Source organism: Bos grunniens, chromosome 18 (genome assembly GCF_055505025.1).
Source record: "Bos grunniens cultivar Pamir isolate PY7600 chromosome 18, Bosgru_T2T1.0, whole genome shotgun sequence".
Taxonomy (NCBI): domain Eukaryota; kingdom Metazoa; phylum Chordata; class Mammalia; order Artiodactyla; family Bovidae; genus Bos; species Bos grunniens.
This window is the reverse complement of record NC_141182.1, coordinates 24,053,802-24,194,053: the sequence shown is the minus strand read 5'-3', so window position 1 is coordinate 24,194,053 and position 140,252 is coordinate 24,053,802. Positions and strand designations below refer to the sequence as shown.

The 140,252-nt window shown below is 48.1% G+C and overlaps 6 protein-coding genes, 3 long non-coding RNA genes and 2 pseudogenes across 19 annotated transcripts; 7 read left to right on the top strand and 4 right to left on the bottom strand.

Moving 5' to 3' along the window:
* Nucleotides 1-9,417: 9,417 nt before the first annotated feature.
* LOC147353258 (uncharacterized) lies at nt 9,418-15,165 on the top strand. 5 transcript variants are annotated; one of them, XR_015145487.1, is made up of 4 exons: nt 9,418-9,694; nt 11,173-11,396; nt 14,094-14,870; nt 15,006-15,165. It is a non-coding gene; the product is annotated as an uncharacterized LOC147353258 (long non-coding RNA). The 5 variants fall into 5 exon arrangements; XR_015145491.1 differs by lacking the exons at nt 9,418-9,694; nt 11,173-11,396 and adding an exon at nt 12,100-12,237; XR_015145492.1 differs by lacking the exons at nt 9,418-9,694; nt 11,173-11,396 and adding an exon at nt 12,236-12,356.
* LOC147353259 (uncharacterized) lies at nt 10,138-11,266 on the bottom strand. The gene is made up of 2 exons (XR_015145493.1): nt 11,130-11,266; nt 10,138-10,421 (listed from the first exon to the last, which is right to left on the bottom strand). It is a non-coding gene; the product is annotated as an uncharacterized LOC147353259 (long non-coding RNA).
* Nucleotides 15,166-24,265: 9,100 nt separating the features above from the next.
* Nucleotides 24,266-25,285, top strand: LOC147353257 (metallothionein-2). Its single transcript, XM_086350730.1, has 3 exons — nt 24,266-24,421; nt 24,714-24,779; nt 25,035-25,285. Exons 1-3 carry the CDS (start codon nt 24,394-24,396, stop codon nt 25,124-25,126), a joined length of 186 nt encoding a protein of 61 aa, XP_086206856.1. The 5' UTR covers nt 24,266-24,393; the 3' UTR covers nt 25,127-25,285.
* Nucleotides 25,286-27,506: 2,221 nt separating this feature from the next.
* Nucleotides 27,507-31,600, bottom strand: LOC147353256 (uncharacterized). Its single transcript, XR_015145494.1, has 2 exons — nt 31,498-31,600; nt 27,507-29,635 (listed from the first exon to the last, which is right to left on the bottom strand). It is a non-coding gene; the product is annotated as an uncharacterized LOC147353256 (long non-coding RNA).
* Nucleotides 31,472-33,235, top strand: LOC147353255 (metallothionein-1A). The gene is made up of 3 exons (XM_086350731.1): nt 31,472-31,985; nt 32,582-32,647; nt 33,012-33,235. Exons 1-3 carry the CDS (start codon nt 31,958-31,960, stop codon nt 33,101-33,103), a joined length of 186 nt encoding a protein of 61 aa, XP_086206857.1. The 5' UTR covers nt 31,472-31,957; the 3' UTR covers nt 33,104-33,235.
* A 2,248-nt stretch (nt 33,236-35,483) lies between these two features.
* Nucleotides 35,484-38,324, top strand: LOC147353254 (metallothionein-1B). Of its 2 annotated transcripts, none has more exons than XM_086350728.1 (3): nt 35,484-35,699; nt 37,086-37,151; nt 38,092-38,324. In XM_086350728.1, the coding sequence occupies exons 1-3, from the start codon at nt 35,549-35,551 to the stop codon at nt 38,181-38,183; spliced, it is 309 nt and encodes a 102-aa protein (XP_086206854.1). In that variant the 5' UTR covers nt 35,484-35,548; the 3' UTR covers nt 38,184-38,324. The 2 variants fall into 2 exon arrangements, with proteins under 2 accessions (XP_086206854.1, XP_086206855.1); XM_086350729.1 differs by lacking the exon at nt 35,484-35,699 and adding an exon at nt 36,156-36,394.
* Nucleotides 38,325-40,972: 2,648 nt separating this feature from the next.
* On the top strand, nt 40,973-43,954 carry LOC147353253 (uncharacterized). Its single transcript, XM_086350727.1, has 3 exons — nt 40,973-42,251; nt 42,949-43,014; nt 43,724-43,954. Exons 1-3 carry the CDS (start codon nt 41,870-41,872, stop codon nt 43,813-43,815), a joined length of 540 nt encoding a protein of 179 aa, XP_086206853.1. The 5' UTR covers nt 40,973-41,869; the 3' UTR covers nt 43,816-43,954.
* A 3,909-nt stretch (nt 43,955-47,863) lies between these two features.
* LOC147353252 (metallothionein-1A-like) lies at nt 47,864-49,423 on the top strand (annotated as a pseudogene).
* A 2,579-nt stretch (nt 49,424-52,002) lies between these two features.
* Nucleotides 52,003-89,726, bottom strand: LOC147353251 (liver carboxylesterase-like). Of its 5 annotated transcripts, none has more exons than XM_086350723.1 (14): nt 89,650-89,726; nt 80,354-80,561; nt 72,694-72,838; nt 70,264-70,397; nt 69,010-69,163; nt 66,943-67,047; nt 65,033-65,137; nt 62,636-62,674; nt 60,889-61,029; nt 58,926-59,006; nt 58,416-58,563; nt 53,629-53,760; nt 52,637-52,709; nt 52,003-52,361 (listed from the first exon to the last, which is right to left on the bottom strand). In XM_086350723.1, coding segments are annotated over exons 2-14 (1,443 nt in total). In that variant the 5' UTR covers nt 80,356-80,561; nt 89,650-89,726; the 3' UTR covers nt 52,003-52,177. The 5 variants fall into 5 exon arrangements, with proteins under 5 accessions (XP_086206849.1, XP_086206850.1, XP_086206847.1 ...); XM_086350724.1 differs by having other exon boundaries at nt 80,354-80,558; XM_086350721.1 differs by lacking the exon at nt 89,650-89,726 and adding an exon at nt 84,135-84,291.
* Nucleotides 89,727-92,511: 2,785 nt separating this feature from the next.
* LOC147353250 (liver carboxylesterase-like) lies at nt 92,512-118,747 on the bottom strand. Of its 2 annotated transcripts, none has more exons than XM_086350719.1 (14): nt 118,569-118,747; nt 115,264-115,471; nt 111,720-111,864; nt 108,737-108,870; nt 107,471-107,624; nt 105,665-105,769; nt 102,503-102,607; nt 99,918-99,956; nt 97,774-97,914; nt 96,151-96,231; nt 95,300-95,447; nt 94,472-94,603; nt 93,149-93,221; nt 92,512-92,870 (listed from the first exon to the last, which is right to left on the bottom strand). In XM_086350719.1, exons 1-14 carry the CDS (start codon nt 118,618-118,620, stop codon nt 92,687-92,689), a joined length of 1,701 nt encoding a protein of 566 aa, XP_086206845.1. In that variant the 5' UTR covers nt 118,621-118,747; the 3' UTR covers nt 92,512-92,686. The 2 variants fall into 2 exon arrangements, with proteins under 2 accessions (XP_086206845.1, XP_086206846.1); XM_086350720.1 differs by having other exon boundaries at nt 115,264-115,468.
* A 13,250-nt stretch (nt 118,748-131,997) lies between these two features.
* LOC147353249 (large ribosomal subunit protein eL13 pseudogene) lies at nt 131,998-132,696 on the top strand (annotated as a pseudogene).
* Nucleotides 132,697-140,252: the final 7,556 nt, after the last annotated feature.

The window sequence follows — 140,252 nt, the reverse complement described above, 5'->3', positions numbered from 1 at the left end:
CCAGTTGTGGCACCAGGACTCTCTAGTTGTGGCACACTGGCTTAGTTGCTCTGCAGCATGTGGGATCTTAGTTCCCCGACAGGGATCAAACCCATATCCCCTGCATTGCAAGGTGGATTCTTAACCACTGGACCACCAGGGAAGCTCCTGTACTCAGCTTTTTATTGGTATTATTTGAGTGCCTGCAAAAACCTTGCAGGATAGCAACAATTATGTTAATTCTACAGGTAAAGAAACTAGACTCAGACGTTAAAGACCTTTTCCCTACTCAGGAGGAACGGCTGAGAGGAAAGCTTGAAGACCAGGAGGGAAGATGAGCTGGGGCAAAGGCCAAAGTGAAAAAGGGGAAACTGGTTACCTATGACCCTGAATGGGTAGCGCCTGAGCAGTTCAAGAAACACCAAGGAACGCGATTCGAAGTCAGGGGAAAAACCTTTCTCATGGCAGAGTTGCCTGGAGCAGGAAAACGCCGTGTTAGCAGGCTGACACAATACGGATTGTGCTCCTGTGTTGCCCAAGGGACAATGGAGACCTCAGAGAGGCTGTGACAGACGCTGGACCTGCTCAGGTCATGCTCCGACTTGGATGGAGACCAGAGCAAGGTTTGGTGGGGAAAGAATGGAGCCCAGGTCACCGGGTGGGAAGTTCCTCATGTCAACTGCAGGGGGAGCTCCAGACCCAGAGGCAGGAGCATACTGAGTCTGCTGCTGCTGCTGCTAAGTCACTTCAGTCGTGTCCGACTCTGTGCGACCCCAGAGACGGCAGCCCACCAGGCTCCCCCGTCCCTGGGATTCTCCAGGCAAGAACACTGGAGTGGGTTGCCATTTCCTTCTCCAATGCATGAAAGTGAAAAGTGAAAGTGAAGTCGCTCAGTCGTGTCCGACTCCTAGCGACCCCATGGACTGCAGCCTACCAGGCTCCTCTGTCCATGGGATTTGCCAGGCAAGAGTACTGGAGTGGGGTGCCATTGCCTTCTCCATGCACAGACTGGTTTCAACCTGAGTCTAGCTGGGTTTGGAGCCCAAGAAATCCCAGAAAGGGGCTAGAATCCTTAGTCACCTCTGGGGGAGGATAAATCAGTTCTCCAAAGGCCTTAACAAGGTGCAAAGCACCTAGATTCACAGGCGTAAGGCTTTTAAAAATCATTTGGTGATAACAAGGACAGAACTGGCAACCCATTCCAGTATTCTTGCCTGGGAAATCCCATGGACAAAGGAGCCTGGTGGGCTATGGTCCATGGGGTTGCAAAGAGTTGGACACGACTTAGGGACTTAAAACAACAACTGTACATACAGGGAACTCTGCTCAAAATTATGTGGCAGCCTGGAAGAGAGGGAGTTTGGGGGAGAATGGATATATGTATATGTATTTGCTTTCCACCTGAAGCTATCACAACATTGTTAATCGACTGTACTTCAATGTAAAATTAAAAAATTTTTTAAATTAAAGAATACTTTGGCAATATATTGATATGTTAAAAACCATAAAATATTTTACCCATTTGCCCCAGTGGTTTCACTTCTGGAAATCTATTCTAAGAGTTCACTGCAAATTCAGGGGAAAAAAAACACAACTTCACTTACTCATAAAAAGTTTCATTTTCACTATTTATAATTATGAAAAACTGGAAATAACTTCAATTCCATGAAGTTGCTCAAGTAAGCCATGGTCTGTGCACACAAGAGGATATAACCATTAAAAATGCAAAAATACAGGAAATGATTACAGTCACAATCTTAAATATTAGGCTACAATTCATCATGCAGGATTTTTTTTTGAAAAAGAAAAACATACCAAATATGGAAATGAACTATACTAAAATAAACAGTGGTTGTGTTCAGATCATAGATGAAATTCTTTACTTTTCCACTTTTCTATTACTCTGAAATTTCCAAAATTTACTGAAGTAGCATTTTTTAAACAAATACTGTTTGAAAAGGAAAAAATGTGTACTTTGAGCCAGAAATTCTACTTCAAGGAATGTAGTGTCCTAAGAAAAAAATTATGAATGGACACACTCAAAAGATGCCAAGATGTTTATCACAGTATGAAGTATAACAGTGAGGATTTGAAAACAACAAAAATGTTCCAAACTTGGGGACTGGTTAATAAAATTGTGCTCATCTTACTGTGTGTTGATTTTTTTTTTTTTTTTTATTAAATGCCTCCTCACCCAGAATGTGGGTTCTTGGAGAAGAAAGACACTGTTCCACTTCCTTCGTGTCTGCTCAATAAATATTTGCAATATGAAAGGGTTCACCACTAAATGACTCATTAGGCAAAGGAAGATGCTGGGACCCACAGAATAACTTCAATAATACATACTTAAATCAACCTCTTTTCCTGACCCAGCCTTCAAAGGTGTTCCACAAAAAGAGTGAGTCCAAAGTTGGGTGCTCTCAGTTCTCACGTTGATGTATTCACTCAACAATCAAAGGACATGTAAGGTGTACAGGGAGCTTTGCTAGGCACAGAATCAAGGAGAGAGGAAGGAATCGCTTCTTCCAGCTTCAGCCTTCTGGGACCAGTCCACTGGGGAGACTGTCAGACTACCTTGTACCCTTCTATGGGGCAGAAGGTATCCAGACAAACCCCTGGAGAAGTTCTAAAGACGGCAATTACATTTGGTTGTAGACAAGAGTGAAGACTTCTTGAAGGAGGTGGCCTCGAAGTTTACATAGGATTTTGAACAGGTAGAAATCATGGGCAGGACATTCCAGGAAGTGGCAAAAGTACGAGCAGAAGCATGGGAGCAGGAGAGCCTGGGGCACATTTTTTGGGTTAGCATGGACTACATTTGGTTGCCAGGGTAGGTAGGGGGCAGACCATGAAGAGATAGGAGAAGTAGGTGAAAGGGAACTGGCATCCATCATTTGCTAGTTCCAGATCCTGGAAGATTCCTGAACAGAGAAGTGTTCACTGAGCACAAGGAGCGGTAGCTGCACAGGTGCAGGAGGGCCTAGAGGAGCTATCCCATGTTGAAGGTCAGGAAGGGTGGCAGTGAGGAGATACCCCTTGTCCAAGTTAAGGAGCAACAGCTGCACTTTGCTGGAGCATAAGATACCATGCCCAAGGTAAGAGAAACCCAAGTAAGACGGTAGGTGTTACAAGAGGGCATCAGAGGGCAGACACACTGAAACCATACTCACAGAAAACTAGTCAATCTAATCACACTAGGACCACAGCCTTGTCTAACTCAATGAAATTAAGCCATGCCTGTGGGGCAACCCAAGACAGGCGGGTCATGGTGGAGAGATCTGACAGAATGTGGTCCACTGGAGAAGGGAATGGCAAACCACTTCAGTATTCTTGCCTTGAGAACCCCATGAACAGTATGAAAAGGCAAAATGACAGGATACTGAAAGAGGAACTCCCCAGGTCAGTAGGTGCCCAATATGCTACTGGAGATCAGTGGAGAAATAACTCCAAAAAGAATGAAGGGTTGGAACCAAAGCAAAAACAAAACCCAGCTGTGGATGTGACTGGTGATAGAAGCAAGGTCTGATACTGTAAAGAGCAATATTGCATAGGAACCTGGAATGTCAGGTCCATGAATCGAGGCAAATTGGAAGTGGTTAAACAAGAGATGGCAAAAGTGAATGTCGACATTCTAAGAATCAGCGAAATCAAATGGACTGGAATGGGTGAATTTAACTCAGATGGCCATTATGTCTACTACTGCGGGCAGGAATCCCTCAGAAGAAATGGAGTAGCCATCATGGTCAACAAAAGAGTTTGAAATGCAGTACTTGGATACAATCTCAAAAACGACAGAATGATCTCTGTTCATTTCCAAGGCAAACCATTCAATATCACAGTAATCCAAGTCTATGCCCCAACCAGTAATACTGCAGAAGCTGAAGTTGAACGGTTCTATGAAGACCTACAAGACCTTTTAGAACTAACACCCAAAAAAGATGTCCTTTTCATTATAGGAGACTGGAATGCAAAAGTAGGAAGTCAAGAAACACCTGGAGTAACAGGCAAATTTGGCCTTGGAATACGGAATGAAGCAGGGCAAAGACTAATAGAGTTTTTCTAAGAAAATGCACTGGTCATAGCAAATATCCTCTTCCAACAACACAAGAGAACACTCTACACATGGACATCACCAGATGGTCAACACCGAAATCAGATTGATTATATTCTTTGCAGCCAAAGATGGAGAAGCTCTATACAGTCAACAAAAACAAGACCAGGAGCTAACTGTGGCTCACATCATGACCTCCTTATTGCCAAATTCAGACTTGAATTGAAGAAAGTAGGGAAAACCACTAGACCATTCAGGTATGACCTAAATCAAATCTCTTATGATTATACAGTGGAAGTGAGAAATAGATTTAAGGGCCTAGATCTGATAGATAGAGTGCCTGATGAACTATGGACTGAGGTTCGTGACATTGTACAGGAGACAGGGATCAAGACCATCCCCATGGAAAAGAAATGCAAAAAAGCAAAATGGCTGTCTGGGGAGGCCTTACAAATAGCTGTGAAAAGAAGAGAAGCGAAAAGCAAAGGAGAAAAGGAAAGATATAAGCATCTGAATGCAGAGTTCCAAAGAATAGCAAGAAGAGATAAGAAAGCCTTCCTCAGCGATCAATGCAAAGAAATAGAGGAAAACAGCAGAATGGGAAAGACTAGAGATCTCTTCAAGAAAATTAGAGATACCAAGGGAACATTTCATGCAAAGATGGGCTCGATAAAGGACAGAAATGGTATGGACCTAACAGAAGCAGAAGATGTTAAGAAGAGGTGGCAAGAATACACAGAAGAACTGTACAAAAAAGATCTTTATGACCCAGATAATCACGATGATGTGATCACTCACCTAGAGCCAGACATCCTGGAATGTGAAGTCAAGTGGGCCTTAGAAAGCATCACTATGAACAAAGCTAGTGGAGGTGATGGAATTCCAGAGGAGCTATTTCAAATCCTGAAAGATGATGCTGTGAAAGTGCTGCTCTCAATATGCCAGCAAATTTGGAAAACTCAGCAGTGGCCACAGGACTGGAAAAGGTCAGTTTTCATTCCAATCCCAAAGAAAGGCAATGCCAAAGAATGCTCAAACTACCACACAATTGCACTCATCTCACACGCTAGTAAAGTAATGCTCAAAATTCTCCAAGCCAGGCTTCAGCAATACATGAACCGTGAACTTCCTGATGTTCAAGCTGGTTTTAGAAAAGGCAGAGGAACCAGAGATCAAATTGCCAACATCCACTGGATCATGGAAAAAGCAAGAGAGTTCCAGAAAAACATCTATTTCTGCTTTATTGACTATGCCAAAGCCTTTGACTGTGTGGATCACAATAAACTGTGGAAAATTCTGAAAGAGATGGGAATACCAGACCACCTGACCTGCCTCTTGAGAAACCTATATGCAGGTCAGGAAGCAACAGTTAGAACTGGACATGGAACAACAGACTGGTTCCAAATAGGAAAAGGAGTTCGTCAAGGCTGTATATTGTCACCCTGCTTATTTAACTTATATGCAGAGTACATCATGAGAAACACTGGACTGGAAGAAGCACAAGCTGGAATCAAGATTGCCGGGAGAAATATCAATAACCTCAGATATGCAGATGACACCACCCTTATGGCAGAAAGTGAAGAGGAACTAAAAAGCCTCTTGATGAAAGTGAAAGAGGAGAGTGAAAAGTTGGCTTAAAGCTCAACTTTCAGAAAACTAAGATCATGGCATCCGGTCCCATCACTTCATGGGAAATAGATGGGGAAACAGTGGAAACAGTGTCAGACTTTATTTTTGGGGGCTCCAAAATCACTGCAGATGGTGACTGCAGCCATGAAATTAAAAGATGCTTACTCCTTGGAAGGAAAGTTATGTCCAACCTAGATAGCATATTCAAAAGCAGAGACATTACTTTGCCAACAAAAGTCCGTCTAGTCAAGGCTATGGTTTTTCCTGTGGTCATGTATGGATGTGAGAGTTGGACTGTGAAGAAGGCTGAGCACCGAAGAATTGATGCTTTTGAACTGTGGTGTTGGAGAAGACTCTTGAGAGTCCCTTGGACTGCAAGGAGATCCAACCAGCCCATTCTGAAGGAGATCAGCCCTGGGATTTCTTTGGAAGGAATGATGCTAAAGCTGAACTCCAGTACTTTGGCCACCTCATGGGAAGAGTTGACTCATTGGAAAAGACTCTGATGCTGGGAGGGATTGAGGGCAGGAGGAGAAGGGGATGACAGAGGATGAGTTGGCTGGATGGCATCACTGACTCGATGGACGTGAGTCTGAGTGAACTCTGGGAGTTGGTGATGGCCAGGGAGGCTTGGGGTGCTGCGATTTTTGGGGTCACGAAGAGTTGGACACGACTGAGCGACTGAACTGAACTGATCATGTGTTAGGTGATCTGCATGAAGAATCTCACTTATTGTGCTGGAGAGAGTGTGGAGAAAAGGGAACCCTCTTATACTATCAGTGGGGATGTAAATTAGGGCAGCCACCATGGAAAGCAGTATGGAGGTTCCTCAAAACACTAGAGTCACCATATGATCTAGAAATTCCACACCTGGACATATACCCGGACAAAACCATAATTCGAAAAGATACATTCACCCCCATGTTTATAGAAGCTCTGTTTTTAATAGCCAAGACCTAAATGTTCATTAACAGATAAAAAGAGATGTGATATATAACACATCCACACACACATACACACACACACACAATGGAATACTGCTGCTGCTGCTGCTAAGTTATTTCAGTTGTGTCCGACTCTGTGAGACCCCAGAGACCGCAGCCCACCAGGCTCCCCCGTCCCTGGGATTCTCCAGGCAAGAACACTGGAGTGGGCTGCCATTTCCTTCTCCAATGCGTGAAAGTGAAAAGTGAAAGTGAAGTCGCTCAGTCATGTCTGACTCCTCATGACTCCATGGACTGCAGCCTACCAGGCTCCTCCATCCATGGGATTCTCCAGGCAAAGGTACTGGAGTGGGGTGCCATCGCCTTCTCCCAATGAAATACTACTCATCCATTAAAAAGAAGGAAATAATGCCATTTGCAGCAACATGGATAGACCTAGAGATTATCATAGTAAGTGGAGTAAGTCAGAGAAATGCAAATAACGTATCACTTAGATGTGGAATCTAAGATATGACATAAAAACATATCTATAAAACATGGTACTCAAAATACATAGTAAAGACCCAGCAAATGGTTAACATTATCCATATTAGTCACTAGCAGTTATCTGGTCAAACTGCGAAAACTGGGGAGAGATTTCCTTGAGTTCAGAAAGCTAGTTTTTGAAGGAGCTGGAACTAGGAACCAGGGGCCTCTTAGACCAGAGCCCATTCTTCTGCTTCAGCTGCCCCTGTGAACAATATTACTCTTTTAACAATGTATCTACTAATAAATGTCTAGCTCTCTCCAAGAAATGACTTTCTTTGCAAATAAGCATGTTTGCAACCTCTTTTGGGTACACTGCTGTTTACTCAGGCTCCTAAACTCTTGGCCAACTTTCAGTCCCAGGATAATAAATTGGGAAACTCTTTAAGAGAGCAATGCAACCATCTTAATACTGCACTGAACCAATTTCAGCCAGGGATGGGACTTGTTAGGCTTGTTTCTAAGATCACCTGGGGATTTTCCATCCATTAGTTGGTGTGATCCTAAGTGATCTCCACCCCTCAACCCATCTGATCCTGCCTCCTGGCTCCAATCTCATTTAAAAAGATAAGTATCTCCATGCACTCCCTTCTCCCAGGAAGCACTGGGATTGGGTGCAGGGCTCAGGGTGAGGATTGATGTCTGTGACTCAGCTGGTCCAAGCCAACGCCTGTAAACCCATGTCAATCAGAGGGAGCTGCCATTCGGGAAGCCCAGAACTGAGGCTAACAATAGAGCTGGGTGTCAGGTAGGAGCTCTAGGGGTCCCAGGCTCCTGCAGAGTCTTCACCGGACCTCATGAGTCTCAGACTTATTTGCAAACAGAAAGAGCCAACATAGTTAGGGCCCTACTCTGAAAGCTTTCCAAGTGCCTTCCAATTTAAGCCACTGAAAAAACTTACCATTTTACCCTTAAGCAACCCAAGACACAGAAACGTTAGCAACTTGCTAGTCACTTGTCACAGTATTAGTGTCAGAGTCAGATTGTGACCTGAAACGGGCTGGCACCTGGGACCCTTTGCTGCAGTGCTTGTACGTAGACAAACGTCTTTAAGCAACAAGATACAAATCAACTATGCTGCTGCTGCTGCTGCTAAGTAGCTTCAGTCGTGTCCGACTCTGTGCAACCCCATAGACGGCAGGCCATCAGGCTCCCCTGTCCCTGGGATTCTCCAGGCAAGAACACTAGAGTGGGTTGCCATTTCCTTCTCCAATGCATGAAAGTGAAAAGTGAAAGTGAAGTTGCTCAGTCGTGTCCGACTCTTAGCGACCCCACGGACGGCAGCCCACCAGGCTCCTCCATCCATGGGATTTTCCAGGCAGAAGTACTGGAGTGGGGTGCCATTGCCTTCTTCTCAAATCAACTATGAGACTAAAATAATTGCCTGTGTATGCAATTGGGGCAAATTATGAACAAGATACAAGAAGAAAAAACCAGGGACTTGCCTGGTGGTCCAGTGGTTAAGAGTCGGTTAAGAGTCCACCAGCCAATGAGAGCAACATGGATTCGATCCTTGGTCTAGGAAGATCCCACATGCAACTAAGGGGCAACCAAGCCCATGAGCCATAATTACTGAAGCTCACACGCCCTACAGCCTGTGTTCTCCAACAAGAGAAGCCACCTCAGTGAGAAGCCCACACAGCACAACTACAGAGTAGACCCCGCTCATCACAATTAGAGAAAATCAAGGCACAACAATAAAGACCCAGCACAGCCAAAAATTATTAAATAAAAATAAAACAAAGAAAAAAAGACCAAAAACCCACACAGCACCATCAAAGGCAGACCACCTAGGCCATCCCTTTGGCCCGACATATGGACCCCCTCCTACTCTCACCTCATAGAAGGAACCAGCTTGCCCCCTCTCAGGGAGAAAGATGGCAATCTGTCACTTGTTTTTGCTCCCCACTGCTGCAGCAGGAACCCTAAAAAGCCTTGCCTAAATTCTTTGTCTGGTCTCATCAATTCCTATTGACGAAGGAGGTTAGGAACCTTTCGGTAACAAAGGCAACAGCTTGACTTCAGAGCCACTCATTCATTCATTCAGTAAATATCTCCTGAATATCTCTGATGTCCAGGACACTATTCCAGGCACTTTATATGTCCACGAAAAAAAGAAATGAATTCTTCATCAGATTACAGTGATTAAATTTTAGTAGGGGGGAGATAGCAATAAGTTTTACCAATGAATGATTTAGTTCACTAAAAGGTGTTAAATGCTATGAAAAAAGAAAAGACAGAGCAAAGTATGGGGGACCGAGGTACGTGTTGCCATTTTAAGGGTGATCACGGAGGCGATCAAGATTTGAGCTTCATGGAGGCAGCAAGATTTGAGATTAGAAGAAAGAAGGGAGTGAGCCATGTGGATATCTGGGGAAGGAGCATCACAGGCATAGGGAACACAAACAAAATAAATTTACACTGAGAATTAACAAGGGGTCAGAGGGAAATGAAGGTGAGGTGATCGGGAACCTTCTGGAGTGACGCACCTACGTGAAATGCTCTTTGGAGGTCACAGAAGCTGAGAAAGAAGGATGAGAAGCCTGGTTCTGTGAAGAATTGGCAGGTAGGGGTGGGCAAGAGGGTATTTCAGAAGAATGTTGTGGCTTTCAGATTTCTCAAAATCCTGGCCACCCTGGACCAGCCCCGGCTGATCCAGGGTATTCGAAGGAGAGACGGCATAGGCGAGGATCAGGATACGATAGCTTCAATTAGATATTAATTAGAGATATAAAGAGTAATAGAATAAGGATAGCTCAGTAGGAAAATTCAGTGGAGAAAAGAGGCTGAGTAGCTTGGTTTACGCGGGGGACCAATAAAACTTCAAGACAAGAAGTTTGCACCACTTACGTAGGCCGCAGGCGTCCTTCCGTTCTCCCGAAGGAGAGGAGACACTGAGGCCTCCCCGGTCGGATCTTAGAAGCCCAGGCAAAATTAGTAAGCATGGTGGGTTCCACGCTCCAGATGGAGACTCAACCAGAGGGAGAGAGAGACATGGGGAGACCAGTATTTCGAGAAACTGATCCCAATTCTTTATTTTCCAGAGTCTGTTTTTATACACTAAGATGTTATACAAAAGTCACGTGGGGACAGCAGTCCTGACTTTTATTAAAGTCAGGTGCTTCACACAAATGTATACAGAGGTCTTAGGGGTGTTACATCATCTTCTGGCCAGGGGGGCCTGCTGACAATTTACGACCCTCTCCTTGTGACAGCGGTCAGTCAATCAGGACACTTATTTCTCCAGGGCTGATTATTCTCAAAACAGACGCCACCCAAATAAAGTTACATTCCTACAGGGTGAGGGTGTAGTGGGTTTTAGTTAAGGAAAGAATTTACTTAGCCTAAGGTCTAACGTGATTAATATCAAAGGTTAATACTTATTCCTTCTATATATTCATTAATGTGTGTAAGGGCAGGGGATATGGAGACTTAGCAACAAACATTGGCTCAACAAATGAAAAACCCTTCACCAACACAATTTCTAATTAGCCCACTATACTTATAGTTTTCTAACTTCTCTAAAGAACCTGTTTTTAGAGGGTTTAAAGCATCTCGTGCCTCTCACGGTTGGGAGGCTGTGAGCAATCACATGTGGCCGGAGCCTGTCAGGCAGGCTAGAGAACCTTCAGAGGAGTTTGTAGGTTAAAACACTCTTGTCACACCCAAGAGTTATTATTAACTGGAGCTCTAGGTTAACTCCTTCTCCGAAAGAGGTGGTGGGGGACAGCCCCCCGTAAAGTCAGAGGTGTAGGTAAGAGCACAAAGTAGTAAAGTAGGCAGGCTCTGGTTATGGGGGTAGACGCTCGAGGATTTCCAGGGGGACTCCTGAGGCTTGATCCCGCCTTTGCGTATGTCGAGCCTCCTTCCTCATGACCTTTGCCATGGGCGGAGTACCTCACTCTGGCCCCCAACATGGGTGATATATTAAGACTCTACAGAGAAACAAAACCGTAGGCAATCTACACATACAGAGTGACTCATTTTAGGAACTGACTTACTGGATTATGGAGGCTGAAATGTTCCAACATCTGCCATCTGCAGGGTGGAGATCACCTTTACAGCCAATGGTGAAATTCAATCCGAGTCTGGAAGGCTGGGAATGGAGAAGCCTATGGTCCCAGTCCAAGTCCAAAGGCCCGAGAACCAGGAGTCAAAGGGCAGGAGGAAATGGATGTCTGAGATCAGGCAGAGAGCAAATTCACCCTTCCTCTACTTCTTTGTTCTACCTGGACCCTCATTAGATTGGATGACGTCCACCCACAATGGTAAAGGTGATCTTTACTCAGTCTTCTGATTCAAATGCTAATCTCTTCCAGAAACGTTGTCACAGACAGCTCAGGAATAACATTTAATCAGCTTTCTGGACATCCCTGAGCCCAGTCGGGTTAACAAGATTAGCCCTCAGGGTGAGAGCTGGTTCTCCTAGCTCTGAAACCTCAATTCTGAGGAAATCTGAGCAGTCCAAGGGGAAACGGCAGGCAGACAGCTTGGCTTGAATGTTAGGTTGCACACCTAACCTGGCACTAAACCTTCCAGACAGCGAGACCTCGAGTACTGTCAAGCTTAGGGCCCAGGCCAGAGAAGTCTAAGGCCTGAGGGCCCTTAGGCAAAACGAAAACAAACAGGGAACAGACAGCAGTGCTCGAGGTGGTGGAATTGAAAGTGCCTGAAGCCACTGTTGCGAAGCCACCTGGGCTTCACGTTAAATACCTTGGGGTTGTTGTTGTTTGGTCACTAAATCATGTCCAGATAGGAGATGATAGTGTCTCCTCTTTGGACTTTTTTTCTTCCTTCTTTTTCCTCTTCCTTCAACTTTATCGAAACTGAAGACTCATGAGCCAACACGTGCAAAGCCTGGAGAAAGCTTAGCTCGCTCCTTGTCTGAGGCTATTTGGAGGCCCCCTGGAAGCCAATATTTTTGAGGGTGCAGAGTTTCCAACCAACATTTTCAAGTGCTTGTCCAGCTCCGATTTAGAAGAGGCTCAGCTTTGCCAGAGGGGAGCGGAGTAGGGACTGGTCTGTCCTGGCGAGTCTCAGTCACTCCATCTTCCTGGGAAGCAGCCTCAGGACCACCTCCAAAGGGGGAGGGCTGCAAATCCTCCACAGGTATTGACCCTTTAATCAAGAGAAATTGATAAGAGGCCAGGCAAGGCTTTATTGGGTTCAGACTGCAGCATGAGGGAGTGAGAACAAGAAACAGGTGTCCTTGCTCGCTCTCCCAGGAGGTTTGGTTGGTTCCTTAAATGGATGAAGTTAGGGGTGGCTCTGGTTGGGCCAGAGGGGTGGCTTAGGTGTGCTGTGAGCAGGGATCATGCACAGTACCCTGATTTTGCTGTGTGCGGAGTTGTTTCAGTCGTGTCTGACTCTTTTCGACCCCATGGACTTCAGCCCGCCAGGCTGCTCTGTCCATGAGATTCTCCAGGCAAGAATACTGGAGTGGGTTAAGCCCTCCTCCAGGGCATCTGCTCTGGGCACCTCCAAAGTGGCGGTCAGTTTGTGGCCCTCCTGTATCTCATTGTTCCTAATTGCCCCAACTGTGCATGCATGGTTATTTACAGTTTCATACAGTTTCTTTGTAAATGAAGAGACATTTGTCCAGGTTCAAGGGCAAGCACTCTGATAGAGAGTCCCAGGTGCCAGCCTATCCCAGTATTTCTTTTTTGAAAACTGGAAGTTGGGTGTGAGAGGTGATCATGTCTCTTTGGGAGGACTTGTGGAGGCACTTCCATTCTTGAGGAGGCAACGGGTTGTTGTTGTGTAGTCGCTAAGTCGAGTCCAACTCTTTGCAACCCCATGACTGTAGCATGCATGGAATGCATGAAAGTGAAAGAGGAGAGTGGAAAAAGTTGGCTTAAAACTCAACATTCAGAAAACTAAGATCATAGCATCCAGTTCCGTCACTTCATGGCAAATAGATGGAAAACGATGGAAACAGTGACAGACTTTATTTTCTTGGGCTCCAAAATTACTGAAGATGGTGACTGCAGCCATGAAATTAAAACTTGCTTGCTCCTTGGAAGAAAAGCTATGACCAACCTAGATAGCATATTAAAAAGCAGAGACATTATTTTGCCAACAAAGTTCCGTCTACTCAAAGCTATGGTTTTTCCAGTAGTCATGTATGGATGTGAGAGTTGGACTATAAAGAAAGCTGAGCACAGAAGAATTGATCCTTTTGAACTGTGGTGCTGGAGAAGACTCTTGAGAGTCCCTTGGACTGCAAGGAGATCAAACCAGTCAATCCTAAAGGAAATTAGTCCTGAATTTGTGAATTGGAAGGAGTGATGCTGAAGCTAAAACTCCAATACTTTGCCACCTGATGCAAAGAACGGACTCACTGGAAAAGACCCCAATGCTAGGAAAGATTGAAGGCAGGAGGAGAAGGGGATGACAGAGGATGAGATGGTTGGATGGCATCACCAACTCTATGGACATGAGTTTGAGCAAGCTCCGGCAGTCGGTGATGGACAGGGAAGCCTGGCGTGCTGCAGTCCATGGGGTCGCAAAGAGTCTGGCACGACTGAGCAACTGAACTGAACTGACTGCAGCCCAACAGACTCCTCTGCCCATGGGATTTCCCAGGCAAGAATACTGGAGTGGGTTGCCATTTCCTCCTCTAGGGGATCTTCCCAACCTAGGGATTGAACCCATATCTCCTATATTGCAGGCAGATTCTTTAACTGCTGAGCCACCGGGGATGCCCCTTAATGCAGGGTTCCTGGGAAAAATTTTGTTTTGTTTACTGTCTCTAGATGAGCGTTGCCTCTGTGAGGCCCAACACAACCATGTGAAAGGTGCTTACACTACAAGCAGCAGAAGTGAGGCCCCCCCATGTTCGGGACTGGGGGGTGGTAGGTCACCATGTGGCTGCCCTTTCTGAAATACCATCAGCAACCCTTTCTCCTCCTCCTTTAACCCTTGGCCAGTTGTCTAATGCTGTCCTTTGCTCCTCCATTTCCTAGGGATTAAGTGTCCTGACTTGCTGAGTGAGGACACAGTCTTATAACAAAAGACATGAACTGTTCTGTGTCCAGCTTCTGCGGCTGCTGGCCCCATCACTCCAGTCTCTGCTCCCATGGTCACATCGTCCCCTCCTCTTCTCGTCTCTGTGGACCTTCTAAGGATGCTCATCACTGGATTTAGGGCCTATGTGGATAATCCAGGATGATCTCATCTCAAGATTCTTAATTTAATTACATCTGCAAAGCCCTCCTTTCCAAATAAAGTAATAACCACAGATTCTAGGATTTGACATTGATATCTCTTGAGCGGCCAGTTTTCAGCCAACCACACGCTCAAGCGACTCAGAAACTCAGCAGGAGGAACAGATAAAAGGAGAGAGGCTTCCCTCTGAAGCTGAGATGCAGCCACCTAGCATCACCACCCCTCCCCCCAAAACTGCCGCTGGTCACCCCAGTCCTGCGCTGCAGGGTTCCCAGAGCAGGTCCTTCCCGAGACAGTTTGTGAGGGCCCTTGGGTGGGGGCGGGGTGTGTTCTCTCCCCATCAGACACGCAGTCCTGGAGCAGCGGAATGGCTCAGCGCACCCTGGGAATCCCAGAATAAAGGATGACGGCGGTGGAGAGAAAGAGAAGCAGGAAAGGGCTGGGAAATAAGAGAGCCTTTGCTCTCCCTCCGCCTTCAGAGGCGGGAAGTGTGCGCTTTCTGCGGGGAGGCGGCTGCAGCGGTGGACAAGGGCGGACAGGCTGGCGGGGAGTGTTCCCTGGGCACACGGTGGGAAGTACGTGACTGCGCGCGCACCCGGCTGTGCTCACGGCAGCAGGGTGGGGTGGGGGGAGAGCCCCGGCCGTGCACACGGCGGGGGACACACGGCAGGGGTGCGGGGAGCGCTGCCGCAATGCGCGCCTCCGCGCAGGTTTGCGCTCCCGGATGGAGAGAGGAGGGGCGCGCGCCTAGAGGGCTGTGCCAACGCGCCCCCGCCTGGGGCTATAAAAGCCTCGCCACCTGCTGCCGCCAGTGCATCCAATTGCCCTAGAAGCCGATTCGCCTGCTTCGGCGGTCGCTCCTCTCCGGCATGGACCCTGAAACCTGCCCCTGCCCTACTGGTGAGCCCCCGCCCCCGCCCTGCGGCACCGCGAGCCCCTTTGCTTGCAAAGAACCCTACGCCTTTGCTCAAGGACATTTGGGGGAAGGGACCCTTAGTTCCCATTTTGAATCTCCTGAAGGACGGGCATGGCTATATCCCAAAGGGCATTGAGGCTGGGTACCCCATCTCCCTTTGGGCCTGGCCCCACCCCGTGTTCTAACCCTTCTTGTGCCCCCCACCCCGCCCCCCAGGTGGCTCCTGCACCTGCTCCGACCCCTGCAAGTGTGAGGGCTGCACGTGCGCCTCCAGCAAGAAGAGTGAGTGCGGGGACCCCTCTGCGCCCCCCCTCCCCTCACCGGTCCTCCCCTGAGCACCACGCCTGTCCACGTAGGCACGCAGCGGCCCCTCGGCCGGCTGTGACACTGCGTTGACTCTGACGGGAAGAGAACCACCCAGAGGCCTGAAGACTCAGTTGCAGGCCCTCCTTCAGTGATTGTTACCTTGGGCCCAGGCAACAATTTGTGGATTCCCAGAAGGTTCTAATGGGCAGTTAGGATGCAGAACTGCTCTCCTGAGCCTACTGCTCCCCTCCAGACCTCCAGCGCCTGGGGAAACATTGGTGAGGCGGGGGGTTAGCTCTGGAGTTGAGGTCCCTTGGGCCCTCTCAGGCCTTTGTGGATCCCCTCAATTTTACCTCCCCTGAATCTCCCCCAAAGCAGTGTAATACGCAGGGGAAAGGCACCCTTGTTTGTGTATTAGACTAGGCATATGCCCTCCATGAATCTCCTGGCCTCTACACTTGCACCATATCTGCCCCTGCAGGTTCGTCCTTCAAGGTCATTTCCCCTGGGTGTTTCCTCCTTAAGGCCTGGTTCCCCCTAGCATTGGCCTCACTCCACCGTCCCCAGGGCTCCTGGGCTCATAGATGGGGCTGTGGGCTAGTTACTGGCTCCCCTTCCCCCATGGGAGCCCAGTATGTAGCTGACACACCAGAGATGCTGAGTCAACCCAGGTGTAAGATGAGGAAGCGGGGGGCAGTGACCTTTGGCGCCCCTCCTTTCCCCCCTTCCTTTTGATGGGCACAGATGGGGGAGGACAGGCCATCAGACTGGGCGTTCCCCATTTTATCTGCAGGCTGCTGCTCCTGCTGCCCTGCAGAGTGTGAGAAATGTGCCAAGGATTGTGTGTGCAAAGGTGGAGAGGGGGCCGAAGCTGAGGAGAAGAAGTGTAGCTGCTGCCAGTGAGGATGTGCCCCCTGTCCCGTGTGAAACGTGTGTAAATAGTGCTGGGTGGCCCAGTGCCACCTGCCCCGTGGTGAGCCTGGCAGTGTGTCCCCTTCCCTGCAAGGCACTGGCAAGTGACAATAAATCCTATGAATGGCATAAGCCAAGGACTGGTCTCTTCTTAAAGGGGAAGGACGCCAGGGCGGGGGTGGGGGTGGGGGGGTGGAAGGAGCCTCATCAGAAGAACTGCCCAGTTGGAAGATAAAATCGGGAGACTGGCCACTGGTCTGTTTGGGACTGGGAGGATATTCTCCCACCTTCAGATGGCACATGACTCTCCTGCCAAGTCAAGCTGAACTCTGGGGAAAGAGGGGAGACCAGACTCATATGGGTCTGTTTCTTTTTCTGCTTCTCAGCCTCACAGTCTGCATCTGTACAGTGGGACTTGTTGCTGTTGCTGTTTTCATTAAGTCGTGTCCAACTCTTTGTGACCCCGTGGACTGTAGCCTGCCAGCCTCCTCTGTCCATGGGATTTTCCAGGCAAGAATACTAGGGTGGGTTGCCATTTCCCTTTCCACAGGAACTTCCCGACTCAGGGATCAAACCTGCGTCTCCTGCTTGGCAGGCGGATTCTTTACCACTGACCCACCTGAGAAATCAATGGGGTTGGGGGAAGTTAAAACCGGACCCCAGCCCCAAAGGCCTGCAATTTCTTCAATTTTCTAGCCACTCCTGCAAAGCTGCCTGTTTTCAGAGTCATCAGAGGCGAGGCCAGGAGGCCCCGGGGCCTGCCTTGGCAGACTGTCATCTGTGTTTCCAAGGTCACCACCCTGAATAGCCTGTCTCCCCAAACAGATTGTTCCACTCCTTTTCAAACCTTCTCATTTGGCAATTTGTGTCCAGCTCCTTCTTTCTTCGGGGGAGGTAGGGTACTGAGAGCTTTAATCCACAGTGGTTGTGGCGCAATCCTAGATGAAAGGGAACACTCCGGTCTACCTGGGTTGAATGGAAAAGAAAAAGTCCTGGGAAAGAAAAGTATCCCAGCTAAGTGAATCGAATGCTGTAAACATGTCAGTTTTCCTCCACGTTACTTCATCAGGATGATCCATTCAAAAGTCCACCAGGAATTTTTTTTTAACCTAATAGGCTGTTTTGAAAAGAAAAACAGTACAAGAAAAGCCAAGCCAGTTTTGAAACAACAAAAAAGGCCTGCTCTAACCAACCCCATGGCAGGACTTGTTCTAAAGCTCTTAGAATTGGTGTCAGCTTAGGAATAGATCAATTGGACAGAAAGGATGGTTCAAAAATAGACCCCAGTGCAGCTGCAAAAGTGATTAAATCAGCGGCGAAAAGATACACTAGTTAGTGAAAAGTGTTGAAACAACTGCCTACCCCTGTGCCTATCAGATAAATAATTTTCAATCGATTTAAATACCCAGGAGCAAAATCAAAGCCTTAAAAGAATTTGGAAGAGGAAGACAGGACCATGCTGAGTACTATGGGGTGGAGATGACTTTCCCCGCCCTGGCCTCACCCCATGGCTTGTGAGATCCTAGTTCCCCATCAAGGATGGAACCCATGTCCCCGCAGTGGAAGCACAGAGTCCTAACCACTGGACCACCAGGGAATTCTGGGGGTGACTGTCTTAAATAAGACACCAAAAAGATGAATAAATGTGAGATTATCTTGTGCAAAATTCTTTTAAGCACACCGTCTTACTTGATCCATACAACTCTAGGAGAATGGTATGACTATTTTACCCATTTAACAGATGGGCCAATAGGGCTTGGGGTAAAACTTGTATGTGGTCTGTTGAAAGATAAACTGAGGCATATTAACATTTTTAAGAGTTGATTTGAGCAAATGCCTATTCAAACTGGGCAGCGTTGAATGTAGCAGATAGATTGGAGCTGTGAGGAACTGCACGAAACAGAAGACTTTTATAGTCAGCAAGACACAAGGAAGTTATAACAGGCAGAAAAGCTGGTTGCTTATTGCAGTTACTTTCCTTCAGGGGGTGGCAGGGCTTTCTCATGTAGATTACCTAACTCATGCTGATCAGATGATTCCTGAATGGTTAAAGATTCCATTTCTGGAGGGCCAAAGTCTCTGGTGACATGGAGCTTAGCATAAGCAACTCCAATTTTGAGCCTGCTGTCCTGTGTTTCATTTCAGTTCAGTCACTCAGTCGTGTCCGACTCTTTGCGACCCCATGAATCGCAGCACGCCAGGCCTCCCTGTCCATCACCAGCTCCCGGAGTTCACTCAGACTCACGTCCATCGAGTCAGTGATGCCATCCAGCCATCTCATCCTCTGTCGTTCCCTTCTCCTCCTGCCCCCAATCCCTCCCAGCATCAGAGTCTTTTCCAATGAGTCAACTCTTCGCATGAGGTGGCCAAAGTACTGGAGTTTCAGCTTTTGCATCATTCACAAAACTATAAGATGGTGGGCTTTCCTGGGGCTCAGTAGTAAAGAATCTGCTTGCCAAAGCAGGTGATGGGTCCGATTCCTGGGTCAAGAAGATCCCCTGGAGAAGGGAATTCTTGCCTTGGAAATCCCACAAACAGAGGAGCCTGGCGGGCTACAGTCCATGGGGTTGGAAAAGAGTTGGACACAAATTAGCAATGAAGCTCGAAGGTGGTAGAGGCAGGCTTTGAACCCAGGCTGTCTGACTAAAACCTAATCATGCTTGTTTCCTCTGCTTCTGGCTTGCTTTGTGTTACAAAAAGCATCAAAACAAAGCTAAATCACTTCATACCCACTAGGAGAGTGTCTGTCCCTTTGGGCTGGTATAACAAAATACTATAGACTGGGCAGCTTACAAACAGCAGAAATCTATTTCTCACAGTTTGAGAGGCTAGAAGCCTGAGATTAGGGGGCCAGCATGGTTGGGTGCAGCCCCTTTTCTGGGTCAAAGGCTTCTCATCACATCCTCACATGGTGGAAAGGACTAGGGGCTCTGTGGGGTTTCTTTTATAGAAGCACTAACCCCATTCATGAGAGCTCCACCCTCATGACCTTAGCACCTCTCAAAGGCTCCAGAGGATACAAACACTCAGACTATAGCAGATGACTACTATCACAAAAACAAAAATGAAACTACAACCACCACCCAGAAAATAGCAACTGTTGACAAGGATGTGGAGAAATTGGAACCCTTGTGCAGTATTGGAGAAAATGTAAGATGAAGGTTCCTCAAAAAAATAAAAATAGAATTATCTTATGACCCGCAGTTCCACTTCTGGGTATATACCCAAAAGAATCAAAAGCAGAATCTTGGAGGGTGTTTTAACAGTAGTTACTCAAATTTAAAATGCACACGCCTTCAACCCGGGAAGTTCACTGCCCATCGTTGGTATCCACAGAAGCCTCAAAACAAGCCAAATAACCTTCAAGAGGGAAGTATAAGATTGGTCATATGAGCCTCTAATAAAAAGAATGCTCTAAGGCTCTGGGTGCTGCTATGGAAAGGCCACCACAACTTATCATTTAGTGGGGAAAAAACAAGATGTACATGTAGTGTAACGCTAATCACATTAAAAGGGAAATTTAAACTATATATGTGTGTGTGTGCATATAATATATGTAAGGGTGTCTTTGATAAGCGGTGTGTGATGGTGGTGACAGAGGAGCCCAGGGCATCAGTGATCTGAAGGAAGACCTTGGAGAAGTAGGCCAGTTCATCACCTCCATAATGTTGACGATCTTCTCACGAGAAATATACTGTTTCTATCCCACCAGCTAATCTGTCAGAATCCATCAGCCTCTGTCCCTACTGCCTTGGTGAGAGGAAACTATCTCCCCAGGCCGTCCCTTCATCATCACCAGCTCTAATGGCCAGAGAGGCCTTTTCCTGCCCAGAACAGAATCTTTATATCTGGTTCTGCCCTTGGAAACACAGACCACAAGTCTAATTTCTTCTTTTCAGTATGGCATAAACATGTAGTTGTGGAGTCAGAGAGTCCTGGGTTCAAATCCCCACACTGCCACTTCCAGCTGTGTGACCCAGAGCTGGCCACTGTACAACTCTTCAGTGCCTCGTCTGTAAAATGGAGAGACTAACAGCTGAGGTCTAAGTGAAGTCAACTCAGAGTGTTCTGATGCATAGTAGGTGCTCAATATTATGCCCCATGACGACTAGGGCAGATTGGAGATAACTGCAAACGTTCATTCCTCCCATCAAGACCTGGGGTCTTCATCCCTTCCCCTCAAATCTGTGGCTTCTTGGCCAGTCAAATGTGGTGAAAGTGACCTGTGCTAGTTTCAGGACTCAGGGCTTAAGAGACTCACAGATACCGCTCCAGTCTCTTGGGACTTTCACCCTCGGCGCCCAGAGCCAAATTTAAGAAACCTAATTGCCCTGTGGCCAAATGCTGAAGAGACCACAAGAGGGAGCTCTGGTCTCTAATTCCTGCTGAGTCTGTGAGGGTGCCGGACACGTGAGTGGGCGCCAGACCAGCCCGTCCACCGACTGAATACCACCAAGTGACCTCAGATAGTGATACACTAAACAAAAGAATCACCCAAATGAGCCCTTCTCAAATTTCTGACCCACAAAACCAAGAAAGAGAATAAATTCAGTTCAGTTCAGTCGCTCAGTCGTGTCCGACTCTGCGACCCCATGAATCGCAGCATGCCAGGCCTCCCTGTCCATCATCAACTCCCAGAGTTCACTCAAACTCACGTCCATCGAGTCGGTGATGCCATCCAGCCATCTCATCCTCTGTTGTCCCCTTTTCCTCCTGCCCCCAATCCCTCCCAGCATCAGAGTCTTTTCCAATGAGTCAACTCTTCGCATGAGATGGCCAAAGTTGGTTCTTGTCTTAACTTGCAAAGTTTTGGGTGATTAGTTGCACAAATCAAAGTTACTCACTCAGTTGTGTCCAACTCTTTGTGACTCCATGGACTGTAGCCCACCAGGCGCCTCAGTCCATGGGATTATTCAGGCAAGAATACTAGAGTGGGTTGCTATTACCTTCTCCAGGGGATCTTCCCGACCCAGGGATAGAACCTGGGTCTCCTGCATTGGAGGCAGATTCTTTACCCTTCTTTACATGTCACGAACATGTCCTGAGAGCCCACAGATGGGGCCTACTCCATACAAATCATATGGGCTAAGCATAGGAAAGAGCAATTCTACAAAGGAAGGCTAAGGATACTGTCACAGGGGAAAGATGAATGGATGACTCAGCAGTAGAAGTAGGCTTCATTCTAGATGGCGTAGTACTATTAATGCAGGCTAAGGCCATACCATTGCCTCACACTGATGACTCACACCAAATCTGCATTTAACACTCCTCGCTTCACACTGCTTGGCTTCATTTTCCTCACTTCCTACCACGTGAGGAGGGCAGGCATCAGAAGGGCAGGCGCTCTTCCTCTCCACCCCTATCCCCCCAACATAGTGAGGCTTTCAGGAGTACAGAGATGAGCAAAACTGGGCCTGGGCTGCCCTTCACCTTTGTTGATTGGTCATCCCTTCCCTCACAGAGTCAAAATGACTCAGAGAGACAGCTTCGACCTGAAAACAAATTTTACTGCCAACACAGATGGCCCAAACCCAGGGCTTGATTCAACACTTTTTGGGCCCCAAACAAGCTTTATTGTCTTCCTCATAGAGTTGGACTGTTTCCCCTGAGTGGACAAGTGACCATCTGGATTATGAGAGATCTTGAAATTTTCCTATAATGCACATGCACGTGTAAATAACAACAAAACCTACCCACCATCCAAACAGCGGCCCTTCCATGCTCTTGGTCCACGGGGCTGCCAGACAGCGAGATTTCTGAGACCTTGGCTCTCAAATCAGAGCATGTTTGCATGTGAGCCTCCAATTCTAGTACAATCTAATTATTTGACAGATGAGTAAACTGATGCTTGGGGTGGGGCGTGGGGAGCCCCGGCCCATAACAGCCCCAAGGTCACTTAGCCTGTGAGTGGTGCAGTGAGCATTAGAATTAAGTCTTTCTGACAGTTCAACTTTCCTGCCCTGCTTGGCGTTTCTGGGTGACCACACAGGTTCAAGAGTGGTGAAAAACAGTTTTTTTAACTTTCATTTTGTAATCAGCCCTAATGCTGGGGGGAAGGGAGGCTGGGAAGGGAGGGCACATGGATGGATTTACCCTCATTAATTGATTTGACAAATATTTATTAAGTACGGTAGTAAACTTGACCCTGGGCTGAGAGCCGTAGACACGTATCAGGGGCAGTGAGTTCTCTTGGTGTTTTCAGCAGTGGCAAAGGTGGAGGGACCCAGACACGGATCCCAGAATCACACACGTTCCAACACATTACACACACAGGAAGCACCAGGAAGGAAAAGAACAGGCTGTTTACCAGCATGTTCCACAGGCTAAGTCAGCGGCTAGGTCAGCTAGTCCGTAGCTGACCTAGGTGCTAGGGTCAGGACAGGCTCCCAGCAGGAAGTGATGTTTGAGCTGAACTGTGAAGATATTTCCACAGGACTTTACAGTAAATGCTCTGAGGACACCCTGTCCTCTGCCCACCTCCTCACTGAACTCCCCACTGCAGCAAATAGCATTCTCTAAGCCCGCTAGGAACTTTCCAGTAACCTGGTCCTCCGATGACTCGCTCTGGGCAGGATGATCTAAGATCCATTGCTTAGTATTCAGACATGTGCCAGCAAGGGAGCGGGATGTGTCTCCGAAGAGAGGAATTTGGACATCACCTCCCCACTTCCCCTCTGCATCCACTGGGGAAGAAGTTTCTTGCAGGGTTTTTCCCTTCCCAATGTCCCAAGGCAGTGCCAACTTCCCATTGCTTCTTCTAGGCGCTGGCATACAACTCCTTCCTCCTCCCCTGCCTGGGGAAGACTTTCTCACCCTCAAGCCCAGGGTGCTTGCCCATCTCCCCCCAGGTTGGGCTGGGTCTCCCAACTCTTGCCCCCTGCCCCCATCCTAGCCACGACTCTGGTATTACTTTTCCCCATGCCCCAGTGAGGCTGCCCCCATGACTCTGAGTTTCCTGAGCACAAAGCTTGTGGCTTCCTAATCCTTGGTCTGCCCTGGTGGTGATATCTACCTTAGAGGGACTTCAGCATCTGTTGGGCCCATTGATTTGAATCACCAGGCTCTGCCACTCACTAGCTCTGTGACCTTGGGAAAGTTACTTAACCTCTGGGCCTCCATACTCTAAAATGCGAATGATGACTAGTCCTTACCTCACAGGGTTGATGGAGGATTAAATAAGAGCTCCTACATAACAGGCTTACTGACTCCCCCATGGCAGCTACAGTACAACATCAATAATCATCCCATGGATTCAGTAGGAGGCTACAAAAATTTTGAGTCTTCACAGGTACAAAAAGTTTTCTGTAATGTCCTGAGTTCCAACCTTTTTTTCCACCCGAGCTGGATGGCATCACTGATTCAATGGACATGAGTTTGAGTAAACTCCGGGAGTTGGTGATGGACAGGGAGGCCTGGAGTGCTGCAGTCCACGGGGTCGCAAAGGTCGGACACGACTGTGCGACTGAAATGAACTGAACTGAACTGAACTGAACAGGATCCTCAGGATCAACTCTACTCAGGCCCGGCAAGCACAGGGTACAGAGCAGGGGGGAGGGGGAGGGGAGGGGCGGGAGAGCTGGGGGAGGGGCAGGCGGTGGCGGAAACTCTGCACACGCTGAGTGCAGGTGCCAGGGGCTCGGCGCACGGCCCGGGCCGCCCTGCACGCGGTGTTCCCCGCTCTGCGCCCCGTCCGCCCCTCCATCGCCCTGGCGCACGTAGGGCGGCTTCTGGGAACTGATGCCTGGCGGCCCGTGTGCACAGCTCGGTGAGCCGCGCGGCCCGCCAGTGACTCAGCGCGGGGCGGGTTCAGGCAGCTCCCGGCCCCGGAGGGTTTTTGCACTCGTCCCAGCTCCTTTCCGCTATAAAGGCAGCCCACCGCCCGCTCCGCTCCAGCACGCCCCTTCGACACCCTCGCCATCCTTTGCTCAGCAGTCTCCGGACCCCAGCCTCCAGTTCAGCTCGCCATGGATCCCAACTGCTCCTGCACCGCGGGTAAGGACCTCTGGTTTGGGGCTGGGTGTCCATCGCAGAGCTAGAGGAGAGTCTCTGACTTCTCATCACTCACTTTCAGAGCACTGTTTGCCCATTTCGAAAGGGTTTCCGTGTACCCTTCTCTCCTCTGAGTTCAACTAGGAGACCCCGTTTGACTGATAAGGCGATTCGAGTTCGTGGCTCGCCCAGGTTCCCACGAATTGGTTGTGGAACGGGGACTCCAACTCGGGCTGCTAGCCCGCATGCCCGCGTTCGGTTCTCAGGGGTCGTTCTTGCATCTTTCTCCTGGCAGGTGAATCCTGCACATGTGCCGGCTCCTGCAAATGCAAAGATTGCAAGTGCGCCTCCTGCAAGAAGAGTAAGTGGGATTTTCTCTATGTCTACCCCTCACGCGCCCCACTCCCCGCGCCCAGCACCACACCCCCCGCCCTTGCAGGAGGATTCTTTACCGTCTGAGCCACCAGGGAAGCCCCTACACCACTGGAGGGGAATTTAAATAGGGCAGTGGGTGCCCCTTCCCCAGGGAAGGCGGAGCCTCCGCCGGAGAGGGCGGGAAACCTTAACCCGCTGTCCCAGGCGCTCATCAGTGCCTCCGCCCCCTTCCCTTCCACAGGCTGCTGCTCCTGCTGCCCCGTGGGCTGTGCCAAGTGTGCCCAGGGCTGCGTCTGCAAAGGGGCTTCGGACAAGTGCAGCTGCTGTGCCTGAAGGCGGGGAGAGCCTGCTCCCCGGTGTAAATAGAACAACGTGTACAAACCTGCATATTTTTTTTTAATACAACCTGACCCGTTTGTTACATCCCTGTTTTTTTTTTTTTTTTTTTTGTCCTATAAAATACAAGAATGATAATAAAACTGGTTGGCTTTATTCTGACTGTTTTCTTTGACTTGACCAGGGCTTTGGTGAGGGATGGGGCTAGAAGTACAGAGACTTGGTTTCTGGATGGAACTGTTAACCCCTGGCAACCTAGTGCCTTGTTTGAGCCACATTTCCGCACCAGCTTCATCTTCTGTAAAATGGAAGTGCCTCACGGCAGATGCTACAAGGGCACTGGGCACATGTGGGGTCCCCTCTGTTTTCAAGTCAAGGGTTGGTGGCACGGAAGCTGCTCAATCTAGAATTTTCATTCTGTATGGTTTCCCTGTTCAGTTTCTGTTCCTCTTGGGTTTTAGGCTTGAAAGTGACTAAAACCTGCTTGAATATAAATGGGGCTTCTAAAATAAATCCCTGTGGTGAAGGGACATATTTTACTTCCCATCCATCACAGATCTAAACATTGGTAAAAATAATAATAATGATTACTATAAAAATGCCATAAAGGAACAACACAAAGCCCATATTTTTAGATTCAACACACATAATTTCAATCACTATATGAAGAACAAGCAAAATCAGATTTTAAATTACTGCACAGGGGGACTCCCTGGTCCAGTGGCTAAGACTTTGCAATCCCAATGCAGGGGGCTTGGGTTTCATCCCTGGTGGTGTACCTAGATCCCACATTCCATAACTAAAGATCTTGCATGCTGCAACTAAGATCATGTGCAGTCAAAAAAAAAAAAAAAAGGAATGCTGCGCATGCATTCATGAAGTGTCCAAGAGCAACGGGAAACAATTCATAAAATAGCCCCAGGGTGTGGACCCCACCTTGCACAGCACTGCCTTCCCACTCCTGGCATCCACACAGGGAACAGACACTTGACTTGCCCAGTGCCACTCACAATAGACCCACTGCCCTGAGATCTCCCTGCTGGGACTTGGCGCTCAGTCTTTGGAAGCTGTTCCGTTGCTCAGGCTGAAACTGGTCCCTCCAAAATCCAGCCCTTGGCTACCTGAAAACAGCAAAGTAACCAGGGATTCGGAGGGAATTACCCAGCCATTTCCCATGAAGAGGGCGGATGCCTGAGAACTGGATCCAGATGAGAGTATTTCATGTCTGCCAGAGCTAGGTGATGGCAGTTTGGAGGGTGTGGCGGTATTTGTTAGGCACGACTGAGGTGCCCAGTGACTTGTAATTAATGCCAACGGTTAGCCCCCCTGGCTGCTTGCGGACAGAATTGCTATTTGATGTCAAATAAAAGGGAAAGGCAAGTCATGTGGCCCGGAAGTCAAGACCATACTCGTTCACAGGTGCCCTAGGTAAAGAGGGGATCCCAGGAGTCAGCCTGTGCTGAGGGCATGGGTGTTGCAGTTCACAGCCTATTTTGGCATGAGTGGTAAGCCCTGGGCAAGTTACCCAACATCTGAGTCTCCATTCTCCCATTGAAAAAAAAATATATATATATATATATATATATTTCTTTCTTTTTGGCTGTGCTCTTTGTTGCTGCGTGGGTTCTTCTCTAGTGGTGGCGAGCTGGGGCTGCTCTCTAGTGGTGCTGCGTGGTCTTCTCAGTGCAGCAGGTTCTCTTGTTGCAGAGCACAGGCTTGGTAGTTGTGGCACATGGGCTTAGCTGCTCCGTGGCCTGTGGAATCTTCCTGGGTCAGGGATCAAACCTGTGGCTCCTGCACTGGTAGGCGGGATTCTTTACCACTGAGCCACCAGGGAAGCCCCCATTTTCCCATTTGTGGAAAGGAGATTATATCTCTATGTGGGGATTAAATGATAGTGTCCTGGCTTAATAAACAATGGCCTTTCTGATCACTATATCCACACTGACATTCATGGAGAGAGAATCCTTTCAGCTCCCAACAAGCTCTTGGGGAAAGACTCATTGGTTTAGAAGTAATACTCTGGGCTGGAGGTTAAGGATGGGATCGGAAATTTGCTGATCTGGTGCCAAAGGGAGTATGGATGACCTCTAGCGAGCACCCCCAGGACAAGATGCTGCCACAGCGTTTGGACACATTCCCAACCATGTCATCTGATCAGCACAGGAACCAGTGAGAGCGTAAATGTGCAGGCTGGAGTGAATATGCCAATTTCAGAGAGGTTAAGTAACCTGCCCAAGGACACACAGCTCAGAGGTCAGAGGCCTGAACCTATACTAAGCTGATCTCACCCCCTGGCCACAGCTGGTAGATTATGATGTCACTGAATGCTAAACCCTGCCTCTCACTATTCAGAGGGAGAAGGACCTTTTGAAAAGGTCTGAATGTGCTCCTGACTTGACACGTGGGGAACTGAATTCCAGAGAGGTCACAGAGCTGCCTGCTCAGTGCGCTCCCACTGCCGCCCCCGTGCCAGCTTTCAGCATCCTTGTTGGTCGTGTGAAGTTGGGGTGAAGGAGCCTGGGTGGGGGCAGCATGCTGCAGTCAGCCTGCGAGAGTACCAATCCGACCTTCGTCACAGGACATGACCTCTCTGTGGCTCAGTCTCCTCCACTGTTGGACGGGCAAAATAAAAGCACATGGCTCAGGGACTGCCCTGGTGGTCCAGTGGCTAAGACTGCACTCTCAATGCAGGGGGCCCAGGTTCAATTCCTGGTGAGGGAACTGAATCCTACATGCGACCGCTATGACCTGGCACAGCCAGATAAATAAATATTTTTTAAACAAAAGCATATGGGTCAGGAGATTAAAGAACTAATACATGTGAAAAACTTAGTATGGAACTTGGCATGTGCTGAGTGGTCTATAATGTCTGGTGAGTGGTCTATAATGTCAGCTATTTATTATCATCATTATTATTCATAACATCGCGGCTATTCAAGTACCCTCCAGACACAGAAGCAGTGCTGGTGTGCCTAGATGTATGTCCTGTGGTCTTCATCAACCACTTGAGCATGTGACCTGTGGTCCAAAAAGAGTCAATGATTCTCACAAAATTGTGATCAGCACTGGGGGTTTATAACCCCGAGCACAACAGTCTGTGCCCTTATGGTGCATACAGACAATTGTCTGCGATTTCTGCTACCACACTTGCACCAGTATTTTATTTAACATTTAAATGATTTATATGTTTTAAAATATATTTGTATCAGCATCTTCAGAGAAACAGAACCAGTAGGTTGTAGATAGACAGAAAGAGAGAGAGACAGCGCCAGATTTAAGAAATTGGCTTATGTAACTGTGGAAACTGGCACGAAATTTGCAGGGCCAGCCAGCAGCCTGGAAATTCCAGTAGGAGTTGATGTTGGTTGCAATCCTGAGTTTAAAGGCCATCTGAGGCCCAATTCTTTCCAATTCAAAAGACCTCATTTTTTCTCTAAGGCCTCCACTGATTGGATGAGGCCTTCCACATTATGAAGAGTAATCTGCTTTTCTGTATACTGATTTAAATGTTAATCATGTCAAAAAAAAAAAAAAACACCTTCACAGCAACATCAGGCTACGTGTGTGGTCAAGGACTGGGTATGACAGCCTAGACATGTTGGCACGTAAAATTAACCATTATAGACCATCACTAGTCACCCATACAACTTCTTCAGTTCAGTTCAGTTCAGTCGCTCAGTCATGTCTGACTCTGCCACCCCATGAATCGCAGCACGCCAGGCCTCCCTGTCCATCACCAACTCCTGGAGTTCACTCAAACTCATGTCCATCGAGTCGGTGATGCCATCCAGCCATCTCATCCTCTGTCGTCCCCTTCTCCTCCTGCCCCCAATCCCTCCCAGCATCAGGGTCTTTCCCAATGAGTCAGCTCTTCCCATGAGGTGGCCAAAGTTTTGGAGTTTCAGCTTCAGCATCAGTCCTTCCAATGAACACCCAGGACTGATCTCCTTTAGGATGGACTGGTTGGATCTCCTTGCAGTCCAAGGGACTCTCAAGAGTCTTCTCCAACACCACAGTTCAAAAGCATCAGTTCTTTGGCGCTCAGCCTTCTTCACAGTTCAACTCTCACATCCATACATGACTACTGGAAAAACCACAGCCTTGACTAGATGGACCTTTGTTGGCAGAGTAATATCTCTGCTTTGCAATATACTATCTAGGTTGGTCATAACTTTCCTTCCAAGGAGTAAGCATCTTTTAATTTCATGGCTGCAGTCACCATCTGCAGTGATTTTGGAGCCCAGAAAAAAAAAATCTGACACTGTTTCCACTGTTTCCCCATCTATTTCCCATGAAGTGATGGGACCAGATGCCATAATCTTAGTTTTCTAAATGTTGAGCTTTAAGCCAACTTTTTCACTCTCATCAAGAGGCTTTTTAGTTCCTCTTCACTTTCTGCCATAAGGGTGGTGTCATCTGCATATCTAAAGTTACTGATATTTCTCCTGGCAATCTTGATTCCAGCTTGTGCTTCTTCCAGCTCAGCGTTTCTCATGATGTACTCTGCGTATAAATTAAATAAGCAGGGTGACAATATACAACTTATTAAACTATACTTAATCTCCCAACAAAGGCAATAACAAGGTCATACTTCTAACACAACTACCTTACCTACAACTGAAAATGTATAAAACTGTCCTCAAAGGAGGATGTAAAGTCCTTGTGTGATGGTCACTTTTGAACTTGCTATCATGTAACTTAAATACTGTGATATTAACAACACATAAATACTACAATGTGCAGTCAATACATTCTATGTTATATGAGAAGGGAACAAAAGAGGGAAGAAAACAAAGATATTTGCCATATACATATATATTTACATATATATATATATTACATGTGCTTCCCTGGTGGCTCAGGGGTAGAGAATCGGCCTACCAATGCAGGAGATGCAGGTTTGATCCCTGGATAGGAAAGATCCCCTGCAGAAGGAAATGGCAACCCACTCCAGTATTCTTGCCTGGGAAATTCCCACGGCCAGAGGAGCCTGGTGGGCTACAATTCATGGGGTCGTGGACACAACTTAGTGACCTAACAACAACAAATATATTACATTATTTACATATTTATATATATTACATATTTGTAAGAAAATAATGAAGAAGCACTCAACAGTTACAGTTGTCATTTCTGTTTCTGGAACCAGTCATGTGGTCACAGCTGACATTTATAAATACCTTCTCCTACCTACTCTGTGTTCACTTTGCCCCCTGCTTGTACCTCATTTGGTCATGGTTCTTGATCTGGTGACGCTAAACCTTCATTTTTGAAGGGTCTCGGCCTTTATCAGTCCAGTCTTGATTGGGTTGTTACAGTAGCTTCCCACTGACTTTAATCTCAGGGCAGGGTAGTACTAAGAGACGCCCTAAGGGATCTCCTCTGTTTCATAGGCTTTCTTAGCGCCATTGCAGTCTTACCCATTAGCCTAGAGTACTTGCTATGTTTTTCCACTAGCTCCAATCAGCATACCATCAATGTACTGGACCAGTGTGGTGTCTTAGAGGAGGAAAAGACAGTCTAGGTCCCTGAAGACAAAATCATGACACAAGCCTGGAGAGTTGATAAGGTTGAGGCCTATCTCTCTTTAAAAGATCTCGAGTGGTACACTGATATTGAAGGCACATCAGAGGAAAACTTGATCCTTGACGCTCTCCTTCCCTTGGGAAGCTGACTGGACTCAGATCCAGTGGCTCTAATTCCTAGCTCTGTGGGCAAGTTACTTAACATCCTTGTGACTTTCTTCCCATCAGCCAAATGGGCTCATAAATAATAGTGTTCCTCTTTAGATTCATTGTGAGGGATGAAAGATAAAAAAAAAAAAAAAATTAACCAGGTGTGACACATACAAAATGCTGTCAAATAGTAATATTGAAAGGGAAACAATTACAAAATGATATGTAAGGCTAGGTCTGAATATCGCCTAAAAAAATCCCTCCTCTGGACGCATCCCACTTTCTGAACATCTTTTCTGGATTGAGGTGGGCTGGCCAGGCTGTATAGATACGCAAAGGACCCAGACAAACGTGCCCATATATCCCTTCAAACTAGAGAGTGCAGGAAGGATGGAAGCAGAGGCCATTTCCGTTTATACCCAAAAGAGGCTCCCCGGGCGCAGTGTCCGCCTTGAATTGAGGCAGAAAAACAGGGCCAAAGGCCTTCTGAGCACTGGGGGAGGAAATATTCGGGTTTTTCCACCGCCTCCTTTCAGCAGGGACGTGAGCACAGGCTGGGGTTGCACACGGGCTCCGGAAAGGACGAACTTGAGAACTTGAGTACAAAGGAACGGGCGGCGAGAGGGGTTGGGGTGGCGAAGACGGATGATTGGGTTCTTGGAAGATCCTGAAACAAAGGTGGCGTCCTACCTTGGGAAAATTGGGAAGGGGCGGGTAGAGAAGCTGGGACACCGAGAGCAACCCGGCACACGTTCCCTCCGCGAGTTCTCGTGACAAAGGGGGCGGTCCGAGCACTGCGCACGGACCGAAGTCTTGCTCACTGAAACTGCGCTCGGCGGGCGCCGCCAGGTGCGCTCAGCCCAGCGGGGCGGAGTGGACCGCGTGGTCCCACCGAGGTGCGCTCAGCCCAGCGGGGCGGAGTGGACCGCGTGGTCCCACCGAGGTGCGCTCAGCCCAGCGGGGCGGAGTGGACCGCGTGGACCCACCGAGCGGGGCGGGAGGAGTGCAAGGCCGGGGCGGGGCCTCTGCGCCCGGGCCGCCTCCTCTGTGTATAAACTGAACCGCGCGTTTCTGGATTCCAACACGTCCCCAACCGGCTCAAGGACCTCTACTTTGCCACTTGCTTTGGACGGCCACACTTCGTCTCCGAATGGACCCCAACTGCTCCTGCTCCACTGGTAAGGAATCCCTGGCTCTGGGACTTCGGATGTCCCCTCCCCAATATCAAGAGGTGTCCCTGGGTTTAGAAGAGGGAGTATTTTGGGTGAGCTTCTGTAGTTAACCCAGCATGTACCTTCTCCCCAAACTAGCGACTTCATCTGCCATTAGAGCGTTCCCTTCCTCTTAGTCTTCCGTTTCAGAGGCAAGAGGTCTGAGGCTCAAGGCTGCCCGGTCCCACATCATTCAGGTGTCACGGGGCCTCTGGGTCGGCTCCAGGGCTCTGTCCAGGCCTCCGTATTGCCAAAGCTGGGTGGGGAGGAGATATTGCCTCTTCTGGGCTCAGACAGAAGGTCCGGGCCATCAGACCCAGGCTTCCTGAATGGGCACTGGAGCCTGGGCTCCTCCGTGGGGGTAAATACAAGACAGTACCCTTTGCACCGAAGGGCAGAGAAGCGGGGTGGCAGGGGGCTGGGGAATGAGCCTTCTGTCTGTTCTGTGCTGGACTGGAGCTCCCAGGGCTGGTGCTGACCCAGGAGGAGGGGAAGGGCCCTGCTGATGTCTGCAGTGGCTCATCCTCTCCCCTGCTCACCGCTGGCTTTTCCCTTCCTGGCAGGCGGCTCCTGCAGCTGCCCTGGCTCCTGCACCTGCAAGGCCTGCAGATGTCCCTCCTGCAAGAAGAGTGAGTGCGCGGCCTTCTCTGGGAACCCAGGGAGGGGGTGGGTGGGGAGTGCTGTAGCTAGCGGGAGGGAGGGAACCCAGAGTGGGTTCTGAGTGCATGGTTCTGGGGGGCTGGCCCTCTTTTGCCGCTGGGCACCCACCTGTCACTGTGGCTTCTAACTTTCTGCCCTGTCCTGGGCTTAGATGGAGCCAGGCAGCCATTTCCTAGTAGAACTCATGCCAAAGGTCCTCCAAGCTGTCTTAGGGCATGTTTTTCTGCACTCAGGGTCCTCTGGGTCTGAGGGTTTTGCCGCAGGGTTGCTGTTGGGCAGGGAGGTGCCTGGGAAATGCATTGCTGACACCTGCTTTCCCCCATCTCTCCCCAGGCTGCTGCTCCTGCTGCCCTGTGGGCTGTGCCAAGTGTGCCCAGGGCTGCATCTGCAAAGGGGCCTCGGACAAGTGCAGCTGCTGTGCCTGATGTCGGGGAGAGCCTGCCCCAGGTATCAATGGAGGAACGTGGGCCAACCTGCATTTTTGTACAACTTTGACTTGATCACTACATTCCCTTTCTTAGGAAATATGTGAATGGTAATAAAGATTGTTGACACTATTCTGATTCAGTTTTCTTTTCTGTGCATTCGGAATAAGGGCTTTTGTAGGAGACTGGATGAGAACTGTAGAGACATGGCAACTAGAACAAAGCGTTAGGCCCCAATAAACTAAGTGTGCTGAGCAGATTCAGGGTCCCTCCGTTCTCATGTCAAGGGTTGGTGGCTTCATTTTCCATCCTCTGATTGCCCTGAATAACTTCAGTTCCTCACAGATTTTAGGCTTGATAGACTCTAAAGAAGTTGGACTCACACCCCTAGTTACCTAAATCCCTACCTGGGACTCTCAAACTCCCTGCACTGAAAGACTAGTGTGAATTTTCTGGCTGTGGTTTCTATTTTCTATCTTCACAAACCTAAATGTTGGCAAAATAAAATTAAGTGAATTACTAATAAAAATTTACAAGGATACAAAATACAAAGTCCAGTTATTGATTCAACAAATTTGAATAAATACATGGGGAACAGTAACACAAGAAAAACTTAAAAAGTAAAAACCACATGTTTGTTCACCCAATACTAACACAATATTGTAAATCAACTATGGTTCAGTTTGAAAAAGAAACAAACTACACACTTGTTCATCAAAGGTGTGTGCTGAACACTGAAAACACTGGTGCCCCACTGTGGGCCCCAGCCATAGCTGGAGCAGCCCTTTCCCCACATCCCCACAGGGACCATCCATCCCACTGCCAGCGACAGGACACCTGCTACCCTTGAGAGCTCCCTGCGTTGAGTTGGCTCTAAGTCTTTGGAAGTTCCTTTAGGTCAGGCTGAACTCTGCTTTCAAAATCCAGCCCTTGGCTACTTGAAACCAGCAAAGTGGCTAGGACTTAGGAGGTAATGCCCAGCCATTTCCCAGTAAGAGGGAGTATACCTGGAAACTGGTTCCTGATGAAGGACTTCATGTCTGCCTGTGCACATTCTGCACAGTGTCACATTCTGCAGTTACGAAACTAGCTGTGTGTATTTGGAAGGAGAGAGGTGCTGAGTGACTTGTAAACGATGGTCATGGCTAGTCCCCCCCGACAACATTTGGAGTGATTTGCTATCTGATAAAGAGAAAGACAAGTCACATGGTCCAAGTGTCAGAACCACACTTACCTACAGGTATCCTGTGTAAAGAGGGGATTTCTAGACCCAGTGTGCTGGTTCATTTAAGCAGTGGCACTTCCTGCCACATATCCTGAATGAAAGTGACATCGCTCAGTCATATCCGACTCTTTGGGACCCCATGGACTGTGGCCTAACCAGGCTCCTCTGTCCATGGGATTTTCAGGCAAGAGTACTGGAGTGGGTTGCCATTTCCTTCTCCAGGGGATCTTCCTGACCCAGGGATTGAACCTGGGTCTCCTGCATTGCAGACAGACACTTTAACGTCTGAGCCACCAGGGAAGCCCCATATCCTGAATGAGTCTCTCAAATCCTCTAAGTCTCCATTTCCTATAAAAAGGAGGTTATATCTCTACGTGATATTAAGTGAGAGTGGCCTAGTTCCTCACTGCTGCAGCTGCTTCAGTCATGTCTGACTCTGTGCGACCCCGTGGACGGCAGCCCACCAGGCTCCCCCGTCCCTGGGATTCTCCAGGCAAGAACACTGGAGTGGGTTGCCATTTCCTTCTCCAATGCATGAAAGTGAAAAGTGAAAGTGAAGTTGCTCAGTCGTGTTAGATTCCTAGCGACCCCGTGGACTGCAGCCTACCAGGCTCCTCCGTCCATGGGATTTTCCAGGCAAGAGTACTGGAGTGGGTTGCCATTGCCTTTTCTGTAGCTCCTCACTAGGTCTTAATAAACAATGTCTATTACAATCCTTCAGTTCACAGTGACTTTATTGGGACAGAATCTTGTTGAATCCTAACAAGCTCTTGGGGAAAGATGGGAGGTTAAAGTTTGATTGGAAATGTACTAATCCATTGCCAGGAGTGTGGATGCCCTGCGACAGCCCCCCTCAGGTATGACGCTGCCACACCATTTGGACAACCACAAATTCAATGCCCACCCTTCATATCACCTGATCTACACTGAACCCATTACAGAGTGAACTTGCAGGCAATGGAGTGATGTGCCAATTGCCCAGAGTTTAAGCGACCTGCCCAAGGGCACACAGATCGCAGTCAAGAGGTCTGAATCTATAGCTGTCTCACCTACTCGCCAAAGGTGAATAATTATGAGGTCATATTACTCTGAGCCCTGCCTCTCATTATTCAGAGCTGGCAGGCTCCTTAGAGACAGGCTAGTTGTGCTAATAGCAGAAGAGATGGGAAACTGAAGTCCAAGAGGTCACAGCTGTGATCTTCCCTTCCTTGGGGGTCATCATGCTTCTGGAACCTCCATCCTGGAATGGGGTGGACTGGCTAGGTTCAGGAAAACCCCTGAAAAGTTTAGGGCAAGAGCACCCGGAAAAACGTGCCCATCCATCCATTCAGTCGTGGAGAACAAAAGGAAGGATGGGAGCCAGAGGCCTGAGTGAGTTGATCCTGGGGCTGTTAGAAATGTTAAGAGAAACGCTGCCTAGGGCCCTTCGCGGGGACCAGGACAGGGAACGGTGGGGCAAGAGAGAGTCGGGGGCTTGGTGGTGAAAGTCACATCCACCACGGGGCTCTGCACACGACACACCCAGCTGTGCCTGGGACGTGAGCGCGAGACTAGGGTTGCACACTGGCTCCGGGAACTGGCGAACACGAAGAGAACAGCGCGGGGGTCGGGGGTGGGGAAGACGGCGAAAACACAGAGGCTGGGTTCCGGGAAAAAGCCGGGAGCAGGGTGCCTGCCGCCCTCGGGAACATTGGGAGGGGGTGGGTAGGGAGGCTAGGACACCGCGTCCCTCCCGGCAAACTGTCCCTCCCCGCGGGCCAGGGCCAAAGGCGGCCCTCCGTGTGCACAGCGGCCCCAAGGGCACCGGGAGACTCTTGCGCTCGGCTCGCGTGGGGCTCACCGCCCGGCCCGGAAGCTGTGGGCGGCGCGGGCGCGGAGCCTCGGGGAGGGTGCAGGCGGGGCGGGCCCTCTGCGCCCGGGCCATCTCCTCCGGTTACAAACCCAGCGAGCGAGCTCCTCGACTCGACACGCCTCTCATCAGATCGGGTGTCTCTTCTTTGCCGCGTGCTTTTGCCCCCTGGTCTCAGCTCGGCTCCAAATGGACCCCAATTGCTCCTGCCCCACTAGTAAGCGACCACTGGCTCTGGGCCTAGAGCGCCCCCTCCCAGGCACTAGACAGAGGTTCCGTGGGGTTAGACGAAGAAGGATTTTGAATCTGAGCTAAAGTGGACACCCAGGGTTCACCCAGAAGTGCTTTCTTCCTAGCCAGGATCGAGAGAGCATTTTTTTTTCTTCCTGCCGCCCACCCAGTCAAGCGGCTTGTGGGATCTTAGTTCCTCCACCAGGGATTGAACACGGGGCCCTGGGCAGTGAGAGCACGGGAATCCTAAGCACTAGACTCACAGGGAATTCCCAGACTCTAATTTTGAATGGAGAGTACTGAGGCTCCAGACTATCCTTGTTGTCCTAACCCAGGGGGTCAGGGGACAACTATACTGGGACGCAGTGCTCGGAGGAGACCTTGGAGCTGCCGGGCCTTGATGGCAGGAGGGGACATGGTGCCTCTTGGGGTTCAGGACATAGACCTGGCCCCCAGCCCCAGTCAACCTGGGCTGGGTCTGGAGCCTGGGGCCTTCCCTGGGAAGGGGATCTACTTTCCTGGGACCAGAAGAGAGAAGCTGGGGCTTCTCCATCTGCCTGAGTGGAGGGGAGCTCTCCCAGGGCTGGTCCTGACCCAGGAGGTGGGGGAGGGCCCAGCTGATGGCTGCGTGGCTCCTCCTGCCTCCTGCTCACCACTTGCCTTTTCCTTCCTGGCAGGCGGCTCCTGCAGCTGCGCTGGCTCCTGCACCTGCAAGGCCTGCAGATGCCCCTCCTGCAAGAAGAGTGAGTGTGGGGCCTCCTCTGGGAACCCGGGGTCTGGGCTGAGTCCAAGGAGGGACCCAGAGCTCAGCAGGGAGCAGGACTGACCAGAATTCCCTACATCACTCCCCACCCGCTGTACCAGCACTGAAACAGAATCTGAGCTGAAAGAGCTAGAGAGATGATTCTGTTCCAACTTCTCATTCTAGAATGGCTAAATAAGTTTGAGAGAGGTCAGCGAATGGGGTCAAGGATGGAAACTAGACCTAGAACCCAGGTCTCTTGTTTCTGACGTCACCTTGTGAACCCTCCAGTGTCCTGAGCACTTTAGGTTCTTGAACTTGGTGACCAGGTGCGGGGTCTCTGCCCTGGGGGTGCAGCCCTTTGCTGTACAGGCAGCCCAGTCCTTCCCTGACCCCTGGTGAACAGCTGTGGCAGCAGTTTGCCCCTCTCTGAACTTGACCACTTTCCTTATTTCACTGTATGTTTCTGAGGGGTGTATGCATGCTTACTTCACTGTATGTTCGCTTCAGTCATGTCTCTTTGTGACACTAATGGGCTATAGCCTTCCAGGCTCCTCTGTCCATGGGATTCTCCAGTCAAGGATACTGGAGTTGGTTGCAATGCTCTCCTCCAGGGGATCTTCCAAACCCAGGGATCGAACCCACATCTCTTATGTCTCCTGCATTGGCCTGAGGGTTTTTTACCACTAGTGCCATCTGGGAAGCCCTTTGAGGAGTGGCAGCTGCCCTTTCACTGCCCCTAAAGGCCCCACCACAGTCTCTAGGCTTTCTGCCCTGTCCTGAACTCAGAGCAATTTTCAGAGTGTCAGAAACGAATTTCTTAGGACAGAGCATACTTTCCTAAGGTCAGGGTCCTCAGGGCCTGGGGTCAGCTTGTGCCAGGCCTGCTGTTGGGAAGGGTGGTTTCACGTAATGCTGTCTCTCATTCTCACTACCCCCAGGCTGCTGCTCTTGCTGCCCTGTGGGCTGTGCCAAGTGTGCCCAGGGCTGCATCTGCAAAGGGGCCTCGGACAAGTGCCGCTGCCGTGCCTGACGTCGGGGAGAGCCTGCCCCAGGTGTCCGCAGCGCAGCCACGACAAACTTGCATTTGACAGTTGTCTCTTACTACCTTGATGCGAAACGACATTCCTTTTTCTATGAAATATGTGAATTGTAATAAATCTTATTGACTGTATTCTGGCTTCTGTTTTTGTTTGTGTGTCTTGAGTGGAAATGCAGAGACTTGGGTTCTGGACCTAACCAGTTGCCCCTAAGACACTGAGTACCCTAAACAGGTCAGGTTACCTCTCTGAGCTTTGGCTTCTCAGGTAAAAGGGGACACATCCTCCAAGTGACATGAAGGCATTGGGCACATACAGGTCCTCACTGTCCTCATTGTTTTAAGTGTCGATGATGGGGAAACTCCTCAATTTCTCATTTTCACTCTCTGGGCTTCCCCTACCAAAGTTCAGGCCTCAGAGTTATTAGGTTTGTAGGTTTCGAAAGTACTCAGACCGGGTGAAATCCGAACCCTAATTGTTTTACTTCTACATAGGGCTTGCTTCTAAAACACTGCTGAAGGACCAGTTTTTATTTTCTAATGCTCACAGATTTAAACTTTGGTAAATGTACTAAAAAAATTTTAGAGGTCACAGTGAAAAAAAAAACAACCCACTTTTAGATTCAATACACAGAATTTCATCAATCGATGAAGAACCAATAAGAAAATTTAAGTTTTAAACGCTACACATATGTTCATCGAAGCCGTGGATAAGCCCTCCTGGGAACACTTCACCAGTGCCCCACTGTGTGGACCACGCACACCTGAAGTAGCTCTTGCCCCCCATACCTGCAGGGAACATCAGCCTTGGCTTGCCCAGGGTCACCGACAGGACAGCCACCACCGCTGCCAGCTTCCTGTGGTGAGTTGGCTTAGAATCTTTGGGAAGTCTTCCCTAGGGCAGGCTGAAATCTGTCCCTCTCTTAAAATCCAGCCCTTGGCTACACGAAAGCAGCAAAGTGATTGTGAAAGTGGAAGGAGTCACCACCCAGCTGTTTCCCAGGAAGAGGGCGTGTACCTAAGAACTGGGTCAAGGTGAAGGACTTCATGTCCGCAGGGTGATGGCTATTGCCCAGTTTGGAGGGCGAGGTGGTGTTCATAAGGCTGGAGTGAGGAGCCCAGTGACTTGTTATTTATATCAAAGCTCACTGCCCCTGGCCATTTGCAGAGGGTATTGCCATTATTATTATTTTTTTTAACGCAGGAATCTTTTAATAGTAAAAGGACACTTAATGTAAGCTGTGTGCGTGCGTGTGTGCTCAGGTGGCTCACTTGTGTCTGACTCTTTGCCATCCCATGAATTGTTCCTCCCCAGGCTCTTTGGTCCATGGAATTTTCCAGGCAAGAATACTGGAGTAGGTTTCCCCTTCCTACTCCAGGGTATTGCTATTTGTTGCACAATCAAAAAAAAAAGAAAAAAAAACCCCATAAAACAAGTCACTTGGCCTAGAAGTCAGAACCACACTTGCCCACAGATTTCCTTTGTGAAGAGGGGTTGGGTTTTGGTGTCAGGCATCCTGGTTCACAACTACCTAGCCACTATCTGACTTGGGCATGTATTTGATACTGCCTGAGCCTCCATTTTCACATGTGTTTAAGGGACATTACATCTCAATGGCAGGGGCATAAATGGGATAGTGGTGATTCCTAGATATGGCTTTAAGAAGTGGCCATTATAATCACTTTATCCACGAAATTTTGTGGATATGTGGATAATCCATTGAGGCCCCAACAAACTCCTAGAAAATGACTCATGGATTTGGGAGGATGCCCCAGGACTGAGGCTGAGAATGGGTTGGAACCTTGCTGACTGAGTGCCAAGGGAGTGGGGATGCCCTCCAATGACACTGAAAGGATAAGATGCTACACAGTGTCAGGACAGACTCGGAAGACTTTCCCACCCTTCATGTCATTTGATCTGCACAGGAACCAGTGCCAGAATAAATGTGCAGGGGCTGGGGTCATTGTGCCATCTTCCAGAGAGGTTAAGCAACCTGCCCAGGACACACAGTCAGAAGTCAGAAGACTGAACCTGTGCTACAGCTGTCTCACCTCCTGGCCACACACTGCTGGAGATGCCCCTGGAGGCTGAATCCTGCCTCTCCCTATTCAGAGCTGCAAGGGTCCCCAGAGATGGTCCAGTCATGGTCCTGGCTGGAGAGATGGGAGACTGAGGGCCAGAGAGGTCACAGAGCTATGCAGAAGGTTCTGACTGCCAGCTCAGTGCTTTCCCACTGCTCCTTCCATGCCAGGTGTTCCATGTCCTCACCCGTTGTGAGATGTCATGGTGCCCAGTAGGGGGTGAGGGCAAGGGGGCTGCAATCAGCCTGCATGAGTGCCAGTCCCATCTGTGTCACAGCCACATGACACAACCTCTTTGTGCTTCAGTCTCATCTGCTTTAAAAGGCAAAAGAATAGTATCTTGCTCTTAGGATTAAAGAATTGAATATTTGCAAAGAAATTGGAATGAAACCTGGCACACAGTCAGTAATATAGTAATATTAGCTATTATTATTATCAGTCGAAGCATAGGATATATTTCTCTATACCCAGACCAATAAGCTGGAGCTGGTGTGCTAGCTGAGTGTTCTCTCTTGTTCTCATCAAACATGGGAGCAGATGACTAGTTCCCCTAAGAGGGTTATGCCCCTCTCCCAACAAAAAGGGGCTGGCACTAGGGATATTAAGCCATCAGCAAGACAATCCGAGTTCTCCTAACAAAATACTGAAGGATTCTGCCATTACTGCTGTCACCTGAACCAAGATTTTACTCAATGTTTTATATACATATAAATTTATTTACATGAAAAGCAAACTCTTTAAGGCTATGAATATGAAGCTCAATTTACCTCTAGACATTGATGGTACCACTAAGACATATATGCATTCCTTTCCTGCCACTTTGGCACCCATGCTTGAGCTAAGGCAGTAGAGAAGTGCTGAACACATGCCTCTGGGCCTCAGGGAAGCTTCATCGCTGACTCCTTAAGAAGAGACAGGAATAGCATTTGGGGCACCACATCCCAGCACTGTGACCTTGGGTTAGTAGCGTCCTTGTACTGGATGTACTTTTTGCCTTGGGGAAACAGCCTCCCAAGTAGTGTTTCCCTTGAGCTGTTAGAATTCAAAGAGGAAAACTGATGAAACAAGGCTTGGCACAGACTCCCTGGTATGTAACTGTCAGGACTATTCAAAGGGAAATGCCCACTGTTTTACTTCGTTATTGAATGCCAGGTCTGCTTATCACTTACAAGGATGCTTTCCCTAGAGGGCATCGTATAACTAGGGAACCTCCATCCTGGAGCCGGGTGGACTGGCTAGGCAGTGGATTCCCTGGCCCATTCATGTATTCAGTCGTGGAGAATGTAAGGAAGGCTGGGCGACAGAAGGCTGAGTTCCCTGCTGGGCTGTTACAGGAGAAACTTTAGAGAAACTGTGTTCAAAGTCCACGGTGGGGGCTGTGGGAAGACATATTAGGGAAGCGGGGTTCGGGGGATTGGTGGTGAAGCTCACATCCATCACGGATCTCTGCACACAACACAGGGGCTCCAGCCGAGCCTGGGATGTGAGCACGAGGCTCGGGTTGCGCATGGGCTCTGGGAAAGGGTGAAAGCAAAGACAGGAGTTGCGGGGGCAGGGAAGACTGCGAGGGCTCAGGGGCTGGGTTCCCGTAAACACCGATGTCTGTCCACATCGTGGAAAGCTGGGAAGGGACGGGCAGGAAGCCTGGAGCGCTACTTGTCGCTCGGGACAAAGTTCCTCCGTGTTGGGGGCAAGTAGGGGGAGGGAGGCGTTTCGGTGCACACGGAGCCCAGCCGCATTCCCGGAATCTTGCGCTCGGCCGCGCGTGGTGCTCACCGCCCGGCCCGGGCGCAGCGGGCGGCGCGGGTGCAGGCAGGGGCAGACCCTCTGCGCCCGGCCCGCTTCCTGTGGGTATAATAGCGCTCGGCTCCTGGGCTCCAGCACGCCTCCCATCCGACCAGTGGATCTGCTTTGCCACTTGTTCTGGACCTCGGACCTCGCTTTTCCTCCAAATGGACCCGAACTGCTCCTGCCCCACTGGTAAGGGTTCCCTGGCGCTGAGCCCTAGGACGCGCGCTTCCAGGCGTAGGACAGAAGGTCCCGGCAGCTAGAGAAGGGAGGATGCTCAAGGGGACTCCTGTCATTGGACCACTGGTTTTTCCTAGTCTGGATTATGAGAGCGTTTATCTCCCTTTGCCCCCGCCACCCCGCCTTTGTTTTTAGTTTGTCCTCTTGCACGGTGTGCTGGATTTTAGTTCCCCGACCAGGGATGGAACCCGTGCCTCCCTGCAATGGCAGCGGGGAGTCTTAACCACCAGGGAAATCCTTGCTTCTTATTGAACTGAATGTACTGTGAGGTTCCAGCTCATCCTTGTCCTCACCCACCTGGTCAGGGGACAGCTCGACCGGGACCCAGTGCTGTGGGGAGGTCTTGGAGCTGCCGGGCCTTGATGGGAGGTGGGGACATGGTGCCTCTTGGGCTCCAGGACATAGACCTGGCCCTCACCCCCAGTCACCCTGGGCTGGGTCTAGAGCCTGGGCCTTCCCTGGGGAGTAAATCAGGAGGGGACCTACTTTCCTGGGACCAGAAGTGAGGAGCTGGGGCTTCTCTATCCGCCTGAGTGGACTGGGAGCTCCAGCGCTGGTCCTGACCCAGGAAGATGGGGAGGGGCTCTGCTGAGGGCTGCAGTGGCTCCTCCTCCCCTCTGCTCACCGCTGGCCTTTTCCTTCCTGGCAGGCGGCTCCTGCAGCTGTGCTGGCTCCTGCACCTGCAAGGCCTGCAGATGTCCCTCCTGCAAGAAGAGTGAGTGTGGGCCCTCCTCTGGAACTTGGGGTCTGGGCTGAGGAGGGACCCAGAGCTCAGCAGGCAGGAGCAGGACACTGACCGCACTTCCCTACATGTCCTGTGCCCGCCCCCTACCCCCAGCACTGAAACAGATTGAGACCCATACAAGCCATAAAGATTGTTCAGTCCCAACCTCTCATTCTCGAAAGGTAAACTGATAAACTGAGCCCATAGAAGTCACATAATAATGTCAACAATGGATGGGACTAGAATCCAGGTCTCCTTTCTCTGATGCCACTTTGTGAACCCTCCAGAGTCCTGAGTACTTCGTACTGAACTTGGTGACCATGTGTAGCTTCTCTGAACCACGTCCTTTGCTGCAGATGCAGCCCAGGGCACACCTGGTCTTCCCGGGACCAGCTCTGTAACTAGTCTGCCTCCTCTCTGGCCCTAAAGACTCTCTCACTTCATTCGATGCTTCTGGGGGTGGCCTTCCCTTGGTCCCGAGGCCCTGTCACTGTCTCTCCAAGGCCCTCTGACTATTCTGTACTCACATGGGGCCGGCAGCCTTTTCCTTTTGTCACAAAGCAAATTTCTTAAGGCAGCTCTCTATCCTGAAGTCAGAGTCCTCTAGGCCTGGAGGAAGAGCCTGTGGCAGGTCTGCTGTTGGGAAAAGTGTTTTCATGTAATATTATCTCTGACTTTCACTCTCTCCTTTCTTCTCCAGGCTGCTGCTCCTGCTGCCCTGTGGGCTGTGCCAAGTGTGCCCAGGGCTGTGTCTGCAAAGGGGCCTCGGACAAGTGCAGCTGCTGCGCCTGATGTTGGGGAGAACCTGCCCTAGTTGTCAATAGAGCAACCATGACAAATTTATATATATTATTTTTTCATACAATCTGACCTGGTGCTACATTACCTTCTTCTATGAGACATGTGATTTCTAGTAAAGTTGTTGACTATATTCTGGCTCTGTCTTCCTTTGTTTGTCTTGGACAAAGAGACTTCATGCCTACGAGGACTGGGGTTGGGGGTGGGGAATGGACCAGAAGTGCAGAGATCTGGGCTCTGGACCAAATATTAGCCCCTAACACACTGAGGGTCTTAGCAGGTCAGGCTACCTCTCAGAGCTTCGGTTTCTCAGTTCAAAATGAAAATGTTGTCCACATGACACAACGATATCAGGCAGGTATTGATGGCTCAGAAACTTCTGTTTTTATTAAATTCTGTGGGGATTTGTGACAACCTCAGTCCTCGGTGATGTGAATCTTCAAAAGTACTCACAGGGGACGCTATTTAACACTCCTCTTGTTTGATTTCCATGTTTTAGCTTGCTTCTAAAACACTAAAATGACCTGTTTTTATTTTCTACCACACTTTTATTTTGAAAAATAAAAAATGAATTACTAAAAAATTGTTAAAATCTACAGTATGTAAAACCTACTTTAGGATTCAACACATAATAAGCAACATTAATATATGAAGATGATAACTTTTAAAAGTGTGTGATTTTTATATGTTCATTGAAGACGTTCATGAGCCCTAGAAACACTTTACAAATGCCCCACTGTGTGAGCAAACACACCTGAGATGCTGGGCTTGGCATCCCCAGAGGGAACATCAGTCTTGGCTTGGCCAGTTAAAGTGACAAGACACCTGTTTTTCCTGAGAGCTCCCTGTGCTGACCTGGCTCTGAATCTTTGAAAATTCCTCCCTAAGTCAGGCTGAAGTCCACCCTTCCTTGAAATTTAGCCCTTTGCTACTGGAAACCCACAAAGTAATGTAAATTTAGAGGGAATTTCCCATCTTTTCCCCAGCAAAAGCCAGTGTACCTGATATTCGGTCCCAGATAGAGGACTTCTATGTCTTCCTTGGCATGTGATGGCTATTCTGCAGTTTGAAGGGCCTCGTGGTGTTTATCAGGGAGCTAAGTCGCTTCAGTCCTGTCCGACTCTGCCATCCGATGGACTAGCCTGCCAGGCTCCCAAGTGCTGAGTGAATGGTAATCCATTCCAGGTGTCCCACCCCCTGGCGGTCGTTGGAGGGAATTACTATTTGATGTTCAAGAGAAAGGGGAGTTTTGTGATTCAGAACTCAGGATGTAGATTGCCTACATGTGTCCAGTGTGAAGAGCCAGCCCGTGCTGAGTGCATGGGTATGGGGCCGGGGGGGGGGGGTGTCAGGCATCCTTGCTAACAGTCACTTTGCCACTTCCTGACAGAGGCAAGTTATTGATACTCTGGGATTACATTTCCTCCTTCCTATAAAAAAGATTAAAGGACTCCCCTGGTGGTTCAGGGGTAAAGAATCCACCTGCCAATCCAGAAGACACAGGTTGGATCATTGATCCGGGAGATCCCACATGCCACGGAGCATCTAAGCCTCCTGACCAGTTGTGTGGCACAACTGATGAGCCTGCGCGATAGAGCCTGTGGTCCCCAACGAGGAGCCACTGCAACGAGAAGTCCACGAACTGCAACTAGAGAGAGCCTGAGCACAGCAAGAAGACCCAGCACAGCCAAATAGAAATGAATAATTAATTTAAAAGATGCTATTTCAATGTGGGGGGATAAATGAGACAGTGGCTTGGTTCCAAGCACAGGCTTCGTGAATGGTGTCCATTATGATATTTATATCCACACTGACATTAATCCAGCTCCCAATAGGCACCTGGGGAAAGGCTCATTGGTTTGCAACCATGCTCAGGATGAGGCCACAGATGGATAGGAACCTTGCTTATCCAGTGCCCCTAGGGCCTGTGCATGTCCTTCAGTAAGCCCCACAGAATAAGTCACTGTCCCACCATTTGAGCAAACTCAGGGGACCTGCAAGGTCTGGAGTGACTGCTAGTTACAAAGAGGTAAAAGAACTTGCCTAAAGTCACACAGTCCACAGTCAGAAGATTGAACCTAAACTACTGTCTCACCTCCTGGCCTTGCCATGCTGTGTTGATGATGATGCCACCGGATGCTGACCCTGCCTCTCCTTATTCAGAGCTGCGAGGGTGCTCAGAGACAGTCCAGTTGTGCTCCTGGCTGGAGAGATGGGAGGATGAAGCCAGAGAGCTCACCGAGCATGCAGAGGGTTCTGACAGCCACCTCAGTGCTTCCCCCCAGGTGTTCATGTCCTCACCTATCCGGGGAGGGCATGGCGCCTGGTGCGGGGTGAGGAGAGGAGGCTGCGGTCAGCCTGCAAGAGTGTCAGTCCAACCCGTGTCACTTAGTGTCATGTAACCGCTCTGGGCCTCAGTCTCCTCTGCTTTAAAGCGCAAAATAATAGTGTCTGGCTCTCAGGATGAAAGAATGTAATACATGGGCAGACTGTCAAAGTAGGTTTGGCACTTAGTGAGTACCTATAATATCACCTAGTTATTTATTATGATTATTAGCATAAGAACCATTTTCCTTCTTCCAGAGAATCAAGCAAGGACAAGAGGCTTAGCTCTGGGTTCTGTGTCGTCCTCATCAACCCTGTGAGCATGTGACTAGTTCCTCTGAGAGTGTTGCCCTCCATTCAGGAAAAGAGGCATTGACCCTGGAGATAGAAGGCCATGAACAAGACAGTGTGGGTCCTCCTAACAGATACTGAAGATCCTGCCCTTTCTGCTGTCACCTGCCTCAGGAATTCCTTACCATTTTCTTTTCAATGATTCATATTTTCTTGGGTATACCATATGAAAAATAGTTATATGAAAATTTCATTATATGAAAAATGACCACTACTGGAAAGGAGAGTAAGGCCATAGCCAGAATATCATATGTACATTCCTTTCCTTTCTCATGTATCACTCCCAGGATTGAGCCTTACACAGTGAGAAGTGCTGAACACAGTTCTGGCTCAAAGGGAGGCTTTCTCACTGACTTTCTCTTTCAATTGGGAAGTGACAAAAAAACCAGAAGGGAATAACTCCCCAGCACTGTGAGCCTGCCTGAGGAGCCTCCTTGTAGTGTGTGCGGTTTTGCCTTTGAGAAAGGCATTCGTAACTAGTATTTCCCTTTGGGGTTACTGTGAGAATTCAAAGAGCAAAAGTAATTAACAAGGCTTGGCACACCAAGGTGTGTAATTACCAGGAAATTGTCAGCAATACTAACAGGGTAATACCCACTGGTCTTTCCTACTGAATGCCAGGTCTGCCTATCTCTGAGATGGGGCAGGGGTGCAGGGGACATCCTATGATTAGGGAACCTCCATCCTGGAGTGCAGAGGCCCCATTACAGTTGAGGGAAGCCGCTGGAAAACTGAGGCAAAGGGGCGCCTGGAGAAACGCGCCATTGTCTCTTCAGGAAAAGAAAATGGAAGTGAGGACCAGAGGCCTAAGGAAATGTGGGTCGCGGGGCTGTTACAGGAGACGTTACAGGAAAACTGCAGCGAAAAGACCGTGGTGGGGACCGAGGCAGACCATGCCTGGGGACCTCGCGGAAGGGGAAATGGTGGCGAGGGTCACCTTCACCTTGGGTCTGGGGCACCACTCCCCGGCCTCAGCCAAGCGGGACACCAGCGAGCAGGAGGCGGGGGGTGGTTCACTGGCTCCAGGCAAGGGCGACCAGGAAGCCGGCGGCGCGGGGTCTGTGGTGGGGAAGCCGTGAGGACACAGGAGCCCTGTTCCTAGACGCCCGGGAACAGGTGGCTGCTCACGTGGCGAACACGGGGACGGGCGGCCGGGGAGGCTGGGACAGCGCTTACCGCTGGGCACAGGGGCCCTGGGCTCAGCCGGCACCCAAGTGGAGCCGCGCGCTCGGCCCGGGGGCTGCGGGCGGGGCGGGCGCAAGGGGCGGGGCCTCTGCGGCGGCCCCTCCCCTCCGAACGCGGGACTGGCTCTGGGCTCCAAGGCCTCCCACAGGACCAGTGGGTCTGCTTCACCACTGCTTTGGACCTTGGACCTCGCCTTTCCTCTTGATGGACCCCAAGTGCTCCTGCCCCACTGGTGAGGGACCCCTGGAATTGAGCCCTACTGATGCCTGCTTCCCAGTAACTGGACGGAGGGTCCCTAAGGTTGCAGAAGGGAGTGTGTGGAGTTTGATCACAGGGGGACCCCTGTCACTTACTGGTCTAGGAATGTCTTCCCAGCCAGGTTCCTGAGAGTATTTCAGGCGCCCTTGGCCTCTATTCTAAATCTGAGAGCACCGAGGCACCACACTGTCCTTCTTCCCCTCACCCAGCGGTTCAGGGGACAGCAAGACCAGGACCCAGTTCTACCTGAAAGGCTTGGAGCTACCAAGCTTTGATGGCTGGAGGGGACATGGTGCCTCTTGGGGTTTAGGACATAGACTTGGCCCCAAGCCCCGGTCAACCTGGGTTGGGTCTGGTGCCTGGGATTTTCCCTGGGAAGGGGATCTTCTTTCCTGGGACCTGAATAGGGGAGCTGGGGCTTCTCTATCTGCCTGAGTGGAGAGGAGCTCTCCCAGAGCTGGTCCTGACCCAGGTGGTGGGGGAGGGCCCTGCTGATGGCTGTGGTGGCTCCTCCTCCCCCCTGCTCACTGCTGGCCTTTCCCGTCCTGTCTGGTGCCTCCTGCAGCTGCACTGGCTCCTGCTCCTGCAAGGCCTGCAGATGACCCTCCTGCAAGAAAAGAGTGCAGGGCCTCCTCTGGAAACTTCGGGGCTGAGCTGAGTCCTAGGAGGGACCCAGAGCTCAGCAGGCAGGAGCAGGACACTGACCACACTTCCTGGCACCCGCCTCACCGGGAACTGATTCTGAATCACCTGGAATCACCTCAGACATGACTGAACATCAAGCTCTCACTAGGGAACCGGGAAATGGAGGCCCGGATGGTCCCAACCAAACAGACTCAGACTCATCACTAGATCTAGTTCTCCTTCCTCCTGATTCAGGTTTCTGAATCCTCTCATGGACTGAAGCACCTTAGGGACATGAGCTAGTGACCATGTGTGGCTTCTCTGATCTGGTTCTGCCCTTTCCTGTAAGCAGCTCAGACCATCCCTATTCCCACTGGGAGGTGCTCTGTGAAGGTCACGGCCTCCACCTTGACCTGGAGGACATTCTTTCTTAAGTGATGGCTCTGGGAGCTGGCTTTCTCTTGTCCCCAGAGGCCCTGGTCACTGTCTCTCTTAGGCCCTGTGCCCTGTCCCGGGCAAACATGGGGCAGGAAAGCTTAACCTGGTAACCGACAGCAATGATGTCAGGACAGCGGACTCCATGAAACTCATGGTCTGGGCGTCAGGGCTGCTTGTGTCAGGCCTGCTGGTGGGAAGGGTGTTGCTGGGTAACGTGTGCTCTGACGTTACCTTGCCGTTGCCTCCCCAGGCTGCTGCTCCTGCAGACCCGTGGGCTGTGCCAAGTATGCCAGGGCTATGTCTGCAAAGGGGCCTCTGAGAAGTGCAGCTGCTGTGCCTGACGTAGGGGAGACCCTGCCCCACGTGTCCACAGAGCAACCAGGGCAAATCTGCAGTTTATTCTTTTTCATACAACCTGACTCGATGCCACATTCCTGTTTCTATGAAATTCCTGAGTGGAAATAAAAGTTGTTGACTTTATTCTGGCCCTGTTTTCCTTTGTTTGTCTTGGACACAGAAATTTCATGACCATGAGGACTGGGGTGACGAACTCGAGTGGAAGCCCAGAGACCTGGGTTCTGGACCAGATAGTAGCCCCCTCACACCTCTATTCATTGTGGTCACCTCTCATATCTTCAGCTTCTCGGCTCAAAATGAAAGCATCGTCCAGATGATTAGGACATCAGACAATGGCAGGATTCACTCTATTGGTGTTAAGAGTATGGTTTGCAGAGAAAGTTTTCAATTCCTCATTTTCCTTTTCTGGGAATCCCTGCAAACTCAGTTTTGGTGAGAGCCTGGAAAACTACTTGGAGGGGATGAAATCCAACACACCTCTTGCTTGACATCTACACAGGGCTGGCTTCTAAAACACCACGGGGAAAAAAATCTATTTTTTTTTTTACACCTCAATTTCAAACTTTAGTCAATAAAAGGATTTCTAAAACTTTTTTTGAAACAAAATATATCAAACCCATTTTTCCTTCAACAGATATATTCACCTAAATATGTGAAGAACAAATTACTAGCATTAGAAATGTTTATAAGCTGCACGTATATTCACTGAAGGTGTGCACCTGTTCCGGATACACGTCACCAATGCCCCATTGTGTGGACCACGCATGCCTGGAGGGGCTCTCCTCCCCTCCTCCTCACAGGAAACAGCAGTTTTGGCTTTCCCAGTGCTACTGACAGGACCCCTGACAGGACCTTGCAGTGGCCGGACTCTGAATCTTTGCAAATTCCTCCCTAGGTCAGGCTGAAAGCTGCCCTTCCCTCAAACCTAGTGGAAATCCACATACTGACTTGAATTTGAAGGGAATTTGATAGCCATTGTCAAGGAAGGGTGAGTGTACCTGAGACTTGGTTACAAAGGAAGGATTTCATGTTTTCCTCTGTTTGCTGTTGTTTATTCAGTGGTAGGAGAGCCTGGAGGAGAAGGCGATGGCACCCCACTCCAGTACTCTTGTCTGGAAAATCCCATGGACAGAGGAGCCTGGTGGGCTGCAGTCCGTGGGGTCTGGAAGAGTCGGACACGACTGAGCAACTTCACTTTCACTTTTCACTTTCATGCATTGGATAAGGAAACGGCCACCCACTCCAGTGTTCTTGCCTGGAGAATCCCAGGGATGGGGGAGCCTGCTGGGCTGCCGTCTCTGGGGTTGCACAGAGTCAGACACGACTGAAGCGACTTAGCAGCAGCAGCAGTAGCAGCAGCGGGAGAGCCTGGTGGTGGTTACTAAGGAGCAGGGTGTGCTAAGTGAATGTAATCCATTCCAGGTGTTCTGCCTCCTGGTGTTTGCTGGAGGGAATTGCTACTTGATGTTCAACCCAAGAGAAAGGGATTCTGCTGTGGCTGAGTGGTAAAGAACCTGCCTGTCAATGCAGGAGACATGTGTTGGATCCCTGGGTTGGGAAGCTCCTCTGGAGAATGAAATGGCACCCCACTCCAGTAGTCTGGCCTGGAGAATCCCATGGACAGAGAAGCCTAACCGTTTATAGTCCATGGTTGAGAAGAGCCGGACATGACCTAGTCACATAAGAATAACAAGTACTACCTGTTACCAGCATTTCTCATGGGTCCCTTTTTGGGGTTCAGGGAGAAGGGCCTGCAATGAGTGTAAACTCCCCTATGGGTCCATGCTCCTAAGGACTGTATACTCCCATACTTGCCAACCATCGGCCTTTAGCAGTTGATTCACATTTTCGACTCATTCTACTCACACGTGCAGTGACTCCATCTTCCACCTGTTGGCAGATGGTCAGCCAGTTTTCGCATCCCATCTCTCCTCCACGGAGCCCATTTCCCTGACACTTCAGGGTAATGGTTTTCCTTGTAGCCTCTCTGAAACAGTCAGAAAAGGTCAGGACTTTAAGGATAATATAATTTTTGTGGGTTAAGGTGGGAGTGGCATTTCTTAGAGATTTCTACAGCCCAGGAGAAGCCAGAAATCACTCCAGGAAATCTGAAAGAGACAGTTTTCAGGTGATACTCCTGGGACTCACTTCAGTGTGGTCACTGCTTGGATCTGATGTGGTTCAGGCCGCAGAGAGGGTTCATATGAGTTGTTGGAAGAGATGGCCCCAGGGAGGGGCCTGGAAGGATAACACGTAAGTTGAAGAAAGCACTGTAGACCTGTGAGAGGGCCAGTAAGGTCCAGGCAGCCATGCCACATGTCTCCATGCCCCGTCCCCCTCTTTCCCACTCCAGGACATCCTCAGTCTGTGTCGCCTCCATCTCTACAGGCACCTCTGCATGGAGGAGGGGGACACAGCACTCTGGTCCCCCACATCCTCTCATTGGAGTTGTGGATGGCCCTGAGACATGGAGCGATGCAGCAGCCCCCTCAGCACCTCCCAGGGCCCAGCCCGCTCCACTCTGCAAGTCCAGAGATCAAGCCAGAATGGCCAGAGCACCTTCCTGCCGATGGTGCCCACTGCCTTCATCCTTCTCTCACTGAGGAGGATGACTTTATTCCAGCGCAAGACAAAGACATTGACTTGGTCTCCAAAAGAACGTTTATTTCCAAATTGAGGCCACAGAAACAGAAACTCCCCCTCCTTGACCTCTGCCGCTCCCATCAGATAATTCTTCAGACTCCACAATAAGACGCCTCTTTGGCACATAAACACTTCTAGAGAAACCTCCATCTGGGGACCCAGTCGAGCCTCCCGTTCACAGCTCAACATGTTTTAAGTGTGGTGCCTTCTTTGCCACCTCCCTGGAGAGAAGCTCATTCCAGAAAGCTACTTCCTTGTCTTTCAGCTTCTCAGCGGCCCGAGTGTTGACACCAATCTGAAGGTACCCTTCTTTATGATCATATACCGGCCAATGGGGAAGCCCCTCCCCATTGGGGTTCCTGAAACAAATCAATAGAAATTCACCAAAGCAACAGTGTGGTCCCAACAACCCTCTGAGATGGTCAGGGACCTCGTGGCTTCATTTCTGCCAAAGGCTCATATTCCGCCAGAGACAGGAGGCTGACCATGTTTTGGGCAGCCAGTCCACCACAGGGAGCTCTCATGTCAGAGGTCACATGGCCGGGCTTTTGACCATCACATGTTGGAAGCTCCCCTACCCAACAGACACACCCTGTTCCTTCCCAACCCCGCTCCATGTCTGCCAGAAGCTCACCCATTTCGAGCAAAGTTGGCCCAGAATTTCATCATCATCTTGCTGAGATTGATCTCCTCTTCTGAGGCACCATCTGTGAGGAGGAGACAAAGCCATTGCTACTCAAAGTATGATTTGTGGGCAATAGCAGCCCTTGAGAACTTGCTAGAAATTCAGAAAAGGGGCCCTTACTCCAGACTTACTGAGTCAAAAACTGCATTTTAAGAAGATCTTGGGTTATTCAAGCACACTTTAAGCTTGACTGTCACCTACTGACACTGGACTCAGTGCAAACGGGTTCTGCTAGACTAACCCCATCTCCCAGGATGCTCTCCTTTGGGTCTTTTCTCAGCTTCCTTGATCCACACACCTTTTTACAGAATCTGAAAAATAACCAAGCTGCAAGATCCCCAAATAGTCATCCATCAAGAAGTGTGCAGAGGCACAGCCCTGGGGTGTGTCACACACAAGTTGTCTATAACTGCTGATGGTGAAGACATTAAAGACTTAAGGACACTTGTGAGTGGTATTCCTTAAAATATTATAATTTAAATTATATTTATTTTTAAAAGATATGAGCTTTAGATGGATGGTTGGATATACAGGCACACACACTTAGTCCTTGTTCAAGGTTAACAGCAGTTCTAACCTTACTCTCACTCACATTCTCATATGCTCTTATGAGTGTGGAGTGAGTGGTGGCCTTCTAGCCCTGAGCACGGCCCTGTGGGTGACCCTGCATTTAAGAAGATCTTGGGTTATTCAAGCACACTTTAAGCTTGACTTGCTGATGCCCAGGTTTGGATTCTTAGAGCGATCATGGGTGAAGGCCCAAGGATACTCATTCTCCATCACATGCATTAGAGCCAAAAAAAGGTTGGGAGTCTTTGTCCTTCAACGCTGTTTTGGTGAAAGTAAGACCTGGAGAGAAGGAGGAACTGTCCAAGGTCACCAAATCAAAACTTGAACCCCGATCTTCTAACTCCAAGCTATAGTCATCAAAGGGCCATCACCTTTCAGAAAGGGAGCCCCGAAGACAGAGAAGAGCTCATCCCCATGGTCCCCCATCACCGTCTTTGGTTTCAGCTCTGCTGAGAAGCTTGGGTGATAACGAAACTCATACATGTAGGTTGGGGCTCCAGCATCTGTAAGACATGGATTCATACACAGTTCATTTCAGCGGACGCACACCTGCATGGTATCGAGGTCCCAAGAGGGCGTGAGCAGTCAGGAAATTGGTGGCACACCTGGTCCTGAGTGAACAACAACAATATTATTAGCAGCTGCCCACGTTGAGAACCAACTGTGTGCCAGACGCTCTGTGTCCCTGCAGGAAGCCCCTGGTTATTAGCACAGTAGAGAAAGAGGTTGGGAAAAATTCTATGACTTAAGGGTGTATTAGTGGTGGAGGTAGAACTAGATGGAGCCAGGTGTTTACTGAATGAATGAAGGAATGTTGAAACTCTGAGGAAAATGATTCAAAATAACTATCATTATAGAGGCCTTGAGTCAATACATGTGAACGTCTCTGCCTACCCATGCACTGACACCCCAGAACGTCTAGATACATACAGTTTATGCACACAGAAATACACTACATTTCACGGATACGAGTGTGCTAAGGCGTTTCAGTCTTGTCTGAGTCTTTGCCACTCTATGGACTATAGCCCGCCAGGCTTCTCTGTCCATGGGATTCTCTAGGCAATAATACTGGAGTGGGTTGCCATGCCCTTCTCCAGGGGATCTTCCCAACCCAGGGATCACACCAGCATCTCTTATGTCTCTTGATTCTTTACCACTAGCGCCACCTGGGAAGCCCACATTTCTTTGAGAGCGGGTTTCTTTTCATTCCTGTGGAGAATACCTGCAGCACAACAGGTGCCTTCGATTCTGCCTACTTTTGAGCGTTTCCAGTGTTTTTTTCACCTACTAAGAGTGGAACAAATTCAAGGAAATTCAAGTTGCTAGCCTGAAAGTGCAGAGAAGGCAATGGCATCCCACTCCAGTACTCTTGCCTGGAAAATCCCATGGACGGAGGACCCTGGTGGGCTGCTGTCCGTGGGGTCGCTAAGAGTCGGATACGACTGAGCGACTTCACTTCCACTTTTCACTTTCATGCATTGGAGAAGGAAATGGCAACCAACTCCAGTGTTCTTGCTTGGAGAATCCCAGAGACGGGGGAGCCTGGTGGGCTGCCGTCTATGGGGTCGCACAGAGTCGGACACAACTGAAGCGACTTAGCAGCAGCAGCAGCAGCCTGAAAGTGCAGATATTGAAACACAAACCTATGCAGAAGAGGACAATTTACTCTCTGTGTCCCAGGAAACCTCAATCCCAGTATTTCCTTTTTATCCATCCTCTCACGTGTCCTGCTTCCTGCGTGGCTCAGGGAATGTGCAGCAGTGGCAGAAGGGAGAAGGGGCTGAGGAAGGGGACAGTCCCTCTCTCCTGGCCTCTCTCCTTGCCTCCCCTCTCCCCTCTCTTCAGCCTTTCTTGTAGCCCCAAGAAGATGTTACTTTTTCTGCTGATGCTTCAGCAGAGATGCCCATCTTGTTCCTTCAGGCCTAACTCGTGGGCCCCCCACCTGGGGAGCTCTGTGCTTTGCATTGATCGTTATGCCACAGCCAGTGACTGTAATGGGGAAGGGTCAGGCCCCAAGGCAGACTGGTGCGGAATATCATAACTTCTCCCTGCTTTTTGACACTATTACCTTTGGAAAATGCAGAAAAAGGGAAAATGAACAAAACGATCACTTATAATCGTACTGCTCAGAGAAACCTTCTAATATTTTAGCACATGTATAAAAAATAAGGGTGTTATTGGATATGTAGTTTTGTAATTACTGTAATAATTTCTTTATATTATTAAATATTTGTCCACTCTATGGTGTAACAATATACACCACCCTGACAGGAGGGTGTAGAATACTTTAGTTGCCTCCTTTTTCCACCCCATCATGTCACCCTTAGTTTAGCAAGAGGTGTTGTTTGGAACAAACAATCCTTCCATGGTTCCATAATCCACGTGCTAAACAGGTGCTTCAGGGTCAAGCAGAAATTGCTGTATCGACAGTGTTTACTCTTGCTTCTGCCACTCCGAAGTGTTAGAATCAGGGGACATCCCTGGTGTTCCAGTGGTTAATACTCTGCACTTCAGCTGCAGGGGGGGCAGGTTCAATCCCTGCTCAGGGAACCAGGCTCTAGTATGCTGCATAGTGTGGGCAAAAAAGAGAAAGAAACTCAGAACCCAGCCACACAAGAAAGACCTAGTGTGAGTGACAGAACTCAGTTATGATCATCTTCTTTCCCTTCCTCTTATTGTTTTTTTTTTTTTTTTTTTTTTTACCGTTTCACCTTAAACTATTGAGATTTATTAAAAAAAATTTTCCCAAAATCACAACATAATCTTCACAGAAACGTAGGACAGAGATTTCAATAATAACACTTAGGAGCTCCAAGAGAAGAAGGAGGTGGGAGAAAGCTAGGAATAAAAAATATGTAAACTAAAACAAAGTGATGTTCTCCTTTTTTCGGTGAGGAAGGACTTATGTAAAATTGGCAGCATTATCTTTACTCTTTTCATCTGACTATCCCAAGTGAGATAATTAAGAAATTTGCAGTCTCACACACTGGAAAGAAATTTCACAAAATGTATCAAGAACATTCAAATGCTCCAACAGCCCAGCTTAATAGTTTCACTTCTAAATCCAATGCCAAGAAAATGATTTGAGACTTGGCTAAAGAGATCTGCACGTGAGGCTGAGTGCGATGCTGTGTGGAGCCTCAACACGAGCAGCCTGGCTAAATACCCACTAGGACAGGGACACTAAAGGAAACTTAACCCTTCATGCCATGAAATAATTGAGATTTTTCAGAAAACAGTACTGACAGTGAGGAAATGACAACAATACAGTGTTTCATGAACAACATAATTAATTTTAAAATTATACATAAGATATGGAAAGATTAATCAAAGAAAATATGTCAAACCTTTATAACTGATACTTTCAGTGAAGGAATTATGAGTGATACATAGTTGCGTCTGCATATGTTCTCTTATTTTCAAAAAATTCTACAATGGTAAGATTAATTCATATTCAGAAAACGCTTTTTTCTTTTAGAGTAACACGTTTTTTTAATCAAAAAGAGATTGAGAGAAATACAACAATGAAAACATAACATTGATAAACTCCAAGAAGTGCTGGCAATAAGACCCTGAATTCAAGTTGTGAAATGTCATGTACATATATGACTGAGTCTGTCTGCTGTCCATCTGAAATGATCACAGGATGGGTAACTGGGTACACTTCAAAATAAAATCAAAAGTGTAAAAAACAGAATAAAAAAACAGTCATGAGAAGTCAGATAAAAGAAAACTCAAGCCTAGCATGGCTGGGAGTGGCACAGATGCAGACAGCGATACTAATATCAGACACACAGCAAGAAGCAAGACCAAGTACATGAAAGATCTGACTCCAGGCAGCCCCTGGATGGTCATCAGGACCTTAGGAAGGAGGAAGTGGTAGCTAGCACCTCCAAATCAGTGAATGTTTGGGGACAGAATATGTCAGCTGTAGCAATATTTTATTTGTTTATAAAGTCTCCAAGTTTAAAACCCTCCTAGCACAGTTATGCAGAGAGGTCTGGACCAAAGCACCATCTCCTGGCTTGCGGACTAGGTGAGTGAGGGCTCCAGGAAAGGAAGGGTCCTGTGAGGAACTCAAAAGGTACCCAAAAGGATCACCTCTTCTCCAGGTGGGCTCATCCATGCCTGACCTCACACCCCACACAGACTTGGGGTCAGTGTTGGAAGGTCCTGTGGTAGACACAGCACACACTGGGATAAATTTAAGTTGGCCGCAGACATTGACATTTACCAGATCACCTGCTCCTACTCTTCCGGTGCTCAGTCCTTTGCACTTTCTTGGTCCCAGACAACACTCCTTTTTTATGGCTGCAGCCCACAGCATGCGGGATATAAGTTCCCTGATCAAGGCTCGAACCCCTGCCCTCTGCCTTGGAAGCACAGTCTTAACCACAGATCATCAGTGAAGTCCCCCAGACAACACTCCTGATCCTATGCTTGGCCTCATGCTATCCCAGCTCCACTGGCTAACAAACTAGTTTGCAGCTAGCTCTGACCTTGGAAGGCTTCTAAGTCAAAACCTCCAATATGTGCCCTGTGGCCCCACAGACTACTGTAATTCAGGTGAGGGGCCCCTGGGCAGAGGCTATCAGTGCTTCCCCATGTTCTCTGCTTCCCGGCACACTGGCCTGAGTTCTACCTCCCATATCTGCAGCTCTTTCTGAGGTCTTTGGTAGCCAGAGACCACTCTGCCCACGTGTGCAGAAGGTCAAAGCACCAGGGAATTAACTGCCCCTGGGAATAGCCTTCAACCGATGACTCATGGAATTTGGAGCATAAATAGCCCAGCTCTCTTGCCACTGACTGGGGAGAATCCCGAGCCACGTCTTCTGCTGGTTTCCCAGAGCCCCAGGTGTCCATGCTGGATACTCGCTTGACAGCACAGTGTAGACTGACTTCCTTGTCCATCCATGTCACTTCTCCACTCCTCTACCAGTGTTATCTGGGATCACCCCCAAATACACTACCTGCATTTAGATCCTTCCTCAGAGTCTGCTTCTGGTGGAAACCAAAATAGGACAATGCCCCGGATGCAATCAGTTTTGGATGGTTGACCCTCAGCAGGTTCCACCTGCGTGCTTGTGCCACGGTCCGGGCAGGAATCAGTGATGGTGGCTGGGTGGGGACCTCCTCCTGTTCAGTGTGTGGGACTCACCTCTGTGGCGACGGGCCATGTTCACAGACGGGACACCAAACATCACATCTGCTATCAAGTCCAGGAACAGGCCTTTCTTTTTGACAGGGTCGTCTGTCCCTCCTAAATACTTGTCAGTGGCCACTGGAGCCAGTTCCTCAGGAATGCTCTGAAATAGATTGAGTGAAAGTAACCACTGTTAAAATTAAATACATAATGGAGGCCAGACTTATCAATTATCTGTGCAGACAAAACCATTTATGCCATGGAAACAAAACTGTAGATTTTCATGCACACGAGCAAAATCTAATTTAGGTTATTTTTTTGTAAAACCCTCTGACAGTCACAAAATAAACTTAAGTCATCTCCCTAAAATGGCATGAGATAACCACTTTTAATCAGTCCTTTGCTATCTGAAAAACTCTATTGCAATAAGCAATCACTGAAAAGGTGAACAACTTCCTCATTTTCACTTTAGAAGCCATGCTGTAACTTCACACCCCTGAGTTCCTGTGATTCCTGGCCTCTTACCAGGATGGGGTAGGAGTACCACACGAGTGATGTGGCCGTCTTCTGGTCCAGCTTGTCTTCAGAGAGTGGATATCTCATGAACTATTAAAACAAAGGTTAAGCAATTGTGAAATCATAGGTAATGGCAGGAAAAATCAAAGTGACCAAGAGAGCATCTAATGCAGGCTGAAGGTCACTTTGTCATGTCTTGATGGGCTTGGGTCTTTGATGAGTTGGGTAAAATCAATGAATCAAATGAACTTTCATATCCAGAGATCAAGGAGTGCAAAGAGAATAATGTAATTGTTAACAGAAGCTGTCCCAGTCTTTGTGTGTGTGTTCACACACACACAAGCAGATACACGTGTGCATGCTCAGTCTCTAAGTCGTGTCTGACTCTTTGTGACCCCATGGACATTCCAGTCTCTTCTGTCCATGAGATTTTCCAGAATACTGGAGTGGGTTGCCATTTCCTATTCCAGGGGAATCTTTCTGACCCAGGGATCAAACCCACATCTCATCTGGCGGACAGATTCTTTATTACTGAGCCACCAGCGAAGCATATACATACATACATATGTACACACACACACACGCAGACATATATATATAAAGACACATACACACAGAGTTGGGCTTAGAGTCCCACAGTGGTCATCAAGACAGAAAGGGAAGGTTTCAGCCAGCCTAGTGTTGAAGTGGAAGGCTCTGGGGCAGAGGACAAAGCCCCACAAATACCCTGCCATGTCAGATAACTAAGAAAGCCCCAAATACTGCCATTATGATTTTGGTCCTTCCGTAAAACTTCTGAAAATGTGCTGAAGAACCACAAAACTCTGCACATAACGACTCCATCAAAACTCTGTCCTAAGAGACTTGACCAAACTCCAGGACAGCTGCAGGAAGCTTAAGGCCATGTCCCCAGGATGGCCGCAGGCCCCCTTAAAGAGCTCTGGGCTGCCAGGAGATTTTACTGTTTGTTCCAGCCAACACCATGAAACCCATCTTAGAGCAGTTACTTTAGAAACCTTGTAATTTTTGCCCCTTTAGATGTAACTCTTCCACCCCAAGCTGTTTCATCAAGGATCTGAGAGCCATCTCTATGAAAAACAAACATGCAGGGGATAATTCTTGCTCTGTCCTCCAGTGCTTGTGAGATGATAAAGCCTAACTTCACTGGGGTCCTTGATTCTACTTACACCACTGCCTCCTGTCATAAAGACAGAAGTTTGTTTCTTCTCCAGATAAATGCCAGCTAACAAATCCAGGAGGTCCAGTCACATGGACAATCCACCCCACCCCACCCCACTCCCACCCACTCCTTTAATAAGCTCCAGGCTTTCATTTCAGGGATTGGATTCAGTTCACGATGGATCTTTTCCCTAGAGCAGGGGTGTAACTGAATCAAATCTGTTACCATGTCACCTAGTGTCCGGCTTTGTTTATCTTTGGCAGAAAGGAAAGCCCTTCCTAACTTTTGAAGTCAATTTTAACCCAGGAGGAAGGAGGCTCCTCTGACTCTTTCCGTGAGATGAGTGAGAGCATGGGTGACCAGGGGTGATTAGTGGGGAAAGCATGAAAACAGCAAGCCCGAGGTGAGAGGCTGCAGGTCCCAGACCTCACTCTCCAGAACTCCCGAGCCCCTGGCCCCGTCCAGGCCTTGGGTTTCATCTGCCCAGTGACGATTTCCACCAGCCCTCCCGGAACCAGCATTTCAGGATCCATGGATGGGAGGACAATCACAGAGTGTGTGGGGACGTGGGTCCCCAGGGCTACATCTCCCAGATGACAGTGTGGACCATTGGAGATGGTTTCCATGGAAATGTCAACTTTTGTATGACGGGGACAGCTGGCCTGGTCCCAGAGAGGGGTCTGCAGAAAGAAGGGTCCTGTGACCAGAGATATGAGGGGTGATGAGGCCACAGATGGGAGGGGTGATATGATGGGCAGGGGAGACAAGTCTATGAGGCGTGCGCTTTCTCACCAAAGGCAGAATCCAGCCAAACTCTTGCTTGTTGATTCCGACGATGTAGGGAACGGTGTTGAAGTTCTTTTCAGCCAGCATCTCTTCTGGCATCTTCGGCAGCAGCACTCCGTCAACCACGGTGGGCAGGAAAGGATAGGTCTGGGGAAGAGGGCAGAGTATTGTCTGTGCTTCCCCTTCCAGGTCACACCCGCATCCCCGTTTCCACCTGCCGGAGCTCACAACCAGCACATGGTTGTGGCCGGTGGCCACACGCTCAGAGCTAAGTCTGTGGACCCCAGAGGGCAGAACTCTGACCAGGAGACAGCAATAGTCAGGTGATGGGGGCAAATCTTCACTCAAATTGCTATAAAAGTATGTTATAAATGGGTATTTAATTTGAAAAGCATAATTAATATATCCCTATGCAACTCTCCATCTATAGTCAGTTCTTGCAAGCACCTCTTTAGGAAATCACCCTCACCAGGAAGCCCCCCATTTTGGGGTCACTTTAGAAAAGCTATAGCATAACTAACCTTTGAACCAGGCCCCCTGATGCTCTACTCATCTTCAGCCCAAGCACACCTGTCAGATCTTTTAATCACCCAATGCCCTGCCCAGCTTGTTGGTTCTCCCCATAGATCAAAGAAGCAGAAATAAAGAATAAGAAATTCATAGATGATCGGACCTCTTCCCTAGCTGACACATTTGGAATCTCCCCAATATAAGAGCAAGGTAACATCTAGAGGAAGACCAGGAGGCGTCTACAAGCTGCACACACGCCTGCAGGCGAACAGGGCCGGTGACCACTCTGGACCCCTCATCTCAGGGATGAACTGAGGTGACTTCTCGGTTGCTCCTTAAAAGTTTTCATGGCCAAACAGAAACTTGGTGGTTTTGGGGAGGACACTGAGCCCACCGTCTCCCCAGATTGTGAGCATTCTGATTAAAGGTTGTGATTGGCCAGCAGCAGGAACCCCTCTTGACTTGGTAATATTCTCATTATTCGTGATATTTAAGTTCTATAAAGTCACCATGACTCTGATATAGCGAATGCTGAGCTGCTGTGCTGGTGAAATAAGGAATCAGGTTCCTGAGAGCCTCTGGTAACATTTTTTCAACCTTGTTCTGTAAATGTTTCTGTTTAAAGATACCTTATGTAATATATTTATTTCTTATAGATAGTTATATATAATATTTATTGATAATGAAACACCAGTCAACAAGGGCTCAATGTTTTTCGGCTCAGGGAGGCTGCTGTTGGAGTTTCCTGTGAGACTGGGAGGAGGGTGGTGTCCTGAGGACTGAGACTCATGGCTCCTTTCCCCACAGATCTGGAAACAGTGCAACTTGCACAGCCAGTCAACCCTGCAGCCCCCAGGAGATGATCCGGGCTCCTCTTGAAGGCTTCTGAAGAGCCCCTTACCCAGTCATCTCCAGTCCCCGCAGTGGAGGTTTCTCATCCACCTTCTCCCAACAGGGCGTTTTAAGGAATGTACACAAGACTAGGGGCTGGCTGGGGACAGGGACTAGAGTTGATGACAGAGAGCACTGGCCTGGGGGCCGGGGCACAGGTTCTGGTCCCATTATATGGTCATCCTAGCTGTGAGACCCAGGAGGTCACAGCCCCTCTCTCGGTGTCAGCACTATAAACAGTAGGATTTACTAAGATTCCACATGAAGAATTCTTTCATTCTTTTCTAATCATTAACTGAAGCTTAAGGTGATAAGACTTAAAATGTGTAATCAAGAAACCAAAAGTCCTTACCTCTGTAGGGTCTCCATATAAAACAAGAGTGAAAAAATTCTGTGAAGACAAAGACAGAGGTTGTGGTGAGGAGGCTTCCTGGGAGGAAAGCTGACTTATGTGAGCCGTGCTGAAAGTATCAAGTGCTCCCTCCTGGCGCCTCCGTGGCTGGGCTGAAAGGAAGCGGGCAGGACACCCTCCCCCGGGCACCAGCAGAGGGAGCAGGTGTGGGATGGGGGAGGGGAGCTCTGCAGAGGACTGTTGGTGCCTGCCTTGCCCTCCACCCATTTTCTCTTCTTGTTCCTCCAGGCAACAACACCCCGATTTTCCTTTGGGGGAACCCCCTGTTCCCCACTCTCACTCCATGATTGCAGATATCTCTGTGTGCCCTCAGATGCACCAAAATCCCTGAATACAGGGACTACTTCAGGGGTGGACATGTGCCCATGTCATTTGAATAGAGTTCATCCAAATTTTTGCTGCAATTGTTGGGAAATAGGGTTTCTAAGGAGATAATATGTAAGACTAGAGTACTGTTGCTGTCTTTAACCTCCCCAGGGGACAAATCTGAGAATGATGCCAACACCGAAAGGTAAAAGCTGAGGGATAGAGACAGTTTCTTAATAATAGCGTATGTGCATCTGGATCCAGCCATGCCTGAAGCCATGGGCTCCTAGACTTGTCAGTGAGTTACCTAAGATTCTGTTACAACATATTCCTTTCTCAAGGCACTTTGAGATGAGTTTTCTTATCTTGCTTTAGAAAATCCTGACTCATACAAGCTGACTGAAATTCAGTCCAGCCCACACTTCTCTTTGTTATGAGACTGTGCTAGTTCTATTGTGATGCTGAAGCTAACAAGCCTGACCCTGTAAGGGGAAATCCCTTTAAGGATCCCTCCATTATGTGTTGTAGGGCCACAATCCAGGGGTGTGTGTGTGTGTAATGGGGAGAGAAGATAATCCTGGAAACACTTCCACATGATCTCAGAAGAATAACATGGACTCTTAGGTTCTCTGGGTTTTCCCAACGTCACCAAATCTCCCCCTAAATAAGGTGGATCTCTTGTGCCACATGGAGTTTTAGAAAGAAATTTATACCAGAAAACAGTTGTGTATTTATCTTTGAGCACAGTGGTCACCTTATTTGAGCCTGAGAAACCAAGATTCAAGGCTACTTTGGACTTAAACCATGGAAATAGAGCAGAGTCCAGTGCTGGAGTCTAGACCCTGGGAGTCCAGGAGTAGTAGTCTCAGGATTCCAGGGTCCAGACAGAGAGAGTCCAGGTGTTCCGGCTACTCCAACAGTTCCCATTGGCTCTAAATGTGGTGTTCTCTGGGTATCTGTCATGCTGTAACCTCCTGTGATGACCCACCACCATAGCCATCAATCCCGAATGTCACCTTCTCTGTGAAGCAGCCCTGCATGTTATAATGAATGCTCCCCTCTCTGTACTCCCACACACCTAATCCACTAAGTCTATGTGTGTCTTTCTCCTTGAATAGTTCCTTGTAAACAGGGACTATAGCCAACTATGTCTGCATCACCCACTCTGTTACCTCCACCCATACACCTACCAGAGGTGGATGGATGGATGGATGGGTGGGTGGATAAATGGATGCATGGATTGATGAAACTGATCACTATGTGGAGTATGGATGAACTGGGGGGTTACTGGGCAGAGGGACTATACCCAGCAGATTAGCTGATGGATGGTTCACTGATTTTACAGAGACGGGTGACAAAATAGATATATAGATGATTGGTAACAAATGAATGAATGTTATAGATGAATTGATATTGGACTGATGAAAAGATACTGATGAACTCTAATTCATCGATAGATGGACAGATATATAATAAGATGATGACCGAACTGATGAATGGATGAACAGGTGGATGGATGAATGGGTAGATGAACAGTTATGACGGAACGATGACTGAGGCAGACATGCAGAAAACCTAGAAAACTGGGCTACCACTGGGTCATAACTGAGGTGATCTTGAGATAAGGTGTGGCAAGCTTTCTGAAATTATTTGTTCTACATAACCCCATCCCTAAAATTCAAGGTGATAACTATCTCTGAGCATATGTAATGTTTAATTTCTCAAAAATATATCAGAAAGCAAGATTGGAAAAGGTAAGTTTTGATAAATATGAGGGGTCATTGTTCAGTTGTTCATTCTGTTATTCACTGTCTTTGGTAACATCTGAGATACTCAAAAAAAAAAAAAAAAAAAAAGAAAGAAGGAACATTCGCATTGAGATCCAGAGGCTGACACTGCTCTCTCCTGGGAGCTGAGAAACTGTCCCAGGTAGTTTTACCAGGGCAAGAGGACTGAAGCTAAAATGATGAAGCCTGGGACCATGTTCCCAGGGTGGGCGGCTTCTTTTTCCAAGAGAGTGGATGAACTTACCATCTTTTGTGTTACCTCCAAGAGCTCATCCTCTGTCTTGTGGCGCAGGCAGTGAACAAGGACAGCTGAGGTGATGGTTTTGCAGCCAGCAAAGGCAGCAATTTGCTGTAGAGATCACAGATGACAGCAGAATTCAAGAGCCATGCCTCTTCCCTCCATCAATACCGAAGTGTTCTGTCCCATCCTCCCTTTCTATAGGCAGTCCGTGGTAGCAGTAAACACCCTAGACCAGTAGGTCCTGGGTCCAAGGCATGCCGGTTATACTCCTCAGCCTCTGCTGTTTTATCTCTGTTAAACAAGGTGGGCATAGTGATCTCAAAGCTGAACATCTAAATAGAGGCAGCATGGAGGGGCTGCTTAAGAGCATGGAATCCAGAGTCCCACTTTCTAATCTCAAATCTTGACTCATCCAATTAATAGCCATTTGACCTCAGGCCAGTCAGTTGCAAATTGCAGCCAGAGGGGAAGATGCAGAAGAGAAGTCAGGCGCCACAATGATGGGGCCCTGGAGAGTGTGCACGGGCTGCCCAGAGCCTGGTCCAGTGTCTGACATACATCAGAGCTCAGTCTGTATTTGGTGGAAAAATAAAAAAGGCACAGGAAGAAGTAGAGGAGAGAGAAACAGCGAGAGTGCAAAATAAGAGTGTCAGGTTCTCCATTCTTTGATTTCTTGTCTTGTTTGATAGCAAAATCCAGTCCCATCTCCGAGACCTTTCTTTCCTTTAAATGAGCTCCCCCTTTTGGACCTAAGCCTGATTAATGGGCATCTGCTGTTAATATCCTAAAATTCTGAAAACATTCTCAAAAATTCTAAAAATTCATGGGGCCCCTTCTCTCCCTTTTCTATTTACCAGTCCCTTCAGTCAGTGCCGCCCCCAGCGCTCTCCAAATCAGCTCTCGCAGCCTGATCAAAATGCTCTGTGTCACTCACTCCAAGGCACACTCCTCAGCAGAGCCTCTGTGTTGCTCACCCTTCCTAGTCTTCCTAACACTCACCAAATAAAGCCATAGTTCTCACCAGCTCCTATGCGCTATGGCCCTGCCATGGTCCCATGCACAGCTCTCTCCAGGTTTCCTCTGAAATTTCTGCTCTGCCCACATCAGCCTTCTTCAGTCTCTCAAGACTTTTGCTCCTGCCACGGGACATTTGTGCAGACTGTTCCTGTTTCCTGGATATTCCTTGCTTGCCAAGTAATTTACTGCTTACCCTTCTCATCTCAACTCGTTGATCATTTCTTTTTTTTCAGGAAGCCTTTCCTGATAACCTTCCCTGTACCGTGGATGAAGTGCTCCTTTTGGGTTCTGTTATGACCTCGGATACCTTCCTTTATTGCTCTAGGTACAATTGACATTTTATAACTGGTAAAATTATGTAATCATCAATCTCCCTCCTTCTTGAGAATAGAATCTAGGTATTAGGTTATCCCCAAACTATCTGCTGCATGAATCAATGAAGCCATGAAGACTTCTCAGGCACCCGCCTCGTCACAAAGTCCCTAGGGAGAAGCCACTCCAAGCCACCATAGTGTAAGCGAGTTCACTTGATCTTAGACCTCGAGTGAGATAATACACGATGGCACACATTTGGGGCAGCACCCACCAGGCACACTTTGGGACGTGTGTTCAGTGGAAAGCGCACGGGGCTGGCAGACCAGAGTCATGAGCCTGAGTTCAGCCCTGCCCTCCTCACTCACTGACCTTGGCTAGGCTCTTGTACTTCAGCTCTCTGCCCCAGTTTGCTCAGTGGTAGAACTGGGAGGTGGGCTGAGGTGTGTCCTTGCCCTCCTGTTCAGCCATTTCTCACATCTATGCTTTTCTGAGGATGTCAGCCAGACTGAACTCTAAAAAAGGGCCCTGACAACTCCAGGAGGGCAGTGCGTGGTGTGTGGGCAGTCCAGCGTGAGACCTACCTCAGCTGCAACCTTCGAGTCCCTCTTGACCAGGGTGGAAGTGAGGGCCACGCCGCTCTCAGAGATGGCCCGGTGGAAGAGATTCCTGGCCAGGGGGGATAACACCTGCAGGACCGTGTTGAGAAGGGAGTTTATGCTCACGGGAGGAAGGGGGTTTGTTCTTGAAGAGCCACACCCATCCTCACCCCTGTCCTGGACTGCTCCCTTGGAGGCCTGGGCCTGGTTCTGTGAGAAAACCTCAGCTGGAGGGAGGCAGGAGCAGAGTGAGGGACAGAACAGGCGGTGAGTGGCGCCCACTAACTGTAACAATCAACAGTATCTGAGGGCAGCTTAGCAACTCCTAGCAACACTTTAGCGGCACAGTTCTCGTGGCAACTATACTCAAGTAAGAATTAATTAAAAAAATAAAGGTGAATAAAAAATTTTAAATGGCTGGGGAAATATAAAATAAATAAAGAAAATAAAGGCACAGTTCTGACTTCCCGTTTCCATTACTCAGAATTTATCCTAAGGAAAATAAGCATGGAGGTACACAACAATTTTTAATAATGCTCATGTTGTTTATAATAGTAAAAATTGGAAACAATCCAAGGTTTCAATATTATGAGACTGGATAAACAACATATTTTTCATTCTTACGATGAAATAACTTGACTATACATACAAAAAATGAAAGACTGTTTAATACTCAGAGAAATATTTATGTCATTTCATGATGCTAGGGAAAGTTTGTCTTTAAAAATTTCTAACTAGGGCCTCCCGTGTGGTCCAATGGTTAAGAATCCACCTTCTAATGCAGGAGATATGGGTGCAATCCCTAGTCTGGGAAGATCCCACATGCCATGGAGCATCTAAGCCCATATGCCACAGCTACTGAAGCCCCTGCACCTAGAACTGAGCTCCGCAACAAGGCAGGGTGCTGAGACGCCCCCACACTCAAACAAAGAGTGTGCAGCAATGAAGACCCAGCACAGCCAAATATTTCAAAAAGGAATTATAAAAATTCTGGTTATATTCATAGATGGATAGACAGATAAACAGGGTGAATTATGGAGAAGAACTAGAAAAATACAGCTCAACATGAGTATCCAAGGATAATGGAATTGCGAATGATTTTTTTTCTTTGAGATTTTCTGTACTTTTCGTTTTTTCCACTTCATGAAGCATAAAAACATTTTCCTCTGAGTGTTCAACTGTGAAATCAATATAAGTTTTTAAAATGCAGTAATAGGGACTTTCCTGGTGATCCAATGGTTAAGATTCCAAGCTCCCAATGCAGGGGGCTCAAGTTTGATCCCTGATTGGAGAACTAAGATCCCACATGAAAAGCGGCCAAAAAAAAAAAAAAAGAGGCACTAATAGCGCTAACCCTCTGCTCAAATGTGAGGTAGTTGGAGTGCTTCCCACAGCTCCCAGCACCTTCTAATCTGGCTTTCCAGCTTTGCTTCCCTTGGTGTCTCCCTCATTCCCATTCCCCACACCGCACTCCCAGGTCCTGTCTGTGTCCCCTTGTCGCCTGTCCCATCCCCCATCCCTCCTCTTCTTCTCCTTCTCCCCAGCCCAGCTCCATCCCTCAGCCCCAGAGACTGCTGCCCTCCCTCCTGGGCATGGACAAGCCCCCAGAGCCCTCAGAGGGGGCCCCCAACCTGTTCCTAGTGCTCGTGTCTCTCTGAACTGTAGGCCTGGCTTCAAGTCAGACAAGGACACCCAGACCAACCCCATGGTCAGCTCCTCTGATTAATCATTTACACCCACCCCTAATCTCAAGAGAAGTGAGGCGAGTCCTAACGTTAAAATGATTAAGAAGGAGAGGATGAGCTCAATCGACACAGGACAGCAAGAGAGTGTCTGTCACAGCTGTGGCTGCAGCTACGGCCCTGGAGGCTGAGCTGAGCCCTGAGCTTCCTGGAGGCCAAGGGGAGTCTGGCCATTAACTCTCCACCATCTGATGCTGCACAGAGTCAGGTCAGCCTTGAATCCAGGTCTTGGAAGTAAAGGTCCCAGGACTAGATGGGATGATCTGCAAGGGGTCCTATCAGCAGCCACATCAGGGCTAGGAAGACTTACAAGAATGGAGACACTTTCCGCTCCTGCTGACTCTCCAAAGATGGTCACAGAGCCTGGATCCCCTCCAAAGTTGGCAATGTTCTCCTGGACCCAGTGCAGCGCGGCCACCTGGTCCAAGTGGCCCCAGTTCCCCCGGCTGTGCTCGTCCCCTGTGCTGTGAGTAAGAGAACAGGGTGGGGTTGGGAGCAGAGATGTCCTGGCAGGGCCCTGAGGACCAGAGATGGGGCTGGAGGTCCAGGGGAGCCTTCTGGAAAGGACTGGGCTTCCACAGCCCTGACACAGGGTCTTCACTTTCCTGCTGTCCTGCTCTGCTACAGGGCTCTACAGAGCCATCCTTCATCTACTGATTGAGCATTTGCTATGGTCGGGGTGAAACCGAGTCACGTGGTAGAGGAGAGGCCGGGGGGAGAGGAAGTGGGGCGAGTACGTGCAGTTACACTGTCCCTGGGAGCAGACACGGGCCGTGGGGGGAAGAGCTGAGGGGTCTCCGTGAAGGGGACACGACTCCTCTGGGACAACCCTTCCCCAGCCCACAGGTCTTTCCAGGGAGGTGACCACCCCTCCCCTAGCCCACCCCCCAGCATCTCAGGGTAAGAGGTCCTGGCGCCAGTGCATTTGGGAAAAGCTCAGTAACTGCCTGCTGGAAACCTGGTTCCTGTCCCCACAGAATCCACACAGGAGACTCAAGCCTTCACTCACGCGTGTGCCAAATTCCAGAAGGAAATGGTGTGGGTGGCCCAACGCTCCTCCCAGTAGATGTACCCCTGGAGTCAGATGCTCCTTACCAACTCCCAGTTCCAGGCAGCCGTTTCTTCACCTACAAGACTTCATGGAGCTCCCACATGAGTCTACCCCTTCTTTACTTCCCAGGAGGAAAGATGTGTGAGCCTCTAAGTGCTGTGCTACATGGTAACTGTCATCTTTAAGAGACTGCAACATGCCAGGCAGCACAGTGAAAACAAGAACAGCAGTTCAGATGAGATGACAACTGGGTTGGGCTTGTAGGAATAATAGGAGTGTGTCAGGGAGATTAGGTGTTTTATGTGTAAGAGCTCAGAAGTAGGTGCACCAGGGTGGCTGGGGAATGAGAAGGTAGGTGGAGCCCAATTAGGAGGGGACTCAGATGTCTTAGTAGGGAGCCTAGCAAGGAGCCCCTTGAGGGCTTGCATGACCAGAGGGCTTGCATGACCAGAGTGGGGTCCTAGCACCCCCACCCTGGGGGCAGTGTGCCACCAGGAGAGTCCAGGGTCTTACCTGAAGAATCCCCAGATGCCCAGGCGGTACTGAATGGTCACCACCACCACATTTTCACGGGCAGAGAGGGCCAGCCCATCATAGGTTGATGCCCCGCCCACCACGAGACCTCCTCCATGGATCCACACCATCACCTGGACGGGGAGGATGCAACCACAGGGTTACAGGAAGCAGAGCTGGGGAAGACCTCAGAGACAGGTTTGGTCACCTACCCATTCTCCAGCTGCAGCCCAGGCCACCACCCAACTCAGGGCACCCTGGCTGCCCCTGCCTGTCTCCCCTGCCCCAGTGCCACCGTGCTCAGCGCTCTTTTTGCTGAGAACATCATCATGGGAACAGCCAAGGCTTGAGCATCATCTCCTCCCCAGCACTCCCACCACCCTCACTCCTGGGCCCATCATACAGCTCAGTCCACTCTGCATAAAGCCCTTGGTTAGAAGCTTATTTCAACTTCATCTTAGTTACCTTTTGTGTGGTGAATTCAACTTCTCAAGTGAATGGATGATCGTGTTACAAAGCACACACCGAGACTGGCACCTCTTCTTAATATGACTTCCTGCTATTCTACTTCCTCCTCCACTCCCCAAATCTCACCCATCCTCCAAAGCCCAGCCTAAAACCACCTCCTCCAAAAAGCCTTCAACCATTTGATGAATATGATCTGAAAACCTACTAGGTGCCAGGGACTTTGGGAAGAATTGAGGATGAGAGAGGACATGAAAATTCATAAAACACTGCCCTGAATTTAAGGCGTTCACATAACAAGAAAGTGAGAATGACTAAAATTATATTATAAAAATTTGGCTAATAAAAAACAAAAGAACTCATTTACAAATTATATGCTAAGAATGGTTGTATGCAATAAAAACAAATCACCCATTTGAGAGGGACTCTTAATTGTCCCATTTCATAGACAGGTGACCACGCAGCTAATAGGCGGTAGAGACAGGACTTGAACCCAAGCAGTCTGGCTCCAGAGTCCACATGTTGAGCCACTCAGCACACAGACACCAATGGCCATGGCACAGCAGGGTGGCTGTTGGGGCAGAAGAATTCCTTCCCTACAACTCTAACTAATGCATCAGGATGACTTGCCTCATGTTCTGACCCAGACACTGCCATAAACTTGATATTTGTTACTGAAACCTCATGTGTGATTATCCCCGATTTGAGGAAACACCTAGTAAAAGGCAGAACAAAGATTTACACCCAGACCCTACAGGTCCAGAGCCTGTGTCCACACTAGAGGTTCTCCAGCCTCAGGTTCCCAGAGCCCCTGCTCCTCCGACACCTCTGATCCCTGCCTGCCTCCAGGCAGAGGGACTGAGTTTGCAGTCATCTCTGAGTTTAGGCTGAGCCAGGGGCTGGTCAGCAGTGATTTGCTGAAGAGGCCAGTCCAGCTAGGTACAGATCCTCCAAGCCAGGGGCTATGTGGTCATGGTTTTCCCTTCCCTCTTCTCCTAACCCCCACTTCTAGCTATGTGTATGGGTACACTCAGTATGTAAGAGTGGAAATGAATGAATGAACAATCATCCTCACCTCTTTGAGCTTCTAGTCAGAAGTTCACAGACACCCTTCTCTACATCTGGGCACCATGCCAGGGGTGTTCCTGGGTGATGGCTGGGTGTTCTCTCCCCTGTCTCTACCCCCAGTGACCGCTCCTTTTCCAGCAGACCTGCCCCAACATCTAGCCTGAGTCTAGAAGTCGGTCATCTATCTGGGCTCCATGTATTTTGGAAATGCTGACTCACTGGGTCATCAGCTTGGGCCAAAGACAATCAGGAAGTGAATTTAGCTACAAGAAAATCTTGATAGCTGGCAAAGGCAAAGGAAAATACATCTTTGTTGCTCGAGGCTCTGCCCCACAAGCTGTGACACAGAAAGCTGTCAGAGAGGGTCTCTGTGTGCTGAGGAAAGGCCACACACAGGCTCCGTGCTAGCGCGTGTCAGAGCGCTCCTGGCTGTTCCAGGAGTCCCGTGCTCCAGTCCTGCCAACCCTACTCTGTGACCGCTCCTTCCCCTCACTGGGCCTCAGTTTCTCTGTCTGTAAAGGAAGGGTTGGCTTGTTGGCTTATCTCCGAGATTGCTTCCAGCTCTAACTTTATGGAAATGACGTTTTACCCTCTCTGGGTATCAGATTCCTAATGTAGCAATTAAAAGTCATCCTTCTTGTCCATCTATTAGCATGAGAGACCCAAGAAAAATTAAATGTGCATTACAAATGGGCAGCAATCTCCCCCAGGGGCCTACTCTGGCCGAGGGGAAACAGAGGAGTGGTCAACCTGCGCTCCCTGATGTCAGGTTTGGCTGTGGTGCACAAGAAAGCCCTGCGGCCCCAGAAGACCCTTGGCCAAAGACGCCCCCACCCAACACTGCCTTCATCCCCTTCCAGTCTACACCAGCCTTGCCCAGTGGTTCCCACCGCTCACCGGCAGCCTGCTTCTCTTCGTCAAGTCAGCAGGGGTGTATATATTTAGGTAAAGACAGTCTTCGGAAAACGTGAGACTAATGTTCTCCTTTCTGTTGGTAAAGAGATCCGAGAGCAACTGTGCCCCCACTGGGTCTTGGGAGCACCTGTGAGGGGCAAGGAGAGAGAAGAATTCTTGAGGTTCAATCAGAGCTTACCAAGGAGATGTCTCCTGTGGTCATCAAAGGCCTTGGGCTGGCAGCTTCAGGCCAGTAAACAGAGTTGTTCTTACCATACCTGGGGCATGCGATGGGGATCCACAGGCTCAACAAGGTTTCCCAGGACCATGTACAGTCAGACCTGACCCTCTTCCCTCCCTAGGCCTCTGGAATGCTCCGGATCAAGGAAGGAGGCTGCCCTATGTGCTGATGGGTGTGTTCAGTTCAGTTTAGTCACTCAGTCATGTCCGACTCTTTGCAACCCCATGGACTGCAGCACGCCAGGCCTCCCTGTTGCTGCTGCTAAGTCACTTCAGTCATGTCCGACTCTGTGCAACCCCATAGATGGCAGGCCATCAGGCTCCCCTGTCCCTGGGATTCTCCAGGGAAGAACACTGGAGTGGATTGCCATTTCCTCCTCCAATGCATGAAAGTGAAAAATGAAAGTGAAGTCACTCTGTCGTGTCTGACTCTTAGTGACCCCATGGACTGCAGCCTACCAGGCTCCTCTGCCCATGGGATGTTCCAGGCAAAAGTACTGGAGTATGTTGCCATTGACTTCTCAGCCAGGCCGCCCTGTCCATCACAAACTCCCAGAGTCTACCCAAACTCATGTCCATTGAGTCAGTGATGCCATCCAACCATCTCATCCTCTGTTGTCCCCTTCTCTGCCTGCCCTCTATCTTTCTCAGCATCAGGGTCTTTTCAAATGAGTCAGTTCTTTGCATCAAGTGGCCAAAATATCGGAGTTTCAGCTTCACCATCAGTCCTTTCAGTGAACACCCACGACTGATCTCCTTTAGGATGGACTGGTTGGATCTCCTTGCAGTCCAAGGGACTCAAGAGTCTTCTCCAACACCACAGTTCAAAAGCATCAATTCTTCGGTGCTCAGCTTTCTTTAGAGTCCATCTCTCACATCCATACATGACCACTGGAAAAACCATAGCCTTGACTAGACAGACCTTTGTTGGCAAAGTAATGTCTCTGCTTTTCAATATGCTATCTAGGTTTGTCATAACTTTCCTTCCAAGGAGTAAGCGTCTTTTAATTTCATGGCTGCAGTCACCATTTGCAGTGATTTAGGAGCCCCAAAAATAAAGCCAGCCACTGTTTCCACTGTTTCCCCATCTACGTGCCATGAAGCGATGGGGCTGGATGCCATGATCTTAGTTTTCTGAAAGTTGAGCTTTAAGCCAACTTTTTCACTCTTCTCTTTCACTTTCCTCAAGAGATTCTTTAGTTCCTCTTCACTTTCTGCCATAAGGGTGGTGTCATCTGCATATCTGAGGTTATTGATATTTCTCCCGGCAATCTTGATTCCAGCTTGTGCTTTATCCAGCCCAGCGTTTCTCATGATGTGCTCTGCATATAAGTTAAATAAGCACGGTGGCAATATATAGCCTTGATGTACTCCTTTTCCTACTTGGAACCAGTCTGTTATTCCATGTCCATTGCTAATTATTGCTTCCTGACCTGCATACAAATTTCTCAAGACACAAGTCTGGTGGTCTGGTATTCCCATCTCTTTCAGAATTTTCCACAGTTTATTGTGATCCACACAGTCAAAGGCTTTGGCATTGTCAATAAAGCAGAAATAGATGTTTTTCTGGAACTCTCTTGCTTTTTAGCAGATGTTGGCAATTTGATCTCTGGTTCCTCTGCCTTTTCTAAAACCAGCTTGAACATCAGGAAGTTCATGGTTCATGTATTGCTGAAGCCTGGCTTGGAGAATTTTGAGCATTACTTTGCTAGTGTGTGAGATGAGTGCATTGTGTGGTAGTTTGAGCATTCTTTGGCATTGCCTTTCTTTGGGATTGGAATGAAAACTGACCTTTTCCAGTCCTATGGCCTCTGCTGAATTTTCCAAATTTGCTGGCATATTGAGTGTAGCACTTTCATAGCATCATCTTTTAGGATTTGAAATAGCTCAACTGTAATTTCATCACCTCCACTAAATTTGTTTGTAGTGATGCTTCCTAAGACCCACTTGACTTCACATTCCAGGATGTTTGGCTCTAGGTGAGTATCACACCATCATGATTATCTGGGTCATGAAGATCTTTTTTGTATAGTTCTTCTGTGAATCCTTGCCACCTCTTCTTAATATCTTCTGCTTCTGTTAGGGCCATACCAATTCTGTCCTATATTGAGCCCTTATTTGCATGAAATGTTCCCTTGGTATCTCTAATTTTCTTGAAGAGATCTCTAGTCTTTCCCATTCTACTATTTCCCTCTGTTTCTTTGCACTGATCACTGAAGAAGGTTTCTTATCTCTCCTTGCTATCCTTTGGAACTCTGCATTCAAATGGGTATATCCTTCCTTTTCTCCTTTGCTTTTCACTTCTCTTCTTTTCACAATTATTTGTAAGGTCTCCTCAGAGAGCCATTTTGCTTTTTTGCATTTCTTTTTCATTTCATTTTTTATTTTTACTCCAAGGTCAGGAGCGGTGGCCATGAGGAGATTCCCCACCTCCAAGGTAAGAGAAACCCCAGTAAGACAGTAGGCGCCGAGAGAGGGCATCAGAGGGAAGACAGACTGAAACCACAATCACAGAAATCTCTCCAATCTGATCACATGGACCACCGCCTTGTCTAACTCGATGAAACTAAGCCATGCCGTGTCGGGCCTCCCAAGATGGATGAGTCATCGTGGAGAGTTCTGACAAAATGTGGTCCACTGGAGAAGGGAATGGCAAACTACTTCAGTATTCTTGCCTTGAGAAGCCCATGAACAGTATGAAAAGGCAAAAAAAAATTGGACACTGAAAAATGAACTCCCCAGGTCAGTAGGTGCCCAATATGCTGCTGGAGATTAGTGAAGTAACTCCAGAAATAATGAAGGGACAGAGCCAAAGCAAAACAACACCCAGTTGTGGATGTGACTGGTGATAGAAGCAAGGTCCAATGCTGTAAAGAGCAATAGTGCATAGGAACCTGGAATGTTAGGTCCGTGAATCAAGACAAATTGGAAGTGGTCAAATAGGAGATGTCAAGAATGAATGTTAACATTCTAGAAATCAGTAAACTTAAATGTACTGAAATGGGTGAATTTAACTCAGATGACCATTACATCTGCTACCGTGGGCAGCAATTCCTTAGAAGAAATGGAGTAGCTATCATAGTCAACAAGAGTCCAAAATGCAGTACTTGGATGCAATCTGAAAAAACAACAGAATGATCTATTTGTTTCCAAGGCAAACCATTCAATATCACAGTAATCCAAGTCTATGCCCCAACCAGTAACGCTGAAGAAGCTGAAGTTGAACAGTTCTAGAAAGATCTACAAGACCTTTTAGAACTAACACTCAAAAAAGATGTCCTTTTCATTATAGAGGACTGGAATGCAACAGTTGGAATCAAGAAACACCTGAAATAACAGGCAAATTTGGCCTTGGAGTATAGAATGAAGCAGGGCAAAGGCTAATAGAGTGTTGCCAAGAGAACGCACTGGTCATAGCAAACACCCTCTTCCAACAACACAAGAGAAGGCTCTACACATGGACATCACCAGATGGCCAACACCAAAATCAGCTTGATTATATTTTTTGCAGCCAAAGATGGATAAGTTCTATACAGTCAGCAAAAACAAGACTGGGAGCTGACTGTGGCTCAGATCATGAACTCCTTATTGCCAAATTCAGACTTAAATTGAAGAGGGGAAATCCAATAGACCATTCAGGTATGACCTAAATCAAATCCTGCATGATTATACAGTGGAAGTGAGAAATAGATTTAAGGGACTACATCTGATAGACAGAGTGCCTGATGAACTATGGATGGATGTTTGTGACACTGTACGGGAAACAGGGAGCAAGACCATCCCCAAGAAAAATAAATGCAAAAAGGCAAAATGGCGGTCTGGGAAGGCCTTACAAATAGCTGTGAAGAGAAGAGACACGAAAAGCAAAGGAGAAAAGATGGGCATGAGAAAGGGCCATTTCCTGCATCCCTGGGTCCACACCAGCGCTGTATGACGCCGCTGTAGAGTGCCCATATTCTGCCCACAGGGAAACAGGAGACTTCCAGAAACCAGGACAAATCAATCAAATGGCAGATATTTAGGGTCTACAACAGATCAGGGGTCAAATATTTGTGGGCAGCATTAGAACTGCACCCTAGCCCTGCCTCTCCCTGATATGCTGTGTTTCCTTGGGCAAATGCCTTGCCTGCTCTGCACCCGAATCTCTCTGGTGTAAGTGAGGGGAGGATTTCTGTAAGGATTTTGCAGCAGGGACATGCTAAAATTCTGTCAGCAACTCATCACAGGCTGGAACTACAGGCTGCCATCACAGGATATCTAAAATATGGAACATGTGGCTTCCCTGATGGTCCAGTGATTAAGAATCCGCCTGCCAATGCAGGGGACACGAGTTCAATCCCTAATTGGGGAACTAATTACAGCTGTCAAGTGGCAGAGTCAGAGCTCCAAAGAGAACCTCCTGATTTACATCCTGGGGGAGCTTTCCCCATATGACCGAGACAAGCGGGTATAGTATTCATAAAAGAAGAAATTCAACATTTAATATAGGGAAACAGAGTCAATCTCACTAATATTCAAATCAATGCAGAATAAAAAAATAATTTTATAATGACTGTTCAGTATCCAAAAGCCATTTTTAATTGCCCCAAGCATTGCCAAAAATTCAGCTAATGGAGGTTTTCATATGTTGGTTAAATGGGTGCAGTTGGAATATTTCTGAAGGGAAATTTTTAAAAATACTCCAACTCCAAAATATCATATCTTGGAACTTAATCGAAAAATACTTATAACATGCAGGAAGATTTAGCTACAAGATGTTCAACAGAGTGCTACTTATATTATCAAAAACATCAACAACAATGAAGAATCTCAAATATGAGATGAGGTAAAGAAATTGTGATTCAATACCAAATGAAATAGAGTGACCAAAAATCATATTGCGATATTTAATGATACAGAATGATGTTCATGATATACTTGCATGAACAAAACAGGAATCTAAGTTATCTGTATGGTGTAATATGATACTGTGATATAAGAAGAAATATGCATTTGATCTTCGGCCAGCTTCACTGAATAGCTGTTAAAACCCTTGTATCAGTCATTTCCTGAGTGGTGTATACTATTGGGTGAATGAGGTGATTTGTGGACCATACCTAAGAGCAGGAACCGGTTGCCAGAGAAATAATCACATAATTAGAGAGTAGGAACCTTCTATCACAACCTCCTGAACTCTGGAAAGGGGAGTTGGAATGGAGGGGAATGAATCACCGATTATTTCAATCACTATGCCCATATAATGAAGACTCCATGAAAACTCAAAAAGACACATTCAGAGATTGTCCTGCCAAAACAGAAGGCTTTTTTTCTATATTGTGTGGCATGTGAGATCTTACTTCCCTGACCAGGGATTGAATCCATTGCAGTAGAAGGGCAGATTCTTAACCTCTGGACAACCAGGGAGGTGGCCACCATGCTGGGTCCTCTGTCAGGGACCTCACCTTACGGATCTCTTCATTTGGCTTGTGGTTTGTATCCTACAATACCCTTCATAATGAACTGGTAATCTAGTGGGGAAACTAGTTTGTTGAGTTCTGTGAGCTGCTCTGGTAAATTACTAGAACCCAGGAAGGGGGTCACAGGAACTTCTGAGTTATAGCCAGTTGGTCAGACACACAGGCGACAACTTGGAATTGGCGTTTGAAGTAGAGGGAGGTTATGTGGGACTGAGCCCTTCACGGATGGAATCTGACGCTATCTCTGGCAAAACCCCGACAGAATTAGGCGAATTGTTGTGCTCCATATGGTGTGCAAGAACTGCTTTTTGATGCGGGAAACACACACACACTAGAAGTGGGTAGGGAAAGTTATGTGATTCCATTTAAAGGGAGAAAGTGTGCAGCAGGTAAAAGACTGGAAAAATAGAATCTAAACTGTGAATAGCAGTTCTTGCTAGGTGGTGGGACTGTGTGGTTTTCATTTTCTCAACTTTACTCACCTGTAGTTCCTCACTTTAAAAAAATTACTCAATTTTATTTATTAATATTTGGCTGCACCAGGTCTTCGTCATGGCATGTGGGATTTTTCAGTTGCAGCACAGGAACTCGTAGTTGTGGCACTTGGAATCTAGTTCCCTGACGACGGATTGAGCCCATGCCCTCTACATTGGGAGCATGGAGTCTTAGCCACTGGACTACCAGGGAGGTTCCCTCACTTTTATGTAATAAGTATGTACTACTTATTACTTGTTATCAGGAAAGAAAAAGAATGAATGTTTTTTAAAAGAAAGGGAAGATGGAAGGGAGTAAGGACAGTAGAGAAGAGAAGAAAGGAAAAGAATGTAGCAAGACGCAGGACCCTGGAAATAATTAGAAATCTCTTGCTGAGATAAATAATACGTGACTCAAAGCTTGCAGACATCTGAGATGCCTTGGGAAGCAGCTGAGCGTCTTCTTTACCCAACTTGGCCAGCTAAGCAGAAAACATCAACAATGGTTCTGCTTATGCCAAGAGAGCAAGACACACTTGGGAGCTGAGAACTTGTGCAATCAACACCCCAAAGCACTACCACCCACACATCTCCTGGCCCACCTTACTCCTCACTATGGTGAAGTTCAAGAAGGAAAAGAAATAGAATTGTGAAAATTAATAAAGGGAAACCTCACTAAAATAAAATGCAGAGATCAGGAGGGGCAGTTCTCAGGAACATACCACTTCACCTCAATACAGATTTCATTAGGTAGAGACAGACTTTGCACCTCTGGCTGGAAGTGACAGGACTTTACTATGAGAAAGATTAACTCTTCCCTTGGCAACAGCTCAGCCAATGAGAGACTGTCTTTCCTCAGCCAATTAAAAGCCACTACATAACAAACTCCCAGTTTCCTCCAGTGGACTTTTTATTTGTAACAGTGCCTCCTACCTTCCCGTTGGCCTCTATAAGAGAAAATCCTTTGTTTTACTTGACTTGCATGTGGTTGGCCATAGTTGCATATCCACGATGGCAGTTCTTTGCAGCTCTCAAATAAACCCCTGGTTCTGCTGGAAAAAATCTGGTTGTTTTCTTGTTTTAGGTTAACAGAATCATTACTTTTGAAATCTTTCACCTGCTCCACTTTCTATTTTTTCCCACAGCACTTATCATATTCTGATACATTACATAATCTATGTTTCAATTTGCATACTTCTTACTATCTGTCTGCCCCAGCTACAGTGCAAGCTCCATGAAGGTGGGATCTTTGATCTGGTCGCTAATGGATTCCAGGAAACTAGAAGATACCTGGTAAAGTTGCTCAATAAATATTAGTTGAATAAAGGGCTCTAGAAAGCTATGAGAGTTCTGGAAGGTTGATAAGGATCTGCAATATCTTGAAGATTCCAGGACGAAGTATGAGCCACTCATAGGACTGCCTTGGCTCCTTCCTGCATCCCTTTGAGACTAACATCCCCACTGAAAAATGCAAAAGCCACACCCCTGACTTACATGGGAGGGTGAGAGGTGGTATTCTTCACAAAGGTCCATGGTTCTGCAGGCTGTGGTGGAGCAAACCTCAAGGATCCAAGAGGAGGCTTGGCAAAAGGGACTCCCAGGAAAACGGCCACAGGCTGAGCAAATCCTTTTAAGCTGACATGTTTCCCCAGGACTCTGCCCTGAGCGGTGTCCACGACAGGCGATGAAGGCGGCTGCCCTGCTGGACATCGGGAGGAAGTGAGGCCTCGTCAGTGGTGATGGTGACCTGGAGTCTGCGTGGATTTTGTTACCTTTCTCACGTGATCTTTAATGTCCTCTCAACTCTCTAAGCCTCAGTTTCTTCTTATATAAGAGAGGGTGAAGCTAACTGTCCTTCCTAACTCACAGGGATATCTGAAGGAATGAATTGCAATTGGAGGTGTAACAGCATCACATCAGACACAAATGCATGAAGAAGAGCTGCTGGGAATGAAGATGGCATTCAGTCTCCACACTTAGGAGCCTCTGGAGTCAACCACCCACTGGATCCCAGCCGTGAGCTGCACGTTGGATGAGAGGATGAGCAAGAGGCGGCTGCTCTTCTCAGACATCTGACCTTACGTGGAGAATGAGCACACGCATACCTGACCCTCCTGTGGGGACAAGTGGTCCCTGTCCTGGGAGAATTACTGATTAAGGTCCCATAGGAGACAGAAGAGGGAGCGAGGCCCTCTGATTGCTGGCTTCATGGAAGCAGTGACCTCGCATCTGGGACTTGCAGTGGTGGAACAGTGACACCGGGAGGTGGAAGAGAGGGTATAAAGGTATAAAGAGAGACGAGATTGTGCAGAGGGGAGGCTCTGAGACAGCAAAGCACAACGCCTGCCCGAGGAAGAGCGATGGGTCTTCCTCGTGACTCCAGGAAGAGTCATGGGGGTGGAGCATGATCCTGGAAGGTTCAAGGCTGGGAGAGTCCCAAATACCAGGCCAACCATTCTGGCTTTTTTAGGGGGTAAGAGCAACAGAGAACTGTCCTGGAGTAAGAGAGAGACAATCAGCTTGAAGAGGCTCCTTCCGATGACTCTGAGCAGGGTCATCACAGGGAGCGAGACTTGGGGTCACGTTCCGTCTGTCCCATTCCCGTGAGCAGGCGGTTTTTTCTCACTGAGCTCAAATGTGTCTCCTGCACTTGCCAGGTCAGGCCTGGTCCTTCCTGCTTGGGGACATCCTGCACTTTCATGAGGCAGGTGGTCTTAGTAGGACCCCTGTTCATGCTTGTCCCTCAAGTCCTCTCTTGTATATCTTCAACACCTGCATCCTAACAGGAAATGATTTCCAGGTTCTCTCCCTCCCAATTGTTCCCCTTTAGATACAGACGAAAGGCCAACCTCTCTCTCAAAGTGTGTGGCCAGAACAGAGAAGAATAACCCAGATCTGGTTTATGGACACATCGAAAGACAGCCTTCAAGAGAGATGAAGTGGACAGACGCCTGACTGGCAAGAGTGAAAATGTGGGTGTTGGGTTGAGAGGCACAGGCAATGGTGGTGACAGCAGAGGTTGACACTTGGTTACGTGTTTGTGCATAGAGCACTCACTAGGTACCACGTGGGGACCCTAATCAGAAAAACCTGGCTAGGGAGACACCATTATGTCCATTTTAGAGATGAGGTAACCGAGGAAATGGAGGAAGCCAGTACGGCCTTTCTAAAGGTGGTAATTGTATGGACCTGCCCGGGTAAACCAGCTGTAAGGGGATAATCAGCTTCTAATGTGCTTCTTAGTCAGTGCTTCCCCTTGGTTCTGGGCCTCTCACAGTGTCACAGAGCCAGGAGGAAGACAAAACCCAGTGGAGGCTGGGCTGTCAGAGCACTGATGGCCAGAGCACTGGCTCTGGACTCAGGAGACAGAGAGAATTCACAATGTGATTTTCCAGCTGACCTTGGCATGTACATTTCCCTCCCTGAACCTCAGTTTTTCCATCTATAAAATGGTGCAGATGCATCTGAGGTCCCTTGCTACGTTCTTGTCTTAACCATGTCCTCTATGTTCTGTATTCTTATGCTTTGACACCTGCAGCCTTGCTGATTCTGGGGGGACTGCCCTTCCCAGAGTTAACCAATCCCTGGAGATAGGAACAAGCTTCCCCTTCCAGCCTGCTGTAGCCTGAACCCCAATTCCCTTCTTAGTCAGGCCCTCTATTGAGTAACTATCACCCTGCCCCAATCATTCCATTGCAAAATACCTGAAAACTGTGCATACCCCCTAAGCTGCTGACATTTCTACCTTGGAACTCCCAAACCTGCTTATCCTGTCTCACCTCTGTCTTTGCCATCAGCGACCAAGATAAAGGCCTTAATCCCAATTTCTTTTTATTGCCTCTGCCTAGAGACATACCCCTGTCTTCATAACCTGCACCACCATGGTAAGGCCATGCCCTCTTCTTCAGGGAAATGTGTCTTAATCATCTTTTCAGTGGCAGTTGGCTCCTTAGCCTGTGGCTGCTGCTGCTGCTAAGTCGCTTCAGTCGTGTCCGACTCTGTGCGACCCCATAGACGGCAGCCCACCAGGCTCCCCCGTCCCTGGGATTCTCCAGGCAAGAACACTGGAGTAGGTTGCCATTTCCTTCTCCAATGCATGAAAGTGAAAAGTGAAAGTGAAGTCGCTCAGTCGTGTCTGACTCTTAGCGACCCCATGGACTGCAGCCCACCAAGCTCCTCCGTCGATGGGCTTTTCCAGGCAAGCGTACTGGAGTGGGGTGCCATTGCCTTCTCCGGCTCCTTACCCTACTTGCCAATATAGGTAGATGTAAGAGACGTGGGTTCAACCGCTGGGTTGGGAAGATCCCCCGGAGTAGGAAATGGCAACCCACTCCAGAAGTCTTGCCTGGAGAATCCCATGAACAGAGGAGCCAGGAGGGCTACAGTCTATAGCGTTTCACAGAGTCTGACACGACTGAAGGGACTTAGACACACACTCCTGATCTGTGGGCTCCAGGATAGCCCAAACTTTCTGTTAATACACTGTCTTTAAAAACAACTCCTTTATCTCTTTTTTCACTTTCTCTATTTCAGGCACTCTTTAGAAGCAACAGCCCATTTCCAACTCACAACAGCCCACTGAGGTAGATACAGTTGTCACCCCCATTTTCGAAATGCAAAACCAAGGCCCAGAAAAGGGACATAACTTGTCTAAGAACACACAGCTACTAAGTGCTGAGCCGCGACGGCAACCCACACTGCTGTCTCCAGAGCCGGTATTAATATTCTCGTAAAGGCTTCCTGGGTGGCTCAGTGGAAAGATTCCACCTGCAGTGCAGGAGACGTGGGTTCCATCCCTGGGTGCAGAAGATCCCCTGAAGAAGGAAACGGCAAGGCATTCCAATATTCTTCCCTCGGAAATCCCATAGAGAGATGAGCCTGGCGGGCTGAATGGGGTCTCAAAAGAGTCAGACAGGACTTAGCCAAAAAAAAACAAAGACCCCTTCCAGGATTCTGGTAAGGTCCTGCTCCATATCTGCATTAACAATCAAGAGGGAAAGACATGGAGGAGCTCACCAAAGTCCTCGGAGGGATGTGGGAGGTGAGCTCGTTGGCTTCCTCTGCAGTGGTGGCCCGCAGCCGAGTCTAGGGTGTGCTCCGTCCCCTGCGTCTCCTGCTGCGAAACACGGGCTGGGCTACACCATCCAAGTTCACAGAGCCCGTGCTGCTGCAGAGCCTGGCCTGTCACTACTTTGTCCCATGCTCATCTCCTCCCCCATGTTCCCCAAAAGGATTTCCAAAGAAGCCCTGGCTATCTGCATTCAGGAGGACTCACCCCAAGCTGTGAAAGTAGAGATGGAGGTCAGAACCAGCGCAAAGAGCCACATCGTGGAAAGACAGCTGCTCCTGTGTCCACAGGTCTCTGCCCTGCTCAGAGGGCTGTTTCACTCTGGGACCAAAGCTCCCTCCGCAAGCTCCCACTCCAGCAGCTCAATAACAGAAAAACTGGCCTCCCTTCCTTGAGGGTGGTTGGGGCGTGTGAGCCACGCCCACCAAGACTTTGCCCTCTTTTAAATCAAGAACCCAGACCTACTTCTCTAATTACAGGTAGCCACAGACACTTCAATTTGTTTCCTAAGTGCGTCTCCCTTCCTGGACTCTAAGCTTAGTGCTCTGTGAGATTCCCAGGGCAGGAACAAGCAGACAGAGGCGTTCAGACAAGGGGAGCCTTTGGTCTGGGGCCCTCAGAACAACTGGATAACTTGTAGAGCGACACCCAGCCCCATAGCCACCCAGCTAGAGAATTAAGGGGCTTATTTCAGAGCTCCATGTTCTTATTTTGGAAGCATCTTGAAATTTATCCAGTCACCCTTCTGATGCCCAGATTAAGTTTACAGTGTTCCTGCCAAGTGACTCAGCCTCCTGCTGCACAGCTCCAACGATCTTTGGAGGGAATGTTATTACAGTAAAGGGACTCCACCACTCCATCATCTTGGGCTGTGATTATTCATTCATCCATCCATCCCTCCACCCTTCCTTCCATTTATCATTATTTCATTTATGCATTCATTCTCCAAACATTTACCAAATGCCTGGCTCTATGCTAAGTGTTTTTCATCTTTCCAGGTGGCACTAGTGGCAAAGAACCCACCTGCTAGAGAGGGAGATGCCAGTTTGATCACTGGGTCGGGAAATCCCCTGGAGGAGGGCATGGCCACTGACTCCAGTATTCTGGCATGGAGAATCCCATCAACAGAGGAGCCTCGGCAGGCTACAGTCCATAAGGTCTCAAAGAGTCAGACACGACTGAAGCGACTTACCATGCATGCCAAGTATTATGGAGACAAAGATAAATCTAAGACATGGTCCATCTCCTGGAGGAATCACCATATAATAGATAAGACAGAGGCAGGGAGAGGTGATAGGGGGTTGCAATGCAGTGTGGCAGCAACAAAATAGAGGGATGCAGAGTGCTCTGAGCACACCTGTGACCGTGCTCTTATCTTCTAGGGGAAAGAGGAAGATGCTCAAAGCCCATCTAATAGAATCATTATATGTCCAGTAAATGGGACATTCTCTAAGTACACTCTGGTATAGCCGGCTAAGGCAACACTGTTCTTTCATTCAATCTAGTGATGTACACCTCTGTTTCTTAACAGGGAAAGGCAGTCATGATCTATTGTTAAGGGGAAAAACACCTATAATACAGTAATGACTGCATTAGGATATTGTTTGGTAGTTCCTCAAAAATCACACACAGGGACTTCCCTGCTGTCCAGTGGCTAAGACTCCACTGCGGGTGGAATGGGTTTGATCCTTGGTCACGGAACTAAGATCCTGTATGCCATGTGGTGTGGCAAAAATTTTTTTCTAAAATATTGAACTCAGAGTCATCATATTACCCAGCAATTCCACTCCATATGTCCCAGCAAAAACTTGTACACAAGTAGCAGCGATTTATAAGGGCCAAAGTAGAAAAAATCAAATGTCCAGGAACTGATGAACGGACAAATGAAATAATATCTGTCTGTACAATGCAGTATTATTGAGCCATAAAAAAAAATGAAGTACTGGTACATGCTAAAGAGGGATGAACCTTGAAAATATTGCATATTGTGCTAATGAAAGAAGCCAGATATGAAAGGACAGATATTGTATGATTCTATTTATATGAAATGTCCAGATTAAGCAAATCCGTAGAGCAAGAAAGTAGTACAAAGGTTGCTGAGTGCCTGGGGTTTGGGGGGCAGGGAATGATGTGTGAGTGCTACTGGGTAGAGGCTTCTCTTTGAGGTGATGTCCTGGGATTATATAGTGGTGATGGTTGCACAACTCTGAGTATACTGAAAAACCACTGAACTGTAAGCCTTAAAAAGGTGAATTCTGAACTTCCCTGGAGGTCCAATAGTTAAGGCTCCATGCTTGCTATGCAGCGGGTGTGGGCTCAACTGCTGGTGGGAGAATTAAGATCTCACATGTCACATGGTGTGGCCAAAAATGAAGAAAACAAATGTTTAAAAAGATTTATTTTCTGGTGTGTGGATTATCTTTCACTAATGAGATATTTTAATAATCTAGTCTTCCTGAAGGCTCAGTGGGTAAGGAATCCTCCTGCACTACAAAAGACACAGGAGACACGGATATGATCTCTGGTTCCGGAAGATCCCCTGGAGGAGGAAATGGCAACCCACTCCAGTATTCTTGCCTGAGAAATCTGTGGACAGAGGAGCCTGGAGGGAAATACTTTACAAATGCCCCACTGTGAGACCAAACATGCCTGAGATGCTGTGCTTGGCATCCCCAGAGGGAACATCAGTCTTGGCTTGGCCAGTTCCAGTGACAAGACACCCGTTTTCCCTGAGAGCTCCTTGTGCTGACTTGGCTCTGATTCTTTGAAAGCTCCTCCCTAAGTCAGGCTGGAGTCCACCCTTCCTTGAAAATTCAGCCCTTTGCTACCTGAAAGTCACAAAGTGATTTAGATTTGGAGGGACTTTCCAGTCTCTTTTCTAGCAAAAGCAAGTGTACCTGAGACTTGGTTCCAGATAGAGAACTTCATACCTTCCTCTGCAGGGTGATGGCTTTTCTGCAGTTTGAAGGGCCTGGTGCTTGTGTGCTAAGTGGCTTCAGTCCTGCAACTCTGTGGACTGTAGCCTGTCAGGGTCCTATGTGCTAAGTGCTGCTGCTGCTGCTAAATCGCTTCAGTCGTGTCCGACTCTGTGCGACCCCATAGACTGGTAATCAATTCCGGTGTTTCGCCCCCTGGCGGTTGCCGGAGGGACTCGCTATTTGATGTTCAAGAAAAAGGGGAGTCACGTGGCTCAGAAGTCAGGTCTCAGATTGCCTACAGGCGCTCTTTGTGAAGAGCCAGCCTGTGCTGAGTGCATGGGTTGGGGGTCAGGCATCCTTGTTCACAGGCACCTTGTCACTTCCTGACAGAGGCAAGTTACTGATACACTCTGGAATTCCATTTCCTCTTTCCTATAAAGAAGATAATAAGACTTCACTTGGGGGTTCAGTGGTAAAGAATCCTCCTGCCAATGCAGGAGACATGGGTGGGATCCTTGATCTGGGAAGATCCCACATGCCACGGAGCATCCAAGCCTGTGAGCCACAACTCTTGAGCCTGTTCTCCCCCACAAGAGAAACCACTGCAATGAAAAGCCTGCACATTGTAACTAGAGAAAGCACATACTCAGCAATGAAGGCCCAGAACAGCCAAATATAAATAAATAAACAAATAATTTAAAAGATGACATTTCTATGTGGGGGAATAAATGAGACAGTGGCTTGATTCCTAGCACAGGCTACCTGAACAGTGTCCATTATGATCTCTCTATCCACACTGCCATTAATGCAGCTCCCAATAAGCCCCTGGAGAAAGGCTCATTGGTTTGCAACCATGCTTAGGGTGAGGCCACAGACAGATAGGAACTTTGCTTATCCAGTGTCCCTAGGGCCTGTGCATGTCTTTCAATAAGCCCCACAGAATAAGTCACTGTACCATCATTTGAGCAAACTCAATGGACCTGCATGGTCTGGAGTGACTGCTAGTACTGACAAGTAAAGCAACTTGCCTAAGGTCACATAGCCCATAGTCAGAGGGCTGAATCTAAACCACGCTGTCTCATTGCCTGGCCTTGCCATGCTGTGTTGATGATGGTGCCACTGGATGCTGACCCTGCCTCTCCTTATTCAGAGCTGTGAGGGTGCTCAGAGACAGTCCAGTTGTGCTCCTGGCTGGAGAGACGGGAGGATGAGGCCAGAGAGCTCACCAAGTATGCAGAGGGTTCTGACAGCCACCTCAGTGCTTCCCCCCAGGTGTTCATGTCCTCACCTGTCCTGGGATGACATAGTGGGGGTTATCTTGTGGGGGGTGAGGGTAGGAGGCTGCAGTCAGCATGCAAGAGTGTCAGTCCAACCTGTGTCACTTAGTCACATAACCTCTCTGTGCCTCAGTCATCTCTGCTCTAAAGCACAAAATAATAGTGTCTGGCTCTTAGGATGAAAGAATGTAATATATGTGCAGACTGACATAATATGTTTAGTGAGTATCTATAATGTCAGCTATTTATTTACTATTATTATTAACATAGGAGCCATTTTCCTCCTTCCAGACAATCAAGTGGGGACAGGAGGCTTAGCTCTGGGTTCTGTGTCATCCACATCAACCCTGTGAGCATGTGACCAGTTCCTCTGAGAGGGCTGCCCTCCATTCAGGAAAAGAGGCATTGACCCTGGAGATAGAAGGCCATGAACAATGCAGTGTGGATCCTCCTAACAGATACTGAAGGATCCTGCCCTTTCTGCTGTCACCTGCCTCAGGGTTTCCTTACCATTTTCTTTTGAATGATTCTTACATACATTATATGAAATTAATATACATTTTCTTACATATATGGAAAAAAAAACCCTTGACCACTAGTGAAAAAGAGAATCAGTAGGTAACCAGAACATCATATATACATTTCTTTTCTTTCTCACATGTGACTCCCAGGATTGAGCCTTACACAGTGAGAAGTGCTGAAGACATAGTTCTGGGCTAAAGAGAAGCTTTCTCACTTTCCACGAGGAAGTGGGGAAAAAAAAAAAAATACAGAAGTAGGGCATTCCCTCCCAGCACCATCAGCCTGCCTGAGTAGCCTCCTTGTACTGTGCACAGTTTTGCCTTTGAGAAAGGCCATCCTAACTAGTATTTCCCTCAGGGTTGCTGTGAGAATTCAAAGAGCAAAAGCAATTAACAAGGCTTGGTACAGACTCCAGGGTGTGTACTGGAGTCTGACAGGGTAATACCCACTGGTCTTTCTTATTGAATGCCAGGTCTGCCTGTCTCCAGGGGGGTATCCTATAGGGAACCTGCATGCTGGAGTGGAAAGGCCCCGTTACAGTTGAGGGAAGCCGCTGGAAAACTGAGGCAAAGGGGCGCCTGGAGAAACGCGCCATTGTCTCTTCAGGAAAGGAAAACGGAAGTGAGGACCAGAGGCCTAAGGAAATGTGGGTCTTGGAGCAGTTACAGGAGACGTTACAGGAAAACCGCTGCGAAAGGACCGTTGTGGAGACCGAGGCAGGCCATGCCTGGGGACCCCGGGGAAGGGGAAATGGTGGCAAGGGTCACCTTCACCTTGGGTCTGGGGCACCACTCCCCGGCCTCAGCCGAGCGGGACACCAGCGAGCTGGAGGCGGGGGTGGTTCACTGGCTCCAGGCAAGGGCAACCAGGAGGCCGGCGGCGCGGGGTCTGTGGCTGGGAAGCCGCGAGGACACAGTAGCCCTGTTCCTAGACGCCCGGGAACAAGTGGCTGCTCACGTGGCGAACACGGGGACGGGCGGCCGGGGAGGCTGGGACAGCGCTTACCGCTGGGCACAAGGGCCCTGGGCTCAGCCGGTACCCAAGTGGAGCCGCGCGCTCCGCGCGCTCGGCCCGGACGCTGCGGCGGGGCGGGCGCAGGGGGCGGGGCCTCTGCGGCGGCCCCTCCCCTCCGAACGCGGGACTGGCTCTGGGCTCCAAGGCCTCCCACAGGACCAGTGGGTCTGCTTCACCACTGCTTTGGACCTTGGACCTCGCCTTTTCTCTTGATGGACCCCAAGTGCTCCTGCCCCACTGGTGAGGGACCCCTGGAATTGAGCCCTACTGATGTCTGCTTCTCAGGCACAGGACGTGACAGAGGGTCCCTAGGGTTGCAGAAGGGAGTGTGTGGAGTTTGATCGCAGAGGGACCCCTGTCACTTGCTTCTCCAGGAATGTCTTCCTAGCCCGGCTCCTAAGAGCATTTCAGGCGCCCTTGGCCTCCATTCTAAATCTCAGGGCACGGAGGCTCCAGACTGTACCTCTTGTCCTCACCCAAGGGATCAGGGGACAGCTAGACTGGGACCCAGTGCTGGGGGGAGACCTTGGAGCTGCCGCGCCTTGATGGCAGGAGGGGGCGTAGTGCCTCTTGGGGTTCAGGACATAGACCTGACCCCCAGCCCAGTCAACCTGGGCTGGGTCTGGAGCCTGGGACCAAGGGGATTTACTTTCCTGGGACCTGGAGCAAGGAGCTGGGGTTTCTCTATCTGCCTGAGTGGGCTGGGAGCTCCAGCGCTGATGCTGACCCAGGAGGAGGGGGAGGGGGCCCTGCTGATGTCTGCGGTGGCTCCTCCTTCCCCCCTACCCACTGCTGGCCTTTCCCACCCGGGCAGGCAGCTCCTGCACCTGCAAGGCCTGCAGATGGCCCTCCTGCAAGAAGAGTGAGTGCGGGCCCTCCTCTGGGAACGCGGGGTCTGGGCTGAGTCCGAGGAGGGACCTGGAGCTCAGCAGGTGGGAGCAGGACACTGACCAGACTTCCTGGCACCTGCCTCACCAGGAACAAATTACCAATCATGAGATGACATGGTGCCCGGTAGGGGTGAGGCCGAGGATGTTGCACTCGGCCATCATGAGTGCCCGTCCCACCTATGTCCCTGCCAGGTGACATCACCTCTCTGCTCAGTCTCCTCCTCTGTGACAGGTACAGCAATAGCTCCTGATTATTTTAGAATTTAACTTTAGGCAACAAACTTAAGAATTTAATAAGACTGAAGTATTTAAGAGATGGACAGTCTTAGAATGCACACACTGAGCAACCAAACTATCAGATATTCTTATCATATTACAGGAGATATTTTTCAACGTCCAAACCAATAACCCAGGGCTGCTGTTCATGGCTGTGTGTCCTGTGTCATCCTCAAAAACTACGTGTGATTGTGCCATTGTCCAGAGAGGGCTATCATCTTTTCCACAAAGGAGGAGCTGGCAGTAGTGATGTAAAGCCACAGTCGAGGCTGTCCCTGTTCTCCTGAGAGATGCAGGAGGATACCTACATTCCTGCTATCACTTGTACTAGGATTTTACCGAACACTTTCTATCTCTATACAAAATTTTAAAATTTTCCTTTCACTCAGCTACAATAGGTCTTACCCAGGGCCCCAAGGGAAGTGGGTATGCTGGTCTTTCAGTGGTTTGGGGATGTTATTTTTTAAGGGAGAAGTGTCTGAGCAGGGCTTCAATCCTGCATTCCTGAGGCAGGTTTTCACTGATCTTACTACCTGCTGGGCATCCCTGGTGGCTCAGTGGCAAAGAACCCACCTGCCGATGCAGAAGACAAGGCTTTAATCCCTGGGTCAGGAAGATCCTCTGGGGAAGGCAATGGCAACCCACTCCAGTATTCTTGCCTGAAAAGCCTCACGGACAGAGGAGCCTGGGGGGCTATAGTCCATGGACTCACGAAGAGTCGGACATGACTTGCAGACTGAACAGAAGCAACTGTCACCAGTATTTCTCATGGGTCCCTGATAGAGGTCCAGAGAAGGGCCTGCCGTCAGTGTAAACTCCCCTGTGGGTTAGTGGCTCCTGAGGATTGTATACTCTGATACTCACCACAGTTGGCCTCTAGCCTCGATTCACGTTTTAGAGTCACTGTACTTACACACACAGTGACTCCATCTTCCACCTGTCAGCAGACAGTCAGCCAGTGTTCATGTCCCATCTCTCTTCCACAGTGCCCGTCTTCCTTCAGACTTCAGGGTAATTGCCCTGCAACCTCTTTGAATGAATCAGAAATAGTCATGAAACTGGGAATAATCTGGATTTTTCCTGCAGAAATGGTGGCCGTAACATTCTTAGAGACTTCTACATCCCAGGAGAAGCCAGAAATCACCCCAGGCATTCTGAAAGACAGTTTTCAGGTGACACTTCAGGGACTCCCTCCAAGGTGGTCACTGCTTGGCCCTGATGTGGTCCAGGCCGCAGAGAGGGTTCATATGAGTTGTTGGAAGAGATGGCCCCAGGGAGGGGCCTAGAGGACAATACATAAGTTGAAGAAAGCATTATAGACCTGTGGGAGGGCCAGTAAGGGCCAGGCAGCCATGCCACATGTCGCCATGCCCCGTCCCCCTCTTTCCCACTCCAGGACATCCTCAGTCTGTGTCGCCTTCATCTCTACAGGCAGCTCCGCATGGAGGAGGGGGACACAGCACTCTGGTCCCCCACATCCTCTCATTGGAGTTGTGGATGGCCCAGAGGCGTGGAGCGGATGCAGCAGCCCCCTCAGCACCTCCCAGGGCCCAGCCCGCTCCACTCTGCACGTCCAGAGATCAAGCCAGAATGGCCAGAGCACCTTCCTGCCGATGGTGCCCACTGCCTTCATCCTTCTCTCACTGAGGAGGATGACTTTATTCCAGCACAAGACAAAGACATTGACTTGGTCTCCAAAAGAAAGTTTATTTCCAAATTGAGGCCACAGAAACAGAAACTCCCCTTCCTTGACCTCTGCCGCTCCCATCGGATAATTCCTCAGCCTCCACAATAAGACGCCTCTTTGGCACATAAACACTTCTAGAGAAACCTCCATCTGGGGACCCAGTCAAGCCTCCCGTTCACAGCTCAACATGTTTTAAGTGTGGTGCCTTCTTTGCCACCTCCCTGGACAGAAGCTCATTCCAGAAAGCTACTTCCTTGTCTTTCAGCTTCTCAGCGGCCCGAGTGTTGACACCAATCTGAAGGTACCCTTCTTTGTGGTCATACGCTGGCCAATGGGGAAGGCCCTCCCCATTAGGGTTCCTGAAACAGAATCAAATAGAAATTCACCAAAGCAAAGGTTTGGTCCCAACAACCCTCTGAGATGATCAGGGACACCATGGCTTCATTTCTGCCAAAGGCTCATATGCCACCAGAGACAAGAGGCTGACCATGTCCTGGGCAGCCAGTCCATCACAGGGAGCTCTCATGTCAGAGGTCACAGGGCCAGGTGTTTGACCATCGCACGTTGGAAGCTCCCCTCACCCAACAGACACGCCCTGTCCCTTCCCAACCCCACTCCATGTCTGCCAGCAGCTCACCCATTCCGAGCAAAGTTGGCCCAGAATTTCATCACCATCTTGCTGAGATTGATCTCCTCTTCTGAGGCACCATCTGTGGGGAGAGGACAAAGCCATTGCTGCTCAAAGTGTGGTTCATGGGCAACAGAAGCACTTAAGAAATTGTTAATAGATTCAGAAATGGAGCCCTTACTCCAGACCTGCTGAGTCTAAACCTGCATTTTAAGAAGATCTTGGGTAATTCAAGTACACTTTAAGCTTGACAGTTACCAACTGAGGCTGGGCTCAGTGAAGGGCTGGAGTCGATCCATAAGCTGACTACCTTGTCTTCTGTGCCCACCCAACTGCCCTTCCCCCTTCAGTGTTTTAGGGACACACCCCAGGGCTGCTGCTAGACTAACCCCACCTCCCAGGATGCTTTGGGTCTTTCCTCAGTTTCCTTCACCCACATATGTTTTCAGAATCTGAAAAATAACCAAGCTGCAAGATCCCCAAATAGTCATCCATCAGAAAGTATCCAGAGGCACAGCCCTGGGGTGTGTCACACACAAGCTGTCTGTTAACTGTTGATGGTGGAGACATTGAAGACATTTGTGAGAGTTATTCTTTAAAATATTATAATGTTAAATATATTTAATTAAAAAAGATACGAGCTTTAGATGGATGGTTGGATATATAGACACACACACATTAGTCCTGGTTCAAGGTTAACAGCAATTATAACCTTACTCTCTCACTCGTACTCTGAGACGCTCTTGTGAGGGTGGTGTGAATAGTGGCCTTCTAGCCCTGAGCAGAGGAGAAGGCGATGGCAACCCACTCCAGTGCTCTCGCCTGGAAAATCCCATGGATGGAGGAGCCTGGTAGGCTGCAGTCCATGGGGTCTCGAAGAGTCAGACACGACTGAGCGACTTCACTTTCACTTTTCCTTTCATGCATTGGAGAAGGAAATGGCAACCCACTCCAGTGTTCTTGCCTGGAGAATCCCAGGGACGGGGGAACCTGGTGGGCTGCCGTCTCTGGGGTCGCACAGAATCGGACACGACTGAAGCGACTTAGCAGCAGCAGCAGCAGCCCTGAGCAGGGCCCTGAGGGTGACACACTCCCATCTTGCTGATGCCCAGGTCTGGATTCTAGAGTGACCATGGGTGAGGGCAGAAGAATATGCATTCTACACCATGTACGCACGAACAACAACAACAAATGGTTGGGCCCTTTGTCCCTGTTACGGTGACTTCAGGAAACGAACAACTGCGGAGAAGGAGGAACTTGCGCAAGTTACCAAATCAAATCTCGGACCAGGAGCTCCTAACTCCAAGTTCATAGTCACCAAAAGGCCATCACCTTTTAAAAATGGAGCCCCGAAGACAGAGAAGAGCTCATCCCCATGGTCCCCTATCACCGTCTTGGGTTTCAGCTCTGATGAGAAGCTTGGGCGATACTGAAACTCATACATGTAGGTGGGGGCTCCCGCATCTGGAAAACATGGATTCATACATGGTTCATTTCAGCAGACACACAACTGGATGGTATCAAGGGCTCCAGGGGGCCGTGAGCAATCAGGAAACGGGGGGCACGCCTGGTCCTGCGTGAACAACAAGAGCATTAATAACAGCTGCCCACTGTGAGAACCGTGTGCCAACCTTGTGTGTTCCTGCAGCAGGTGCCTGGTTATGAGCACAGTAGAGAATAAGGAGCTTGGGAAAATCCTATGAGTTGCTTAAGGGTACATTGGTGGTGGAGGTGGAACTACCTTTGAACCAGTATTTATTCAGTGACCGAGTAAATGAATGAATGAATAAACGAATGTTGAAACTCTGGGGAAACTGATTAAAAATAACTATCATTGTAGAGGCATCGGGTCAACTCATATAAACCTCTTTGCCCTGATGCATTCTCACACCAGAACATCTAGATACACACAGTTTATGTCCACAGAAATACCACTACATTTCATTGATAGCAGGCTGCTTTTCATTCCTGTGGAGAATACCTGCAGCACAACAGGTGCTTTCATTTCCGCCTATTTTTGAGCATTTCAGGCCAAATGCAGTTAGTATCGGATGTACAAGTCTCAACAGTTTCCACGTGTGTGTTTGGGCTGAGGGCCGGGCAGGAACCAGTGAAGGTGGAATGGTGGTGACCCTCTCCTGCCTAATGTCCAGGACTCACCTCTGTAGCGACGGGCCACATTCACAGATGGGACGCCAAATAGCACGTCTGCTATCAAGTCCAGGAACAGGTCTTTCTTTTTGACAGGGTCGTCTGTCCCTCCTAAATACTTGTCAGTGGCCACTGGAGCCAGTTCCTCAGGAATGCTCTGAAATAGATCAAGTGAAAGTGACCACTCTTAAAATTAAATACAAGGTAGAGACCAGACTTATGAATTATCTGTGCAGACAAAACCATTTAAGCCATGGGAGCAAAACTAACTCTCGCTTATTTCATGCACCTAAGCAAAACCTAATTTAGGTTATTTTTCTGTAAAGCCCTCTGACAATCACAAAATAAACTTAAGTCATCTCCCTAAAATGGTATGAGATAATCACTTTTCACCATCCCCTTGACACCTGAAAAACTCTATTGTAATAAGCAACCACTGGAAAGGTGGACAACTTCCTCATTTTCACTTTAGAAGCCATATGCTGTAACTTCATGTCCTCAAACCTATCAGCCTTTGAAGTTGGAAGCTCCCAGAGAGAAAAGTGGTGTTTATGTACAATAAATTCTTCTTAAATATTATTCATTCACTTGGTGGTTTTAATTTTGCTACTTCTCAATTTCTGACCTCACCACCCCTGGTGAGTGACACAGCATCTCTTGTTTGGTTAATGGTGAGCCTTTTAAGCCCACTTGAAACTTTCCCCCACCCCTCAACTTGAGTAACAATAAGAAAAGTAGAAAAAGTGGATCAGAATCCCCCAGCCCCAGTCTTCATTATGCCATTAATTTCTCTGCAACTGGGGACACGCTTCTGGCCCTCTCTGGGGCTCAACCGGTTCCTGTGATTCCTAGAGTCTCACAAGGAGAGAGTAGGACTGCCACAGGAGTGATGTGGCCGTCTTCTGGTCCAGCTTGTCTTCAGGCAGAGGGTAGCTCATGAACTGTTAAAACAAAGGTTAAACAACTGTGAATCATTAAGCAATGGCAGGAAAAACCCAAGAGACCAAACCAACGCAGACTTAAGGTCACTTTGCCATGTCTTGATGGGCATGGGTCTTTGATGAGTTGGGCAAAACCAATGAATCAAACAGACTTTTATATCTAGAGATTAAGGAGTGCAAGGAGGATAAAGTAATTGTTAAGGGAAGGTGCCCCAGTCTTTGTGTGTGTGTACAAATAATTAGGCTAGAGTTCCCACAATAATCATCAAGACAGAAAGGGAAGTTTTCAGCCAGCCTACTGTTGAAGTGGAAGGCCCTGGGGCAGATGACACAGACCTCCACAAATACCCTGCTGTGTCAGATAACTGAGAAAGCTCCAAATCCTGCCATTATGACTTGGGTCCTTTGGTAAAATCTCTGAAATCATGCTGAAGAACCACAGAACTCTGCACATAACGACTCCATCAAAACTCTGTCCTAAGACTTGACCAAACTCCAGGACAGCTGCAGGAAGCTTAAGGCCATGTCTCCAGGATGACCGCAGGCCCCCTTAAAGAGCTCTGGGCTGCCAGGAGATTTTACTGTTTGTTCCAGCCCAAACCTGGTGATAAGCAGGTAGGTCCACGAACCCCTTGTAAATCTTTTCTTTGCCCCTTTAGATGTAAGTCTTCCACCCAAAACTGTTTCCTCAAGGATCTGAGAGCCATCTCTATGAAAAACAAACATTCAGGGATAATTCTTGCTCTCTCCTCCAGTCCCTGTGAGATGATAAAGGCCTAAGTTCAGTGGGGTCTTGCTTCTACTTACACCATTGCCTCCTGTCATAAAGGCAGGAGTTGTTTCTTCTCCACATAAATGCCAGCTAACAAATCCAGGGAGCCCAGTCACACAGACAATCCACCCTGCCTCACCCATGCCTTAAAGAGGCTCCGGGCTTTCATTTCAGGGGTTGGGTTCAGTTCACGATGGGTCATTTCCCTCTAGCAGGGGTGTAACTGAATCAAATCTGTTACCACTTCACCTAGTGTCTGGCTTTGTTTATCTCTGTCAGAAGGGAAAGCCCTTCCTAACTTTTAGAAGTCAATTTTAACTCAGGAGGAAGCAGGCTCCTCTGACTCTTTCCAGTGAGGTGAGTGAGAGCATGGGTGAGGCGGGGGTAATTTACGGAGAAAGCATGAAAGCAGCAAGCCTGAGGCGAGAGGCTGCAGGTTCCAAGCCCCACTCTCCTTAACTCCCGAGCCCCTGGTCCTTTCCAGGTTTTTCATCTGCCCAGTGATGATCTCCACCAGTCCTCCTGGAACCGATATTTCAGGATCCATGGATGGGAGGACAATTAGAGAGTGTTTGGGGACGTGGGTCCCCAGGGCTACATCTCCCAGATGACAGTGTGGACCATCAGAGATGGTTTCCATGGAAATGTCAACTTGTATGAAGGGGACAGCTGCCCTGGGGACACAGCCTCTCTCCTAGAGAGAGGTCTGTGACCAGAGATGGGAGGGTGATGGGATGGGAGACAAGTCTACAAGGCCTGCGCTTTCTCACCAGTGGAATAATCCAGCCAAACTCTTGCTTGTTGATTCCCACCATGTAGGGAACACTGTTGAAATTCTTTTCAGCCAGCATCTCTTCGGGCATCTTTGGCAGCAGCATTCCGTCAACCACGGTGGGCAGGAAAGGATGGCTCTAGGGAAGAGAGCGAGGGAGTGTCTGTGCTTCCTCTTCCAAGTCACACCCTCATCCTCCTCTCCACCTGCTGGAACTCGAGGCCAGTATCACACACCTGGGTGCCCGTGGGTGGTGGCCAAACACCTGGGTCCTAACAGAGGGGGCTAAGTCTGCAGATCCGAGAGGGCTGAACTCTGACCAGGGGACAGCATCTGACCATGGGGACAGATCTCCACTCAAATTGGTATGAAAATATATCATATAATGTGTATTTAATTTGAAGTGTACATAGTAATATATCTATGTGCATTCCTCCATCTACAGTCCTTGCAAGCATCTCTTTACAGAACCACCCTCAGCAGAAAGTCCCTTTACTTTGGTCACTTTAGCAAAGCTATATGATAACCAACTTTTAAACCAGTTGCTTTAAACCGCCATGCTCTATTCATCTCCAGCCCAAGCACACTTATCAGATCTTTTAATCACACAATACCTTGCTTAACTTTTTGGTTCTTCCCATAGATCAAAGAAGTAGAAATGAAGAATAAGTAGTTAACAGATGACCAGGTCTTCTCCCTAGCTTCCCCTTTAGTAATCTCCAAAATAAACTGTGTGAACAAGATGATATCTAGAAGATCACGAGGAATCAACAACCTGCATATGAGCCTGCGGACAGAGGGGAATGGCTACCACTCTGACCTCCTATCTCAGTGGCGAACTGAGATTACTTCTCTGTTGCTCTTTAAAAAGTTTCATGACCAGGGATTTGCCTGGTGGTCCAATGGTTAGGAATCAACCTTGCAATGCAGGGGTCTCGGGTTTGATCCTTGGTTGGGGAACTAAGATGTCACATGCCTACAGATAGCTAAGCCCACGCACTACAATTACTGAGCCCACGTACCACAACTAGAGAGAAGCCTGCATGCTGCAACAACAGCAAAAAGATTCATGGCCAAACGGAAACTTGGGAGGTGGTTTTGGGGGGATGCTGACTTCGCCATCTCCCCAGATTCCTGCATTCTGATTAAAGTCACCTTTCTTTTTTACGATTTGTGAATATGTATTTGATCTCATAACCAGTAAGGAGCAAGACCCCTGATTGGTTCAGTAACATTCTCATTATTCGTAGCACTTAAGTTCTGTAAAGTTACCACGACTCTGATTTAGGGACTGCTCTGTCACTTCAACAGGGGAAATATGGGGCCAGGTTCCTGAGCCTCTGGTCACATTTTCTCAACCTTGTGTTGCGTATGTTCTTGTTTAAAGACACCTTATGTAATATACATTTCTTACAGACAATTAGTTATGTGTAATATTTATTGATAATAAAACACCAACCAACAAGGCCTCAATGTTTTCTCGGCCTGGGGAGATTGCTATTGGAGTTTCCTGCATGACTGGGAGGGGGGTGGTGTCCTGAGGACTGAGACTCATGGCTCCTTTCCCCACATGCCTGCAAATAGAGTGACTTGCACAGCCAGTCAACCCTGCAGCCCCCAGGAGATGATCTGGGCTCCTCGTGAAGGCTCCTGAAGAGCCCCTTACCCAGTCATCTCCACTCCCCACATGGAGGTTTCTCGTTCACCTTCTCCCAACAGGGCATTTTTAGGAACGTAAACAAGACCAGGGGCTGGCTGGGGACAGGGACACAGAGTTCAAAACTGGGGGCATTGGACTAGGAGTCCAGGAAACTGGTTCCAGTCCTATGTCTGGTCTTCCTGGCTGTGTGACCCAGGCAGGTCACAGCCCCTCTCTGGGCCTCAGCAATATAAACACAAGGAGATACCATGATTCTACAGAGAAGAATTATTTCATTCTTTCCTTTTCACTAACTGGAGCTTAAAGGTGTCAAGTGGAGAAGGAAATGGCAACCCATTCCGGTATTGTTACCTGGGAAATCCCATGAATGGTGGAGCCTGATGGGCTACAGTCCATGGGTCGCAAAGGATGGGACTTGACTTAGCAACGGAGCAAAGGTGTCAAGACTTAAAATGTGTATTCAAGAAACCAAAGGTCCTTACCTCTGTGGGGTCTTTGTGTAAATCAAGAGCGAAAAATTTCTGTGAAGACAAAGACAGTGGTTGTGGTGAGGAGGCTTCCTGGGAGGAAAGCTGACCTATGTGAGCTGTGCTCAAAGATACCAACTTCTCCCTCCTGGTGCTACCCTGGCTGGGCTGAAGGGAAGCAGGACACCCTCCCCTGGGCACCAACACAGGGAGCAGGTGTGGGATGGGGGAGGGGAGCTCTGCAGAGGACTTTTGGTGCCTGCCCTTCCTTCCACCCATTTCCCCTTCTGTTCTTCCAGGCAACAACACCCCGATTTTCCTTTGGGGAACCCCCTCTTCCCCACTCTCACTCCATCATTGCAGACATCTGTATGTGACCTCCGGTGCACCAAATCCCTGAATACAGGGACTACTTCAGCAGTGGACATGTGCCCATGTCAGTTCAATAGAGTTTATCCAAATTTTTGCTGCAATTGTTGGGAAATAGGGTTTCTAAGCAGATAGTATGTAAGAGTAGAGTACTGTTGCTGTCTTTAACCTCCCCAGGGGACAAATCAGTCTGAGAGTGAAACCAACACAGAAAGTTAAAAGCTGAGGGATAGCGATAGATTCTTAATAATAGCATACGTGCATCTGGATCCAGCCATGCCTGAAGCCATCCACTCTTGGATTTGGCAGTGAGTTACCTGAAGATTCTGTCACAACATATTCCTTTCTCTTTTCAAGACACTTTGAGATGAATTTTCTTATCTTACTTTAGAAAATCCTGACTCCTACAAGCTCAATGAAATTCAGCCCACCCCACACTTCTCTTTGTTGTGAGCTTACCAAGACTGTGCTAGCTTTGTTGTGACACTGGAGCTAACAGGCCTGACCAGTATGCAGGAAATCCTATTAAGGATCCCTCCATTATGTGCTGTAGGCCCACAATCCAGGTGTGCAGGTGTGTGTGTGTGTGTGTGTGTACTGGAGAGAGAGGATAATCCTGGAAACACTTCCACATGATCTCAGAAGATCTCAGAAGAATAACATGGACTCTTAGGTTCTCTGGGTTTCCCCAAAGTCAGCCACTCTCCCCTTATAAGCTGAATCTCTTGTGCCACATGAATTGATGAAAGAAATTTACCTCTGAAAGAAATGTACACAACCAGAAAACAGTTGTGTTTTTATCTTTGAGCACAGTGGTCACCTTATTTGAGCCTGAGAAACAGGGATCCAAGGCTACATTGGACTTTACCCATGGAAATAGAGCAGAATCCAGTGCTGGAGTCTAGCCCCGGGGAGTCCAGGAGTAGCCTCAGGATTCCAGGGTCCAGACAGAGAGTCCAGGTGCTCAGGCGACTCCAACGGTTCCCATTGGTTCTAAATGTGCTGTTCTCTGGGTATCTGTCATGCTGTTAACTTCCTGTGATGACCCACCACCATAGCCATCCATCAGTCCTGAAATGTCACCTTCTCTGTGAAGTAGCCCTGCTTGTTATAATGAATGCTTCCCCTCTCTGTACTCCCACCACACCCAATCCACTCAAGTCAATGTGTGTATTTCTCTTTGAATAGTTCCTTGTGAATAGGGACTATATCCAATTATGTCTGCATCACCTGCTCTGTTATCTCCCTGCATACACTTAGCAGAGATGCATGGATGGATGAAATTAGTCAATCCAAGGAGTATGGGTGAATTGGGGGGATAAGTGAATAGATGAATGATAGCCAGCCGACTAGGTGATGGATTCATCATTGATTTTAGAGAGATGGGTGATGAAATACATACATGTGGATGATTGGTAACAGATGAATGAATGCTATAGATGAATTGATAGTATTTAAGGTTGATGAAAAGACACTGATAAATTGGATTCATTGGTGGATGGACAGATAAAATGATGAATGAATGGATGGAAGGTTGGATGGATGAGTGGGTAGATACAGTTATATTAGAGTCACAATTGAGGCAGACACACAGAAAATCTAAAAAACTGGACCACCACTGGGTTATAATTGAGGTGGTTTCTAAATTAACCAAAACAAATTGTGACAATATTTCTGAAAATCTTTGTTTGAAATAGTCCCATCCCCCAAATTCAGGGTGGTAATTATCTCTGAGAATATGTAATGCTTAATTTCCTAAAAACATATCAGAAACTGAAGCCCCCATACCTCGAGCACGTGCTCTACAACAAGACAAGGCACGGCAATGAGAAGCCTGGGCACCACCAGCTGGAAAGTAGCCCCCACTCACCAAGACTAGAGAAAGCCCGCACAGAGCCAAGGAGGCCCGGCACGGCCATAAGTAAATAAACTTTTAAAAAACATTAGAAAACAATATTGGAAAAAGTAAGTGTTGATAGATATGAGGAGTCATTACACAGTTGTTTATTACATTATTTTTTTGTCTTTGCTAACATCTGAGATAGTCTGTAATAAGGAAGGAAGGAAAGAAAGTTCCCATTCAGATCTAGAGGCTGACACTCCTCCTGGGAGCTGAGAAACTGTCCCAGGTAGTTTTTCCAGGGCAAGAGGACTGAAGGTGAAATAATGAAGCGTGGGGCCATGTTTCTAGGGTAGGGGGCTTGTGTTTCCAAAAGAGTAGATGCACCTACCATTTTCAGTGTTATCTCCAGGAGCTCGTCCTCTGTCTTCTGGCGCAGGCAGTGAACAAGGACAGCTGAGGTGGTGGTTTTACAGCCAGCAATGACAGCCATTTGCTATAGAGATCACAGGTGACAGGAGAGTTCAAGAGCCATCTCTCTTCCTTCCATCAATACTGAGTGTTCTGTCCCAACCTCAATTTCTATAGGCAGCCTGTGATAGCAGAAAATACTCCAGACCAGTAGGTCTTGGGTCCCAGCGATGCCACTTACATTCCTCAGCCTCTGCTGCCTAATCTCTGTTAAAGTGGGCAGAATGATCTCAAAGCTGAACATCTAGAGAGAGGCAGCACGGAAGGGGTGCTTAAGAGCCTGGAATCCAGAATCCCACTTTCTAATTTCAAATCTTGGCTCATCCGATTAATAGCCATGTGGCCTCAGGCCAGTCAGTTGCGAATTGCAGCCAGAGGGGAAAATGCAGAAGAAGATAAGTCAGGCGCCATGATGACGGGGCCCTGGAGAGTGTGCACGGGCTGCCCAGAGCCTGGTCTAGTGTCTGACATACATCAGCGCTCAGTATGTATTTGGTGGGAAAATAAAAAGGCGCAGGAAGAAGTGGAGGAGAGAGGAAGAGCGGGAGCGCGCAGTAAGGAACCTGAAAGTCTTTGTTCTGCCATTCCTGGTCCTGTGGATAAAACCCAGGTCCATCTCTACCACGTCCATTTTCTCGGAATAAACTCCCCCTTCTTAACTTTAGCCTGATTAATGGGCTTCTGTTGTCCATAGCCAAACAATTCTGAAAAAAGTTCCCCCAAATTCTAAATGTTCTTGGACTCTTATCTCCTCCTCTCCTACTTACCACTCACCCCTTTAAGTCTGGCTGCTGCCCCCACCCCTCCACCAAACCAGCTCTCACAGCCGGACCAAATGTTCCACGTCACTGACACTAAGGCATACTCCTCAGCAGGGACTCTGTGCTGCTCATCCTTTCTTTGTCTTTGTAACAGTCTCCAAATAAAGACAAAGCCCTCACCGGGTCCTACATAGCATGGCCCTGCCAATGGCCCCATCCTCAGCTCTCTCCAGGTCCTATCTGCACTTTCTGCCCTGGCCACATCAGCCTTCCTCACTCTCTCTCTTAAGATACCTGCTCCTGCCCAGGACATTTGCACAGACTGTTCCCTCTTCCTGGATATTCTTATCAAATAACTTACTACTAATCCTTCTCAACTCAACTCGTGATCATTTTATTTTTCAAGAAAACTTTTCAAGATAACCTCCCCCTAAAACCTGGACTCAGTTCAGTTCAGTTCAGTCTCTCAGTCGTGTCTGACTCTTTGCTACCCCATGAACCGCAGCCCGCCAGGCCTCCCTGTCCATCACCAACTCCTGGAGTTCACTCAGACTCATGTCCATCGAGTCAGTGATGCCATCCAGCCATCTCATCCTCTGTCATCCCCTTCTCCTCCTGCTCCCAATCCCTCCCAGCATCAGAGTCTTTTCCATTGAGTCAACTCTTCACATGAGGTGGCCAAAGTACTGGATTTTCAGCTTTAGCATCATTCCTTCCAAAGAAATTCCAGGGCTGATCTCCTTCAGAATGGACTGGTTGGATCTTCTTGCAGTCCAAGGGACTCTCAAAAGTCTCCAACACCACAGTTCAAAAGCATCAATTCTTCGGCGCTCAGCTTTCCTCACAGTCCAACTCTCACATCCATACATGACCACTGGAAAAACCATAGCCTTGACTAGACAGACCTTTGTTGGCAAAGTAATGTCTCTGCTTTTGAATATGCTATCTAGGTTGGTCATAACTTTTCTTCCAAGGCGTAAGTGTCTTTTAATTTCATGGCTGCAGTCACCATCTGCAGTGATTTTGGAGCCCAAAAAAATAAAGTCTGACACTGTTTCCACTGTTTCCCCATCTGTTTCCCATGAAGTGATGGGACCGGATGCCATGATCTTAGTTTTCTGAAAGTTGAGCTTTAAGCCAACTTTTTCACTCTCCACTTTCACTTTCATCAAGAGGCTTTTGAGTTCCTCTTCACTTTCTGCCATAAGGGTGGTGTCATCCGCATATCTGAGGTTATTGATATTTCTCCCGGCGATCTTGATTCCAGCTTGTGCTTCTTCCAGCCCAGCGTTTCTCATGATGTGTTCTGCATATAAGTTAAATAAGCATGGTGACAATATACAGCCTTGATGTACTCCTTTTCCTATTTGGAACCAGTCTGTTGTTCCATGTCCAGTTCTAACTGTTGCTTCCTGACCTGCATACAGATTTCTCAAGAGGCAGATCAGGTGGTCTGGTATTCCCATCTCTTTCGGGATTTTCCACAGTTTATTGTGATCCACACAATAAAGTCAAAGGCTTTGGCATAGTCAATAAAGCAGAAATAGATGATTTTCTGGAACTCTCTTGCTTTTTTGATGATCCAGCAGATATTGGCAATTTGATCTCTGGTTCCTCTGCCTTTTCTAAAACCAGCTTGAACATCTGGAAGTTCACGGTTCACGTATTGCTGAAGCCTGGCTTGGAGAATTTTGAGCGTTACAAACTGGACTACGTGTTGCTTTTGGATTCTGTTGACATCAGGTACCTCTATTGATCCAATCACAGCTGACATTTTCTAAGTTGTGCAATTATATAATTATTAACTGCCTCCTAAATTATAATAGAAGCTTCATGAGGTTGCTAGATGTCAGATTATGTCTAATAATGAGTGAATGAATCCTCCAAGCAACTACCCCAGTCACAAACCCCCAGGAAGAATCCACTCCAGAGTCACATGGAGCCAATGAGTTCAGCAGACTCAGACCCCGAGAGAGGCAACACAGGTGACAGGCCCCTGCCCACTCTGCAGCCCCTCACCCCACCTGGCACACTTTGGGAAACAGGTTCTGTGGAAAGTGCACGGGGCTGGCAGTCCAGAGTCACGAGCCCGAGTCCAGCTCTGCCCTCCTCACTCTCTTGGCCAGTGCTTCAGCTCTCTTCCCGGTTTGTGCAGTGGCATAAGGGGGAGGTGCGGAGAGGTGTGTCCTTCTCCTACATGTTCAGCCACCCTCACCTCTGTGATTCTTCGAGGATGTCAGCCAGACCCCATTCTAAGAACAGCCCTTGACAACTCCAGGAGGGCAGCGCGTGGTGTGCGGGCAGGCCAGTGTGTGACCTACCTCAGCTGCAGCCTTCGAGTCCCTCTTGACCAGGGTGGAAATGAGGGCCACGCCGCTCTCAGAGATGGCCCGGTGGAAGAGATTCCTGGCCAGGGGGGATAACACCTGCAGGACCGTGTTGAGAAGGGAGTTTATGCTCATGGGGAGAGTGGTCTTCAACAGCTATACCCATCCACAACCCTCACCTGGACTGTGGAGACCATGGGCCCAGCATCTGTGAGAAAACCTCAGCTGGAGGGAGGCAGGAGCAGAGGGACAGAACAGGCGGTGTGTGGCGCCCACTGACTATAACAATCAGCAGTACCTGAGGGCAGCTCAGCAACTCCTAGCAACACTTTAGCGGCACAGTTCTTATAGCAACTATACCCCAGTAGGAATTAATTAAAAAAATAAAAGTAAATAAAAAATCTTAAACCTGGCTGGGGAAATATAGAATAAATAAATAAAGTAAAGGCACAGTTCTGATTTCCTGTTTCCATTACTCAGAATTTATCCTAAGGAAAATGAGCATGGAGGTACACAACAACTTTTAATAATGCAAACGTTGTTTATAATAGTAAACACTGGGAATAACCCAAGGTTTCAATATTGTGAGATTGGGCAACTAAGCTGTCTTTCATTCTTTCCATGGAACTACTTGACTATACACACAAAAATATGAAAGGGTGTGTAATTGTTAGATAAACATTTATGTTGTTTTATAATGCTAAGGAAAATTTTTATTTAAGAAATTCCACCTAGATTAATACATAATAGAATCATAGGAAAAAATTAGAAAAATACAGATCAAAATGTTCACGGTGAGTCTCCACAGACAATGGGATTGCGAGTGAATTTTTTTCTTCTTTGAGGTTTTCTGTACTTTTATTTCTCCACTTTATGAAAAATAAAAACATTTTCCTCTTAGTGTTCAGTTGTGAAACCAACATAGATTTTTAAAAATCAGTAATACGGAATTCCTTGGTGGTTCAGTGGTTAAGACTCCAAGCTCCTAATGCAGGGGGCTCGGTTCGGGAACCGAGTTGGGGAACCAGTTGATCCCCGGTTGGGGAACTAAAATCCCACAGGCCAAGCGACCGAAAAAAAGAAAAAACGGTAATAGCACTAACTCTCTGCTAAAATGTGAGATAGTTGGAGTGTTTCCCACAGCTCCCAGCAACTTCTAATCTGGCTTTCCAGCTTTGCTTCCTTTGGTGTCTCCCTCATTCCCATTCCCCACACCACACTCCCAGGTCCTGTCTGTGTCCCCTTGTCGCCTGTCCCATCCCCCATCCCTCCTCTTCTTCTCCTTCTCCCCAGCCCAGCTCCGTCCCTCAGCCCCAGAGACTGCTGCCCTCCCTCCTGGGCATGGACAAGCCCCCAGAGCCCTCAGAGGGGACCCCCAACCTGTTCCTAGTGCTCGTGTCTCCCTGAACTGTAGGCCTGGCTTCAAGTCAGACAAGGACACCCAGACCAACCTCAAGTTGGCTCCTCTGATTAATCATTTACACCCACCCCTAATCTCAAGAGAAGTGAGGCGAGTCCTAACGTTAAAATGATTAAGAAGGAGAGGATGAGCTCAACCGACACAGGACAGCAAGAGAGTGTCTGTCACAGCTGTGGCTGCAGCTATGGCCCTGGAGGCTGAGCTGAGCCCTGAGCTTCCTGGAGGCCAAGGGGAGTCTGGCCATTAACTCTCCACCATCTGATGCTGCACAGAGTCAGGTCAGCCTTGAATCCAGGTCTTGGAAGTAAAGGTCCCAGGACTAGATGGGATGATCTGCAAGGGGTCCTATCAGCAGCCACATCAGGGCTAGGAAGACTTACAAGAATGGAGACACTTTCCGCTCCTGCTGACTCTCCAAAGATGGTCACAGAGCCTGGATTCCCTCCAAAGTTGGCAATGTTCTCCTGGACCCAGTGCAGCGCGGCCACCTGGTCCAAGTGGCCCCAGTTCCCCCGGCTGTGCTCGTCCCCTGTGCTGTGAGTAAGAGAACAGGGTGGGGTTGGGAGCAGAGATGTCCCGGCAGGGCCCTGAGGACCAGAGATGGGGCTGGGGGTCCAGGGGAGCCTTCTGGAAAGGACTGGGCTTCCACAGCCCTGACACAGGGTCTTCACTTTCCTGCTGTCCTGCTCTGCTACAGGGCTCTACAGAGCCATCCTTCATCTACTGATTGAGCATTTGCTATGGTCGGGGTGAAACTCTGACTCACGTGGTAGAGGAGAGGCCGGGGGGAGAGGAAGTGGGGCGAGTACGTGCAGTTACACTGTCCCTGGGAGCAGACTCGGGCCATGGGGGAAGAAATGAGGGGTCTCCGTGAAGGGGACACATCCTGGGACACGACTCCCCTCGGACAACCCTTCCCCAGCCCACAGGTCTTTCCAGGGAGGTGACCACCCCTCCCCCGGCCCAGCCCCCAGCATCTCAGGGTAGGAGGTCCTGGCGCCAGTGCATTTGGGAAAAGCTCAGTAACTGCCTGCTGGAAACCTGGTTCCTGTCCCCACAGAATCCACACAGGAGACTCAAGCCTTCACTCACACGTGTGCCAAATTCCAGAAGGAAATGGGGTGCGTGGCCCAACGCTCCTCCCAGTAGATGTACCCCTGGAGTCAGATGCTCCTTACCAACTCCCAGTTCCAGGCAGCCGTTTCTTCACCTACAAGACTTCATGGAGCTCCCACATGAGTCTACCCCTTCTTTACTTCCCAGGAGGAAAGATGTGTGAGCCTCTAAGTGCTGTGCTACATGGTAACTGTCATCTTTAAGAGACTGCAACATGCCAGGCAGCACAGTGAAAACAAGAACAGCAGTTCAGATGAGATGACAACTGGGTTGGGCTTGTAGGAATAATAGGAGTGTGTCAGGGAGATTAGGTGTTTTATGTGTAAGAGCTCAGAAGTAGGTGCACCAGGGTGGCTGGGGAATGAGAAGGTAGGTGGAGCCCAATTAGGAGGGGACTCAGATGTCTTAGTAGGGAGCCTAGCAAGGAGCCCCTTGAGGGCTTGCAGACCAGAGGGCTTGCATGACCAGAGTGGGGTCCTAGCACCCCCACGCTGGGGGCATTGTGCCACCAGGAGAGTCCAGGGTCTTACCTGAAGAATCCCCAGATGCCCAGGCGGTACTGAATGGTCACCACCACCACGTTTTCATGGGCAGAGAGGACCAGCCCATCATATGTTGATGCCCCGCCCACCATGAGACCTCCTCCGTGGATCCACACCATCACCTGGACGGGGAGGATGCAACCACAGGGTTACAGGAAGCAGAGCTGGGGAAGACCTCAGAGGCAGGTTTGGTCACCTACCCGTTCTCCAGCAGTGGCCCAGGCCACCACCCTACTCAGGGCACCCCGGCTGCCCCTGCCTGTCTCCCCTGCCCCAGTGCCACCTGCACTCAGCACTCTTCATGCTGAGAACATCATCATGGGAACAGCCAAGGCTCGAGCATCATCCCCTCCCCAGCACTCCCACCACCCTCACTCCTGGGCCCCTCACCCAGCTCAGCACACTCAGCATGCAGAAGCCCTTGGTTAGAAATTTGTTTCAGCTTCATCTTAGTTACCTTTTGTGTGGCGAATTCAACTTCTCAAGTGAATGAATGATCATGTTAAGAAGCACATGCCGTGGGTGGCACCTCTTCTTAATATGACTTCCTGCTACCTCCTCCGCTCCCCAAATCTCACCCATCCTCCAAAGCCCAGCCTAAAACTACCTCCTCTGAGAAGTCTTTAACCATTTGATGAATATGGTCTGAAAACCTACTAGGTGCCAGGAGCACCTGAGCAAGAACTGAGGATGAGAGTGAATATGTATTCACATATTATGATAATTCATAACACACAGCCCTCAACTTAAGGAGTTCACATAGCAAGAAAGTGAGAATGACTAAAATAATAGAAACACTTGGTTAATAAAAAAATCAAAGAACTCATATATAAATTATGTAACAAGTATTATTCAAGCATTTAAAATAAACCATCCATGAGAAAGGAATTACTACTGTCCCTTTTCATAGACAAGAAAACTGAGGCACTTAACCACCCCGAGGTCACGCAGCTAATGGGTGGTGGAGGCAGGACTGGAACCCAGGCAGTCTGGCTGCAGAGTCCACATGTTGAGCCACCCAGCACACAGCAGCCAGTGGCCATGCCGCAGTAGGTTGGCTGCTGGACAGGAGGAATTCCTTCCCTTCAACTCTAACTTCAGGAAGACTAGCCTCGTGTGCTGTGCCAGACACTGCCACAAATCTTCATATTGGTCACTGAACACTTGTGTGTGATTATCCCCAATTTGAGGAAACAGTAAAAGGTGGAACAAGGATTTACACCCAGACCCTGTGGTTCCAGAGTCAGTGTCCACAGCTGAGGTTCTCCAGCCTCAGGTTCCCGGAGCCCCTGCTCCTCCAACACTTTTTTTCCCTGACTACCTCTGGGTGGAGGGACTGAGTTTGCAGTCATCTCTGAGACCAGGCTGAGCCAGGGGCTGGTCAGCAGTGAGGCCAGTCCAGTTCTGTGCAGATCCTCGAAGATAGGGGCTGTGTGGTCATGGTTTTATGTTTTTCCTTTCTCCCAACCCTTAATTCTAGCTCTGTCTATGGGAACACTGAGTACATAATAGGGAAAAGAAATGAATGCATAAATGAATGAGTGAAAAACTGTCCCCACCTCTCTGAGCTTCTAATCACAAGTTCACAGACACCCTCCTCCACATCTGGGCACCATGCCAGGGGTGTTCCTGGGTGATGGCTGGATGTGCCCACCCATCTCTACCCCACTGACCCCTCCTTTTCCAGCAGACCTGCCCCGAAGACCTCCAGCCGGAGCCTAGAAGTCGGCTCTGTTAGGTAGGTAGAATAGGGAAAAGGAGTCCAAAACGGCGGTGGCTAAAAGACAAGGAAGGGAAAAGCCCGCAAAAATAGAACAAAAGAAGGTCCGAGGACCGAGGACCGGAGTGAGGACCTCAGGTAAAACAAACAACACTCCTGGCTGGCCCAATTTACAGAGGACAGGCCCAGGAAAAATAACATATAAAAAGAGGAGCCAAAGATAGCTCTCTCTCTCTCCCCCGCGCGCTGGGGTGCTCTTCTCCTCGTGTCTTTGGATCGATGTGCCCTCACGCCTCAAAGATGGATTTTCCTGCTATCTTCTAAATAAAATACACCTGTAACACTGAGCTGTAACACTGATTTGTCTAAGAGCTACAACATGGTCCATTCGAGACCTGAGAGCTGTAACACAGTCTATCCAAGACCTGAGAGCTGTGACACGCCGAAGGGGCTTTAATGTCCATCACTCCAAATCTTTGTTGTGACAAGACAAAGAACCGAGGAACATACACCTGCGTGACAGCTCTGTCTCTGGGTTCCATGTATTCTGGAAATGCTGACTCACTGGGTCATCAGCTTCACCCAAAACAATTAGGAACTGAAATTAACTACAAGAAAATCTTGATAGCTGGCAAAGGCAAAGGAAAATACATCTTTGTTGCTCCAGGCTCTGCCCCCCAAGCTGTGACACCAAGTCACAGGAAGCTGTCAGAGAGGGTCTCTGTGTGCTGAGGAAAGGCCACACACAGGCTCCGTGCTAGCGCGTGTCAGAGCGCTCCTGGCTGTTCCAGGAGCCCCGTGCTCCAGTCCTGCCAACCCTACTCTGTGACTGCACCTTCCCCTCACTGGACCTCAGTTTGTCTGTCTGTAAAGGAAGGGTTGGCTTGTTGGCTTATCTCCGAGATTGCTTCCAGCTCTAACTTTATGGAAATGACGTTTTACCCTCTCTGGGTATCAGATTCCTAATCTAGCAATTAAGAGTCATCCTTCTTGTCCATCTATTAGCATGAGAGACATCAGAAAAATTAAATGTGCATTACAGATGTGCAGCAATCTCCCCCAGGGGCCCTACTCTGGCCGAGGGGAAACAGAGGAGTGGGCAACCTGTGCTCCCTGATGTCAGGTTTGGCTGTGGTGCACAAGAAAGCCCTGGGGCCCCAGAAGACCCTTGGCCCAAGACGCCCCCACCCAACACTGCCTTCATCCCCTTCCAGTCTACACCAGCCTTGCCCAGTGGTTCCCACCGCTCACCGGCAGCCTGCTTCTCTTCGTCAAGTCAGCAGGGGTGTATATATTTAGGTAAAGACAGTCTTCGGAAAACGTGAGACTAATGTTCTCCTTTCTGTTGGTAAAGAGATCCGAGAGCAACTGTGCCCCCACTGGGTCTTGGGAGCACCTGTGAGGGGCAAGGAGAGAGAAGAATTCTTGAGGTTCAATCAGAGCTGACCAAGGAGATGTCTTCTGTGGTCCTCAAAGGCCTTGGGCTGGCAGCTTCAGGCCAGTAAATAGAGTTGTTCTTACCATACCTGGGGCATGCGATGGGGATCCATAGGCTCACCAAGGTCTCCCAGGACCATGTACAGTCAGACCTGACCCTCTTCCCTTCTTAGGCCTCTGGAATGCCCTGGGTCAAGGAAGGAGGCCGCCCTATGTGCTGATGGGCATGAGAAAGGAACATTCCTGCATCCCTGGGTCCACACCAGCGCTGTATGACGCCGCTGTAGAGTGCCGCTGTATTCTGCCCACACGGAAACATGTTCTAGGCCACAGGAGACTTCCAGAAACCAGGAGAAATCAATCAAATGGCAGATATTTAGGGCCTACAACAGAGCAGGGTCAAATATTTGTGGGGCAGCATTGCTGCTGCTGCTAAGTCGCTTCAGTCATGCCCGACTCTGTGCGGCCCCATAGACGGCAGCCCACCAGGCTCCCCCGTCCCTGGGATTCTCCAGGCAAGAACACTGGAGTGGGTTGCCGTTTCCTTCTCCAATGCAGGAAAGTGAAAAGTGAAAGTGAAGTCGCTCAGTCGTGTCCGACTCTTAGCGACCCCATGGACTGCAGCCTACCAGGCTCCTCCATCCATGGGATTTTCCAGGCAAGAGTACTGGAGTGGGGTGCCATCGCCTTCTCTGGGGCAGCATTAGGGGAACTATATTTAGTCCTGCCTCAGCCTGATTTTCTGGGTTTCCTTGGGTGAATGCCTTGCCTGCTCTGGGTCCCAATCTGTCTGATGTAAGTGAGGGGAGTGATTTCTATAAGGGTCTAGCAACATGGACATGCTAATATTTGTCAGCAACTCATCACAGGCAAGAGCTATTGGTTGTCCCAATAGGAGACTTTAAAGATGCTACAGATATTATAATTTTTAATGTTTATTGAGTCCTCTCAACTTGCCAACTGTTGTTTTAAATCCTTCTTATATATTAACTCATTTAAATTCCCATTGGCCCCATGATATGGGTACTATTATTATCCTCATTTTACAGTTGAGAAACCGAAGCACAGAGAAGTTAGAGAACCTGCCCAAGGTCACACAGCCAGAAAGAGTCACACTATGTCGTGCTTATGTTTTCAAGGATATCATAAGCCACATTTACGGATCTCAATGCCCCCACCAAAACAGGCATGACTGCCCTCAGTATTTCGATGAGGTAACTGAGGCACTGATGTGCTTGGATGACACAGCTGTCAAGTCACAGAGTCACAACCTCAAAGATAACCTCTTGATTTCCATCCTGTGGGGACTTTCCCCAGATCACTTAGGCAAGGGACATAATATTCATAAAAGAAGATTAAGAGTTAAAAAGGAAAAATACTCAATGTCACTAGTATTCAAACAAACACAGAATAAAAAGAATAATTTTTTATATAATGGTGATGGTAACAATTATTAACATTATTCTGCCTATTCAGTAGATAAATAAATTTTAATAACTCCAAGCATTGACAAAAATTCAGTTAATGGAGGTTTTCATATATTAATTAAAACAGTGCAGTTGGAATATTTCTGAAGGGAAATTTTTAAAATACTCTTACTCTAAAATGTTATATCTTGGAACTTATCCAAAAATGAATATGCATGAAAAGTTAGCTATAGGGTGTTCATCAGAGTGCTATTTATAGTATAAAAAATATCAACAACAATGAAGAACCCCAAATAAGAGATGGAGTAAAGAAATTATGATTCAATAGTCAATATAAAATGGTGATTAAACATCAGGTTGTGATATTTAATGACACAGAATGGTGTTCATGATACACTTTCATGAAATTCGTCTACTGCTTTCATCTATATTATCTGTACCATGTAATACGATACTGTGATATAAGAAAAATGAGCATTTGTAAGAAGTATGTATTTGATCTTTGGCCAGTTTCTGCTGAAGAGCTCTTGACACCCTTGTGTTCATACTTTCCTGAGCAGTGTATACTGTTGGATTAATGAAGTGACTTTTGGACCACACCTAAAAGCGGGAACTGGTTGCCAGAGGAATAATCTCATTATTATAAGCAAGGGAACCTTCTCTCACAGCCCCCTGAACTCTGGAAAGAGAAGATGGGCTGGAGGGGAATCAATCACCAGTGACCAATGACATCAATCCATTGGCCATGTAATGGCTTTCCAGGGGGCTTCAAGGCAAACAAGCTGTCTGCCAATGCAGGAGACACAGGAGATTACCTGGAAGAGGAAATGGCAGCCCACTCCAGTGTTCTTGCCTGGAAAATTCCATGGAGAGAGGAGCCTGGTGGGCTATAGTCCAAGGGGTTACAAAGAGTCGGACACAACTGAGCAATGAACACTCACGCCCATGTAATGAAACCTCCGTAAAAAGTCAAAAGGACGGGTTCAGAAAGCATCCTGGTTGGTGAACCAGAACTTGTTTTTATTTTTCACACTGCATGGCATGTGGAATCTTACTTCCCTGATTAGGGACTGAACCCTTTGCAGTGGAAGGGCGGATTCTTAACCTCTGGACAACCAGGGAGGTGGCCACCGTGCTGGGTCCTCTGTCAGGGACCTCACCTTACGGATCTCTTCATTTGGCTTGTGGTTTGTATCCTTCAATATCCTTCATAATGAAATGGTAATCTAGTGGGGAAACTAGTTTGTTGAGTTCTGTGAGCTGCTCTGGTAAATTAATAGAACATAGGAAGGGGGTCACGGGAACCTCTGAATTATAGCCAGTTGGTCAGATGCAGTTGACAACTTGGATTTGGCATTTGAAGTAGAGGGAGGTTTTGTGGGACTGAGCCCTTCACAGATGGAATCTGATGCTATCTCTGGCAAGACAGTGTCAGAAATTAGTTGAACTGTTGGACACACATATGGTCTGCAAGAATTGCTTTTTGGTGTGGGAAACACACACACACATTAGAACTGGGTACAGGAAATTATGATTCCACTTTAAAGGAGAAATTATGGAACAGATAAAAGACTAGAAAAATAGAATCTAAAATATGAACAGGAGCTCTTGCTAGGTTGTGGAATTGTGTATGATTTTCATTGTCTTAATTTTACTTACCATCCTCACTTTTCAAAAAATTAATTATTTATTTGGCTGCATGTTTCTTGCCTATGACACGTGAGGTCTTTTAGTCACAGAGTGTGAACTCCTAGTTGAACAAAGGGCTCTAGAATGCTGTGAGAGTTCTGGAATGTTGGTAAGGACCTACAAGAGCTTGAGGATTTCACAGCAAAGTATGAGCCACTCAGTGGATTGCCTTGGCTCCTTTCTGCATCCCTTTGAGACTAACATCCCCACTGAAAGATGCCAAAACCACACCCCTGACCTACATGGGAGGGTAAGAGGTGGTATTCTTCACAAAGGTCCATGGTTCTGCAGGCTGCGGCGGAGCAAACCTCAAGGATCCAAGAGGAGGCTTGGCAAAAGGGACTCCCAGGAAGACGGCCACAGGCTGTGCAAATCCTTTTAAGCTGACATGTTTCCCCAGGACTCTGCCCTGAGCGGTGTCCACAATAGGCGGTGAGGGTGCCAGCCCTGCTGGACATTGAGAGGAAATGAGGACATGTCAGTGGTGACAGTGAACTGGATTCTGGGTGGATTTTATTACTTTTCCCACTTTTGATACTTTGCCATGTGACCTTGAATGTCCTCTCAACTCTCTAAGCCTCAGCTTCTTATGTAGGAGAGGGTGAAGCTGTCTTTCCTAACTCACAGGGTCATCAGAGGGAGGGTGACTCGGGGTCACATTCTATCTGTCCCATTCCCGTGGAGCAGGCGGTTTTTTCTCACTGAGCTTAAATGCGTCTCCTGCAGTTGCCACGTCAGGCCCGGTCCTTGCTGCTCGGGGGCATCCTGCACCTTCATGAGGCAGGTGGTCTTAGTGTGACCCCTGTTCATGCTCGTCCCTCAAGTTCTCTCTTGTCCATCCTCAACAGCTGCAGTTTGTTTAAGCATCCTTACAGGAAATGATTTCCAGCCTCTCACCCTCCCAACTGTTCCCCTTTAGATACAGACGAAAGGCCAACCTCTCAAAGTGTGTGGCCAGACACAGAAGAATAACCCAGATCTGGTCTCACAGACACAGCCTTCAAGAGACATGACATGGACAGATGCCCAACTGGCAAGAGTGAAAAAGCGGGTGATGGGCTGTGAGGTATAGGCAATGATGGTGACAGCAGTGGCTACCATTTGTGTTATAGGTAATGATTGTGTATTGAGCACTTACTATGTACCACGTGGGCACTCTAATCAGAGCAGCCTGGCTAGGGAGACATCAATATGCCCATTTTACAGATGAGGTAACTGAGGAAATGGAGCCAGCTAGTATGGATTTTCTAAAGGTGGAAAAGGTATGACCCTGCCAGGGGATAACTAGCAGTAAGGGGATGCTGCTGCTGCTGCTAAGTCGCTTCAGTCGTGTTTGACTCTGTGCGACCCCATAGACGGCAGCCCACCAGGCTCCGCTGTCCCTGGGATTCTCCAGGCAAGAATACTGGAGTGGGTTGCCATTTCCTTCTCCAATGCATGAAAGTGAAAAGTGAAAGTGAAGTCAGCTCAGTCGTGTCCGACTCCTAGCAACCCCATGGACTGCAGCTCACCAGGCTCTTCCGTCCATGGGATTTTCCAGGCAAGAGTACTGGAGTGGGTTGCCACTGCCTTCTCCAAGTAAGGGGATAATCAGCTTTTAATTAGGGCTTCCCTGGTGGCTCAGATGGTAAAGAATTTGCCTGCAATGCAGGAAAACTGAGTTTGATCCCTAGGTTGGGAAGATCCCCTGGAGAAGGAAATGGCAACCCACTCCTATATTCTTGCCTAGACCGAGGAAGCTGGTGGGCTACAGTCCACAGGGTCACAAAGAGTCAGACATGAGTGAGCGACTAACACATAACTGCTCTTCCCCTCGGTTCCAGGCCTCTCAGAGTGTCACAGAGCCAGAAAGAAGATAAAACCCAGTGCAGCCTGGGCTGTCAGAGCACTGATGGCCAGAGCACTGGCTCTGGACTCAGGAGACAGAGAATTCAGAGTGTGGTTTTCCAGCTGACCTTGGGCATGTACAGTTCCCTCTCTGAGCCTCAGCTTTTCCATCTACAAAATGGTACAGATGCATTCTGAGGTCCCTTGCTGCACCCTTGTATTAACCATGTCCTCTGTGTCCCGTATTCTGATGCTTTGACAGCTGGAGCCTTGCTGATTCTGGGGGAACTGCCCCTCCCAGAGTTAGCCAATCCCTGGAGACAGGAATGAACTTCCCCTTCTAGCCTGCCAGAGCCTGTACCCCAGTCCCCTTCTTTATCAGGTCCTCCCCATTCGCCACTATCATCCTGCCCCAAACACTCCAGGACAAAGTACCTGAAAACTGTGCATACCCCCTAGCCTGCTGAAATTGTCTGCTTTGCCACTCCCAACCCTATTTATCCTGCCTCTCCTCTTCCTTCCCTATCAGTGTCCAAGATAAACACCCTTACTCCCAATTTCTTTTCTTCCCTCGTGACTTACCCCGGTCTCTCTCCTCCATGAAAATGTGAGTCATAAACCATCTTTCCAAAAGGTACTTGGCTCCTGATCTGTGGGCCTTAGAATACCCTAATAGTCTATTAATACATATCTCTTTTTTTAAGCTTTAAGCTTTTAATTTTGTGTTTGGATATAGCTGATTAACCATGTTGTGATGGTTTCAGGTGAACAGCGAAGGCACTCAGCCATACACACACATGTATCCATTCTCCCCCAAACTCCCCTCCCATCCAGGCTGCCACATAACACTAAGCAGAGTTCCATGTGCTGTGTATAGTAGGCCCTTGTTAGTTAACCATTTTAATATAGCAGTAATACAGTGTCTTTGAAAGCAACTGCTTTATCTCTTTTTTCACTTTCTCTATTTCAGGCACTCTTTAGAATAAACAGCCCATTTCCACCTCACAACAGTCCACGGAGATAGAGTTGTCACCCCCATTTTCAAAATGCAAAACCAAAGCACAGAAAAGGGACATCCCGTGTGTAAGAACACACAGCCCCTAAGTGCTGAGCTGGGATGGGAACCCACACCGCTCTGTCTCCCGAACCAGTATTAATATGCTGGTAAGATCCCTTCAGGGCTTCCCAAGTAGCTCAGCGGTAAAGAATACACCTGCCAATAGACACAGGTTCAATCCCTGGATCAGGAAGATCCTCTGGAGTAGGAAATGGCAACCCACTCCAGGATTCTTGCCTGGAAAATTTCATGGATAGATAGCCTGGTAGGCTACAGTCCATGGGGTTGCAAAAGAGTTGGACATGAGTTAGCTATTAAACAACAATAACAGAGATCCGTTGCAGGATTCTTGTAAAGACCCACTCCATATCCATATTAATAATCAAGAGGGAAAGACACGGAGGAGCGTGTCAAAGTCCTCAGCGGGATGTGGGAGGGGAGCTGATTGTCCTCCTCTGGTGTGGCTGTGCTGAGCCGAGTCTAGGGCGTGCTTGGTCCCCTGTGTCTCCTGCCATGGGGCACGGGCTGGGCTAGACCATCCAAGTTCACAGAGCGCGAGCTGCTGCAGAACCCGGCCTGTCACTGCTTTGCCCTGTGCCCATCCTTGTCCCCTACAAGGATTTCCAAAGATGCTCCTGCTATCTGCATTTCAGGAGGACTCACCCCAAGCTGTGAAGGAACCAAGGGAGGTCAGGACCAGAGCTAAGAGCCACATCCTGGAAAGAGAACTGCTCCTGTACACAGGTGTCTGCGCTGCTCACAGGGGCTGTTTCAGTCCCGGGCCCCAGCTCCCGGCCTCAGCTCCCTCCACAAGCTCACTCCCCAGCTGCTCAATAACAAGCAAATCTCTCCTCCCCGCCTAGCGGATGGTTAGAATGTGTGAGCCACGCCCAACAAGAGTTTACCTTCTTTGAAATCAAGAACCCAGACTTAACTCTCCAATTGCAGGTAGCTGCAGATTCTATAAACAACTTGTTTCATAAGTGCTTCTCCTTTCCTGGACTCTAACCTTAGTGCTCTGTGACCTTCCCAGGGCAGGCACAAACAGACAAGAGGCTTTCAGACAAGGGGAGTTTTTGATCTGGGGTCCTCAGAAAAACTGGAAAGCTTTCAGAACAACTCCTAGCCCCACAGCTGCCTAGTTAGAGAATTAAGGGCAAATCTTTTCATTTCCTTTGGCTTCAATTTCAGAGTTCCATGCTATTATTTTGGAAGCATCATAAATTTCTTTCAGTCTCTCTTCTGATGTCTGAATTAATTTTACATTATTCCTGCGAAGTGACTCAGCCTCCCATTGTATACCTCCAGGGTCAGGGAACTCATTACCTATCCAGGCAGGGATCTGGGGAGAGAATGTCTTTACAGCAAAGGGACTCCATCTCTCCATTTCTTTGGTTCTAATTATTCATCCATCCATCCATCCATCCATCCTTCCATTTATTATTTCATTTATTCATTCTCCAAACATTTACCAAATACCTGGCACTATGCTAAGTGCTATGGATACAAAGATAAAACATGGTCCATCTCCTGGAGGAGTCACCATGTGGTAAGACAGAGGCAGGGAGAGGTGATAGGTGGGTTGCAATGCAGTGTGGCAGCACCAAAGTAGAGGGATGCAGAGTGCTCTGAGTACACCTGCGACAGTGCCCTTACCTACTAGGGGAAAGAGGAAGATGCTCAAAGCCCGTCTAATAGAATCATTATATGTCCAGTAAATGGGACATTCTCTAAGTATACTCTGGTACAGCCGGCTAAGGCAGTATTACACTTTCACTCAAATTAGTGATGTGCACCTGTTTCTTAACAGGAAAAGGCAGGCATGATGTATTGTGAAGGGAAAACAATCATAATATAGTCATGCATTAGGATACTGTTTGGCAGTTCCTTAAAAATCACGCACAGGGACTTCCCTGCTGTCCAGTGGCTAAGACTCCATACTTGCACTGCAGGGAGGACGAATTTGATCCCTGGCCATGGAACTAAGATCCTGTATGACATGTGGTGTGGCCAAAAAAATAACAAAAAATGAAACACAAAGTCAGCATATTACCCAGCAATTCCACTCCTAGGTATATACCTACAATAATTGAATAGGACCATTATTCATAATGGCCCAAAGTAGAAAGGCTCCAAATGTCCAGGAACTGATGAATGGACAAGTTAAATAATATCTGTCTGTGTAATGCAGTATTATTGAGCCATAAAAAAAATGAAGTACTGGTACATTCTAAACAGGGATGAACCTTGAAAATATTGAATGAAAGGAGCCAGATATGAAAGGAGAGAGATTGTATGATTCTATTTATATGAAATGTCCAGATTAAGCAAATCCCCAGAGGGAGAAAGTAGTTCAGAGGTTGCTGCAGGCCTGGGCTGTGGGGAGGAATGAGGTGTGAGTGCTACTGGGTAGAGGCTTCTCTTTGAGGTGATGAAAATGTTCTGGGATTACATAGTGGTGATGGTTGCAGAACTCTGTGAATATACTGAAAAACCACCGAGCTGTAAGCATTAAAAGGTGAATTTTGAAATTCCCTGGTGGTCCAGTGGTTTAGACTCCACATTCCCAGTGCAGTGGCAGTGGGTTCAATTCCTGGTAGGGGAAATTAGATCTCACATGTCACATGGTGCAGCCAAAATAAATAAATATATTTTTAAAAGATGAATTTTATGGTGTGTGGATTATCTTCCAATAAAGAAATATTTTCAAAATTTAGTCATGCATAGTATCCCATTATAACAAGGAAAACTGGGCTTCCTCGGTGGCTCAGATAGTAAAGAATGTGCTTGCCACACAGAAGATCCGGGTTCAATCCCTGGGTCAGGAAGATCCCCTGGAGAAGAAAATGGCTCCCCACTCCATTATTCTTGCCTGGGATCTCGCCTGGACAGAGGAGCTTCGTGGGCTACAGTCTATGGGGGTTGTAAGAGTCGGACACAACTGAGCGACTTTCATTCACATAATAAAAAGTACATCTCTTTCTTTTATAGGAAAAACATTTGGAAAGTTAGGTATTGAATTTCTGTATACAACAGCCATGTCCTGGCTGAATGTGTTTTTACTTATTTGCAGGTTCCATTTGCATTTATTCGGACATTCACATGACAACTATTCCCTGAGCTCTCTGTGATCACTGAGCGCAGTGTGGGAATCGCTGTGTGGAGGGTGTGCATGCAGGATCTCACTCTGTTCTCAAAATTAACCTGTGAATTGATATCATGATTTCCCAGTGCTCAGTGAGGACAAGGAAATGGCCCATAGGCACACAGTAAGAGGAAGAGCTGAGAACTGAACTAAAACAGCACGATGTTACGGCCCCGACTCTAAACACTGTGGCAACTGGAGTCCTGAGGTCTGAGGCTCCTCCTTGCGAATGAGATGGAGCAGAAATAAAGGGATTGTCTCCAGAGCAGCAGACTGAAGAGGCAGCGCTGCCTTCTCCGTGCTTGTCCAACAATCATTTGTCAAAACTGACCTGGTCCAGGCCAGAGCAATGCTGACACAGGGAAGAACTGGGCAACTACAAACCCCATGACAATCTTCGAAAAGTTGACGGGTTCTTGGCCAAGATCATGGATTGTGACTGAAATGGACCTTCTGGAGACTCAAGTTCTAAACATGATGCTCATCTGCACTCATTCTGGCAATTGGCAGACCAGTGAGGGGTTAGAGTTCAGGACCACAGTGAAGTCAGCCCCAAGACGTGACTGCTTCTACAAGACCAACCTGGGCTGGGGCTCCTCCCTTTCAGCAGGAAAGAAACATAGGCCCTGAAGAGTACCCTAATAAAGAACACTGCTATCTCTGTCCACACTGAACCATCAAGGCTGTCTTCCAAAGTAGACAACAAGCCTGTTTCTAATCACTTAGCTCTTATACACATGCGTGTGCCTTAGTACTTATACATACAAGTGTGCCTGTCCCCCCACACACAGTGGTTAAGTCATAACCATTCTGCCCTTTTCCCTGCTCAGCTGGCCTTTGCAACTTGTGATGCAATCCTGGCTCTCAGATTATGAAGACCCCAGGGTGCTGCATTCATTTTAGTTCAGTTCAGTCACTCAGTCGTGTCTGACTCTGAGACACCATGGACTGCTTCCCTGTCCATCACCAACTCCTGGAGCTTACTCAAACTCATGTCCATTGAGTCAATGATGTCATCCAACCATCTCATCCTCTGTCATCCCCTTCTCCTCCTGCCTTCATTCTTTCCCAGCCTCATGGTCTTTTCCAATAAGTCAGTTCTTTGCATCAGGTGACCAAAGTATTAGAGTTTCAGCTTCAGTCCTTCCAGTGAATATTCAGGACTGATTTCCTTTAAGGATGGACTGGTTGGATCTCCTTGCAGTCCAAGGGACTCTCAAGAGTCTTCTCCAACACCACAGTTCAAAAGCATCAATTCTTCAGTGCTCAGTTTTCTTTAGAGTCCAACTCTCACATCCATACATGACTACTGGAAAAACCATAGCTTTGACTAGATGGACCATCGTTGGCAAAGTAATACCTTTACTTTTTAATATGCTGTCTAGGTTGGTCATAACTTTTCTTTCAAGGAGCAAGTGTATTTTAATTTCATGGCTGCAGTCAACATCTGCAATGATTTTGAAGCCCCCAAAATAAAGTCTGTCACTGTTTCCACTGTTTCCCCATCTATTTTCCATGAAGTGATGGGACTGGATGCCATGATCTTAGTTTTCTGAATGTTGAGTTTTAAGCCACTTTTTCACTCTCCTCTTTCACTTTCCTCAAGAGGTTCTTTAGTTCTTCTTCACTTTCTGCCATAAGTGTGGTGTTATCTGCATATCTGAGGTTATTGATATTTTTCCCAGCAATCTTGAATCCAGCTTGTGCTTCATCTAGCTGCATTAGCCAGATGGATGCTGCATTAGCCAAATATAAAAGGTAAGGATGAATTATTCTCCCAGTCCCCCTGTTCTAACACATGCCTTCTCGTGACAACCACAATTCTGCAAACATGGACAGCAATGCCCAGACCTTGATGTATCTGGCTGCAGCCTAAAGCTGGCCCACTCCTGGATCAGGATGACTCTGCAGAAATAGATAAGGCATCAAGCCAAACTTCAATTTGCTTAACCTGTGCCCTCTCCCGGGATCATACCAGCTGTAAACTGATTCAGTTGCAACTGATAGAGATATGTTTTTTAACTTTGGAAACTCAAGTTCCCCATATAGAACTAGATAGTCTGAAGAATAAAATCCTAGACTGGCCTTAATGCTTAAGTGGTTGGGCAGGTCTTAGGAGAGAAGACCCCTCTAAACTCCAAATCAGCCACCCACCCCCCTCGCCATCTCCATCAATTCTCTCAACAGATACATGGAGAGCACTTACTAGAGCAAGCACTGGACAAGTCTGAGCTCATGTTCTCCTGGGCCATTCACTGGGCTGAATTAATTAGTCATGGGATTAATCAGGCATAGCCTTCAAGGTGAACTGTGCTGCACTATGGGACCACAGTCCGGGAAACCCACAGGGTGCTCTTGGAGGTCCTTCATGAAAAAGGAGTGGTGAGAGGTGGGGGGTGGCTATGGGTGAGGTGAGGTCTTCATCCACCTTGAATTAACACTATGAACCTAGAATTCTATGAAAATTTTCAATACAGCCTAGACATACACCATGTTTCTGGAACCTGTTATTCTCATGCTAATGTCACACTTTCAGCCATGGAAGCACACCATCTCTATACTATTGCCGGGGTCCAGCCCCGGTGGATCCAGGGAATTCGAAGGGGAGATGGCATCGGCAATCAGGAAACAATTGCTTAATTAAATGTTAATTAAGGATATAAAGAGTGGTTAAATAAGGATAGCTCAGTGAGGAAATTCAGTGGAGAAAAGAGGCTGAATAATTCAGCCAGAAGGTGAGAGAAAGAACGACATAGGGAGACCAAGTTTCGGTGAACAAGGCCCGCACTTTATTTTCCAAAGTAGTTTTTATACCTTAAGTTATGCATAGAGGATAATGGGGGAAGGGGTAGAGTCATGCAGTAAGCCAGGCTTTCTTTCTGCAAACTTATCATATGCAAAAGTTTAGGTGATTTGCATCATCTTCTGGCCCGGAGGCCTGCTAACATTTTAAGACCCTTTCTTCAGAAAATTTATTTTTCTCTAAAGGTGATTAGTCAGGCGCCACCCTCCAAAAGCATTAAAGTTGCATTCCTATAGGACAAAGGTGTGGTGGGCTATAACAAGAAAAAGAATTAACTCAAGGGTCCAAGATTACAAACATTAAAGCTACTACTTACACCAATTATATTAATCAATACACTGCCAGGGACACAGCAGGTAAGGGATATGGAGACTTAGCAGCAAACATTGGCCCAACAAGTGAAAAACCCTTCACCAATACAATTTCTAATCAATCTTTTAACTGCTCAAAGGAATCTGTATTTAGACAGTTTAGAACATCTCATGCCTCTCACAGTTGGGAGGCTCTGAGCAATCACATGTGGCCGGAAAAACCTATTCAAGCAATCTAGAGGACTTCCAAAGGAGTTTGTAGGTTGAAACACTATCACACCCAGGAACTTTATTAACTGGAGCTGTAAGTTAACTCTTTTTTTCAGAGAGAGGTAGTGGGGCACAGCCCCCATAAAGTCAGAGGTGTAGGTGAGAGCACAAAGCAGAAAGTAGGCAGACTCTGATTTTGGGGGGAGATGCTCGAGAATTTCCAGGGGGACTCCTGAGGCTCTATCCCGCCTTTGTGTATGCCGAGCCTCCTTCCTCATGACCTTTGCCATGGGCAGAGCTCCTGCTCCCAGCATCTCCCCCTTTTTATTTCTTAAAACAGCCAGATGCAGCTCAGTTGCGAGTTTCTGAATGTTCTGCCAAAGAATCCTGACAATACAAGGAAGAATGATTATGAGAAGCAAAATTAAAGCACCAACAGATTAGACAGAATGTTTTTTTCCTGAAATGAAGTTAGAGAAAGTGAGAAAAAAGTCATTAGCTGCTCCAGCGGCGGTAAAATCCAGTCGAGAGTGTTCCAGGGTCTGTATTTGAATATGAAGTTTCCCTAAGTCCAGGCCAATGTCAGAGCTGTTCCAAACACCTGAGATATGATTTTTTATTTTTTCCCATTCATAATCTGTCTCATTTACCTTTAAAGATGTCACGCATATCCACCGGTAATCAGCGTAGCACGACAGAGCCATTTTCACTTTTAAAGCCTGTAACTCAGTCCCAATATGGATTATTGCCTCTTCCAAGGCATCTACCCTCATCTCCAACTTTCTATCTATAGCTTTCTGTGTTGCTAGAGTTAAAGAAACATTTTTAGACATGGTATCAACATATTGGGCAGTATGCACTTGTTGAGTCAATGATATTGCTGCCGCAGTAACAGAAGTAATTGCTGCTATTAAAGCTGATATTCCTAAAATAAGTAAGCCCACAAACTGTCACGATTGCATTAAATCCTGAAGTTGTAATACAGCAAGACTATAGTTATATCAATAAGTGGTTACATCATAAGATAAGGTGGACATTGTAACACTACAAAGGAGCAAACATTATATTGAGGGTATGCATTGTTCACAAGTCACTACATTGGGTCCACCAGTGAAAGTCATATGTACATTAAGTTTTCCAGAATCGTTGGTAAAGAGAAAACATAAGGCTTCAGTAGTTGTAGCATATGGACTCAGTAGTTGCGACTCAAGGGCTCTAGAGCACAGGCTCAGTAGTTGTGGTGCATGGGCTTAGTTGCCCCACAGCACGTGGGATCTTCCCAGATCAAACCCGCATCCTCTGCATTGGCAGGCAGATTCTTTACTACTGGGCCACCAGGGAAGCCCAAGCATCTTTCTTAAATGAATTCATTCTTTTTGTTTTAATGCAATTGTTCAAGAAGAAAATGTTACCCATTGCCATAAATGGAAGATTATAAGTTGCCATGAATTAAAGGTGTTAAAAAAATAAAAGTTCAACTGAGTAAAATTGAAAGATCCTATTGGCTCTCTTCAGTGATTCGCGAATTGGGCAGCATCCCATCTAGCAGGAAGAAACATGCTCAGAGAGCTATACAAAATGAAAGACTCTCACAGGCAGAAGGAGATGGGACAAGAGAGTGACTAAATAAGAGTGGATTTCTCTTGGTGTGGTTCCCTTCCATTAAGGGAGGGCACATGACCAGGCAATTCTGGACTGACTCGTCTAATATTCTCTGCCTGGGAGAAGTTGAAGCTGTAATCAAATTAGATATTAAATCTGTTCAGTGACATGCACTTAATGCAAGTGACTCCATTTGGGGATCGGTGTCTCTGTGGACAATTTTCCCCTTTGGGTCAGAGACTCGGCTTAACCAAGAGATGTGATACACATTTCAGGCTGCTTGTAGCTGCCCCTCTGAAGTTTTTGCTGCTCTTCAGTGTGATGTTCACAGGCCATGATGTGCCATGGTGACCACAAATCATGATGTTCTTTGTGGAATCTCTGTGGTATTCAGGGGTCAGGGTTTTTGATTCACACTTGTTTTTTTTTGGTTATTCTCTTTGTTCCTTTTCTTTTTTAAAAAATTATTTTTTTTATTGGCGTATAGTTGCTTTACAATGTTGTGTTGGTTTCTACTGTACAACAAAATGAATCAGCCATATGTGTACATATACCCCCTCCCTTTTGGACTTCCTCCCCATTCAGGTCACCACAGGGCATTAAGTGGGGTTCCCTGTACCATACCGTACATTCTCATTAGTTATCTATGTTATACATGGTAGCATATGTATGTCAATCCCAATCTCCCAATTCTTCCCACCCTCTTTGCTCCTTTTCTGATATTCCAGCCTTAGGGAGATCATTTGCTTGGGGGTTAGTAGCTGTGAATATGCGGTTCAAGATTTTGAGAGGATACAACACACCAGGGAGATTACTCTGATTACTATAAGCCAGATAATTCCCAATCCCTAGAACATACCCTAAAGCTGTGATCTTCAAAACCTTAATCAGTCAAAATCAAGTAAGTCAAGAAAAGACTCCATTGAAAGAATCACTTTCTTAAGCCACGTGGCTTGCTCAGAGACTTCATGCTCGGGTAATGTTCAACTTCCCCAGAAGACTTAATCCAGGTGTCTCAAGTGTTCTGGACCACAGCACAGACATCTATTTGTTCAACTAAAAGATAATCAGTGGATGCATTATTATCAAGAACAACCTGTTCAGAGAGCCTGAGGATTTTTGTTGGGTAGGGGTTTCCCAGGTGGTGCCAGTGGTAAAGAACCCACCTGCCAATGCTGGGGACATAAGAGATGCAAGTTTGATCCCTGGGTTAGGAAGATCCCCTGAGAGAGGGCATGGCAACGCACTCCAGCATTCTTGCCTGGAGAATCCCATGGACAGAGGAGTCTGGTGGGCTCAAAAAGAGTCGGACACAACTGAGTGACTAACACTTTCAGACTTTCAGCCATAGTGTTAGCAGAAGATCTTGCAATCCCCTCTTTGTTTTTTTTTTTTTTTTTTTAATTTTATTTAAAAAAAAAAAATCACATGCTCCCCATCCTGAACCCTCCTCCCTCCCAACCTCCCCATACCATCCCCCTGGGCCTTCCCAGCGCACCAGCCCCAAGCATCCAGCATCGTGCACTGAACCTGGACTGGCATCTCGTTTCATACATGACATTTCACATGTTTCAATGACATTCTCCCAAATCTTCCCACCCTCTCCCACAGAGTCCATAAGACTGTTCTATACATCAGTGTCTCTTTTGCTGTCTCGTACACAGGGTTATCGTTACCATCTTTCTAAATTCCATATACATGCGTTAGTATACTGTATTTATGTTTTTCCTTCTGGCTTACTTCACTCTGTATAATAGTCTCCAGTTTCATCCACCTCATTAGAACTGATTCAAATGTATTCTTTTTAATGGCTGAGTAATACTCCATTGTGTATATGTACCACAGCTTTCTTATCCATTCATCTGCTGATGGACATCTAGGTTGCTTCCATGTCCTAGCTATTATAAACAGTGCTGCGATGAACATTGGGGTACACGTGTCTCTTTCCCTTCTGGTTTCCTCAGTGTGTATGCCCAGCAGTGGGATTGCTGGATCATAAGGCAGTTCTATTTCCAGTTTAATATTTATTCTTCACTGTGGCACATGGGATCTAGTTCCCTAACCAAGGATTGAGCCCAGGCCCTGTGCATTGGGAGCACAGTTTTAGTCACTAGACGACCAGGGAAGTCCCCAGATCCTGCAATATTTTTAACAGTTGAGGAGAGGTTCCTGATCATAGCCTCATTTGCACTTACTACCTGGAAGAGTAGTAATCTGCCTTCAGTTCAGTTCAGTTCAGTCGCTCAGTCGTGTCCGACTCTTCGCGACCCCATGAACTGCAGCACACCAGGCCTCCCTGTCCTTCACCAACTCCCGGAGTTCACTCAAACTCATGTCCATCGAGTCGGTGATGCCATCCAGCCATCTCTTCCTCTGTCGTCCCCTTCTCCTCCTGCCCCCCAATCCCTCCCAGCATCAGAGTCCTTTCCAAGAGTCAACTCTTCGCATGAGGTGGCCAAAGTATTGGAGTTTCAGCTTCAGCATCAGTCCTTCCAATGAACACCCAGGGCTGATCTCCCTTAGGATGGACTGGTTGGATCTCCTTGCAGTCCAAGGGACTCTCAAGAGTCTTCTCCAACACCACAGTTCAAAAGCATCAATTCTTCGGCGCTCAGCTTCCTTCACAGTCCAACTCTCACATCCATACATGACCACTGGAAAAACCATAGCCTTGACTAGACGGACCTTTCTTGGCAAAGTAAAGTCTCTGCTTTTGAATATGCTATCTAGGTTGGTCATAACTTTTCTTCCAAGGAGTAAGCGTCTTTTAATTTCATGGCTGCAGTCATCATCTGCAGTGATTTTGGAGCCCCCCAAAATAAAGTCTGACACTGAAGCTAATATTGAATCATGAATGCTTCCTGATAAATTCCATTTGAGTCTGTGTCTCAGGGCTTGAAAGGCATCAGCCATGGAGGTTAAGAAAATGTGAGGGTCTGGAGACCACACAGGCATATTTATTCAGTCTGTCTTTTTGTACAGAGTTTGGGATCAGAGGCAGGAAGTCAGACAGGGAAATGGACCACCCCCCAACCCGGGTCAGGTTGTCTGATACAATACAGAGGGGGGCTGAGTTTGTTCCAGGGAAACTGAGGCATTGGAAATCAGGATAAGTTTGTGACAGGAAAAACTACAGAATCACCACCATCGTAACAAATCCAACAGTCATCTGGAAGTTAGGTAGGTTTAGTTGCTCAGCTGTTTGACTCTTGTGACATCAAGGACTGTAGCCTGCCAGGCTTCTCTGTCCATGAGATTTCCCAAGCAAGAATCCTGGAGTGGATTACCATTTCCTTCTCCAGGGGATCTTCCCATCCTGGGCATTGAAGCCATGTGTCCTGCATTGCAGGCTGACTCAACCGACTGAGCCAGTTGGATTACTGTTATTTGCAATGTCAGATATCTAAACAACAGCATTCTCTTTCCAGGCCAGAACATGACAAAAGGTGGACAAAAGATCAAAAGGCTTCCCTGGTGGTACAGTCATTAAGAATCCGTCTGCCAATGCAAGGGATACAGGTTCGATCCCTGGTCTGGAAAGATCCCATATGCCGAGGAGCAACTAAGCCTGTGCACCACAACCAGAGTAGTCCCCACTTACCTCAACGAGAGAAAGCCTGTGTGCAACAACAAAGACGCGGCACAGTCACAAATAAATAAATCTTTTACAAGTTAAAAAAAATTAAAACAAATTAAAAAAAAAAAAAAAAACCTTCATGGTGTAGGAATTAGGAAAAGATGGTTAATTAGGGAAGGAGAAGTGAAAGAAACTTTCCAGGTCCAACGTCTTGGTAGGAAGCAGTCTACTTCAATATCAGCTACTTTTCCTAGGCCATTCAATTTTGAAGTCTCTGGCTAGTGTGCAGTTCCTAGAGTCTAGAGGAGTCCTTTGAAGTTGATAAATGAGGACTCAAGGTTTAAGTCCCTGATATTTGGCTGTCATCTGGGTCTTGAGAAGTTGCTATATAAAAGGTTCCCTTCCAAAGAGATCAAACAGCAGTCTTTGTACTTAGTGACTCCAAATTAGAAGGGTGGGGAAAAAACTTGAAACTTTAGTTTGGAGAGTCATGGCCAGATATTTGAGGAAACTAGAATTCAGGATCCAGTCCAGTTTACAGGAACATGTCTGAGATTTATCTTTGAATCCATAACACTTAGCATAGTGAGAATAAATGAAATAATGAACAAAAGGAAGGAAGGATGGAGGAATGGGTGGATGGGTGAATAATTAGAGCCAAAGATGATGGAGAGATGGAGTCCCTTTACTGTAAGGACATTCTCTCCAAAGATCCTTGCCTGGAGAGGTAATGAGTTCCCTGACCCTGGAGTTGTGTAACAGGAGGCTGAGACTTGGCAGGAACACTGTAAAGTTAATTTAGGCATCAGAAGGGAGACTGAAAGAAATTTAGGATGCTTCCAAAATAAGAGTATGGAACTTTAAATAAGAGCATGGAAATAGAAGCCCAGGGAAATGAAAAGATTTGCCCTTAATTCCCCAACTTGGCATCTGTGGGGCTGGGAGTCACTCTGAGAGTTTTCCAGTTGTTCTGAGGACCCCAGACCAAAGCCTCCCCTTGTCCAAAGGCTTCCGTCTGCTTGTGCCTGCCTTGGGAATCTCACAGAGCATGAAAGTCAGAGTCCAGGAAGGGAGAAACTCTTACGAAACAAGTTGTTTGAATAGTCTTTGGTTACCTGTAATTGGAGAGTTTTTGTCCTGGCTGTTAATATATTGATATAAGAGGGCAAACTCCGTGGGGAGAGTATCTTAGACGTGGCCAGGGGTGGGGGTGGGGTGAAGGCAGGTGGCGAGGGCAGGAGCTGGGGCCAGAGATGGAGAGGGCGGGATCTGGAGGGGGGCAGAGCTGGGAACGGGACCGCGTTGCCCCTCCAAACTCCTAGAGACCCGCAGCGACACGGGCTGCGCTCTTTCTGTGCTGTGGCTGTTTGCTCTGATCCTGACCTCGCTCTCCACTTCCACGGCTTGGAATGAGTACTCCTGAAGTGCAGAGAGCAGGGCGATGTTTGGAAATATTTAGCCTGGACAAGGTGCCAGAGATGCATATAGGGTAAATGTTCCCTAGCAGCGGTGCACCCTCTGGACTTGGAGTTTTACATCCAGCCAATCTGGTGGCCTCAAAAGACACAGGGGAGGGTAAACACCCCAAGTCACAACTGCACGGGCTATGACTCGTGCAGAGAAAAATCAGCTAAACTCCTGCCTGGCTGTTGAGAATGTGGGAGAGCATCTCCTACTTCCTCTTGATTATTAGTATAGTGTGTGTGTGCATGTGTGTGTGTGTGTGTGCGTGTGCGTGTGTGTGTGCCAGGCGCTCAGTTGTGTCTGACTCTTTGCGACACCATGGACGGTAGTCCGCCAGGCTCCTCTGTCCATGGATTCTCCAGGCAAGGATACTAGAGTGGGTTTCCATTTCCTTCTCCAGGGGATCTTCGCAACCTGGGGATCACACCTTCATCTCCTGCATTGCAGGTGGATTCTTTACCATCTAAGCCACCAGGGAAGCCCCGATTGTTAGTATGGATGAGGCCAAATCATGGAGAGTGGCTCACCAGAATATTATTATCGACTCTGGAGCCTGGATGTGTGGGTTCCCATCCGGCTCAGCACTTAGTAGGTGTGTGTTCTTACTCAGGGGATGTCCCTTTGCTGTGCCTCGGTTTTGCACATCTAAAATGGGAGTGACAACGGGGTTGTCATCGGACTGTTGTGAGATTGAAATGGGTTGTTTTAAAAAGTGCATGGAATGGGGAAAGTGAAAAAAAGGGGGGGGGATTCATAAATAAAGAAGTTGTTTTAACATGCGGTGTATTAATAGACACTCTGAAGTGTGGTAAAGCCCATGGATCAGGAGTCAACTGCCATTTAAGAGGTAAGTTTGTTACTCCCCGTTCCCCAGAGGAGGGGGCGTGACGCCACCTGATGGGTGACAAGGTAATGCACTGGGTGTGTCAGGGGGCAGAGGAAGGAGGGAGGAATTGGGGGTAAGAACTTTATCTGGGCTTTCCCGGCCGTGAGCCCTCGGAGGAGGCCTTTCGGCCGCAGCCATGGCGCCCAGCTTGAATGGCATGATCCTGAAGCCCCACTTCACAAGGACTGGCAGCGGCGTGTGGCCACGTGGTTCAACCAGCCGGCTCGCAAGATCCGTAGACACAAGGCCCGGCAGGCCAAGGCGCGCCGCATTGTCCCACGCCCCGCGTCCGGTCCTCTCCGGCCGGTGGTGAGATGCCTGACGGTCAGGTACCACACGAAGGTTCGTGCCGGCAGGGGCTTCAGCCTGGAGGAGCTTAGGGTGGCTGGCATCCACAAGAAGGTGGCCCGGACCATTGGGATCTCAGTGGACCTGAGGCAGCAGAACAAGTGCATGGAGTCCCTGCAGGCCAATGTGCAGCGGCTCAAGGAGTACCGCTCCAAGCTTATCCTGTTCCCCAGGAAGTCCTCGGCCCCCAAGAAGGGAAACAGCTCTGCTGAAGAGCTCAAACTGGCGACTCAGCTGACAGGACCTATTATGCCCATACGGAACGTCTGTAAGAAGGAGAAAGCCAGAGTCATCACAGAGGAGAAGGACTTTAAGGCATTTGCCAGTCTCCACATGGCCCGCGCCAACGCCCAGCTCTTTGGCATCCGGGCAAAAAGGGCCAAGGAAGCCGCAGAACAGGATGTTGAAAAGAAAAAATAAAGTGCTGTTGGCAACTTGTGATAAACCTGAAGTGTCCATGTGACCTTCGTTGTGTAAGGAGCCAGGGCCTGGAGGTGGGGGGGTGCCTCCTTGAGAGGGACCTGGGGTGTGTCTGACCTTTGTTGCAACAGAGCTGTGAGGGAAGCAGCTTTGGTATGTGGAGGCTTGTGCTTAGTGAGTGTTCTCGTCTGGACCCTCCAGCCCAGGAGGTGCTGTGTGTTCCTGTTACTATTAAAATACTATTTTCACATCTAAAAAAAAAAGAACTTTATCTTTATCTTGGTTGGTGGGAGGGGGGTGAAGGAGCTAGCCAACTCCCCGCCCCCCCACCCCCCCCACCCCCCCACCACCCCCCACCGCCCCCCCACCCCCCCACCACCCCCCACCGCCCCCCCACCCCCCCACCACCCCCCACCGCCCCCCCACCACCCCCCACCGCCCCCCCACCCCCCCACCCCCCCACCGTCCCCCACCGCCCCCCCCACCCCCCACGCTCTGGGGCTTAGGGACTACCAACAGTTGTCAGGTCCTTGATCTAGAGTGATTAGGACAGGATGATAGTGGTCCATGTGGAGGGCCTAATAAAGAAGTTGGGGAACAGGCTCTGGGATGCTGGAAGGGAAAGTTCATTCTTATCTCCAGGGATTGGCTAACTCTGGGAGGGGCAGTTCCCCCAGAATCAGCAAGGCTCCAGCTGTCAAAACATCAGAATACAGGACATAGAGGACATGGTTAATACAAGGGTGCAGCAAGGGACCTCGGAATGCATCTGTACCATTTTATAGATGGAAAAACTGAGGCTCAGAGAGGGAAATGTACGTGCCCAAGGTCAGCTGGAAAATCATGCTCTGAATTCTCTGTCTCCTGAGTCCAGAGCCAGTGCTCTGGCCATCAGTGGTCTGACAGCCCAGCCTCCACTGGGTTTAAACCTCTTCCTGATGTTGTGACACTGTGAGAGGCCTGGAACTGAGGGTAAGAGCAGAGTAAGAACCAAATTAGGAGATGATTATCCCCTACTGCTGCTTTCCACCTTTAGAAAGTCCATATTGGCTGCCTCCATCTCCACAGTCAACTCATCTGTGAAATGGACATATTAATGTCTACTTAGTGAGGCTTTGAGCTTCCCTGATGGCTCAGTGGGTAAAGAATCTGTCTGCAATGCAGGAGACACAGGAGACTTGGGTTCCATCCCTCTGTTGGGGAAGATCTTCTGGAAGAGGAAATGGCAACCCACTCCAGTATTCTTGCCTGGGAAATCCCAAGGACAGAGGAGTCTAGTGAGCTGCAGTCCAAAGGGTCGCAAAGAGTTGGACATGACTGAAGTGACTGAGCATGGACGTGGACAATGAGGCTTTTGTGAAGATTAGTTAAAAGGGACCGGACTGCACATGGAATAATTTTAAAATTGTTAAGAATTTCAAGATTACAATAGAGTACTAAAGCAATCACGGGGCCTGGAGGCTTCTGAGAATGGCTGTTGTATAAGAACACAGGTCTCACATGCATGACACAGCTGGGATATGATGCTTGGTTGACTGCCTCTAGAACATGAGTCCATAGGCACAAAGTAATTCTCCCTTCCTACACAGAACATGGTTTAAAGATATTTATCTGGGCTTCTCATGTTTAACTTCATGCCTGAGTCTGGCCAAAGGCACCCATTTGACTGACAATTCTCTGCTGCCCTCTTGTGGGCAGTGTCAATAATAACCACACCTCCTTCAAGGGTGGTGGCTGACCTCCAGCCCAGGGCAAGACTCTCAGCAATGATCCCAAAGAATGGTGACTATGCCTGAGCCGACACACCCAGGAACAGCATTCAGATTGCTCCCTTGTCTCTTGCAGCCTCTTGGGCCCTAACCTTGAAGCAGTTGCTTGGGCCTGGGGTAGGGTCACAGAGATTACCTAATCTTATTCCTCTTTCAAACTGAGATTAAATGCCTTCTGGTCCAGGTGACCGCCCCAGGCTCCAAGATGGAACCAGTTCAGTACTTAGCACCTCAGAAGTGCTGAGGCAAGTTGACTCATAACGCATTTGTCTGAAAAGGATCTATCCTTTGCCTCTTACCTGGGCTAACTGAGGATCCTATTTAGGTTGGCTGAAAGGTCCCTTTGGGTTTTTTCCCAGCACATTTTACAGAAAAACCCAAATAAACTTTTGGGCCAAGTTTTTAGTGCTTCCTCCTGCTGTTCTCCACCCTGCAGAGCCAGAGCAATCCATCTGAATGGCTACAATCATTTTTGCTTCTCTCTGTACATGCCCTTTGTGGTGTGATTTTGTAACTGCACTCAGGAAGCATATGGACTCTTAACTTACTTTGATAATAAAATAGAGCAGATGTAATGGTTTGCCAGCTCTTGACTCAGGACTCAAGAAGTCTTGCATGTGAACACTTACTCTCCTGCCCCTGTGACTGCCATGTGAACAAGTCCAGCTGAGCCTGCTGGAGAATGAGACAGCACCTGGAAGCAACTAAGACCCACAGCTGCAGACACAGGGGTGAGCCCAGTCAAGATCCGCTGAGGCTGGTCCAGGTCAGCAGAACTTCCAAGGTGGCCCACAGGCTCAGGAGCCAAATATATGGTTGTTGTTTTCAGCCTGGGGGTGGTTTGTTACGCAGCAACTGCTCACTGATACACTATATACAACCAAGTATGATCACATTGTGAGAGGGCTTCCCTGGTGGCTCAGATGGTGAAGAATCTGCTAATAATGCAGGAGACCTGAGTTTGATCCCTTGGTCACATTACTCCAGTGAAAAATATAAAGCTTTTCACTGGCTCCCTGCTACCCTCTGAAAAAAATTCCATATCCTTATCCAGAATAGGAGGGTCCTGTCTTCTGGATTTTATTTCTCTCTGCAGCCCTTCTACTTAGACACTTCAAATCTGCAAGTCCTTGTATTCCCTTACTGCCTCCTACTTCTGTGCTGTAAGAAGTGACTCTCATGACCTGGAATTTCCCTCATGACTCAGCTCAAGGGCCACCTGTTATGGGGAGACCTCTCTGTCTCCCTAGGTGGGAGTCTGTGCATGATCTCATTGCCAGGTTGAGAAACGGCCTTGCTTCATTCATCTGTAAACCCAGCCATCCACTGAGGACTGACCATATGCCAGATACTTGCCTAGGCACTGGAGATACACATAAAAGTAAGTGGTTGTGACCGCCTGTACCAAAAGTTGTTAGTTCTCTGAAAGATCTTTGTCTTTCTCTTAAAGACAAACTGTGGTAAATGCAGTGACAAGGACAGGCTCAGAAAGGCTTTTATAAGAGATGACATCTTAAGGGACAAATGGTATTAGCAAGTTTCAGAGAAAGGCACAGGGATGAGGTCCAGGGGGCCAGGTGTGCTTGGGGACACACCTGCAGCGAGTCCAGGTGATTGGCGCGGAGAGGTGGGGCAGGCTGAGGAGGGGGAGTTTGGATTTACCTTGAAGGCAATGGGAGCCATTAGAGGGCTTTAGAAAAGCATGCAGTCAGTGCTCAACACACGTTTCCTTATTAGCACACCATCTGTCTTCTTCATCAGACTGAGAGTTCCTGAGGACAGGGTTATTCCTTCCTTGTATTCTCTGGTTCCTTCCTGGAATAATAATGGGACTGAGTATAATTCTGATCAAAGAATGAATGAATAAGTGAATAACTCCACCCAAGCTATAACAATACAAAACCCAGCGGAGTTTTTTCATCCAAACAAGAATGGCTCTTCACTATCCTGGTCAAGCAGGTGTTGAGGGTTCAAAGAGGCTCTGAGATGGGTCCAGAGAACAAAGACCCTTAGTCCTCCTGGTGTCCCTCAGCCTCTGCTGGGCAGCCGGGAGTGTGTGCTGGTGCCACCTGGTGGCCACAGTGCTCAGGTTCTGCTTTGACTGTCTTCCTCCATTGCCAAAGTGCCCTGTCAGCCCAGAGAAGGGGAGCAGGAGCCTGGAGACGGCCAGAAATGGTCTGCCCAGCATGTAACTGAAAAGTTGGTCCCTGTTCCCAATCCTGAATGAGAACGAGGGCAAAGCTTTGAATAAGGGAAAGAAAAAAAATTTTTTTAATATAACCACACTCCTTTTAATGCACATACATTGCTCTCCTAGATGATACCATTCCACTGGCCAAAGCAGGGTCTTCAGAACTCAGAATTAATCATAATACCACCCTATAAGGCTATATATAGCCTTAGAAACACTTTGTGCTCTTTAGACGGGGGCCAGAAACAGGAGAGAATGGAAAAGAACAGTGGCTTCTTCGGATAGCTTCACTAGAGTGCCAGGTTATCTAATCCAGTTGTTTGGAGTGAGAAAAATTTCCTGTCAAGTAGTTCACCATCTTTTCCAAAGCTTTGCAGAAACCTTGTGCTCTTCTGCTCTTGGCACTTAGAAACATTCCAGTCTGTTAGCTATTGATTATTCCTTCATTCAACAAGCATATGTTTTTCATTCACATCACAGTCCAAATGGGTTTTGCCAATTGCAACTTGCCTTCCCTGGTGATTTGGCATCTGGATTCTCCATCCTGGGATGCTGAGATCTTCCAGGGCCTCCTGAGTCATCTCTGCTGTTCTAGAAGAGTCTCCTGGAGAGGTGGGAAGCGATTGAAGCCCACCCTGGAAACACAGAAGCTGGCAGTAGCCATTTTTGGGGTAGCTCTTGTTACAAAAACACACCGGTGCTGGCCAGTGCCTTTCTGGAGTCCTAAATAAATGTATTTGTTTATTTATATTTAGTTTTTGGCTGCCCTATGCAGTTTGCAGAATCTTAGTCCCCTGATCAGGGATCTAACCTGCACTGTCCAGAGTGAAGGTGCAACACCCTAACCAGTGGACCACCAGGGAAGTCCCCTGAGAGATTTAATTTGCCAGCAAATGAGGAGGGTAGCAGACTAACTAACATCTTGAAAACTACCGTCCTATTCTCTGAAAGAGGGCAAGACTAAGGAGAATTTTGAGGTTTGGGGTGGCAGGACTGCATGACTGAGACATGCAGTGTGTTTGGAGAAAGTGAGCAAAGGTATTTTCCTTGACTTACAGGAGAGATTTGTTCAAGATGAACTCTCTTACTTTGTTATCCAGAGCAAGTCATTTGCTTCCTAGCATATTGTAGGCAAATTATATTTATATATAAATATAAATGTATGTATATTTAAATGCATGTATATATATAACATATATAAAATATATGTGTGTATACAAATAATGAATGTGGATACACACAAATAAATTTATTTTTATATTATGTATTTTTAATTGAAGAGGGTGTTGGAACTAGTGGAGGATCCATGCCTCTACCACCTGGATCATGTTATGCCTGAATGGCTGGGGTCCAAGGGATAGGGCACATCTGTGGTTAAAGGTCAGACTAGAGCCAGATTTCCTGACTTCAAATTCTAGTCCCCCCAGCTACTAAGTTGTATCATCCCTTTTTGTCTCCGTTTTCCCCACTTACAAATGGGGATTGTGATACTACTTCATTGGCTCATTGAGAAGATTCAAAGAGTTGCAGTTTGTAAAGTACTGGAAACAGTGACTGCCACAAGATAAGAGTGTGCTTGTTGATGGAATGTCAGCTCAGGGCACTGGCCTTGTCCAAGGTGCTGACGCTCCCAAGGTCTCAGTCCTCCTGGGAAGCATGGCTTGTGAGACGTGGATAGTCCCATTTTCTCTTTTAACAAAGCCAGGTACTCCTTGTGCCATGCTCTGTTCCAATTCCCAAACCCTGATGGGGGACTCTTCACAATTTAATCGCTTATCTAATAATTCTAGTCGTGGCTCTGTCTGTCACTCACTTGAAACATCGGAGCTGTAATGTCTTTCCTCATCTGCGAAGTGAGTTTGTCTCATTTGTCAGCCCTGCCCTCTCACTCCTCCCCATTGATAGGTTATTGTTACTACCAAGTGACCAGATGGGAGGGGTCAGGGGTCAATGGCAACTACCAGGGAAGTCTGGGGGACTGTGGTGTAGGAACAGAAATGTAGCGGGAACCTGGGCATGGATTCAGGGTGGGCAGCAGGCAGGTGACTTGTTGTCGGTCTGACCATGACCTTCAAGTGTGCCCCAGACTCACCGTCTCCAGGAGCTGGACTTGCTTCAGGGCTCTCCTCTCTGACTCTGGGTCTTCCTGTCTGAGGCCGGGACTCTGGACTAGACCTGAAGCTGCAGTAGGTGGGGTGGCTGCTCCCTGCATAAAGCCATTCTTTGCTGTAGAAACAGTCAGCCATGGCTCCGGGGTATGGTCAGGCCATGACCCTTGCTGGGCCTTCTCTGGGGACAGAGGTGGTCACTGTACCTCAAATCAGAGGTGGTCTGATTTCCTGCAGCCCAATCCCTCACCTTCATGTTTTTATGGGCAGCTCAGCTCCTCCCTGGCCCATGACTGACAAGCCAGTTGCTGATAAAAAAGGACATCTGAAGCCAATCAGTCGCCAGATCTTTCTGGAGTCTCTGGTTACCACACTTCTGTCTCCACCTCTTCTGGGTCATAGCTGAGGCCAGGGCCTCCCTGAAACATGGTCCAGCTAAGGGAGCATCTCCCTCGCCAGCAGCCTAATGGGGGCTGACAGCAGAGGGCAGCCGGGTCCTGCAAGAGGTTGGCTGCTGCCTCCCAAGACCCATGGAAGCTGGTATTTTCTGAAGCTGGAACTTCCTGCCCAGCTGTTCACATGCACTCAGGCCCAGGGAGACTCAGATTTTGGCTATTCCCAATTCAAACATCTGGGGTGCTATCCTGATGAGGTGACAAGGGAACAGACGTTGTTTTGGCTACATGAAAACACAGCAGCAGTAGCTGGGCTGCCTTTGAAATGGGCAAAGATGGGTGAAAAGGAGAATAAATAGATAATCGTTATGTAACCGGCATGTACCAAACATAAACTAACAAGCTGTGCAAGCTAGCCCTATTCTGAATCCAATATTAATATCTAATCCTCTCTACAACCCCATGAGGTGGTCACTATCGTCATTCCCATGTAGAGATGATAAACTGAGGCAAGGGAGGTTAAATAACTTGCCAAAGTCTTCACACAATTGAGTGATGGAACCAGGATTTGGATCCAGTCACTGTGGTCCCAGAAAAGTTGCTCTTAAGTGTTCATCATCTTGTTTGATCCTGCTAATCCTCTTGAAAGTCTTATTCTCATTCTTCAGAAGCAAGAGAGACTCAAAGATTTTACGTAACTTGTCCAAGATTCCACAGGAATAAGTAGTAGGGCTGGTATTCAAACCCAGGTCTAGCCTGACTCAAAACCCTTTGTTCTTTTCCCCAATCCAGAGCAAACCACAGACTGCAGGCCAAATCCATTCCACCACCTGTCTTGTAAATAAAGCTACTTTCATTCTACAACAGAATTGACTACTTGTGACAGAGATCTTTACAGAAAATGTTTGCTGAAAACTACATTAAAAATATGAAATGGATGAAAAGCAGCAACTTCCACTTCTGTCTATTAGGAGCTACCTAGAAAGGTAGTCGTTCACATTTTAGTATGAATTTGTCCATCACATCTGTGATCGCTCCCTGAGAGTATATCATAGTCAAAAACAGATGGGCCCTTGAAATTCAGCCCTAGAAATGAAAAAGTGAAACTAGTTAGCTAA

Coding starts and splice junctions, on each gene's coding strand:
- LOC147353257 (XM_086350730.1), top strand. CDS start 24,394: ATGGATCCCAACTGCTCCTGCACCGCGG. Junction 24,422..24,713: donor CAACTGCTCCTGCACCGCGG/GTAAGGACCTCT, acceptor TTCTCCTGGCAG/GTGAATCCTGCACATGTGCC. Junction 24,780..25,034: donor GTGCGCCTCCTGCAAGAAGA/GTAAGTGGGATT, acceptor TCCCTTCCACAG/GCTGCTGCTCCTGCTGCCCC.
- LOC147353255 (XM_086350731.1), top strand. CDS start 31,958: ATGGACCCCAACTGCTCCTGCTCCACTG. Junction 31,986..32,581: donor CAACTGCTCCTGCTCCACTG/GTAAGGAATCCC, acceptor CCTTCCTGGCAG/GCGGCTCCTGCAGCTGCCCT. Junction 32,648..33,011: donor ATGTCCCTCCTGCAAGAAGA/GTGAGTGCGCGG, acceptor ATCTCTCCCCAG/GCTGCTGCTCCTGCTGCCCT.
- LOC147353254 (XM_086350728.1), top strand. CDS start 35,549: ATGCTTCTGGAACCTCCATCCTGGAATGGGGTGGACTGGCTAGGTTCA. Junction 35,700..37,085: donor GATGGGAGCCAGAGGCCTGA/GTGAGTTGATCC, acceptor CCTTCCTGGCAG/GCGGCTCCTGCAGCTGCGCT. Junction 37,152..38,091: donor ATGCCCCTCCTGCAAGAAGA/GTGAGTGTGGGG, acceptor CACTACCCCCAG/GCTGCTGCTCTTGCTGCCCT.
- LOC147353253 (XM_086350727.1), top strand. CDS start 41,870: ATGTCTGTCCACATCGTGGAAAGCTGGGAAGGGACGGGCAGGAAGCCT. Junction 42,252..42,948: donor GAACTGCTCCTGCCCCACTG/GTAAGGGTTCCC, acceptor CCTTCCTGGCAG/GCGGCTCCTGCAGCTGTGCT. Junction 43,015..43,723: donor ATGTCCCTCCTGCAAGAAGA/GTGAGTGTGGGC, acceptor TTTCTTCTCCAG/GCTGCTGCTCCTGCTGCCCT.
- LOC147353251 (XM_086350721.1), bottom strand. CDS start 84,186: ATGTGGCTCTTTGCGCTGGTTCTGACCTCCATCTCTACTTTCACAGCT. Junction 69,164..70,263: donor GGCATCTGGGGATTCTTCAG/GTAAGACCCTGG, acceptor TCTTACTCACAG/CACAGGGGACGAGCACAGCC. Junction 53,761..58,415: donor CATGGCCCGTCGCCACAGAG/GTGAGTCCCACA, acceptor CATGTCTTACAG/ATGCTGGAGCCCCAACCTAC.
- LOC147353250 (XM_086350719.1), bottom strand. CDS start 118,620: ATGTGGCTCTTAGCTCTGGTCCTGACCTCCCTTGGTTCCTTCACAGCT. Junction 111,865..115,263: donor ACCACCTCTTACCCTCCCAT/GTAGGTCAGGGG, acceptor TGCCCCTCACAG/GTGCTCCCAAGACCCAGTGG. Junction 92,871..93,148: donor GCCAACTTTGCTCGGAATGG/GTGAGCTGCTGG, acceptor ATTCTGTTTCAG/GAACCCTAATGGGGAGGGCC.